At 45.0% G+C, this 142,263-nt stretch overlaps 4 protein-coding genes, 1 non-coding gene and 3 pseudogenes across 11 annotated transcripts; 4 read left to right on the top strand and 4 right to left on the bottom strand.

Annotated features, from left to right (window-relative positions):
* Positions 1–36,426: 36,426 nt before the first annotated feature.
* Positions 36,427–37,212, bottom strand: LOC143401694 (enolase-phosphatase E1 pseudogene; annotated as a pseudogene).
* Positions 37,213–51,307: 14,095 nt separating this feature from the next.
* On the top strand, positions 51,308–51,909 carry Sfta2 (surfactant associated 2). Its single transcript, XM_076857993.1, has 3 exons — positions 51,308–51,368; positions 51,594–51,682; positions 51,823–51,909. The coding sequence occupies exons 1-3, from the start codon at positions 51,308–51,310 to the stop codon at positions 51,907–51,909; spliced, it is 237 nt and encodes a 78-aa protein (XP_076714108.1).
* A 3,911-nt stretch (positions 51,910–55,820) lies between these two features.
* On the bottom strand, positions 55,821–68,479 carry Vars2 (valyl-tRNA synthetase 2, mitochondrial). 4 transcript variants are annotated; one of them, XM_076859008.1, is made up of 30 exons: positions 68,457–68,479; positions 67,662–67,889; positions 67,460–67,541; positions 67,239–67,339; positions 66,899–67,020; positions 66,724–66,790; positions 66,530–66,627; positions 65,598–65,679; positions 65,335–65,454; positions 64,818–64,929; positions 63,806–63,894; positions 62,914–63,004; positions 62,568–62,695; positions 62,347–62,450; positions 61,842–61,923; positions 61,448–61,524; positions 61,291–61,366; positions 60,917–61,022; positions 60,648–60,718; positions 60,418–60,543; positions 60,130–60,234; positions 59,913–59,981; positions 59,731–59,809; positions 59,482–59,609; positions 59,199–59,351; positions 58,067–58,273; positions 57,077–57,188; positions 56,744–56,919; positions 56,486–56,614; positions 55,821–56,393 (listed from the first exon to the last, which is right to left on the bottom strand). In XM_076859008.1, the coding sequence occupies exons 2-30, from the start codon at positions 67,860–67,862 to the stop codon at positions 56,292–56,294; spliced, it is 3,195 nt and encodes a 1,064-aa protein (XP_076715123.1). In that variant the 5' UTR covers positions 67,863–67,889; positions 68,457–68,479; the 3' UTR covers positions 55,821–56,291. The 4 variants fall into 4 exon arrangements, with proteins under 4 accessions (XP_076715123.1, XP_076715122.1, XP_076715124.1 ...); XM_076859007.1 differs by having other exon boundaries at positions 68,398–68,476; XM_076859009.1 differs by having other exon boundaries at positions 67,662–67,791; positions 68,398–68,463.
* A 145-nt stretch (positions 68,480–68,624) lies between these two features.
* On the bottom strand, positions 68,625–74,746 carry Gtf2h4 (general transcription factor IIH subunit 4). Of its 2 annotated transcripts, XM_076859011.1 has the most exons (14): positions 74,567–74,746; positions 73,825–73,967; positions 73,441–73,545; positions 72,611–72,742; positions 72,272–72,368; positions 72,090–72,178; positions 71,635–71,746; positions 71,410–71,478; positions 71,151–71,234; positions 70,816–70,948; positions 70,489–70,619; positions 69,800–69,847; positions 69,572–69,650; positions 68,625–68,948 (listed from the first exon to the last, which is right to left on the bottom strand). In XM_076859011.1, the coding sequence occupies exons 2-14, from the start codon at positions 73,962–73,964 to the stop codon at positions 68,776–68,778; spliced, it is 1,392 nt and encodes a 463-aa protein (XP_076715126.1). In that variant the 5' UTR covers positions 73,965–73,967; positions 74,567–74,746; the 3' UTR covers positions 68,625–68,775. The 2 variants fall into 2 exon arrangements, with proteins under 2 accessions (XP_076715126.1, XP_076715127.1); XM_076859012.1 differs by lacking the exons at positions 72,272–72,368; positions 73,825–73,967; positions 74,567–74,746 and having other exon boundaries at positions 73,441–73,541.
* Positions 74,747–81,733: 6,987 nt separating this feature from the next.
* Ddr1 (discoidin domain receptor tyrosine kinase 1) lies at positions 81,734–97,095 on the bottom strand. 3 transcript variants are annotated; one of them, XM_076857797.1, is made up of 18 exons: positions 96,932–97,095; positions 92,441–92,573; positions 92,242–92,344; positions 91,823–92,051; positions 90,196–90,343; positions 89,856–89,955; positions 89,201–89,387; positions 88,846–89,092; positions 88,211–88,306; positions 87,956–88,041; positions 87,048–87,213; positions 86,335–86,445; positions 85,000–85,244; positions 84,724–84,851; positions 84,289–84,507; positions 83,576–83,810; positions 82,838–82,987; positions 81,734–82,712 (listed from the first exon to the last, which is right to left on the bottom strand). In XM_076857797.1, exons 2-18 carry the CDS (start codon positions 92,529–92,531, stop codon positions 82,572–82,574), a joined length of 2,682 nt encoding a protein of 893 aa, XP_076713912.1. In that variant the 5' UTR covers positions 92,532–92,573; positions 96,932–97,095; the 3' UTR covers positions 81,734–82,571. The 3 variants fall into 3 exon arrangements, with proteins under 3 accessions (XP_076713912.1, XP_076713911.1, XP_076713913.1); XM_076857796.1 differs by having other exon boundaries at positions 87,956–88,107; XM_076857798.1 differs by lacking the exon at positions 86,335–86,445 and having other exon boundaries at positions 87,956–88,107.
* A 7,562-nt stretch (positions 97,096–104,657) lies between these two features.
* Positions 104,658–105,400, top strand: LOC143402044 (large ribosomal subunit protein eL21 pseudogene; annotated as a pseudogene).
* Positions 105,401–106,738: 1,338 nt separating this feature from the next.
* LOC143400797 (large ribosomal subunit protein uL18 pseudogene) lies at positions 106,739–107,790 on the top strand (annotated as a pseudogene).
* Positions 107,791–108,041: 251 nt separating this feature from the next.
* On the top strand, positions 108,042–108,115 carry Trnaa-ugc (transfer RNA alanine (anticodon UGC)). Its single transcript has one exon. It is a non-coding gene; the product is annotated as a tRNA-Ala (tRNA).
* Positions 108,116–142,263: the final 34,148 nt, after the last annotated feature.

Genomic DNA, 142,263 nt, shown 5'->3' on the forward strand with positions numbered 1-142,263 from the left:
CTAGTCTCAGTAGTAATTACTCTCACAACTCCTCAAAGGTTCTCATCCAATCCACCTTTAAATAAAATCACTCACCATCTTCCAAAAGTAGGAGATGCAATAGCAACCAACAGAGGAGAATGTTTCTTTTCTGCATCTTCATCTGCTCCTGTGGCTGGAAAGCAAGAATCCTGGAACCCAGAAGTAACCAGGACTTAGTGGACAAAGAACAGAAGATTCTGGGGAAAGAAGAGTTCAAGGTAAAGAGATAAAGCCTGGAGTTTACAAGAGCTTGGATCTCCTAGGTATGTATTCTTGGAAAGAACCTTGAGCTTGGGGATGGATGAATGGATGCCTGGGTTCCTTAAGCTTCTTCTATGTGATGTTGTTGCCTGCTTCTCTATTGTGGAAGTGCAGTAGGGGCCTTTATAACTTTATTTGGGCAGGGTAAGGGCTGGGCAGTTGTCCTGACAGTCTGCCAATTGTGAGCATGTGAAAAGCAATGCTGAGCCTGGGAAGGAGTAGAATAGACCACAAAAAAAAAAAAAAAAAAAGGTAAGAGAATGACATGATCACACTAGGCAGGTCACTAAGCTGGGTGGCAGCAGAAAGCAGAAAGAAGTAAGAAGTTCAAGGTTGTTAGAGTGAAAAGGATCCACCCTCTGTGCCAGGGATGGAGTTAGAAGTCTGTTTTAGCTCAGGAGTTAGTTTCCTAGTCAAAAAGTCCTGTGGGCTGACTTTAGCATGGAAAAAGCCAGATGAACTCAGCTGAGGGGCAGGACTCCACATCTGTAAGGCATATGAAACTCAAAAGAGAGTAGCAACTAAAAATCTGGGCTCCTGAGTTACAGTTGGAGACAGATGAAATGTTGCTGGATACAAAATAGGCACTCAATAATGCACACTGAATCAACAGAGGAAGAGAGATCCAGGGTTAATGAAGTCATCCTTGGGGTCTTTGTCCATTTTGTGTTGCTATAATACCTGAATCTGGATACTTTAACTGAAAAGAGGTTGATTTAGCTCACAATTTTGGAGACTTCAAAGTGCAAGATTGGACAATTCTATTTGCTCAGTTCTGGTGAGGGCCTTCTGGCTACCTCCCAACGTGGTAGATGACATCATGGTAGAAGCATACATGAGAGGGAAAGATCACATGTTAAAATATGAAGAGATTCAGGAGAGATGCTAGGTTCTCCTATAACAACATGCTTTACCCAGAGTGAGAATGCATTCCCCCGAGAGCAAAGCATTAATCTCTCTTAAAGACCTAATCACCTCCCACTAGGCCCCACTTCTTAAAGGTTCTACAACCTCTCAACATTACCACATTGGGTCCAAGCCTCAGCATGTGAAACTTTGGAACAAACCACATAAGAACCATTGCAGTGGGCTGGGGTTGTGGCTCAGCAGTAGAGCGCTCACCTAGAATGTGCAAGACCCTGGGTTCGATTCTCAGCACCACATTAAAAAAAAAATAAACAAAATAAAGGTATTGTGTACAACAAAAAAGTAAATATTTAAACAACAACAACAAAAAAATCATAACAGAGGGATGGGGCTGTGGTTCACATGTAGCGCACTTGCCTGGCATGTGTGAGGCACTGGGTTCAATTCTCAGCAACACATATAAACAAATAAATTAAGGTCTATCAACCACTAAAAATAATTTAAAAAAAAAAAAAAGAGCCATAACAGAGCTGCGAATGGTGGTGCATGCCTGTAACCCAGCAGCTCAAGAGGTAAGACAGGAGAATCACGAGTTCAAAGCCAACCTCAGCAACTTAGTGAGGTACTAAGCAACTCAGTGAGACCCTGTCTCTAAATAAAATAGGGCGGGGATGTGGCTCATGTTGAATGCCCTTGAGTTCAATCCCTGGTACCTCCCCCACAAAAAAGTCAACAGCACTACATAAAAGAGACATCTCCCTCCCACTCCCTCTAGAATTATTTTGGAGGAAGAGCTCCTGGATTTAAGTCCAGATTCTTCCTTTTAGAAGCTACCCTAAAAATTGTAATATGCATGCAGATAAGAGTCTAAATGTAATTGATATCTTTATTGTTCTTAAAAACAATACAAGGTCTTAGAACACTTCAATTCTTATATTCATCTCCCCAAAATATCCTATTGCCATCAAGTATTTTCATTCTACCTTGTTTTTTAACTTCATGAGAGATCATTGTTGGTTTACAGCCAAACATAGTTACACAGCTGTATGAAGCTGCAAGGGAGCCTGGGAAGTAAAATCTTTGTTGGGACAGTCATGCTTTCAATTGAAACTTAAGCATTCTATTGCTAAAAATGGAGAATGGATGTGCGTGAGCAACCATAAAACTATGATAGGCATTTAAAACTACTTTCTTTATATTCTGTATTCAATTGACCCAAAGTCCTTGTGGATCTGACTTTGCTTTGTTTTTGTTGCTTTTTTTGTTTCCTTGTTGGTTTTCACTCCTAGTATCTGTTTTTAATTTGTGATTTGAGATTTATGAGTATAAATCTTCTTGGGATATTATCTGCAAAAGTTTTTTAAAGACTGTGATGAAGTCATGATTCTCCAAAGAGAATTTGTAAGGTTTTCCCAACATATAGAAGTATTATCATGTTTAAAGGATTCTTGAAGTTGGATTGTAGGAAGGAAATCTTTTGTATTACCTATATTGCATGATTCAATCTACAAACCATGGAAATATTGTTATGGTTACTCCAGAGATATTTCTCCCATCCTACCCTGCATCAAGCTGAGAGACAAGTGATTTTGCTTATGTTTCCATAGAGGAGGGGTGAGTTTATTTTTAGTTTATATTCTCAGTGAAGCTTCCAAATTTAAATGAGATCTACTACTAGATCCTCCACCTGGACTGGTCCTACTGAAGCTCTGATTACTGAAGCTTCAGTTTCCTGGATTTGGCAAAACTGACTTCAGCACTCACCTTTCTTCCTTGACTTCCTCCTTTAACTTAGATTTAAATTTTAACATTCTTTGTTTTGCTGTCGACTCACTAATTCCTTTAAGAAGGTATTTTAGTCCATCATTTTTAGTTTATGAGGACATTTTCAATTAGGACACCTACTGTATTATATAGCCAGAAATTTAAGATCTCATTGGAGTGTTTTGAAGGGAAAAATGAATTAAGGGCATTGGCATGGTATTTGTCACAGAAAAAGTATGTAATAATAAAGGACAAAAGAAAAATAAAAAGACAAAAACAAAAACATAAGTACATATATGACAAGTATATTTGGGGATTTTAATTGTAACGCTGTCCCAGTGAATTTCTCCTTAATTGTCACATAGCATTTGGAAGAGACAAAGAAGTAGGGAGGAATAATCATCCCAAATATGAAGACACAGGAGGCACTGAGAAGATCTAAGATGGTTTTGGATCCATTTATGTCTTAGTCCGTTTTGTGCTGCTATAACAGAATACCACAAACTCAGTAATTTGTATGGGAAAGAAATGCATCTCTCACAGTTCTGGAGGCTGGGAAGTCCAAGATCAAGGCACCAGCAGGGTTGGTGTCTGGTGAGCACTCAGTCTCTGTTTCCAAGATGGCACCAACTTGAACACTGCATCTTCCAGAGGGAAGGAATATTGTTCTTCATATACCAGAAGAGCTAACCCATTCCCACAAGCTCTTTTATAGCAACATTCATACCTAAGCACTCACCACCAAAACATCTTCCATCAGGGCCCCCTCTCAACACTTGCATTGGGAATTCAGTTTCAACATAAGTTTTGGAAGGGACAAAAACATTCAAACCATAGCAACTTTTTGTATAATTATAAGCTATAAATCCAAACAAAGAATATTGTGCAATTACAAATTCTTAAGGAAGATTTTTACCCACTGCCTCTACTGATTGTCAAGTTTAGGAACAGATATAGTTTAACCATATGCTAAAGGTTTATCCTTTCAGATCTCAGATTTGGTTAGGAGCTCCTAGTAGACTCCACCTGTCTGCAGGTCCTGAACTTTGTCTCCTGCACCCTAAGCACTAAGAAACTCTCAGAAGATAAGCTCAAAATCACCAGTTTGGCTGACTCCTCAATGCAAAGAGCTCTCCTTAAGTCTTTTCTGTTTTCCCAGAGGTGCTTTATCACTGAACTACATCCCAAACCCTTTTTGTCTTTTATTATCAGACATGGTCTCACTATGTTTCTTAGGGCCTTAAGGCTGGCATTGAACTCACAATACTCCTATTTCAACCCTCCCAGTTGCTGGAATCCTTAAGCTCTTTGAGTCTCTGCCTTCTATCAGTTGTTGATCTAAATATTACCTAGTACTTATCCAGATAATTGACATGGTTACAAGGTTTCTTTTCAGCACAATAGTCATTGCTTTCATGCAAGAAGTGGTTAAAAACCTTGTCCACTATATTACCAGGAAGGCAGGAGTTCTCAAAGGATCATTTTGATCATTAAATGATAGTATATTTATTGAGGGTGGAGGGGTGATGCCCAGCACTGCAACAAAACAAAAACAAACAAAAAGAGTAGCCCACAGGTTATGACTTACATATGAGAAATGAAAGAAGAATTATTCTGAGACTGATCACGTGACCACCCCCCACAAGAGGTTCTAAACCATGGTCAATCTCAGGGAATATTTTTACTTGTGCTCACGTCCAAACCTGGTGAGGCCATAGGTCTCCTCCAGTTTCTCCCCAACTCTATGTTTTCCTGGCTACTATGTTGGCCAAACCCTCCGTAATTTTTTCTCTGGTATTTCTCTTGACCTTGATCATGATTAACTCTGGGGTCAATTCCTTGGAGACCTTGGGGAATCCCATCCTGATCCATTGTATGGTCACTACCTTCCTCTCCATGATGTCCTTTCTCCCCAGGGTTTACTTTCCCATGGCGCCTTCCATCATCCTGTTTATGTCCATACTCTTTTCCTTGGTCACCTCCTCTTTGATACAGTTCATAGCTATTGCTAAGGGCTTTTCCATGCCCGTGAATCCTGCTGTGGTTCATCCCATAACATTCTCTGCAGCTCAATTCATGGCCCACTCCATGTCCAAAGCCATGTGCTCCTGCAGGCCCAGTCTCGAGTTCCCCTCTGTGAACTGGTACATTTCCCAAGCTGTGGGATATTCCAGTACCCAGGCCTGAGTCCAGGTTCAGACCAAGCCCAAAGCAGTGATCATGGGGGTAATAAACGCATCTATTCATCAGAGGGAAATAACAATCCTTCTAAAAGAGAAAAAAGAAAAAAAAATAGTTACATCCTTTCCCATATGATTTAAAATTTCTTGTTTTGTAAAACATCTAAAACTTCACTTTTTAAAAAATTTTTAGTTGTAGATGAACGCAATAACTTTATCTATCTATCTATTTATCTATCTATCTATCTATTTATTTTATGTGGTGCTGAGGATTGAACCCAGTGCCTCACATGGGCTAGGCAAGCACTCTACTATGAGCCACAACACCACCCCTCTAGAACTTCACTTTTTAATAGTATTTTCTCTCTTTAAATCAGTGCGTGCGTGTGTGTGTGTGTGTGAGAGAGAGAGAGAGAGAGAGAGATTTGCAACTCTCTTCTTCTCATTTATTTCTCCATGAAAACATATCTCCTAATTGTGGTACTTGTATATTCTCTACATGCATACTATGATAACTGCTCCATACCTTGGTAAGGATATATGTCATTTCACTCTCAAAATGGGGGAAAATCTATATCTTGTACCTAGGGAGTTCAGTCTCCCAAGAAATAGGGAGTCTTTCATTGTGTTAACCAACCAGAAATGTTGCATGTCTATGAGAACAGATATAAATAAAAGTGAGTTCATAAAATTAAAGTCAGAGTAGTAGTTTCCTTTGGTGAGAGGAAACAAAGCAACACTCAAACTATAGAAATAGTATAAATGTTACACTGGGCAGCAGTTATACGGACTTATTCACATTTTAAAATTAATCAAGCTATATACTTAAGACTTGTTTACTTTTTGTAAATTATGCAGCACTTCAATTTTTTTTGAGTGGGGGCTATGAGCAGTAGTATCTTTTTTTTCAATTAATGCTACTATTTTTTTGTTAGTTTGTTTCAGTACTGGGGATTGAACCCAGGGCCTTATGCATGCTGGGAAAGCACTTTACCACTATCTTAAATTCCTAGCTCTTTTAAAATTTATTTTATTTTGAGACAGGGTCTCACTAACTTCCCCAGACTGATCTTAAACTTGCAATTCTCTTGCCTTTGTCTCCCAAGTAGCTGCGATAACGGGTATGTGCCACTGTACCTGACATGTTGTTCTTTTTTTTTTTTTAACTTTTTTCCCCAAATTTTATTAAGATTCAGTTAGCAAATAGAAATGTAAATGTTTACAGTGTACTGTGTAATATACTATTGTGAAGTGATTGATTCCACTAGTTAACGTTCCTATCACCTTGCATGCTTATCATTTTGAGAATTATACTTCAATCTTTTTAGAAAAGATAAAGATCCCATAAGGATTGGAGAATTCTGTATAAAACACTGGCTCTCTTGTCAAGTGGACTTGGAGTAGAGCTTGCCTCTACTCACTGTGGAAGCTGTTCTATCTTCAACTGCAGTTTCTAGTCAACGAATAGAATCATAAATAGTATATGCCCCAAGGGTGGTTAAGCAGAGAAAAGAAGAGCCAATATTTTTTAAGCACCCTTGGCTTTGGACCTCACACCCAGCAGACAGTCAATAAAATGTCAGTTGTTATTATTTTTTCTTTATCTTTTTTTTTAAAAGAGAGAGTGAGAGAGGGAGAGAGAATTTTTTAATATTTATTTATTTATTTTTTTTTAGTTATCGGCGGACACAACATCTTTGTTTGTATGTGATGCTGAGGATCAAACCCGGGCCGCACGCATGCCAAGCGAGCACGCTACCGCTTGAGCCACATCCCCAGCCCCTCTTCTTTATCTTAAACCTGTAGAGAATTGCTCATGGTTGGTGAGCAGAATTATTCTCCCTGATGGAAGGGAAATAAGAAGCTAAGGTCAGTTGATTATAAATTATGCCAACTGTTCATTTAATGTGTAAAATATTCACTTATTTATTGTGCATTCACTCTGGCTCCTTCTACAAATTTTGAAGACTGCTTGCAGGAATATGTGCAGCCAAAATGGGAAACTATAAATATATTTTTTAAAAAATAGGAGAAAATATATCAGAATAGAAGAACAAGACCAGGATGGAAAAATAGAATGCAGACCTGCGGTCTGCAGCTGGCACATGGCACGCAGAGCATCAAAACCCTCCCCTACCTGAGGACAAGCGTTTCTAATGGTTTCTGTTCTCACAAAGGGTGTTATCTTCCTTGTTTGTATCTTCCCTTAGAATTTAGTAAAGTGTTTTGAAATTTCCAGGCTGTCTGAGCTGTGGTAAGTGGTACCCACTTGGAGAAAATCATACAAAGGGGTGGGGAATACTTCACTTGCACCCTGGAAGTAGCACATGGTTACATCTATGTGGTTCTGAATGGTCATTGCTTTCTAGTGCTAGAGTTACTAGTTATTTTATGACATGCTCATATAGTACCCTTGAATGTCACACCCACACACTTCCCTCTTGCGGGACCCCCATTTCATCTTTCTTTGGTTTTGTTTTCTAATTCTCACTTTGTCATTTATATGTTCTGTCTTTCTCCTTCTGCCTGGTTTTTATATTATGCTATGTGAGAGAATTAAAAAGCAGGCAGAGAATCAGCCTGCTACCCATCAAGTGAGGTAACAACACAGGTAAGATCAACTGTGGCTGGGCAGGGTGGTGCACAACTGTATCCCAGCTACTGAGAAGCTGAAACAGGAGGATCACAAGTTTTTGGCCAGAAACTGAGTGAGAACCTGACTCAAAATAAAAAGGACTGGACTAGGGTTGTGGCTCAGTGGTAGAGCACTTGCCTGGCATGTATGAGGCCCTGAGTTCAATCCTTAGCACCACAGACAAATAATAAATAAATAAAATAAAGATATTGTGTCCATCTACAACTAAAAAAAATATTTTAAAAAATAATTAAAAGGACTGGGGATGTAGTTCAATGGGAAAGTACCCCTGGTTCAATCCCTAGTACTCGTCCCCACAAATGAAAGAAAGCAAGCAAGAAAGAAAGAAAGACTAACTATGAAGGTCATTGCAAGGGATATTTTCCCAAGGATGTGCTGCAGCTGTAAAGAATCATTGACCTTCTTCATGTAACTGACTTTCTGTGACTTAGTGAAAAATTCACTTCTCTAAAATTGTAGACTATCACCAATTTGCTGTTCTGAATTGTATCAATAAGAGAGAAATATCCCATTCTTGTCTTTAAAAAAAAATCTGTGTTAGTTTGACACAAAGAAGCAGCCTTGATTTCTAACTCAGGGTAGATAAAGAGTTTCTGAATACAATGCCCCATTTTAATGTGATCTTGTTATTTCCAAGGAAACTGGGTCTACTTCACATTCTAGAGCTGCTATTGACCCCTCAAAACACAACCCTGCTCTCTTTAAGCCTATCAAAACTCATATTTTAAACTTCACCAAAATCCACACTTCCCCTGATAATATAAAGGCACTTTCCCTTCTCCAGTATATGTCTCCCTTGTTGCAAAACTCATAAAACCTGTCGTTGGGAAACCAGAGGTTTGCTCCTTACTCTTAAAGTGATTAGGCTAGGATGCAAGCAACTCTCCACCTCTCTCTCTTTCTCTCTCTCTCTCTCTCTCTCTCTCTCTCTCTCTCTGTCTCTCTCTGTCTCTCTGTCTCTCTCTCTCTGTCTGTCTCTCTCTCTCTCTCTCTCTCTCTCTCTCTCTCTCTCTATATATATATATATATATATATATATATATATATATATATATTAATGACCCTACTTCTCCCTACTTCCGCCAGTCATATTCCTGCTCATAATCTGTGTTCTCAGGAAGGTTCACCCCATTTTCAAGCAGTCACTCACCAAGCAAAAGCAGAGTCCTACTAGCAGGACAATACCCATCACAACTGCAGCCAGAGAAATAAGGATGATGGCCCAGGGCTGCAAATTGCCACTTGGTTTGACCACATTCGTGGGCATGTGGCTCACATTAACTGTGTGTGTGCCCATGGAAACTGGGTCAGAGGAGGAAGATGATGCTCCAAGAGTGGATGCACCCACTCCAGAGGTATTTGGGTATGTTCCATTGCTGGTGGCAAAAGTCGTGGGGTTCCTTCCAGGAGCCATGGTGACAGAGATGGGGATGGTTGGTCTGGTCCTGGTGCCTGGGAAACAGGTCAAGCAAGATGATGCATTTATAATAAAGACACTTAAAGGGGGAGCTGGGGGTCCTTAGAGCAGAGGAGTCTAATCTAGCATGGCTCTGGTGATGGGGTGATTTGAGAGAAGGTTGTGGGGAAGGAGAAATGGTAGGAAATAGTTCTCTGTAGCTATGGTCTCCAGAATAGAGGTCAACATTTTAGAGATGAGGATGTACATATATTATACTGGAAAACAGTTGGAGACAATATGCAGATGAACATGAGCATGTTACAACAAAACTTGATTTACTGAAACATTAGCTGGTGAGACTTGGCCCATGAAGTGTGGTTTGCCAAACTCTGGACAAGGGAACAATATGTGGAACATGAGGTGTGGTGTCACAGGTGTTAGGCTGGATAGAATAGGTTATACTTGGGATAGAAATGACAAAATTGTGATGGTTGTCCACAGAGTTGAGATGAGATTTATAGAGGCAGAAATGTAAGAATATAACTTGTGCTGGGGTGGAATTGGGGTGGGGATATTTGCAAAGAGTGTTTCTGATTGGACTGAAAGGGGTGGACGCTAAACAAAGCAAGTGAGGACAGCATGGAAGAAAGGGGGATTCAAGAAGGGGAAATGACATTGACCTGCCGTGCTGGCTTGGCTACAAGCTGAGGCAGAGACAGGTAAGAAGGTGGTGGCTGTCACTGGAATTGAAATGTTGGTGTTCACAGAAGGCATGGTGTTGGTACCTGATTCAGTTGTCCTAATGGCAGAAGGAGAAGAAATATCCGTGCTCCTGATGGGCACCAAGGTGGTAAAAGGTCCAGAGACCCTGGTGAAGACGGTCGTGGCCTCAGAAGTAGTAGTAGAGCTTAAGCTGGGTGATGAGGACACAACAAAGGCTTTGGTGACTTCAGAGACTGTGGTGGGTCCAGAAAGTGAGGTGGAAGGGTGGGTGTCCCCTGCTGTAGAGGAGAATGTGGTGGACCCAGAGGCTGGAAAGGAGCCTTGGAGTTCTCAAAGGTTGTGTTTGAGACAGTCGGGGTTTCAGAGCCAGGCGTGCTGATTGTAGTGGACAGAGTAGAAGCAGACAAGTCTGGGGTGTGTTGAGAGACTGAGGAAGGAGCTATGGAGGACATAATGTTCTCCAGGCCTTGGGGAGAGACCATGGTGGTTGCAGATGCTGCTATGGATGACCCAGGCATCACAGAATCTGTAGTGGAAGGCGTGCTTCTACCAGATGCTGATGTGACCACAAATGCTGTGTTATAGACCAAGCTCGTCTGAGATCTTGTAGTGTAGGATATGGTGGTCTCAGAGCCTGTGGTGGACAAAGACTTTGCAGTGCTGTTAGATGCTGTAGTGGATGCCACCGAATTCTCAAAGGAACTGGTGGTCTCAGAGGCCCCACTAGAAGCTGTAGAACATCAGAAGATATGGCGGACACGGGCATTTTTGAAGAGGATGTAATGGTTTCATAAGCTGTTGAGAGAGCTGCAGCAGTTTCAGAGGCTGAGGTGGAGGCCTTGGTGGGTGCAAAAGTTACCATTAAAGATGTGGTGATCTCAGAATCTTTAGTGGAGGCTACTGTGGTCACAGACCCCGCAATGGTCCCTGAGTTTTTTGTGGAAGCTACAATGGTCTTAGAGCCTACAGTGTTTTCAGAGGTCTTGGTGAAGATAGTGACAGGCACAGATGCTGTGGTGGTCTCAGCAGGTGTTGTGGTGACTGTGGAAGGCATAGATTCTTCAGATGTCCCAGAGGCGTGAATGGAGACTGTAGTGGTCTCTGAGGCTGGTGTAGATGTCAAGATGGTCCCAGAGGTCTGGATAGAGATTTGGGTGGTGTTAGCAATGGTAGTGGAAGGCTTGGTGGTCTCAGAGGCTGCTGTATTCTTAGAACCTGAGGTGGGTCTTGTGGTTGTCACAGAGTTTTGAGAGGAAACTGCAGGGACCTCAGAGGCTTCAGTAGCAGTCATAGTGTTCTCAGAGGCCACTGTAGTCTTGGAGCCTGACGTAGAGGCAGTGGTTGTCAGAGACCTTGTGGTGGAAGCTGAAACAACCTCAGAGGCTATTACAGAAGTTGTGATGGTATCAGAGGGTGTGGTGGAAACTGTGATAGGTGTCGATGTCATCGTGGAGGCTGTAAGTACCGATGCTGTGGTAGAGAGTGAGGTGTCTGCAGATGTTTTAGTGGAAGCTGTAGAGGATTCAGAGCCTGGGGAGGTTTCAGGAAATGTGGTGGAGGTCAGGATGGGGACAGACATTGTTATGGAGGGTGTGGTGACCTTAGATATTATACTGGAGGCTATTGTGGGCACAGATGCTGTGGTGGAAACCAAGGTGCTTCCAGATGCTATGGTGGAGCCCACTGTGATCACAGACTCTGCAGTGGTCCCAGAGGCTGTAAAAGAAGCTGTCATTGTCTCAGAGGCTGCGGTGGTGTGAGAGGCTGTGGGGCTGTGAGAGGCTGTAGTGATGTGAGAGGCTGTGGTGACGTGAGAGGCTGTGGTGGTATCAGAGGTTGTGGGGGTGTGAGAGGCTGTGGTGGTATCAGAGGCTGCAGGGATGTGAGAGGCTGTGGTGGTATCAGAGGTTGTGGGGGTGTGAGAGGCTGTGGTGGTGTGAGAGGCTGTAGTGGTGTGAGAGGCTGTGGTGGAGTGAGATGCTGCGGTGGTATCAGAGGCTACAAGGGTGTGAGAGGCTGTGGTGATATCAGAGACTGTAGGGGAGTGAGAGGCTGTGATAGTGTGAGAGGCTGCAGGGGAGTGAGAGGCTGTGGTGGTCTGAGAGGCTGCAGTGGTATCGGAGGCTGCAGTGGTGTGAGAGGATGTAGTGGTGTGAGAGGCTGCGGGGGTGTGAGAGGCTGTGGTGGTATCAGAGGCTGTGCTGGGGACCACAGTTGTCACCAACATTGTGTTAGAGGACATGATGATTTTTGGGGCTGTGCTGGAAGCTGTGGTAGTCTCAGAGACCATGTTTCTCTCAGAGATTGTGGTGGACGTCACAGTGGTCACAGACGCTGTGGTGGAGGATGTTGGGAGCTCAGAGACTTTGGCTTTGGTTGTGGTAGTAAGAGAGGCTGTGGTGGTATCAGAGGCTGCAGGGCTAAGAGAGGCTGTGGTAGTATGAGAGGCTGTCATGGTATCAGAGGCTGCAGGGGATTGAGAAGTTGTGGTGGTGTGAGAGGCTGTGGTGGTGTGAGAGGCTGTGGTGGTATGAGAGGCTGTGGTGGTGTGAGAGGCTGTGGTGGTATGAGAGGCTGTGGTGGCGTGAGAGGCTGTGGTGGCGTGAGAGGCTGTGGTGGTGTGAGAGGCTGCGGGGGTTTGAGAGGCTGTGGTGGTATCAGAGGCTGCAGGGGATTGAGAAGTTGTGGTGGCGTGAGAGGCTGTGGTGGCGTGAGAGGCTGTGGTGGTATGAGAGGCTGTGGTGGTGTGAGAGGCTGTGGTGGTATGAGAGGCTGTGGTGGTATGAGAGGCTGTGGTGGTGTGAGAGGCTGTGGTGGTATGAGAGGCTGTGGTGGTGTGAGAGGCTGTGGTGGCGTGAGAGGCTGTGGTGGTGTGAGAGGCTGCGGGGGTTTGAGAGGCTGTGGTGGTATCAGAGGCTGTGCTGGGGGCTGCAGTTGTCATCAACATTGTGTTAGAGGACGTGATGATCTTTGGGGCTGTGCTGGAAGCTGTGGTAGTCTCGGAGGCCATGTTTCTCTCAGAGATTGTGGCGGATGTCACAGTGGTCACAGACGCTGTGGTGGAGGACGTTGGCAGCTCAGAGTCTTTGGCCTTGGTTGTGGTGGTTTCTGAGGCGCTGGCGGTCTCCGAGCCCCTGGTAGAGGCCGTGATGGCCTTTGAGGTTGGGGTGCTCTCAGAGCCTGTGGTGGAGCCCACTGTGGACACAGACTCTGCAGTAATTACAAAGTCTGTGCTCACCTCAGAAGTCATGGCAGTGGTTGTTTTGATCTCAGAGGCCTGGGTTGTGGCCATGTTGGTCTGTGAAGTCTTGGAAGGGGCACTCGAGGTGGCAGACACGATGGAGTGAGAGGTTTGGATCGGAGCCAAGGTGTTGCGTGTGTATGTCCCAGTAGCACTTGTAGAAGCTGTGGTCAAGGATGTGGAGGGCTCAGAGGCTGAGGTGGACTCAGAAGATACACTCATCCCTGAAATAATCAATTTTGATTCAAGTATGGCACTGGCTTCTCTATCATGATATTTAATTAGGACCATTGTACGTAACTGTCTTGTTTCCTTTACATCACTAGGACTCCTGGAGTCTAGATTGCAGTTAACCTTTTATATGGAAACATATTTCAGAAACATATTTCCTCCTCATTTATTTATTTTCAGTGCTGGGAATCAAACTGGGCTACAACCCCAGCCCCTATTGGATTTTTCAAATATGGCTTTTATGGGTCTAGTTACTAGTTTAACTGAGTTTCTGTAAGGAATAAACAAATTGTCTCATCCATCTGCTTTACATTTTCTTTTTTCTTCTGCATATTTGCTAATCAGTGTGCTTAGCTCTTCATTTGGCATTTTACCTGCCCATGATCTTCAAATCTAACCCAGAACAAACAAAGACTCCACATCATCTTTGTTCGTGTTTTGACAGTGAGAATATCTGGAGCTCAGATGAGGGGGAAATGTGTGGTTTGAAAGCCTCATTGATATCATCTGGGCCAATCCCTCCAAAGATTTCGCTTGACTGAGTGGAAGTAAACAGAAGGTCACATCAAAATGTGAGGGTACCTTGGGCAGGGATACTCCATTGCAAACCCTCCCCTGCTCACTCTCTGGGACTTTTAGTACATTGTGCCTTTCTGTGGAAACTCTGCAGGTCCCAATGCATGAACTGAGGGCAGAGGGTGGGAAGTTCACGTGAGGCTAGATTTTGTTGGGCTTCTTCAGAAGGTCAAGCTCAGAGCTGAAGGCAGTTCACAAGGGACAGACAAGGAAATGCTGTGGGGGGAAGTTGTCAGAATGATTTCTTTCTTTCTTATATTTAGTTACACTTTTAGTATGAAATACTAAAAGCAGCAGTAGGAATAGATTAAAGAATTAGTCTGAGGATATCGAATGCTAAGGATAAATTTAAGAATTAGAATAATCCTAGATTAAATTTCTTTCTGATATGCACTCTCTGCATCTGGTGCTTCTCACTAATTTATTTTAAAATATTCATTAAGAACCTTCTCTGAGTCATGAAACGTGCCAGCATGGGACACAGGGATTTTTTTTTTTTTAAATAAGAAGAAGCTGATGTTCAAATGATGGAGAAATGGTTATGAATCAGTAAACAGACATCTAAAACAAATAAACAAAAAAAAATCTATGAGTACCTGAACAGGACTCTTTCAGAAACCAAAAGGAAGAGGCACCCCAATCCCTTCCCCTTTCTCTCTTTTGCTGCCACCAAGTGAGCAGTTTTGTTCCACCATGTGCTCTGGCCTTGCCCTCTGGGCATGTTGGCTTAAAGAAGAAATGAATGACTGGAGCATCTTACCAAACCAGAGAAATACATAAAATCTGCTTTTTTAAAAATGGAAGCTAGACCGGAGCAGGAAGCCGCGACAGCCGCCCAGCCAGACCGGAGCAGGAAGCCGCGACAGCCGCCAGCCAGACTGGAGCAGGAAGGTGCCAGCCGCTCAGCCAGACCGGAGGAGGAAGTCCGGTCCCGCCCCGAGCGCTAGTCTCCAGGAAGCCCATCAACCCTTAAAACCCATCAAAGTGGGTGTGGCTACCAGCACAGTTGCGGCTGATCCAGGTACCCGGTTTCCAACTCCCCCACCCTTAGCTGCGATAACTCAAAATATTTCCCACAAGCTTTTGGGGATTGTAGCTATCAACACAAAACAACAACTGTAGAGGCACCTGGTTTCTACCTCAGAGACTAGAGTAGGGAAGATACAGGTGGAAGCTCATTTCCCTTCACACTGGCTATACCCACCACCCTGAATACAGAGGCTCAAACTAGGAATAGACAACGCTACCTACTGGAAGCAAGGAAAACAGTGTTCTGAGAGACTTTTTTTTTTCCTCTCTTTCTCTTTTCTTCTCTCTCTTCCACAACTTCAGCATATGTGAAACCAAGAACTGAGCATGAACAACTGAATTACCAAAGTAATATAGAGGAATTGCATATACCCCACCTCCCCCCATTTTCTTTTCTGTATTTCTATCTTACTTCCCTTTCCCTTCTCTTATTTCTCTTTTCTTCCTTGTTATTTCTTTTCTTTTCTTTTCTTTTTTAATTCATATTCTCTCTATACCACTTTCAATCTCCTAACTTTTGCTATCTATACATAGGGTAACTATCTAAATAGGAGGTTGAGTCTATACATTCTTCCATAAATTACCAGTCGAGTGGTTAGAGTTCTCCAAAGGAGCTAAGTTAGTTTAACCTCATTCCCTCATTCCTTTCTCTTTAAGTATAACATCCTTCGTCTGAAATTAAGTTTTCTATATGCCACCAGATATGGTACGCCTTTTATGAAACTAAGGAATATATTCTTAAGTAATAATTAAATCCAACATCTATAGTCTTAGAATCTAACTATAAATGTATTAATAATGAAAACTTGTCCTTAGATAATGTACTGTTGATATTGGGATCTGTTAACATTGTCTTTCTCCGAAAAAGAGGGATATTGGAGCTATTCAAGAACAATACAAATATATAAGGGGAAAAACATTAGCTCAACAGTTTCACAAAGCTAGAAAGAATCATGAGCAGTATGAAAAGACAAGGAAAGAAAGGACCACAAACAATACAGGTCAATTCAACATTAGATGAGGTAATATCTGCAGCTGATGGAATGTCAGACAAAGAGTTCAGGATATACATGCTTCAGATGATCTGGAGTCTCAAGGAAAACATTATTCATCAAATTCAGACAATGAAAAATCACTTGGACAATGAATTACATAAACAAATCCAAGAAGCAAAAGATCAACTCTATAGGGAGATAGAGGATATAAAAAACAAACAAACAGAAATCCTGGAAATGCAGGAAACAATAAACCAAATTAAAAACTCAAATGAGAGTATTACCAGCAGAGTAGAACACTTGGAAGATAGAACTTCAGACAACGAAGACAAAGTTTTTCAACTTGAAAAGAACATAGACAGCTCAGCGAGAATGTTAAGAAATCATGAGCAGAACATCCAAGAATTATGAGATAACATCAAGAAACCAAACCTAAGAGTTATTGGGATACAAGAGGGTACAGAGGTCCAAACCAAGGGAATGAGTAATCTATTCAATGAAATAATACTAGAAAACTTCCCAGACTTAAAGAATGAAAAAGAAATCCAAATACTAGAAGCCTACAGGACACCAAATATACAAAATCATAAGAGATCCACACCAAGACATATAATAATGAAGATGCCCAACATACAGAATAAGGAGAGAATCTTAAAAGCCACAAGAGAGAGGAAGCAGATTACATTTAAGGGTAAACCAATCAGGATAACTGCTGATCTTTCAACACAGACTCTGAAAGCTAGAAGATCCTGGAACAACATATTTCAAACGCTGAAAGAAAAAGGGTTCCAACCAAGAATCATGTATCCAGCGAAATTAAGCTTCAGGATTGAAGATGAAATAAAAATCTTCCACAATAAGCAAAAGTTAAAAGAATTTGCAGCTAGAAAACCAGCTCTTCAAAACATCCTTGGCAAAACATTATAGGAAGAGGAAATGAAAAATAACAATGAAAACCAACAACGGGAAGTAGGACAGTAAAGGAAAAACTAAGCATAGAGGAAAAACTAATCATGTTAAGTATCATACATAACCAAATATGGCTGGAAATACAAACCATATCTCAATAGTAACCCTAAATGTTAATGGCTTAAATGCACCAATCAAAAGACATAGGCTAGTAGAATGGATTAAAAAAAAAGATCCAACAATATGCTGCCTACAGGAGACTCATCTGATAGGAAAAGACATACACAGACTGAAGGTGAAAGGTTGGGAAAAATCATATCACTCATACGGACCCCGGAAGCAAGCAGGGGTGTCCATACTTGTATCAAATAAAATAGACTTCAAGCCAAAGTTAATCAAAAGGGATAAACAAGGACAATACATACTGCTCAAGGGAACCATACACCAACAAGACTTGACGATCATTAATATATATGCCCCAAACAATGGTGCAGCTACGTTCATCAAACAAACTCTTCTCAAGTTCAAGAGTCTAATAGACCACAACACAATAATCATGGGAGATTTTAATACACCTCTCTCACCAATGGACAGATCTTCCAAACAAAAATTGAATAAAGAAACCATAGAGCTCAATAATACAATAAATAACTTAGACTTAATTGATATATACAGATTATACCACCCAACATCAAGCGGATACACTTTCTTCTCAGCAGCACATGGATCCTTCTCAAAAATAGACCATATATTATGTCACAGGGCAAAGCTTAGCAATTACAAAGGAGTTGAGATACTACCGTGCATTTTATCTGATCATAATGGAATGAAATTGGAAATCAATAATAAAATGAGAAAGGAAAAACCCTACATCACATGGAGATTAAACAATATGCTACTGAATGAACAAAGGGTTACAGAAGACATCAAAGAGGAAATTAAAAAATTCTTAGAGGTAAACGAAAACTCAGAAACAACATATCGAAATCTTTGGGACACTATGAAAGCAGTACTAAGAGGAAAATTCATTTCATGGAGTTCATTCCTTAAAAGAAGGAAAAGCCAACAAATAAATGACCTCATACTACACCTCAAAGCCTTAGAAAAAGAAGAACAAATCAGCAGCAAATACAGTAGAAGGCAAGAAATAATTAAAATTAGAGCAGAAATCAATGAAATCGAAACAAAAGAAACAATCGAAGAAATTGACAAAACTAAAAGTTGGTTCTTTGAAAAAATAAATAAGATTGATAGACCACTAGCCACGCTAACAAAGAGAAGAAGAGAGAGAACCCAAATTACTAGCTTACGGGATGAAAAAGGCAACATCACAACAGACAATTCAGAAATACAGACGATAATTAGAAATTATTTTGAAACCCTATACTCTAATAAAATAGAAGATAGTGAAGGCATAGATAAATTCCTTGAGACATATGAACTACCCAGATTGAATCAGGAAGATATAAACAACCTAAACAGATCAATATCAAGGGAGGAAATAGAAGAAGCCATCAAAAGACTACCAACCAAGAAAAGCCCAGGACCGGATGGATATACAGCAGAGTTTTACAAAACATTTAAAGAGGAACTAATACCAATACTCCATAATCTATTTCAGGAGATAGAAAAAGAGGGAGAACTCCCAAATTCATTCTATGAGGCCAATATCACCCTGATTCCCAAACCAGAGAAGGACACCTCAAAGAAAGAAAACTACAGACCAATATCCCTAATGAATTTAGATGCAAAAATCCTCAATAAAATTCTTGCAAATCGTATACAAAAACATATCAAAAAGATTGTGCACCATGATCAAGTAGGATTCATCCCTGGGATGCAAGGCTGGTTCAATATACGGAAATCAATAAACGTTATTCACCACATCAATAGACTTAAAGATAAGAACCATATGATCATCTCGGTGGACGCAGAAAAAGCATTCGACAAAATACAGCATCCCTTTATGTTCAAAACATTAGAAAAACTAGGGATAACAGCAACTTACCTCAAAATTATAAAAGCTATATATGCTAAGCCTCAGGCTAGCATCATTCTAAATGGAAAAAAACTGAAGGCATTCCCTCTAAAATCTGGAACAAGACAGGGATGCCCTCTCTCACCACTTCTATTCAATATAGTTCTCGAAACACTGGCCAGAGCAATTAGACAGACGAAAGAAATTAAAGGCATAAAAATAGGAAAAGAAGAACTTAAATTATCACTGTTTGCGGATGATATGATCCTATACCTAGAAGACACAAAAGGGTCTACAAAGAAACTACTAGAGCTAATAAATGAATTCAGCAAAGTGGCTGGATATAAAATCAACACGCATAAATCAAAGGCATTCCTGTATATCAGCGACAAATCTTCTGAACTGGAAATGAGGACATCTACCCCATTCACAATATCCTCAAAAAAAATAAAATACTTGGGAATCAACCTAACAAAAGAGGTGAAAGATTTATACAATGAAAACTACAGAACCCTAAAGAGAGAAATAAAAGAAGATCTCAGAAGATGGAAAAATATACCCTGTTCATGGATAGGCAGAACTAACATCATCAAAATGGCAATATTACCAAAAGTTCTCTATAGGTTCAATGCAATGCCAATCAAAATCCCAACGGCATTTCTTGTAGAAATAGATAAAGCAATCATGAAATTCATATGGAAAAATAAAAGACCCAGAATAGCAAAAGCAATTCTAAGCAGGAAGTGTGAATCAGGAGGTGTAGCGATACCAGATTTCAAACTGTACTACAAAGCAATAGTAACAAAAACAGCATGGTACTGGTACCAAAACAGGCGGGTGGACCAATGGTATAGAATAGAGGACACAGAAACCAATCCACAAAATTACAACTATCTTATATTCGATAAAGGGGCTAAAAGCATGCAATGGAGGAAGGATAGCATCTTCAACAAATGGTGCTGGGAAAACTGGAAATCCATATGCAATAAAATGAAACTGAATCCCCTCCTCTCGCCATGCACAAAAGTTAACTCAAAATGGATCAAGGACCTTGATATAAAATCAGAGACTATGTGTCTGATAGATGAAAAGGTTGGCTCCGATCTACATATTGTGGGGTCGGGCTCCAAATTCCTTAATAGGACACCCATAGCACAAGAGTTAAAAACAGGAATCAACAAATGGGACTTACTTAAACTAAAAAGTTTTTTCTCAGCAAGAGAAACAATAAGAGAGGTAAATAGGGAGCCTACATCATGGGAACAAATTTTTACTCCTCACACTTCAGATAGAGCCCTAATATCCAGAGTATACAAAGAACTCAAAAAATTAAACAATAAGAAAACAAATAACCCAATCAACAAATGGGCCAAAGACCTGAACAGACACTTCTCAGAGGAGGACATACAATCAATCAACAAGTACATGAAAAAATGCTCACCATCTCTAGCAGTCAGAGAAATGCAAATCAAAACCACCCTAAGATACCATCTCACTCCAGTAAGATTGGCAGCCATTATGAAGTCGAACAATAACAAGTGCTGGCGAGGATGTGGGGAAAAGGGTACTCTTATACATTGCTGGTGGGACTGCAAAATGGTGAGGCCAATATGGAAAGCAGTATGGAGATTCCTGGGAAAGCTGGGAATGGAACCACCATTTGACCCAGCTATTGCCCTTCTCGGACTATTCCCTGAAGACCTCAAAAGAGCGTACTACAGGGATACTGCCACATCGATGTTCATAGCAGCACAATTCACAATAGCTAGACTGTGGAACCAACCCCGATGCCCCTCAATAGATGAATGGATAAAAAAAATGTGGCATTTATACACAATGGAGTACTACGCAGCACTAAGAAATGACAAAATCATGGAATTTGCAGGGAAATGGATGGCACTAGAGCAGATTATGCTAAGTGAAGCTAGCCAATCCCTAAAAAACAAATGCCAAATGTCTTCTTTGATATAATGAGAGCAACCAAGAACAGAGCAGGGAGGAAGAGCAGAGTCATGAAGTGGGAGGGAAAGGGAGAGAAAAGGGAAATTGCTTGGAAATGAAAGGAGACCCTCATTGTTATGCAAAATTACATATAAGAGTTTGTGAGGGGAATGGGAAAAAAATAAGAAGAGAAATGAATTATAGTAGATGGGGTAGAGAGAGAAGATGGGAGGGGAGGGGAGGGGGGATAGTAGAGGATAGGAAAGGTAGCAGAATACAACAGTTACTATTATGGTATTATGTAAAAATGTGGATGTGTAACCGATGTGATTCTGAAATCTTTGTAATGTTTTGAATAAAAAAAATAAATAAATAAATAAATAAAATTAAAAATGGAAGCTTTTATTGTAACAGTGCCCTTCTGAATATGGAAAAGCAAGGCTTCTGAGAAAACTCTCAGGATGATGAAGAAGGAACACAGATTGAGAAAGCCAGCCTGATGTATTAAGAAAACAATATCCCTAACACAGCAGTCACAGAGGTATTGGAAAGAGCTGGAAAGTTCATAGAAAATGTAGATCTGAACAATGGAAAACTATGGACAATGATATTGATAAATAGCAATTGGTTTGAAAACGAGGAACATTTTACCAAGCCGTTGAATGCTTAGGAAAAGTCACAACACTGCTAGAACAGATAGGACAGAGGAGGCAGCGCTCTATTCAGAAAGAAAAAAATACTTAGGAGAAAATTGAGAATTATCCAACTGGTCCTACACAGTTGTTCAGGTCTTATTTCCCCTACACAGGAGTGACTACATGGCTGGAGAGAGCTGTCTGAGGAAGATACTAATATGGCAGAAGTACCTGGAAGTGACAGCCATGCTTCCTTGGAATAACCTCTAGAACCTTATCACCAGCAAGGCCAAGCTACAGCACCAGAAATCTGCACCATCCATTGGTCAAGCATACATGCCTGAGTTTGGTGGTTCCAGCAGAGGAAACCAAGAAATCACCAGGAATGGTTGCACAGCCATATGAATGCACTTAAGGGCACTAAACTGAATGCTTAAAAATGGTTAAAATGGTAAAATTCATTTAAATGTATTTTATCATGCTATTGTTTGGATAAGTTCCCCAAAGGTCCATGCCTTAAAGCCTTGGTTATCAGGATGGTGCTTTGGGAGCTGATGAAACCTTTAGGAGGTGGGGCCTCAGTAAGTACTTATGCACTGGAGGTATATTCTTGAAGAGGATCATGGGACCCCGTCTCTTCCTCTTTGTCTTTTTTGTTCTTGTACATGAAGTGAGTGGTTTTGCTCTACCACATGCTCCTACCACAAGGCACTACTTTACCGCAGACCCAAGCAATGAGACCAATTAATCATGGATAAAATCTTCAAAACTATAAGACAAAATAAACCCTTTCCCTTTACAAGTTTAGTATCTCAGGTATTTTGTGATAATGACAGAGGGCTAACTAACACATACCACAATAAAAACAATTTAGAAGAGGAAAAGGCAGAGGAGGAGGCAGTGGAGAGAATAAGAGGAAGAGAAGAAGAATTGGAAGATAGAGATATTACCCAATGTACATATAGGATTACACAACCGGTGTGACTCTACGTCATGTACAACCAGAAGAATGGAAAGTTATACTCCATTTATGTATGATGTATCAAAATGCATTCTACTGTCATGTATAACTAATTATAACAAATTTTAAAAAGGAAGGAACACACATGATTGATAAATATATGAAAAAGATTACAATTTTTCAAGTAACCAGATAGCCAAAAATTAAGATCTAGGCACCATTTTTTGTCCTTCAAATTGTCTAATTTTTATTATATCCATGCATCACATTTAACTGGCAATCTTACTTAATAATCATCAAGTAATGCAAATAGTAAACAAGTTCATAAAGAAGTCAGCGCTTGGGCTGGGGATATAGCTCAGTTGGTAGAGTGCTTGCCTCGAATGCACATGGCCCTGGGCTCAATCCCCAGCACCACAAAAAAAAAAGAAGAAGAAAAAGTCAGCTCTGCTCCTGATAATTTAGTGTCTGTCCTTCCTTTTTCTATTTCTTTTTTTTTAATTTTATATGTGCAAAAAATAGAAAACCATATAAATTATAAATGAAGTAAAATATGGCCATAATTACAAAAAAAAAGAAGGAAGAAAAAGGGGAAATAAATAGCAACCCCCAGATCAAGCATGGTGGCATCAATATCATGGCTGCTGTTAAGGGAGGTGACTATTCAGGAGGACTGTGCTGTATATTGTGATGCAAGAAAGAAAAGGAAAAATCTGGCATGCCATTTCATGGACTTAGAACCTGTTTAAGAGAATTCCACACTTCATTGCAGTCATAGCTTTGGATACCAATAAAGACTCTAATATTTAGTTACCACTTGCCCTAATCACCCATCTTCATCTTTGAAGGTTTTATATTTTTATTTCCATAAGAGTTTCTCCAAAAGACAAAAGCAAGAGTTAACAGCAAATGTACTGTCATGTTTTAATGGTTGATTTTTAAATTTGCAAGACAAAGTCTTGATAAATTATGTTCTAAACAACTGGAACAATAAGTCTGAATTTTTTTCTTTTGGTTTTATGTAATTTAGTGTAGAGAATGTCCTTTACATTTGATTTTTCAATTGCTGCTAAAAGTGAAGTTTACTGAGAGCTAGGGATGTAACTCAGTGGTAGACCACTTGCTTAGCATGATCAAGACCCTAAGTTCAATCCCAAGCACCAAGAAGGGGAGAAAATTGAGGCTTATTAGTAAAAAAAGAAAAAAGAAAATTTTAAAGATTTTTTGTTTTGGAAAAGAAATATATCCCCCATGATATTGGATACTGCCTTAGTTAACTTGCACAACCATGGCAAATTCCACAAACTGGGTGGCTTATACAACAGAAACTTATTTCCTCACTGTTCTGGAGACTAGAAATCCAAGATCAAGGTGTTAGCACATTTGGTTCCTGCTCAGGACTCTTCCTGGTTTGCAGATGGCCACCTTCTTGATGTGTCCTCATATAGCAGGAATCTCTATCTCCCTCTCTCCCTCTCCCTCCTCCTCTCCTCCTCCTTCTCTTCCTCCTCCTCCTCCTCCTCCTCCTCCTCCTCCTTTTCCTTTTCTTTCTCTCTCTCTCTCTCTATCTCTATCTCTGTCTCCATAATGTCACAGATTAGGGCACCAATTATGCCTTTATTTAACTTTAATTACCTTCTAAAGATCCTGTCTCCAGATCCAATCACAATAGTGTAGGACCTTAACATATGAATTTCAGAGGAGACACTGTTCAGTTCATAGAAGATACATTTTAGTTATTAAATTAAAGAGACATGAGTGAAACAGGAGACTACTTTGAGTTTTACAATATACCACCCCCCCAAATAAAAGATGTATCTAAAGTCTTTTTAATCCTATGAATCAATATAATATGAGCATTACATTTAAATCTGTAGATGCAAACACCAAGAGAAAATAAACTAAAAGTTGGAAGTTGTTCCCTCTAGAGAGCAGGAATCAGATGTGACAAGGAGTGGATACATCAGAGCTGGCCAATTTTTATGAGGCTATTGGACATTTTAAACTACTTCCATGGATCGCTCTGGAAAAACTTGGGGAAGAATATGTACATAGGCAGTGAGCAGCAATGAAGAAATGGAGACAGGGTTTATAGGGGATTATTTCAAGAAGCTTGTTGATGAAGGGAGTTGAAAGAGGGCAGAGCTGGGAAAGACAGGGAGACGGATGCTGTAAGAGCAGTGTGTTCCAAAGTGGGGCCTCTGAACTGTGGGATCAGGAGAGCCTGGGGAGCTTATCAAAATCCAGACCTCAGCCTCCACCCAAACTTGCTGACCTGACTCAGGGACCCTACAGGTAGGGCCCAGGCACCCATTTTCAAGATAATTTCCCCCAGATTCTTCCTGTACACATTTCTTTGGCTGTTGAGGGGAAAGACCCTGGAGACAGAGAAGTAGAAATTGTGGGAGGTTGGGAGAACCCCATTGAGAAGACAGGAGGAGCAAGATGGAAGCCAGCACTCAGTTGTGGGACACTCCTCCAATGTAAGCAGGGGAGAATGAAGGTGACAAGAGAGGTTTTCTAGACCTGGCAGTAAGATAAGAGAAAGCCTGCTGGCACTTTTGCACAGCTGAAGCTCTTTTTTTCATTATGTGTCTTCTTTGTGGATGCCTTTCCCAGTAGACTGTGTGTGAGCTGCTTAAGTGCAGGACCTGTCACTTGTTCACTAAAGTATCTTCGGACCTAGCACATGACATGACATAACAGGAGATGGCATGACATCCTAGTAAAGGTATTATTGAAAAAACACCTTTATTGTTATTGGAAATAGAAACCTGGACTTCAGAGCAACAACAGGCTAGAAATGAGTATAGAAGTAAGACATCTTCTGCAGCAATAGCCAACAGGCTCCCCAGAAAGGCAAGGAAGAGAAGAAGAGGTACGTCTCCTGGAGTCCCTGGATACAGCAGAGGGAGGACCCAAGAAACAGACACCAAAAGGGAAAGAAAAAGCATAAAGAATCATCCTCCCATTCATTCAGCCCAGACCTGTTTCTATCCATTCCATACCTCCCTCCCCACTCCCTTTTTATGGCAGTCCATGCTGTAGTGGAGTGAAGGAGCCTTCTAAATTGTTTTGGGTTTTTTGTTTGTTTTTTTGCAGTACTGAGGATTGAACCCAGGGGTGCTCTCTCCATGAGCTACATCCTCAGCCCTTTTTATTTTTTATTTTAAAATGGAGCTCTCCAAGTTGCTGAGGCTGGCCTTCATCTTTCAGTCCTCCTGCCTCAGTCTCCCCATTTGCTCAGATAACAGGCATTGGCCACCACACCCAGCCATAAATTGTTTGATATTGGATTTAAGTAATTAAAAAGGGAAACTTGTGCCAGGATTTGGGAGGCTAAGGCAGAAGAATCGAGAGTTTAAAGCCAGCCTCTGTAACTCAGCGAGGCCCTAAGCAACTCAGTGAGACCCTGTCTCTAAATAAAATATAAATAAGGGCTGTGGCTGTGGCTCAGTAGTTAAGCGCCCCTGAGTTCAATCCCTCGTACCAAAATAATGATGATGATGATGATGATGATTATGATGATGATGATGATTATGATGATGAAGAAGAGGAGGAGGAGGAGGAAGAAGAAGGTAAACATAGTTCTGGAAGAAAGAAGTCAGATTATAAGTTAGCTTTTATATCTCTGCAGGCTAATTTCACTCATAGTCCCTGTAGCCCTCAGGTCTGGGTGGTCCCTCCATATGTGTTTCTATCAAAGATTATGAAAACTGACTGATATTTAAATCTAGGCAGCATTTCTGGAAGGCATATTTTCATGACTTGACCTTAGACTTGGAACCTAGCTCTGATACAGAAGTAAGGATGATATTGAAAGTAGGATTTTCAAGTTTGATACAAAACATTGATAAAGCAGCCACTACAGCCCTGGATTCTAAGGGAAAGAAAGTACACCTGCTATTTTGTGTCCATGCTTATAGCTGAGGGTTGAAGGAAGAAGATAAAGATAGACTAGCTTCAAGGTGAAAGTTGAGGTCAGACTTATGGTCAGTAGGGACTACAGCAGTAGTGACTTTCATAGAAGTAGGGGTAGGGAGAGTTCATCTTTGCTTCTAGAAAAAAAAATGAGAATATACAAGCAGAGTACCTGAGGCAGGATTCTTCAGACCTTTTGTGACTTCCCTGTCCTCTCTGAATGACTGGTAGATCATTCACTTACCAAGTCCCAGGATTCCAAAGAGAAGCAGTACCCAGAAGGAGGAGGTAGGAGATAATTTTCTTCGCTTCATCTTGAAATAATCCACATGAGAAGTTGCTGTCTGGAATGCCTGGGTTCTAGAGCCCAGGTGGGCTGAAGAGAGTGAGTTGATGCCTGGCCTCTCAATGGGACATGAAGTTGCAGGAAGAATTGAAATCTTGCCAGGACCAGGGCTCTGAGAGGGGTAGGTTCTGTGGTAGCAGGGCACTGGGACAGCTGGACTCCTGGGTCCCAAGGTTGCTCCCACATGTGCCTGGCTTACTTCCTTTTCTCACTTGACTATAGTGGTAGCATTTATAGTTGCTACTGAGCAGGGAAGGCCACAACTTCTGTGTCCCCCTCCCTCTCTAGGGAGGGGCATTTCTCAGGCCATGCTTCCTGATAATATGTGGGGAGGAGAAGGGCTGGGGAGAACAGGGGGATCAAATCTTTTATTGGACAGGAGACACCCTCAGGGCCAGACGTCAGCAGAAACCTGTTTTGTCTGACAGTGTCTCATTTCTGGGACACAGGCCTCTGACCAAGCACGGGGAGAGAAATGAAGTTTCCTGGATCCTAAAGCACTGGGTCTTGGTCCTTATGTGTCAGCATTCACTCTCCAGGGGAGAGCTAGGCACTGGGAGGTTAGGATGGAGAGCCTGCCATTATGAAGCCTCTTATTTGGTCTCAGAGGGCAATGAAACCTGGCAGGAAAGAACCTGGCCTGGGGTACTGCTGGGTCAGAACAGGACTCTGGATGCTCACGGACTTGAAAGGGAAAACCTGGACTCTGGAAGCAGGGAGCAGACACTGACAGGAACCCCAATTTCACTGTTTCTTGGGTGGTCCCTATCACCACCCATCCACCCAGGTCATGCTGCAGTCTTACATGAAGCCTATTCCAAGGAGCAGAGCAAAAGGAGGGCATGGTGATGAACAACTCTGGCCCACAGAGACCGTGTGGTACCGAGTGGATCTGAACAAAGCGCCTGTCTGGGCGTTGGCTTTCTCATTCATAAAAAGAGCCTATGAACAGGGAAGGATTGACAGATGCAGTGTCCGAGAAAGCACAGCACATATGCTTAGTATTTTCTTATGAATTTGGTGTGGCATTGGGAGCGAAGCCCAGACCTATCCGTCTGGCTGAGCCAGAAATTTTGACCCAGCAGAGCACGTGCCCAAAGAAGGAGGAGAGCCGCGGGAGCGCATGGGGTTGCAGGATCTGCTGCCGCTCAGAACCGGATTCCAGCTAATATGCCAGTGCCCACAATGGAGGTTAAGAGTCTCCAATCTGCTCTGCTAGGGAGAGAAATCTGAGGTGCGCAGGCCAGACGCAGCTTAGAGGAAAGGAGAGAACTCAGAGCCCCTGCTGCTCTGGTCCCCTCTTCCCAAGGACCGGGCTTCGGGTGTCTCCTTCCCAGATCCTGACCTCCCAGTGCTCCTGGTCTTGGGCACTCACAACTGGGTGGTGACCTCCCCGTGTAGCAGGGAGCATAGGCTTATGAATAGCCAGTGGATTCCCTCTTGACCTACTCATGAAGTAATTATCCCTAGTGGGGACCCAGCCCAGAGTTTATTAAAGGATTTTCCTCTGGATTTATTTCACAGTGATAATTAGCAGGAAAGAGCCTTGGAAAGGAAAACATTGTTCATAGTGGTGGGTGCAAAACTTCTGCTCCCCACCCTCCCTCTGATCCCCAGGGCTTCACTGGCACCTGGGCAGGAGATGGGGTAGGATCAGGGTGAATGTTTAAGACTCTAGGGCCAGAGGTGATTTAATTTAATTTAATTTTTTAAATTAGGGTGCAGACCAGAGGAGTTCAACCATTAGAGGCTAGGGTCAGGGAGTCTCTGCATCCCTCCCAGGTTGGTGACACTCCTGTCCTGACAGCCACCACATGCTGAGTAGCTATCTGCCCAAACAACTAAAACCACATATCTCCCTCCTTTTCTAGCAGGCTCCTCAGCCCTGTCCCAGAATCCAGGTGTCCCTTTCTGCCTCAGGCCTTCACCAGGGACTGGCATGCCTCTTTTCTGAGTCCCAGAAGGTCCAGTTTTGCCCTTAGCAGAGCCAGTGAAAGACTGAGAGACCCTCTGGGCTGAGGGAACTCCCAGTCCAGAGCTGGGTTCTGGCTAGCAACAAGGCCAGATAGTCCATTGGCATCAATGTCAGGTTTAGGATTATTGTCCATGACAGAATCCCAGTTTTTCACAAATGGGGATGTTAAAAATATCAAATGGCCCTATTGTTTGATTCTGAAAGGAGTTAAGATTAGAAAGCCACCAGCAAACAGGTGTACCTCTCTTGTTAGCAAGGATGCCATCCTCCTCCAGTGAGAGTAAGAGCAAGGCTACACAGATGACGGCCAAGGCTCCACTGGGACTGACACATGGCCACAGAATAGTTTTGGAGCAGGTCCTAACATAAGCATGGGTATGGTAAATTCTTATAAATATTGGGTTTAATTCATTCGGGTGTTCTTTTATAGTAATTTAGTTTTTATAGTTGTGTTATAGTAATTGTCATGACAACTCTTGTGGAATTATTTAAATTTTTTAAAAATATTTTTTAGTTGTTGGTGGACCTTTATTTTATTCATTTATTTATATGTGGTGCTGAGAATTGAACCCAGTGCCTCACACATATGAGGCAAACGCTCTACCACTGAGCCACAACCCCAGCCCAGAATTATTTAAATTTTTCTGTATTTGTGTCTCAAGTGGGAACTATGTCTTATACTTCCTTATATATTATATATCCTCAGCAGGATATATAATGAGAGCTTTAAAATGCTTGCTTGTTAAACATCACATTTTTCTCCTCGTTTTGTCACCATACAAATAAACCCAGTGTGAACTGAGGCTCTCTTATCCAAACCCAGAAACAACCATTTTAGAAACAATAGATATTTGGCCTCTCCTCCTCCCCTCTCTCTCCAGCTTCGAAAAACTCCTGTTCTGCCTCTATCCCCTCTACCCAGGATCATCTGTAAGGTCATTGCCAGAACCACAAATACCAGCCAGTTCTCCCAACTGATAGTCCAATAAGTCTTTACTTTATAAATATGTTACACTTTATTATAAAAAGACTGAGAGAAGGAAAGTGTCATCTGTCCACTTGTATTATTCATTCTTTTTGCTCTTTCCCCAAAATGCATCTTTCTTGCTTATCATCTCATTCCCAAACCAGTTTCAATTAAGAACACAGTGGATGGAGTGTTATTGCTGTCAACTGTATCTCTTCCCTTCTTGGAGTCCAGGAAATAGGAATTGTGAGTCTAATTCCTCATCCAGGAAAGAGATAGGAATGGATGCCTTCTAAAAAAAATCATGGTAGGGAAGGTATTTGGCTAATGCCAAGATTCTGCTGCTCCATCAGGTAGACTGGGTAGGAATTCGGGCCCTCATTTTCTTCTGGGTCATCGTTCTCCATGTTCTGGGTCAGTGCACGGCGTGTTCGAATCACAGAGAAGATCTGAGATTGGAACAAGAAAGGAGGAATGAGAATGATCTGCCATTCCTTCTGCTTTCCTCAACACCCACATCACAGGTTCTCCATTCTACTCTCCCTCAACCTGGACCTTTGGTTTCCTTCTTCCCCACAATTCCATCCAAGCCTCAGTCCTTATTCCAGCCCCAGATCCAATATACTAAGTCCCAGGTCCCATCTCCATATCTCTCCTTTGTCCTATTCTCCTTGTCCTTTGGTGCCCTATTCTTAATACCCAAGACTCTATCTCCAACACCCCAATTTTTTATGACCTTTTCTTCTCATCCATAGCCTATTTCCTAATTTAAACTCTTAACATTTTGTGCATTTATTGCCTTCTCATCCCCTCCACTTCTCTTTTCCTAGTTTCATTATTCCCTTTAACTCTAGCTCCTAAGCTCTCCTCAATTCCCTATCATATGCATTCACTTTCCAAGGGCACCACTGCCCTTACCAAGAAGATGAGGCCAAGGAACAGCAGCAGAAGAATCACAGCCACCAGGACCACAATAACTATGGCCCATGGAGGGAATGAACCATTCTCTCCTGTCTCTCCAGCATGGAGACCTGCCTGTGAGCCACCATTATTCTGGTTTGAATGGCTCTTATTGCCTGGGGCTTCTGACAGGATGGAACTCAGGCGCACCCCAGATGTAGGGGATATCAAAGCCATAGATGTGACATGGGCCCCTGTGACCTTCTCATGGGCAGATGTGGTCTGTCCTCCATGTTCTGTAGGTGTGACATGGGCCCCTGTGGCCTTCTCATGGGCTGATGTGGTCTGTTCTCCATGTTCTGTAGGTGTGACATGGGCCCCTGTGGCCTTCTCATGGGCTGATGTGGTCTGTCCTCCATGTTCTGTAGGTGTGACATGGGCCCTTGTGGCCTTCTCATGGGCTGATGTGGTCTGTCCTCCATGTTCTGTAGGTGTGACATGGGCCCCTGTGGCCTTCTCATGGGCTGATGTGGTCTGTCCTCCATGTTCTGTAGGTGTGACATGGGCCCCTGTGACCTTCTCATGGGCTGATGTGGTCTCTCCTCCATGTTCTGTAGGTGTGACATGGGCCCCTGTGACCTTCTCATGGGCTGATGTGGTCTGTCCTCCATGTTCTGTAGGTGTGACATGGGCCCCTGTGGCCTTCTCATGGGCTGATGTGGTCTGTCCTCCATGTTCTGTAGGTGTGACATGGGCCCTTGTGGCCTTCTCATGGGCTGATGTGGTCTGTCCTCCATGTTCTGTAGGTGTGACATGGGCCCCTGTGGCCTTCTCATGGGCTGATGTGGTCTGTCCTCCATGTTCTGTAGGTGTGACATGGGCCCCTGTGGCCTTCTCATGGGCTGATGTGGTCTGTCCTCCATGTTCTGTAGGTGTGACATGGGCCCTTGTGGCCTTCTCATGGGCTGATGTGGTCTGTCCTCCATGTTCTGTAGGTGTGACATGGGCCCCTGTGGCCTTCTCATGGGCTGATGTGGTCTGTCCTCCATGTTCTGTAGGTGTGACATGGGCCCTTGTGGCCTTCTCATGGGCTGATGTGGTCTGTCCTCCATGTTCTGTAGGTGTGACGTGGGCCCCTGTGGTCTTCTCATGGGCGTATATGGTCTGTCCTCCATGTTCTGTAGGTGTGACATGGGCCCCTGTGACCTTCTCATGGGCTGATGTGGTCTGTCTTCCATGTTCTATAGATGTGACATGGGCCCCTGTGACCTTCTCATGGGCAGATGTGATCTGTCCTCCATGTTCTGTAAGTGTGACATGGGCCCCTGTGGATTTCTCATGGGTGGATGTGGTCTGTCCTCCATGTTCTGTAGGTGTGACATGGGCCCCTGTGACCTTCTCATGGGCTGATGTGGTCTGTCTTCCATGTTCTGTAGGTATTACTTGGGCCCCTGTGACCTTCTCATGGGCTGATGTGGTCTCTCCTCCATGTTCTGTAGGTGTGACGTGGGCCCCTGTGGCCTTCTCATGAGCAGATGTGGTCTGTCCTCCATGTTCTGTAGGTGTGACATGGGCCCCTGTGGCCTTCTCATGAGCAGATGTGGTCTCTCCTCCATGTTCTGTAGATGTGACGTGGGCCCCTGTGGCCTTCTCATGGGCAGATGTGGTCTGTCCTCCATGTTCTGTAGGTGTTACTTGGGCCCCTGTGGCCTTCTCATGAGCAGATGTGGTCTCTCCTCCATGTTCTGTAGATGTGACGTGGGCCCCTGTGACCTTCTCATGGGCTGATGTGGTCTGTTCTCCATGTTCTGTAGGTGTGACATGGGCCCCTGTGACCTTCTCATGGGCTGATGTGGTCTGTCTTCCATGTTCTATAGATGTGACATGGGCCCCTGTGACCTTCTCATGGGCAGATGTGGTCTGTCCTCCATGTTCTGTAGGTATTACTTGGGCCCCTGTGACCTTCTCATGGGCTGATGTGGTCTCTCCTCCATGTTCTGTAGGTGTTACTTGGGCCCCTGTGGCCTTCTCGTGGGCAGATGTGGTCTTTCCTCCATGTTCTGTAGGTGTGACGTGGGCCCCTGTGGCCTTCTCATGGGCTGATGTGGTCTGTCCTCCATGTTCTGTAGGTATTACTTGGGCCCCTGTGGCCTTCTCATGGGCGGATGTGGTCTGTCCTCCATGTTCTGTAGGTGTGACGTGGACCCCTGTGGCCTTCTCATGGGCTGATGTGGTCTGTCCTCCATGTTCTGTAGGTATTACTTGGGCCCCTGTGGCCTTCTCATGGGCTGATGTGGTCTGTCCTCCATGTTCTGTAGGTGTGACATGGGCCCCTGTGACCTTCTCATGGGTGGATGTGGTGTGTCCTCCATGTTCTATAGGTATGATGTGGGTCTCTGTGGCCTTCTCATGGGCTGATGTGGTCTGTCCTCCATGTTCTGTAGGTGTGACATGGGCCCCTGTGGCCTTCTCATGAGCTGTTGTGGTCTTTCCTTCATTTCTTGTAGTGTATGCTGGCATCATGGCTTTTGTGGTTTTTTCTGATGAAACCATAGTTTTTTTGTTCATCTCTGAAGTGACTGAGCTATGGGAAGGAATTGTGGCTTCACGTGGAGTGGTACTTTTCTTATCTAAAGTACTGATGGTTGTCTCCACAGGTCTTACAGTTGTAGCTCTGTTTCTTGTTACTCTTGTATTGCTTTTTGTGGTCCTACAAGTTGTTGTTCTCTTGGGTGCTGAGGTTGGGTGTCTTCCATCAGACAGTCCTTTTGGTGGGTTGGCGGAGTCAGGATTGACATCCCGTCCATTTCGAATAATTGAGTCTTTTCTCTGATTAGTGGTGTTTTGTTCAGAAGTGGAGGGACCTTTGTGATGAACTCCAGAGCTTTCATTGTCTAGAGTTTTGGAGTTGTTTGTAGGCTTGTGAATTGCTTTGGAAGGGTGTGTGGTGTTGCACTTGTGTTTTGGCTTATGGGTTTCTATAGATTTAGGGAAGTCTGGAGGCCTTTGTCCTGTATGTGGAGGATTGTGGTTAGAGGGAGTATTATAAATAAGGCCTGGATTGAGGGGGAATAAATGGTCAGATGTTGGCGATTCACCAGTTTTCTGAAGTTCTTGAAATGAGGCACCTGTGGAGGAAGAGAGGCAAATAAGAAATTTCCCATGAGTTCTTCCCTGTCTCCCTTCATTTCTAGGGATTCTTGGTTCCTCGAGATGTGTCTCCCATCTAGTCTCCTCAGAATACCATGCTATCAGCCAGTTACAGTGGCACATGCTTGTAATCCCAGTGGCTCAGGAGGCTGAGGCAGTAGGATCATGAGTTCAAAGCTGGCTTCAGCAACATAGCAAGGTCCTAAGCAATTCAGTGAGACCCTGTCTCTAAATAAAATACCCCCAAAAAAATGGGATGAGGGGTGCTGGAGATGTGGCTCAGTGGTTAAATACTCCTGAGTTCAACTCCCAGTACCACAAAAAAAAAAAAAAAAGAAAAGAAAAGAAAAGAAAGAACACTGTGCTATCTAATCCCCATTCTTACCTCTAGCTTCAAACTCTTACTCAGGCTGTGCCTCCAGCAAAAATGCCACCTTACTCCTTTCCCACGTTTGTTTCTAGGCCCTCAATCACACATCCTTCTGGCATCTTTTCTGGTTCCTTTAAGTGGATAAGATCTAGCTTCATTTAGCTTCTCAAAATAGTCCATTACTCTTTCCTGTTACCTTCAAGTTGTTATTACATTTGCTGTATTTTAAAAAATTCATCCTTAGGGGAGGGGAAGGGAGGATAGGAAGGGCAGCAGAATAAAATAGACACTAGTATTGCTGTATGAATATACGTGTCTGTATAACCAATGTGATTCTGCAACCTGTACACTTGGAAAAATGAGAAATTATACCCTGATTCAAATGTATGATATGTCAAGATCATTGTATTGTCATGCGCAACTAATAAAAAAAAATATAGTAACTTAGGTAAAGAAGTTAAGAGCTGCCTAAGGGTTAGAATGCATTCACCCAAGAAGGCTTTCCTGCCATGAGACAACAAAGGGATATGGGAACAACTAAAATTATGCGCCTTTATATAACCCAATAGGACACTGCAAATAAAACTTAGGTGATGTTGGGGAAGACTGTATACACCCATAATACTCAGACAATGAGGAATTGGGCAAGGGACCTTGAACTCTACAGGTAAGATGCTGGATGTATCCAAACTGTGTGTGCCCGCTCTCTCTGAGACACCTTGTCTTGCAAGACACCCAATCTTGCAAGATCATCATCAAAGTGAAACATCACTATTTGCTGTGTCTCTTGTCTCTTCATCCATTCTTTGAGTTTGGAGAGGTGAGCATGTTTCTCACATGTACCATTTTTTTTTAAATAAAGAATCCACTTTTACCAGTCAAAAAATAAATTCATCCTTTTATGATCATTTGTGATTTTGCCATTATTTACAAATTACTCCCATTTTTAAGATTTCTTATATTCATTTCTATTTTTCTACTCTTCTATATTTCGTAGTCTTTAGATTCTTTAAATTAGCTACTAGAAGATCAATCTTTCTATAACTTTTTCTTTTCCTTATTTGAAGCTTCCTAAAATTATCCCTCCAGGATTCATTAAAACATAATTGCCTCCTTCAAGCATTATCTGAAATACTTCAAACATAAGACTCTCAAAAGCATAAGAAATCCCACTAATATATTGAATGCTTACAGCCCAGATGAAATAGGAACCATATATGTATACATAATTCAAATGCCAGTTAACAATTTTTTCTGTTGGCACTTCATTAAAACACATACATCATACACATAATTAAGACAAAAATAAAATACAATTCTTATTTTAAAAAATTTTCTTCAATCTGAATTTGTCTTGATTATGGTAGTATGTGATATAGTTCAAGAACCTCTATAAAACTGAAAGAAGAGAATGCTTTTATTAATTACAACAGAAAACTGACATGTAATTCTATTAGAATTGAACCTAGGTAAATAATGCTGTTATAAAATTTACATTTCTCACATTCAATGGGGAAATATTACATATTAGGGCTCTTCTTGGTGCTAATAACTAATTTCAGCAAAACTTTATTTTAAAAAATAGTAAGTAGCAATTAATATATATTCTTAAACTGTGTAAGATAAAGTTAGAAAGGCAACTGGTAACAACCAGTAGAATTAGAATCATTTTGTTGAACATTAAGAACCATATTTCTTTTTTAGCTGTTATATCAGCATACCTTTTTCATTGATAAGGCAAGTGCTGGCTATGGGTGCCACATGATTAGTAATTTTCTTCTTAAGTAACAAATACTTGACTGATCAAGATTCAAGTGAATTTTCTTTCCTAATTTTGCTGTTTGGCAATAGAAACAAATACCTTTATCTTTTGTCCCAAGGGAGGCAAATAGGAAATACAGCTTGTAAATTTTCCCACTCACTATTAAACAAGGGCAATGAATTATTAAGAATGTCTCTGAAGTATTTCCAGTATTTAAAATAGTAGGCGCCGGAATAATTTTCAAAACTAATATCTCATTTTGGTATAGGATTTGATAATCATAACACATTTGATTTGTATTTTCTTCTATCACCTACACTTTGCCCTCAATAAGGTTGGTGTTATAGTTTCGAACTATTTCTACATCTAGAGCGTCTTTACATAAGTCTCATTTTCACTGAACTGAAGACTTTTTTTTTTCTCACTATGTGCTCATGAAAGTTAATGAGCATACACATGCATATACTGGCACACATATATATGTCTATGTAAGTAAATTACTTTAATTTTTTAAATTTTTTTGAGAGAGAGAGAGAGAGAGAATTTTTTTTAATATTTATTTTCAGAGGACACAACATCTTTGTTTGTATGTGGTGCTGAGGATCGAACCCGGGCCGCACGCATGCCAGGCGAGTGCACTACTGCTTGAGCCACATCCCCAGCCCAAATTACTTTACCATTAGAATAAAACCAGACACTTGGGGGACAACTCTGAGGAACAGTTGGTCTTCTGTAGAAATAGTCCTCTGTGCTGAGGGAGGCAGGTATAGTTCACTGAGGGATGTGAGAGGCTGTAGGAAGTTTTCTCATCATCTGTCAATCCTGCATTGCCAGCTGTCACCGCCCCAGCTGCATGCACACGTGCTTCTCCAGCAACACTGGCTTCTAAAAATCACACGTCTTAGAAACAAGATGTGATTGGTTGGACCTCCAATGCTGTTTGCAATCTTTCTATAACTTTGACTCTCCACTCTGTCCAGTCTTGGTGTCAAAGTGACCATCCAAAAGCTCAATAATATTTCCCCCTGTAGAATGCCCACATGATAGTTTTGGAGCCTCTACACTTTCAGAAGAATAGATGAACACCTTCATTCTAGCTTCCCTCCACTTCCTGACTGCTGGAACTACATCTTCAAAAAACTCTGCTTTCATGCACCCAGCTATGAATGCTGCCCTCCACAGGTGACCCTGCAGTTGAGCGCTGTGGTCTTTGGGTCCAGAGACATCTGCCAGCACAAGTTATCTACCCCACTCCCAGAAGCTGCAGGTATTGGAACAGCCCCGTCCACGTGGGCATTTTCTTCAACCTGTTTTCTCAAAAAGATTGGCACTCCTCCTCTTCCCAATGTGTCTGCAGATACTCTTTAACATTTTCTTTAATGTAAGGAAATAAAATGTTCTTCGATATCTAACGAGATCACAATGACTTTAGCAGGCACCGAAAGCACGACCATTTTTCCCTACCAGCTGTTACCATGGAAATCCATCTGCTGCTAAAGAAGCTGGAGGACAGCGCTAGATGTGCCCCCAGGACAGTCTTGGGCTTCCAAGAGCCCCGTGACAATCTCAGAGGTGGCGAACCGTGGGGCCTGAAGCGCGCAGGAGAGGATACCTCTGCCGACTAGCAAGTGGAAAGGACCACCGCCCAGAGGTCAGAACTCAGGCAAATCTACATTTGTTTTGAACCCGTTAACATCTACTTCCAACCATGCCTATCAACTTACAAGGCTTTGAGAGCAGGGATTGACTGTCACTTGGCCTCGCAGGTGCTCCTTTACAGAATTATGAAATGAAATACTCTTTCCAAGGAAGGGAAAAGTAGCTCCTTGGGGGTCCTGATAGGAGTGAATGAGGTAGCTGTATTCTGGGAGGAACTAACTATGTTTAAGGACAGGGTGTGAAGGAAAACATCCCTATCAATCAGCAGATATGGACTTTAATTCTATGGGAAAACAACCAGATGGGGACAGAGGACACGTCCCTGATATCTGGCCTGAAAAGTGAGAACCAGGAGATCACCAAAGAACAAGGGAGATCATGCTATTACATAACTGAGATTTCCAGTGTCTGTTAGCTCAAGGTGGCAACCAGAACCTGGAGCTGTTCCCAGCCACAGGAGACCATTTCCACCCACCTCTCTGCGGATGAGGAGAATCAGGGGTTGGGGAACTCAGCCTTTGAAAGAATAACAGGTGGGACAAGAAAGGGGCAAGAGTTCAGAGAGAAACCCAAGTCCCTAAAGGGAATTAAGGTTGGGGGAAAGGAGAAGGGCTGAATTATCAGCCTATCACTCCACTTCGCCAATGGCATTCTCATTCCCTTGGCAAAAATTTTAATAATAGTTATCATGTATTGGGTACCTTTCTAGGTGCCATAGCTTGGATCTGGAGTCCCCCGAGGGTTCGTGTTTCAAAGGCATGGTCCCTAGCTTGGTGCCCCAATAGGACGTGATGAAACCTTTAGGGGTGGGGCCTGGTGGAAAGTCTTCCATTCATTGATGGTGTACCCTTGAAGGGGATCCGTGGGACCACAGCCTCTTCTTTGTCATTCCTGGTCATGAGGTAAATGGTTTTTCTCTACCGCATGCTCCCACCACAATAGGCCACCACAGGCCCAGAGCGATGAATCTAGTTGGTCTTTACTCAACCCTTCAAAACTGTGAACCAAAATAAACCTTTCTTCTTCATAAGTTTATTATCTCAATTTTCTTTTTACAGTAACAGAAAGCTAACTCACTAGGCCTGGTGCTTGACTGGTTACACCACAGATCTTCTCTTTCGGCATTCTCTTATATGATGATATACCTTCCAACCCTTACAGGGTTTCTTACATGCTGACAACCTCTCCTGTTTCACATCTGAGAACCAAGAGTTTCATGGAGGACAAGTGACTTATACACAGCCCTCTCAGCAATAGCAACAGCCAACGTTTCTTGAGCATTTACTATGAGACATGCATGGCCTACTATGTAAGAACAAACACTAAATTACCTACTTTTCACAAGAATCCTTTCATGTTGAGAACTATTTAGTATTCTCCCAAATTCATACATGAAGAAACAAGGTTCAGAGTGGTTAAATAATCTCTTTAAGAACACCCAGGAAATAAAAAGTGCAGCCAGAATTTGAACACACATTCTGGGCTCCCCAGCATAGTCTTTTACTAGTTATGACCACAGTGCACAACTTAGACATCAGTACAAGCTGTCTCTAACATTTTTAGAACCCCTGAAGTATAGTATCCACATATTTGTTTATTTAATCTTTCCCTCAAACCCATAAAGTAAGAATTATAATCTTACAATTAATTTTACAGGTAGGGAAAAGCGATTCATATAGGTGAGGAAATTTTCTACTATACCCCAGATGCTTTTTAACATTATAAGGAATGAATATCTGTTGAATGCATACAAGAGCAGGTAGCAATGCAGAGTGACAAATTTCACTGGCCTTAAAGAATTGGAGGACGGGGCTAGAGTCCAGGCTGTGTCCCTCATCAGCTTTGCATCTTTGATCAAGTCACTAACATGCTCTGAAGTCTCATGTCCTCAAATATAAATAACAATGATGCTGACTGCACCAGCTTAACATGAGAGCCAAAGGAAGCATGGAGCATAGCAGTCTCTTTAATTATGTATTGAATTTGAGTTGTTGTCTTTACATCTGAGCCTGTGGCCCTGCACACCTGCCTGCAGCAGCCCAAGTTTCTCCTCTGACCCACCTGTTCCATACACCTCGGAGGCCAACCTGGACCACCCTCTCCACAATGGCAGTGGCCTGCATTCCCGAGCCACTTCTCCTGCTGCATTTTAGCAACCTGGCACTTGTCCCTCTCCAGTACACAATAAATGCAGTTTAATTCCCACCGTAGCAGGGATTTTGATTTGTTTTATTTATCACTATAGCTGAGTGGGTATTGACTAGTCCTGCAGACAAATGCCAGGGGGCACCCCAGAACTTTGTGGCAAGGGCTTCATCCATCCCAGGAGTCTCCCCCTCGTGCCACATCCAGCATGACTACTGGACACAGCCATGGCCTTGAGACCCACTCGGTCCCTATCCCACCCTGATACCAGCCTCAAACCCTCCCCATATCACCCACTGCTCTGTAGATTCTAAGACCCCATCTCCTTCTGTTTCCTTCCATCCTCACTCTCCATCCCTCCCGGCCAAGCTGTAGCAGGCACCTCCCAGGCTGCACCCACAGGACCCAGAGGCTCAGTTGCTGCTCCTCTGACCTGCGCCTGTGCCCTGCCTCTTGCCCTAGAGCAAATTTCCCTGCCAGGGCTGTGTGTCATTGATTCATGACTCAATCCCCTGTGCCCTATACAGGTTCCTCTTCTCTGAGCTACAGCAAGCCAAAAGGTATAGAGAACAACTGTCAGAATAGGAAGACAGGTAAGCAGGATGGGGACAGGGAGGCTGAGGGCAGCTCTGGTGCTTCCCAGACCCTTCAAGTAAAGGGGACAGGCATGAAGTCAGGGCATGGATAGAATGCACTGTGGAACCTGTCAGAGTCAGCTTGAAGATTCCTCAGCCCCTGCCTCTCTGGCCCTAATAGGACACTGAGCTCAGGGAAGGAGCATTCCTCTAATACTACCCCCAGTCAAACATTATTGGAGGAATACACTGCCTGCTGTGCCCCAGAACCTGCCCGAAGCATCTCAGACTCCACATCCCCAGCTCTGGTTTGGGGTCACCACCACCTCCACCTTTGCTGACTCTATCCCAGATGTAGACACTCTCTATGAATTGACATATTGTCACACGTCTACCTCATGAAGTCCCTCCTCCTGATCACTCAAGCCCCTCCAAACCACACCTGGGTTTGGTATCTCTGCTCCCTGGTCCAGATCCAGAACTGCTTCTTAATTAAGGCAAATGAACCAATTAAGCAATTTCATCTTATTCCATAGGATCTGTTTTGCTCATTAAATACTTTTCCATGCTCATTTTCTCATCAAAGCCTTGGTATGCTTCCCAGCTGTAAGATGGGGACAGAATCCTGTTGAGTTGCAGTGAGAATTAAATAAGTAAATACGGATGAAGTGCCTAGAACAATACCTGGTACAGAGCAAATGCTGAATAAGCACCAGCTCAGGGTATTGACTGGCAGTGTCCTTCCCATTTTACAGGTGGAGTAGAGGTCCAGATGAGCTAAGTGACCCAGAGTCAGGACAAGAACCTAAGTCTGAACATAACAGCATTCTCAGGAGAGAAATTCACCCCACCTCCCACCCCATGCAGCTGGCAGTGTGGAGTGGTAGAGTTCCTGCTTGCCCCTCTCTAGTCCTGTGACCTTGGGCAAGCCCTTTAGATCTCTGCATCTCATTCTCCTCAATTAGAAGATAGGATGTTAGTAAATCTCCTCATGTTGAGAAGGTGAAGTGAGATGAAGTATCATGAGCACCTGTGAGCTGCTTGTGTGAAACAGGTACTCAATGAACGTCAGGTCCCTCTGGGTACGGTGACGAATGCCTATAATTCCAGCTACTCAGGAGACTGAAGCAAGAGGATCACAAGTTTCAGGCCAGCTTCTGCAACTTGGTTAGACCCTGTCCCAAAATTAAAAAGGACTGGGAATGTAGCTCAGTGGTAAAGTACCCCTGGGTTCAATTCCCAGTACAAAGAAAAGTGGGTCCAAACTCCTGCCCGCTTTGGGTAGGTGCAGCTCTGTAGGCCAGGCCTTAAAGAGCAGACTGGATTTCATTTCCTACACCCCTTAACTGGCAAACTTGAGCAGTGAATGCCCCAGACAACTGTACACAGCAATCCGTCCCCCACATCCCTCATTCATTTATATGCTTATTCATCCAACCTTATGAATCAAGAGACAATCCCTCTCTGAGTTCCATCCCACTGTGTAACTGTGACTCCTTTTAACCCTGCAGTTATCTTACCTGCCTCCCAAGGAGTTAGAAGAAAGAGGAGGCAGCACTGGAAGCCAAAAGTGAAATGGAGGCCACCGGCTGGCTGGGCCATGTTAGAGCTGGGCAGCTGTTTGGGGACCATGGCTGCAGACCTGTTATATGAAGCCAAGTCTGACGTCATGGGGGCTGGGGCCCCTCAGGACTAAGCCTTAAACAAATGGAGCTACCACACCCCACAGGGGTGGCCTGATAACAGGAGACCGCAGCAGTTGTGTCATAGAGCCAGGTACCAGGGTACTGTGGAATGGGTGGGATCCCAGGGTAGGCAAAAGGACCCAAGAGGGGCAGACTCCTGACCCAGCCCCAACAGAGGGGAGGGGCTATGGGTGGAGGTGAACCCCACCTGAAGAGGCAGGGAGCAGATGGCTGAGTTCTAGAAGGGCTGAGTTCTAGCTGGGGACAGGATGGTTGGGGCTCTGGGAGGAGGTTCATGTTCCAATCTGTCGACAGCTTTACACTCACCCTCCTACATCTCTCACGTCAGTAAGCTCCACACCCCTTGCTCACACATGGTCACTCTGTTCTGGGTGGAGCTGTCTCCAAGGACCAGGTGAAAGAGCAAAAGGGAGAGAGCACTCACATGGTCCACATGGTGATTCGAGATGTCCAAGGCAATACAACAAGCTGTGGGGACAGTGGAGACAGTGACAAGGACAAGACAGACATGGAGTCCAGGAACCCACATCACACAGCTCTCCAGGGATGCATACAGCTCAGGCCACCCAGAGTAACAGAAGCTGAACTCTTTGACAGAAATGTTCAGCCTATGGGGGCTTCTGCCTTTGCTCCACCCCTTCCCCTCTCCACCGCTTCAGCCCAGCAGCCTCCTCTTTGCTTCAAAGCCCCCATCTATCCTGATCAGAAATGCAGACCTAGCCAAGCACCGTGGTGCACGCCTGTAATCTCAGCAGCTCTGGAGGCTGAGGCAGGAGGATTGCAAGTTCAAAACCAGCCTCAGCAACCTAGTGAGGCCCTAAGCAACTCAGTGAGACCCTGTCTCCAAATGAAATATAAAAGAGTGGGGTGTGGCTCAGTTGTTAAGGTCCCATGGATTCAATTCCTGGTTACACACACACACACACACACACACACACACACACACACACACACATACACACACATACAGAAATGAAGAACTCTCATTTCTAGGAGTTCCCAGGAGTTCCTCTTCCCTCTTTATTCTCTGCCTAAAGTAAGCATTAGCTCACAGATAGTCACTTGTCTCCCCAGTGATAGTGCCCAGGGCTGGACAGGAGCCACCACCTCTCTCTATTGCTTGTTGTGGGCCTCTGCTGATGTTGCACACTGTGGGCCTTCATCAGTGCTGTATCCCCAGCACCTGGGACAGCGCCTGGCACACAGGAGGCCGTCAGTCAATACATGCTTAGACTCCTGGGTGGAGTGGGAGCTGCCTTTCTGAGGGAAGTGGAGCAGGCAGAGGGAGCGAAGAGGGCTAGGACCTGGAGGGCAGGAGGCCAGGCCTCAGGCAGCAGGGCTCCCGAGAGGACTGAGGGCTAATCACGTGGACTCCTCATATTCCCTGGCATGACTGGTCCCTCAGCCCCAGGCAGGACTGGAATGGGTGGGCAGAGGAGAGGTCAGCTGCTCACAATCAATTAATGGGAGATTAATGAGGCTCTGTGGAGTCAGGCCAAAGAATGACTGCTCAGAACTGGGCAGCCTGCCTCTCAGGAAATGCATCTCACAGGTTGAGAGACTGAGGCAGAGGCAGGACTCCCCAGGCAACTCCATCTGGACTTGGGGGTGATTGGCAACCCTCTGTCTGCCAGGCCTCTCACCCCACCATTTCTCCAGGGACCCCCAACCTCTAATACAGTGGTTCTCTATAAGGAACAATTTGCCTTCCAAAGGACATCTGGCAGTTTCTGGAGATATTCATGTCACAATTTGGAAAGGGGCCCTACTGGCATCTAGTGGGTAGAGGTCAGAGAGGCTGCTAAACATCCTATAATGCTCACAACAGCCCCTCAACAAATAAAGATCCATCTCAACACATCAATAATGCAGAGGTTGAGGATTCCTCCTTCAGAATAAGTTTTAATCAGCATTTATAAGTAAACAATCCCTCCTTTCTTAGCCGCGACTCCACCCAAAGGACCTAGGCACCTGGAGAGGAGGAACCTAGAAGCAGATGGAGACCCTGGATGATCTCTTAAAGTCAGTGTCTAAGCTGGAGGCTGAGGGACCAGTCACTAAACAGACTGCCAATGGCGCGGCAGTTCTGTTGATAGAAGCATGTGCTAAACACCTCACCTATGAATTACAGCCATGAGGTTGGCAATGTCATCCTCATTTTCCCAGGACAAACAAATCTTGGATCAAGGAGTGACTTGCCCAAGATCACATACATAGTGAGTGGCAGAGACCAGACTTGGCCTGTTCCTAGGGACCACAAAGCCCATGCTGGGAGACCCATAGAGGGAGTGCCATTTTATTTAGTAAGGAAGCACCACAAGGCAAGGTTCCTCATGGGTCCTGAGGGGAGAGAAACAGGGGGTAGGAGGGGATCAGGATCCAACCTGAGGGAGCTCCCTAAGAAAGGAAGGGTGAAAGGGAGCCCCCCCACACCTGCTCCTGTGTCCCTGATGACTGGATCAAATTGTCCTCAGATAAGGACCTTGTCCGATACCTGGTGAGAGGGGTGGGGATGGGGAGAAAGGGTGAAGGGTGAAGGTTCCAGCTGCCCTGACCCAGACTCCATGAGGGCTGGAAGCTTTCTGGCCCTTCCAGCCCTGGCCCTTCCTGTCTACAGATGAGATAACTGCCACTGTGGGTGCCTTTCCCCCAGTCCATGGGGATGACAGCAGGGGGCAGGGGGAATCAGAACTGGAATCCCAGCTCCCAGTGGTGACTGCAGACCTCCCTGGGCCTCCTTGGCACTGTTGATGGAAGAGACCTGGGACCCAGTGACCTAGGAACCCACCTGTAATAAATGGCCCCAGAGAGGGTAGATGGGACAGGGGCTCCTGGGAGAGGATGAAGATTGCAAAACATCCAATGGGGTAGGGGTTTTCAGCTATCCTGGCGCATCCCTTCATTTGGTGAACTAGAGATGGCTCATGGTCATATCTATAGAAGGTCACAGAGCCATGACCACTCCCCAAATTCAGCTCCCTGTGGAACTGGAAAGCCTGTGAGATGAGAGATGAATAGGATGACTTAAAAATCTTGGGTCTGCATTACCTAGAATTGTTTAGCGCCTCCAGGGACTGATCAGCCATTGGCACTGCCCAGCCTCTTTCAGTGGCCCCAAATCTCCACCCCTGCCAGGACAGTGCTTCCTCCCAGCCCCTTGGATCAGGTTCGTTGTCCCCCTCCCCACTTCTAAGCTATCATCCTCCTCCCTGAACCCCTGTTCTTCTCAGAGTCCTAACCACCAGGTTCCAGTCCCACTGGACTTGGGGGCAAAATTGGGCCACACACATTCTTGATTCCATACATTAGGTTGGCAACTGCTGTTTATCAGCATGATGTCCCCAGTCGATGACAGAGCCCTTCTCCTGAGGCTTCATGCCTGAGGAACAAAGATAGGGACAGTGACCAAGGCAAGGAGGTCCTCTAGTTCCCACATCTCTACTGCCCCCCTGACTTCTCTTTCTTTCCATGACTCTAATGTCCGAAAAGACATCATTCCCTCTGCCATTCTCTCCTATCATTTTGGCATGAGAACTGCAATGCAGTTGAGGTTAAAGGACTTAAGTACAAGCCCCAGTCACCTATTCTTCAACATCTGGAGACGTCTACTGGTCCCTAGACTTTTTTTTTGCGGGGGGGGGGGGTGTACTACAGATTAAATCCAGGGGCGCTTAACCACTGATTCTATTTTATTTGGAGATAGGGTCTCCATGAGTTGCTTAGGGCCTCACTGCTGAGGCTTGCTTTGAACTTGCAATCCTCCCTGTCTCAGCCTCCTGAGCTGCTGGGATTGCAGGCATGTGCCACCTTGCCTGGCTGGACATTCCCCAGAATTCTTGCTGATATCTGCCTCTCTCCTTTTTCTGAACCCTCCTCCTTATCTCAGGCTCTACTTCTGTCTCTCCCAAGCTTGTGCCTTTCTGCAATGAGGGTCCCCAGGTGGGCAGTCTCCTTCTCTGAGCCCCAGCCTTCCTTTTTCCTCTCCTGATTCTGGTCCCTCGGAGATACCACAGTCTGTTGTCCCAACTTCCCTCCATTTATTTCCTGTCCTCAGATTATTTGGGTGATGGACTCCCCAAGCGCATCAGGAATGAACAGAAGGAAAAGAGGAAGACAGGGGGCAGAAGGAGAACAAGATCTCTGGAAGGGTGCCTCCTGCCCTGGGTAGACAGATTGGGCCATGAAGAAGAAAGACCAGCCAGATGCAGTGGTGCATGCCTGAAATCCCAGCAGCTTGGGAGGCTGAGACAGGAGGATTGCAAGTTCAAAACCAGCCTCAGCAACTTAGTGAGATCCTGTCTCAAAATAAAATATTAAAAGGGCCAGGGATGTGGCTCAGTGGTTAAGCACCCCTGAATTCAATCCCCAGTACCAACAAAAAAGAAAGATGGAAACCTTTCAGGTACCAGACATCTGCTCTTAATCTGACCCATGTTGGAGGAGAACTGTGATCCCTATAAGATAACAGGCATTATTTGTCTGAGGAGATAAACTCAAAATACAGTGGAAGGGAGATGCTAATGGCTGTTCTCATTGTTAGAAATACCAAGGTGCTGCAAGAAATCAAACATGTGCTGGAAGGTGGGCAGGCAAGGTGTTTACTTCTGACAGAAGGAGCGGCTACAGAACCTGGCTAGCAAGCGCATCTGGACGGGAAGTTCACCTGTTTATATCCCTAACCTAATGCAGCCCTTCACTCTGATTGGAGACATTCAGGGTTTCAATTAGCAATTGGTTAATTTTAAAATTGGATTGGGCAAAGGGAAAGGCTATAATTGAAATGGCTATAATTGGATCCAATTAAAATACTATATTCTGAAAATGGATCGCGGACTTTCTATTTCTCATACCATCTTCCTCTCCAGAATCCAGGGGTGGCTGCAGGGGAATAAGAGAGAATGGACTTGATGATTATGTGTAACTATAATGAATCAATTTAAAAAAAATGGGGAGAGTGGGGGAGAGAATGGACCTGACCAACATTTTACTGGAAGAAACAATCACCTAATACAGGCACATTATGACATTTTGGTTAATGACAAACCACATATATGAAGGTGATCTCATAAGATTATGATGGAGATGAAAAATTCCTACCACCTGGTGTTGTAAGCATTGTAAGGTAGCACAATGTATTTGACATGTGTGTGTAGTGATGATGGCATAAAGTACTGTCACACCACCACTTATAAAAGCATAGCAGGAGTCAGGCACTGTGGCACACACCTATAATTCCAGCTGTTAGAGAGGTTGAGGCAAGAGGACCACTTGAGTCTAGGAGTTCAAAGCCAGCCTGAGAAACACAGCAAGACCCTGTCTCAAAAAAAAAAACAAAACAGTACAGCACATACAATTATAGTTAGTGCATAAGACTTGATAATGATTAGCAACAACTGTACTACTGGTTTATGCATTTACTATATTTTTATCATCATTTTAGCATGTACTTCTACTTTATTGTAAAATGGTCTGCTTTGTTTTGCTGGCAACAGATATGTACATCTCCAGTTTACTGCTTTTTTTTTTTTTTTTTTTTGAACCACTGAGCTACATCCCCAATCCTAACACATTTCTTGATTGCACCAAGAGGCCACCTCAAGTGATTGACCCATACTATCTAGGCTTGCATAAGTACACTCTATAAAGCTTACACAATGATAAGATTGCCTGAGGACCCATTTCTCAGACTTATCCCTGTTATTAAGCAACAAGCAGATGTGAGAGTGCCTCACTGGTCCGGACGCTGAGAGCGGCAGACAGGGTGGCCACTCCAGCCACTGTGGAAGTGTAAGCTTCCGAGATGACCACACTTGACGCAGAAGTCCCTGGCATGATTGGGGCAGTTCCATGGTCTGTAGGGAGGAGATAGATCCTAGGTGGGCAGAGGGAAAGAAATGATTAAAAGAGATCCAAACTAGAGCAAAGCAGAAATCATCTCTAGGGCATTCTCTCTCAAGATCCTAGTGAGCTTTGGGTAGTAATTGAACTGATTTTAGCCGGGCATGATAGTACATGCCTGTAATCCCAGAAACTCCGGAGGCCCAAGAATTTAGCAAGACGCCATCTCAAAATAAAAAATAAAAAAAAACTGGTTAAGTGCCCCTGAGTTCCATCCCTAGTACCAAAAAGGGAAAAAAGAAAAGAAATTGAACTGATTCTATAAAAATCTAAGGACTGAAAATAGCCAAGATGATTTTAAAGAAAAACAGAAGTGGAGGGCCTACATTCTCAGATCTCAGGGTTTGCCACAAAGCAGTCAATAAGCACTGTGGCACTGGGGTAAGAATGGCCAGATAGAGGCCAGCACAGAGCCCAGAAATAGATGCATACAGATCTGGTCACTTGACTTAATTGAAATACTCTCGCAACTTGAGGAGAGGAGAGGGGAGAGTCTGAAATAAATGGTTCTGGGTGCCTGGATAACCAGAAGGGAAAATTCATGAATCTTGATTTTTCTCTACTTCACTCCATACACAGCAATTAATTTGGGATGGATGGTAGACTTAAATTTGAGAATTAAAATGATTTAAGTTTCAGACTGAGGCTTAGTGGCCGAGCACTTGCCTGGCATGTGTGAGGCATTGGGTTCGATTCTCAGTATCACATATCAATAAATAAAATAAAGTTTCACTGACAACTAAAAAGTTATTTTTAAAAAAATGGTCAAGTTTCTGAAAGAATGCATACATCAATGTTTTCATGACAGGGGATGCTGGGGGGCAACTTAGGCAAGTACAACATTCACCAACATAAGAAAAAGTTGATGAATGGAAAAACAGTAAGATGGGCCTTTGTTGGTTTTGTTTGTAGTTTGTTTTGGTTTGAGTTTGCGGGGCTGTTTGTTTGCTTGCTTTTGTTTTTTTGTTTGTTTGTTTGTTTGTTTGTTTTGTTTTGTTTTTTGTTTTTTGTACTAGGGATTAAACCCAGGGGTTCTTTTCGACGAGTTTCATCCCTAGTCCTTTTATTTTTTATTTTTAGACAGGGTTTCACAAAGTTGCTGAGGAAGAGAGGCTTTTGTATAGCCACAATAAGCCCTGGAAAACTACTGGGCTCCACTTAGAGCACAAGAATCCCCACTCTGAGCCAGCAGTTGAGCCTAAGTTCTCTAAATGGATGAGTTCTTCATGAACTAGCAACCTACGCCCCCCCCCCAGAGTTGGTCCTCAGCTCAGCCCTCCTCAAAACAGGCAGTCCCAATTATACTATCCTAAGGTTCTCTTCTCACTCCTAAAAGTACAACTACTGAGGGTCAGAACATAGAGGTCCCTCAGGAAAGCAGGATTTGGGAGTTGATGATGCAAGGAGAGATGATCAGGCCTGGGGACTGTGCACCTGACCTTCAGGCGACCCCAGGGTGGAGTGGGAGACTGGATACCTGAGCTATCTTGTTACTGCACTGGGTGGGGGTGGGACCAGGTAGGTTTTACCACTCATCATGCTCCACAAATACTTGGAGTCAAACTGGCAAGAAAATAGTTTTATTCAAAGCCAGCTTTGAAGGAAGATAGAGGAAACTTTTATGTTTCAAATCACCATCTTCAGAAAATTTAAGAGCCAGGAAAGCTTTTATAAGCAGAGGCAGCAAAATAGAACAAACAACAGGAAATAGACATATGTAGATTAGCTAGACAGTGTGACCAAAGAGTAAGTCGGTAGGGCGCAGGGTAGTTTATATTCTCAGTGTAAATAAGTTTAAAAATTAAAACAATTTGGAGCTTTAATTCTCCGTATGAGAGATTTTGAGTCTGTTTCAATCTCTCACCTAGTCAGCTGCAGCATGCAAAGCTTCCTGTCCCCTTGGCAGAGAAGGGGCAAAGGAAGAAGAGGTACACCAGGAAAGGCACTTGTCATGTTCAGGCACAAAGTACATATTTCTGAATTCCAGAAGTTCAGCTTTGGGGCTGAGTCTGCGGTGCAGGCATCTACCACTGCTGAGCTGTGGATCCTCGGGCATCCTATCTATGTCTTAGATTCTCCTCCTATAAACAGGGGTGATCTGGGACTCACTACAAAGGGTCATTATAGAGTTGAGGATATAGCTCAGTGGTAGAGCACTTATCTACCAAGCACACGGCCCTTTCCCAGCATCACAAAATAAATCAAAGGGTCATTATAACTGTTAAAGGAAATAGTGTTTGTAATAAGCCTAGCACACAGTCATTTTGGCTATGGTTATGTGAAAGAGGGGAACACCGGCTGGGAAAGAAACAGGGTGCTTCTCTCTCAGGAAGGTCCAGACACCCTAGTGTATCTCTCTGTGTCCACCCTTCTTCCCCTCCTATGTCTGCTGCTCTTTTTTGCCCATTTTCCTTCCCACTGGGTCTTCCTGCTTCTCAAGGAAGCGTGTGAGTCCCTGGAGGTCTCACTGCAGGTTTAGGGTGCAGTCTCTCTCTCTCTCTCTCCCCCCCGCCCCAACTTCCCTCCCTCTCTCCAACTCCCCTGGTCTTGCTTTGCTTTTGGCTTCTCTCCCTGACTCTTCCCAGTGGTCCCTCTGCCTCTACCCCTCAGCACTCAGTCCCACTGTTTTTGGAGGAGCAAAGGGTGACACAGGGAAGAGACAGGAAGATGCAGATCCTGTGCCCCTGTGTGATCAAGTGGGTTTAGATGTCACTTGAGTGTCAGTCTGTTGAGCATGTTCCTGTGTGTCTAGCATCATGAGGGACTAATCCCTCTGCTACTGACCTGCTAGGTGACTTTAGCAAGTCATTAACCCTCTCTGGGCAGTTAGTTTCCTGGTTTTTAAAGAAAGGCAGTAAACTAGATAGGCCCCCAGCTCCCTCTGTGCTTGCCCTTCTGCCTGCGTGCCTGTGCTCCTGGGTCTTGGTTGGAGTATGTAGTATCCCCAGAAATGGGGGAGGATAGTGGATGAAATGTGTCTCCACCTGAGTATCTAGGATGCTTTAGAGCAACTAACTCAAAACATTCAAAGATGAAAGTTTACCCATTACCCCATTATCCTCACCTAGAAAGCAGGATACCTGGGCTTAGGAAGAAGCCAGGCTTAATCCACCCCTCCCTTTGGGGCCCACATTCCTGAGCCCTTTGGTGGCAGGAATGATGACAATTAACAGTAGTTAATAATTAATCCCTAATGAGAGGCTGGACCTGGGTGGGATCCAGACACCTGCAGGCAGGACACCTCCCTAGGTCCCTGCTTCCCTCTCCATTTCCCTCTTCCTGCCCCCCAAGCTTGAAGACATGGAGAAGGGGTGGGAGACAAGCTGCACTGCACACAAACAGATCGCACCACTGGATCTCCAAGGGAACCACTCTACTTTCCCCAAGAGCCCAGTGAATGGCCCTCTCCAGGGTCCTCAAAACCTTCCTGAGAGAACTGGAAAATCCAGTTGCCCAGACCCCCACACCCTTTCTGCCAAACACAGGTGCTAAGGACTGAGGGTAAGGAGAGGCCACCTGGGACTTCAGATATCTCTTCCTTACAATAGAGTTGTAAGGTGGCTACAATGGGGTCTGTGCTGCCCCTCTTCCTCCTCCTGGCCCTTCTTGGCAGCTCATATGGAGCAGGTGAGTGCTAGAGGGTGAACACCTGGGTCCTCAGGGCAAGGAGAATCAGAAGAAGGTGAGGGGGACTTCTTCGCCTCTGGGGAAATAAAAATGGAGGCACCTCAGTGCTGAGCTTCTGAAAAAGCAGGATGAAACCCTGCCCCAAGAGGGAAAGCATATCACAGGAGGGTGCCTGCCTCCTTAAAGGTTCACTGCTCTGACTTCTGCTTCCTTTTGGATCCCCAGGGCCAAGTGTGACTTTGCAAATGAAGCTGAAGGCATTTTTTCCGGCAAATGTCTCCCATGACTCCAGCTTCCCGGAATTGCTCAAGAGGGTAGAATCTGGGGAGGGGAAAGTATGGGGCTATCTGTTTCTGTGAGTCAGTTTAGGTATCTCTGCAGGGGTCTGGCTGTCTCAAGGGTGAGAGTAAGGAGCCATCCTAAACCTCATCCTCTATCCCTTTCTGTTCCCCAGCTCTGCCTTCTCCTCCACCTCCCATCAGAGACCAACGTCACCCTCCATCATGAAGGAACCCCGCACAACTTCATCTGCAAAACCTGAAAATAACTGAAGCCTTTGTTGGCTAAGGGAATCAGTCCCCTGGGGTGCAAGGTCATATCCTGACCCTGACTTCCAACAGATTCTTGTCCTGCTGTGTGCCAATAAAATGCTATATCCAATGTCTTGACTTGACAAATCCATGAATACAGGGAGGCAGAAAGTGGGTGTTGGATGCCCAAGTCTCTAACCCTCCCCACGCCTGAGCAGAGTGTTCCAGGATGAACTCTCAACACCACAAAGGTCTAGAAGGAATCTGAGGAATTAATTAACTATTAGGCATGGGCACATGCGCGCATACACACACACACACACACACACACACACACACACACACACACGAACACACATTTCCAGCAGAAGTCTTCAGAACACCTGGGAATAAAGGAAAGTAACAGTTATCAAATTATTTATTCCAGTTGTTTATTCCAGGCCTCATGCTTTCCCATGTTAATGCTTGTGACAATCTCAAATGTAGCCTAATAGTATTGTATCCTATTTCACAGATGAGCAAAAAGAAGCTCAGAAAAGACAAATCACTTGCCCAAAGTTTAATAGTAATGGAGAGTTCAAGCATCAGCCAGATATCTTGGTTTAAGCAACATTTAAATTTCATCTCTTTTGGATTAAGCTTTTAGGGCCCAGGAATATCAGACAGATATGTGGACAGAACACCCCTAGGACATGGTCCCCTGGCCCAGGGATCCACACAAGCTAATAAGGATGAGGACAGAGTGGGAGACAGCTAAGAGAGGGACAGGGGCTTCAGCTCCAAGAGGTTGGCCGACCTGGCCCAAGTAGTGGGACCCATGTTAGGTGAGCTTGTGCCAGATAATCACATGAATCTGTGGTCACACAGGACTCCCTGAGTCCTAAAAGGTTTTTATTTTCTATGAGCCTCCAATTCTTTACCCATAAAATGGGGACAACAAAAGTGCCTGTGCCATAGGACTGTTGTGAGGATTACTTGGATAAGCTCCCTGGGGACATAACAGAGCATATCACACAACCATGCCCATGTGGGCATAGTCAGAAAGTACTGTTTTACCTAGTCACTTCAAGAGTTCAGAGTCCTTTACATTCTATTTTCTTGATACAGGCATTCATATAAGTCCTCTCAAAATGATTTGGGTTTTGCCTAGAGCAACGTTACACACCAGTAATCTCAGCTACTCAGGAGGCTGAGGCAGGAAGATCTCATGTTGAAGGCCAGTCTCAGCAATTTAGCAAGACCATCTCTCAAAACAAAAAATAAAAAGGGCTGGGGATGTAGCTCACTGGTTGCTCAACTGGGTTTCTTACCACCTCTCAAGACACAAGTTTGAAGCCCAAAACTGACTCCTTATGGGTGTTATGATTGCTTCCTCTCTTCCCCAGTACCTGCCTCTGCCCACCATCTCCACCCAGCCACCATCACCACCATATGAAAGGAGAGTCTGGCTTCCCTAGAAGGTGATGGGGAAGACAAGAGTTGAATAGTGAACATACCTGAATATGATGAAGCATAGAAATGGAAGAAGAAAACAAAAACAAGTTCCTCTACTGTCCTTTTCAACTGTCCTGAGACAGTTAGCCCTGAGAAGAGGTAGCCAGGGGGTCCCAAAGGAAGCCAGTGTTTCATGACACCTGAACTAGTGAGCAGGTGACCCCCATGGTCCAGATGTACACATTCCCAGCCAAGTTTGGGGACTGCATGTCTGAATCCCTCTCTTGAAGAAACAGATAGCAAACTATTCCCCAACCAGGTTCCTAGATCTCAGGGCCTAGAATCACCAGGGCATGGTTTCCAGATTCTTTTCTTCAAGAATTATCTTCCTAGATTGGAAACTGAGCAGTACAATGAAGAGAATGCTTTGGATTTCACTGGAACTGGGGGTGGCAGAGATGGCTAGCTATCCCCCTAATAGTCATTCTCCTCATTTTGGACATTCACATACATCTTAGTTGGGGCACATAGCTCATTATGTTACATTTCCCAGCCTCCCTTGCCAATAGATATGGCCATGTGGTTAGGTTTGTCCAAGAGGATGCAAATAGAAAGGAAGTGTGTAATAAGTTGAAAGAAAAGGGCTGCCACTTCAGAGAGAAAAAACTCAGGTTTTAAAACTGCCTACAATACAATGTTTTTTCCAACAGAACTTTTTTTTTTTTTTTTTTTTTTTTTTTTTTTGGAGGAGGGCGTACCAGGAATTGAACTCAGGGGCACTCAACCACTGAGCCACATCTCCAGCCCTATTTTGTATTTTATTTAGAGACAGGGTCTCACTTGAGTTGCTTAGTGTCTCAAGATTGCTGAGGCTGGCTTTGAACTTGTGATCCTCCTGCATCAGCCTCCTGAGCCACTGGGATTACAGGCATGCACCACCACACTCATCTACAAAGAACTTTCTGTGGTGACGGAAATGTTTTATAACTATGCTGACCATGTAGTAGCCACTGGCCACCTATGGATATTAAACAACTGAAATGTGACTAGTGTGACTAAGGAACTGAATGTCTCATTTTATTTCATTTCAATTGTAATAAATAGTCAACCATTTTGGACATTACAGCCTTGAAAGATCCTGAGCCTTCCCTATTCCTCACTGCCTCCCTCAGCTGCTGACTTCACCTCCCTGAGCCTCCCTGAGCTGGCTGTGCCCCACACACTGGCCTCCTTGCTACTCTGAGCATCCTGGGCATGTCCACACAAGCTCTGGCTTTTCACATCATCTAGAACATTTTACCTGAGACATTCACTTGGCTAATTCCCACACCTGCCACAAGTCTTTGCTCAAACTTCACTTTCATAAGATCAACCCTGCTCCCCCTATTTAATATTACAGGGTTGCCTCCTACACAACACTTTCAAGTCCCTTTACCCTATTCTACCCTTTCTTCCCCTATTAGCATTATAACTTTCAAAAAATGCTGTATCATTTACTTATTGACCCATGACTTATTTCTGATAGGTACCAGCACATAGTAGGCATCAAGAAAAACTTGTCAAAACTGGGAAAAAGAAATAGGGGACTGCTCACCCTTCTTTCTCTCTTCCCTCCAGGGAGGGACACAGACATGGTGGTAGGAGCTGGAGCAGATCTTGGACACAGTTAGAATGCATATCAGAATGGTAGGAAAATAGGATTAAAATGGACACGGACTCCCATTATTGCAAAACTTTTCTCTACTTATGCCCAGAAAGAGAAACATCCATCTTATCTAAATCCCCATTAGGAGGTTTGGTTCCAACATCCAGAAAGGACCTGCAAGTTATAAGGTTAAATAAATTGGTTTAAATCCCTATTGATACCTTGGATAAGTTACTTTCAGTCTAAGCACGTTTCTTTATCTCCAGAATGAAGCTAACGCCCACTTCATGAAGTGCTTGGTAGGATTAAATGGTATTATACCTGGAGCACCATGGAGGACCCAGCCCATGATCAACTTGCCACAAATAGCAACTTAGAGCTGCTGAATAGAATGCAATTTGGGTGCAGAAGGGCTAGTACTTCTAATTCCACTGATATGAGACAAGGGTGTTTGGGGTGGGTAGGGTGGCTAGTTGTGTATCTGCACATAACTCAGTCAGGGTTTGAGCACTGTGACTGTGGTGCTCAGGTCTCAGTTGCACAAAAGGTAGAAGGCACATAACTCCCAATGCACCCTACAGCCCTGCAGGCTGAAGGAAGTTCTTGCAGCAGCCAGGACACTGCCAGTGGGTTGGGCCATGGTCATTGAGCCTGTGCCTTGCCCCACCACTGGAAAGCTTCCCTCAGCAAGATAGGTGCCACCCAGCACCCATACTCCCATGCAGTCAAAAGACCCAAACTAACAGGTAGCCTTCATCTCCAGACCAGGCTGTCAGGGAATAATGGACAGGCAAGAAAGTCACCATTAAGGGAAAGAGGAAAAAAGGACCACAGGCAAATGTGTTTGGGATTTTATTTTATTTATTTATTTGTTTGTTTCAGTACTAGGGACTGAACCCAGGGGCACTCCATCACTGAGCTACATCTATAGCTCCTATTATTATTATTTTTTATTTTGTGACAGGATCTTACTAAGATGCCCAGGCTGGCCATGAACTTGCAATCCTCCTACCTCAGCCTCCCTAGTAACTGGGATTACAGGTATGTGCCACTGCTATCTGACTCTTGAGATTTTAAAAGTTTATCTGAATTCCTCATTCCCAAATGTCCTGGCTAACCATGAGCAAGTGTAAGGCTCAGGGGGTAACCCGTGCATCTTGAGGATACCAGTCATGGTGACCAGGCCAGTCTGCTTCCTCATTTACAAAATGGGAAAGGTGGACCACTAGTCTGAGTTCCCATCAGACCCTAACTACTGACAGATCTGCTGTCCCAGATACATGTCTAGGAAGAAGGACTGACAGGGCTGGTGAGTTAGAGCTCAGAGCTCCTGGGGCTAGGAGACTCATTCATCAGCTGCTGGAGGTGAGAGGCTGCCTGGTCCAGTTTTGACAATTCCAGGCGGAGGGAGGAAAGCTGTAAGAGGAGAAGGTGAGGATACAGTTCATTCTCCCAGCCCAAGCTCCCTTCAGAACTCAGGTTTCGAGGGTGGCCACCCCAAGCCTCACCCTTCGCTGCCTCTGGGTCTCTGCCTCCCCTTCTGATGAGGTCCGGGCCATGAGGCCATCAAACTGCTTTTGCAACTTGTGCCTTCGGGCAGCTAGCAGAGGTAACTGGGTCTGGGGGTCCACCAGGCCCTGGGGAAGAACAGGGAAAAAAGGCTGAGACATCTGCAGCTTGCCCAGGCTTCCACCTTCTCCACCTCTTCCTCAGTTGTTCCCTTCCACCCAGCATTCTTCTCAATCGCTCCAGGCCCCTCTGGTCACCTGAAGCTCCATGTAGACCTGGATGGTGTCACTGAGTGGGGCCTGGGCCCAGCCAGAGGGAGCTGCTGCATCTGGTGGTAGGAGACCAACAGCCCCACAATGGCCCAGGGTGCCCAGGGGCTCCAGGAAGGCCTGGAAGAGACCCTGCTCCCCTGGCTCCGAGCTCTGCAGCAGCACTGGAGAAGGAGAGAATGACACGGCTCCAACATCAGCTGTTCCTGCCTCACTTTCCATCCTGTACATCCAGACCCTGGGGTCTGACCTCCAAGCTGTTCTCTTCCCCCACCAATCCCTTCTTCCTGCAGACACCCAGGTATTCAGGAGCCACCTCACCTCGAGGCCGGGCTTTGGTGAGCTGGTAGGTGGCTCGGAGAGCCCTCAGCACCTGCACAGCATCCTGCACCTTGGAGAAATGTCGCTCAATTTCGGGCTGGCGCCAGTGTTCCTGGCAAGGGGGAACCAGCATTGGCAAAGGGGCTCCCAGGAGACTCAGCGTCAACATTCCTGGCTGTATCCTCACCCCATCCATGCCCACCCATCTCCGTAGGGCAACTGATCTGTTCTCAACAGCACATAAAATGCTCCACTTCCAGGAATATGGTAGCAAGTGAGGAGCCATCTAAGGTTTGATGACTATTTAGTTGCTCTGACTGAAGATAGCCAATAACCAAACCTAAATTAAAATTTAAAACACTATTCAAAATTCCAAATAAATACCAAAATAAACTTTAAAATAATTTTTGGGTGAATCTGTAGTGCTTATCATTCTTAAGTTATGAAAGCTACTGAGATAGCTGAACATGGTTGTGCACGCCTGTAATCCCAGTGGCTCAGGAAGTTGAGGCAGGAGGATCACAAGTTTAAATCAGCCTCAGCAATAGCGAGGTGCTAAGCAACTCAGTGAGATCCTGTCCCAAAATAAAATACAAAACAGGGCTAAGGATGTGGCTCAGTGGTCGAGTGCCCCAGAGTTCAATCCCATTACCCAAAAAAAAACTGCTGAAATTATGTTGATAATCTATTACTACCTCATCTAACCTTTATCACAACCAAGACATATACTATTACTATCACCAGTTTAAAGATAAGGGAAACTGAAGCACAGTCACATAGTATTAGTCTACCAAAGGTCCTGCTCTTGACCATTATGTTAACACTGCTCCTCAAGACCCTAGAGTTTTACCAGCAATCTGGCAGGAACCATCCTCCCAAACACTCACAGAAAGAACAAGCCACACAGCAGTAACCCCACAGTGAACCCTATAAGGCTGCTCCCAACTTTGATCAGGAGTCCCATTCCTAGGTACCATGTCTGTGACTCACCAAACTGCAGGCACTGGGGTAAGGGGCCACAGAGACACTGGGGGGAGGGGGACTGCCAACCCTGGGAGGCAGCCTCTGCCAGAGCTCTTCAGCCAGGAAGGGCATCAGTGGGGCAAGGAGGCGGAGACCAACATCTGCGCAGGAGAACAGGACCTGAGGAGGCTCTGAGGGGCGGGGTATGTGTGACAGCACTGGCTTCACAGCTTCCTAGGGAGGAAGTCAAGAGATCAGAGGATAAGCCACAGACACATCCTTCCCCCACAGTTGCTAGCATACCCGTGGGGAGCTCTGGGAGCCAGCAGAAACAGTTCCTTGGAGAGAGGGACAAGCAGGAGCACCTAGCATGTCTGAGACCACTAGCTATCCCTAGACATATACTAGGGAACATGAAGAGGGGAAATCCAGGACAGTAATTCTCACCAGTAGGCAAGAATAAGATTTCTGGGAGATGTGTAGTTTGGGGAAGGGGGAGAATCAGTTTTTAGCTTATTCAACCTCATTGTATTTTTAAATTTTTCTTATTTACTCATTTATTTATGAGGTGCTGGGAATTGAGCTCTGAACCCTGTACAAACTAGACAAACACTCTACAATGAGCCACATCATCAGTCTTAATCTTATTTTAATAATGTTAAGAAACAGTAAGCTACTACTTGGTCCACAGCCAGCAGCATCCCCTGGGAAAAGAAATGAACATTTTCAAGATCCAGCCTAACCCACTGAAGGAGCAATGCTGGGTGTGGACAGGAATCTGTGGTGGGACACTGAGGCAGAATCCCTGGTCTACAACTCTCTCCTCCCAGGCCACTCACAGCACCCAACCTGCCCATAGTCTAAACAAGGCAATCATGGGGGGGAAAAAAATTCCCCTTGCCTTCCAACACTGATTTGTGAAACTTTTTTCTAGAAGTCTCCCTTCCTCCTATCTTGCCACAGCAAGTGTCTGGCTTGACAGTGGCTGTGCTACACAGGCCAGTTCCAAGGAAGATGGGAACTAGGAACCCCCTATCTGAGGAAACAGTAAGAATTTGTTAACTCATTTTTGGCCACTGGCCCCAATTTCAGCAGAAATTAGCAAGAGTGCCACTCACTGGAATACTATCATTGGCTAAGCCTTGAACTGGCCACTCACCAGGTAGACATCACAGAGGTCATGGAGCCAGAAGTGATGCAGGGTGTGAGTGACGAGTGAGAGCTCCCTCGTGAGGAAACCCCGCTCACACTCCTGGGCAGCAAGGGCCAGGCGGCTGAGCATCCAGGTGTCCATGGGAGAGGAGGGAGAGATCTGTGGGCAGAGGGAGATCAGGAGCCAGATGGATCGACCTCCCACTCCCCTACTTCCTCTCCTTGGAGGTGCTCCTTCAGCCTTTGGATATGAGACCTTCCCCACTCCATGCACCACTCCTATATCTCACATGCTCTGCAGGCTGAGGTACAAAGTTCTCCCCTAGGGCATTGAGGATAAAGCGCAGGGCATTCCAGATCTTGTTGCAGAAATGGCGGCAGCTTAGGACCTCAGAGACAGACAGGTGCAGGTCGCCCCCTGGAGGGAAGAGAACAAAGGAGTTTTTATATGGGCAGCAGCATGGGAAATCCTAGATCCTGCCTGCCTCTCTTCACAGGTATCTGGCTGCCTTACGCCCAGTCCACCACCCCAGACTCACCCAGGGCTCCATGGGAGCACAGTGCAAATCTCAAGGCATCTGTCCCACACTCAGGGATCCCATGAGGAAAGTCCTTTTTCTGCAGAGGAAAAAGATGGTGACAGATGTTACAGGGCTAGAAGTATGGGCTGCAGAGGAAACCCTTGAACTAGAGGCTCAGATGGGCAGGCGTGGCATCTCACCTGTGCTGCAGCTGCAATGGCCAGCTCTGCAGGATCCAAGTTCCCATCTCTCAGCTTCTCCTGTAGCACCTGGGGATGCATGAGGAAGCCACTGACCTAGGTCAAAAGCCTGCCCCCATTAAGACTCACACCTGCCGTCCCTCACCCCTCTTGTCCCTTCCAGCTGGTCCCTCTCCTCACATTCCCCCAACTCCCAAGCCAGGGCATTCATTCTCACCTGTAGCTCCACCCCACTGATGATGTCCCGTGGGTCCAGAACATTCCCCAAGGACTTGCTCATTTTCCTGCCCTGCCTGTCCCGAACCATGGAATGAAGAAGTACCTAGGGGGATAGAAGAGGTCAGCAGAGGAGCTCAGATCTTTCTGGCCTCTATATTTTATGGTTAGGGTAGGCAGTGGATCAGAAAAAAGGGAACACAGAAAATGTATCAGGAGCTAGAAGGAAGGAGAGGTTTGGGGAAACCTGGGGATCTACAACAAGGGAAGGGCATTAAAAGACTGTTACCTTGCTGAAGGGGAGCTGCCCAGTGAGCTGGGTCCCCAGCATGACCATGCGGCCCACCCAGAACAGCAGGAGATCACTGCCGGTTTCCAAAAGCGACAGTGGGTAGAAACGAGCAAGGTCTGGGTTCTAGGAGGAAGAGATAAATAGATAAGAAGCCCAAGCTTTCGCCTGGACTCTTCTCAACTCTGTGGGGGCCCAGCTGTCCACCTTCTTCATTATCTCCACCTCACCTCTTGGGGCCAGCCCAGGGCAGAAAAGGGGAAAAGAGCTGAAGAGAACCATGTGTCCAGGACATCAGGGTCTGGGAAACAGAACAGGGTTTGGGGACAATTGGAACCTCAGCATCTAGCACCTCAAACCACCGATGCCCACCCTTGCAGGCCAACACACCCCAGAGACCAAGGGGCTTACTTGTTACTCCATTTCCAGCTTGCCCAACCCCACCTCTCCAGCTGAAAGACCCAGCCATCCTGCCCTTCCCTCAGGCTCAAGCACTCACCCCTCTCCAGGGTCAGCTCTGCGCCTGGTCTCCCTGTCAGTTCTGCTGCTGCCTCTCTGGCCTCAGCCTCTGAACGTGCAACCACCCAACAGTCCTCCCTGTCATCCTGAAAAATTAGGGGGTGGGGGAGAGCGAGGACAAATAACAATAGACAGGCATAAAATGTCTCTTAGTCTTCATGTTCTCTCCAGTGTCTTAGAATGACTGGTCCCCTCTGGGCGGTGAGAGGAAGAAACTCCGGTTCAGGGAGCCTTTGCCACATGAGGCTACATGACCAAGACCATAAAACACATCAAGAGGCAGGTGCTGGGACTGGCAGTCCTCTGACTCCTGGCTATGGCTCTTTCCTCCACACCCATCTTCCTCCTACCAACCTTCACATGCTCCCCGATGACCAAGTAGGCTGGAATCTGATGACCCCACCACAGCTGCCGGGAAACACACCAGTCTCTGCCAAGAAGAGAGGACATCAGTGATGTTTCAGCATATGAAGAGGATCTCCATCTTCACGAGAGCTTCTCTGACCCTTACCCAATGTGGGCAAACCAATGCTGCCAGCTCTTCTGGTGGAAGGAGGGAAACAGCTCCAGGACCCCGGACTCCACAGCCTAGAAGGGAAAAGGCCTTTAACCAATGCTCCCCTTCCTGTATGCCCACACCTCCTGGGATGAGACAGGTTGCCTCTGAAGTGTTTTTAAAACTCAGAAAGGACCTCAAAAGCTTTCTGAGGAGATTCTGGGCTTGAGTGAGACTACAAGCCAGCCCTCCATGGGCCATCTTGTCTCTGTCCCACACATCACTCCCCTCAATTACCATAGCTATAGATCTTTGGGGCAGGAAGTTCTCTGGCCTCTAGTTTCTTCAACCCAATTATCAGAGAGCTCCCCATTCCCAGGGCCAGTTGTTCCTCATACTGCAGCCTCACCTTGGCAGCTCGGTCCCCCATTTCCTGGCAGCGGACAAACCACTGGCTCTTCAGTAGGTATTCTACCACGTCCCCAGAACGGCTGAAAGGTAAACAGTGATCCCATCATTCTGCAAGCCCTGCACCTTCTCCCAGGGACTCTACTCCATGCCAGGCCCTCAGTACTGAGGATACAGCGATGAATAAAACCAACAGAGTACCTGTTTTTTGTTTTCTTACTCCAGTACTGGTTGGGGGGGAGAGGTTCTACCACTGAGCTACATCCCCAGACCTTTCTATTTTTGATTTTGAGATAGGGTCTTACTAAGTTGCTAAGGCTGCTTTTCAACTTGCAATCATCCTGCCTCAGCCTCCTGAGTAGCTCAGTTCATAGGAATGTGCCACCACATCCAGCTCAGAACCTGTATTCTAACAAAGGGTACAGGGCCCATCCCGTTGACACTCTTAATCTTCATCTACTCCCTTTTGGGCATGGCCCTTAGTAAAGGAGTTAAAGCAGGACTACCTGCAGATTGGCAACACCATGGGGTGTTCCTGGAGACCCCGGAACAGGCCCCGCTCCCTCAACATAGACATAATCTTTTCCCGGGCCACAAATCTGTGAAGACCCTGGGGAGAAAATGGAGACAGCAAACATTAAAGGCCTTAGAGAAACAAGAAAATGGGAAAGGAAGGCAGGGCAGAGAGTGCCCCCAGAGGATGGATTAACACCAAGATTGGTCCCACCTGCAGCCAGTCCCCACAGAGAGAAGTCATGGTCCCATCCTCTGCAATGACACTCAGGGGACTCAAGCCATGTCGGGCCCCCATCTCAGCATCAGAAGGACTATGAGCAGGAGTCACCTTCACTGCCCCTGGGGGAGCACAACTGCAGTGAGCACTGATCCTGACCTTGGCCTTTGGTTTTCCAGATGCATCATCACCCACACCTCCCCATGCCTCCCATCTTCTGTCTACCTCCTGTTCCTTCCCCTCTACCCATTCAGATTTCACTCCTCTACTTTCTTCCTTCTCCTAGTTCACTCCCCTCTCACCCAGGGCACCTCCCTCCCAACCCCTGGCCTCTGCTCACCTGTGCCCATATGTGGCTGAACAGCAGTGTCTGTGATGAGGGGAAGAAGATGTCCTGTCAAGGGATGGCGAAGCTGTCGTCCATGTAGATGCTGAAGGGAAGGGATAAAGATAGGCAATCAGGAACAGGGATCGGCACATGTTACGGAAGGACAGGTCTGGGCATGAGAAACTTGGGAACAAGAGGATGGAAACCAGAAGGTAAAGAACTAGAGCAAGGTCAGCCAACTTTTCTTTCAGGAACCAAACAGTAAATAGTTTAGGCTTTGGAGCCAAGAGGAAAATTTAGTCTCTGAGCATCAGTTAAAAAATTTAGAAAAAGGGGAGAAAAAAATTAGTCTGAAAAATTACTCCATGCTGCCACTGTCAGTGTGGCAAAATTAAATGAAACTAAACACAATTAAATAAAATTAAATACAACAGAAGCCATAGATAATACATAAACAAATCAATGTTGTTCATACAAAAATAGGCAGCAAGCTGGGCACAGTAATGACCTGGGAGGCCAAGACAGGGAGATCACAAGTTCAAGGCCTACCTTGACAATTTAATGAGACCATTACCAACTTAGTGAGACCCTGTCTCAAAATAAAAAATAAAAAGAACTGGGGGTTGTAGCTCAATGGTGAAATGCCCCTGGGTTCAATCCCCAGGCAAAAATAGGCTGTAGCTAGATTTGGTCGATGGGCCACTATATTCAACACTAAGAGCTGAGAAAAAGCACAACATGAGAAGGGAACAGGGTCACAGCCACTGCCAAGCTGGGTTAAAAGAAAAAGTCTTACAAACAGAAGTAGGAAGAGGAGAGTAGAAGCCAGCATCTTCAGAGAAAGGAGGGTTAACCATGGGGGCAGGAGGGCTATTGTGCAGGCAGCACATTTTGTATTAATTACTGTGTATCTGGAGTCCTCAGGGTGAATGGCCACAGCCACATCTCCAGGCAATGTCTCTGGCCTCGTGGTTCCTACTATGACCTCTGCATCTGAAGACAAAAACATTCAAGCACTTACAGTTGGTCATTACCCTCACCCTTCACTCCCAACACAATTAAAGCTAGGAGAACTGGAATTGGCAAGGGAAGGAAGCAGACAAGGTCAACAGGCCCTTCGAAATAACAGAGAATTAGAAGGCATGTCTACACGAGCCCAGGTTTCCTGTAAGCACATGACCAGAGGCCTGAGCGGTACTGGTACAAAGGAATCCTCAATAACTAGACAGGAGAAGTGGGGATAGCATTAATAAAAGCAATCAGAATCCTGCTGGGCGCCCAGAGGACCTAAGGGTGTCTCAGATCCTAACTGTAAATGCTGTGCCTTCTCCATGGCTAGGGCCAGACCCCCTGCAAAACACTTCCTCAGATTATTCTGCTCATCTCTCTCCCCCTTTTCTGAACTACAACTGATTCTTTGTCTCTTTCCTGAGTAGCAGACTCCTGCAAAATTACACTAAGTTCCCAAAAGGCAAGGCCAAATATGCTTTTCTTTTCCTTTAATTTTTTTTTTTGTAGTTTTAGATGAACAGCGTGCCTTTGTTTTATTTCATTTTTATGTGGTGCTAAGGATTGAACCCAGTGTCTTACACATACATGCTAGGCAAGTACTCTGTCACTGAACTACAGCTCCAGCCCTCTTTTTTTTTTTATGCTTTTTTTTTAGTTGAAGAACACAATATCTTTATTTTATTTATTTATTTTGATGCAGTGCTGATATAACCCAGTACCTCAAATGTGCTAGGCAACTGCTCTACCACTGAGTTATACCTCCAACCCCCATATATGCTTTTCTTAATCCCCATAGTACCTAGGTAAGTGTCCACAATGGTGCAAACTCTCCTAGGGCACCACACAGCCCAAGGGGGGCTGGAGGAAACAGGAAAGTGGGCAATCCTTCAGAGGAGCACACTTACCAGCCTCTCCATCCACAGGGAAGGCGACAAAAACAAGGAGACCAAAAGACACAAGAGTGGGGCAGCCGGGCAGTCGGAGCTCCGTGCGGCCTGGGAGGGACCGACTCTCCACCTAGAGAGGTCAAGGCAGCCTCTCTGTAAAGCTCACACCTAGAATTCCTCTCCCCATTGATATTTATGCCCCAACCTCCCTATAATCCATCTAAATCCCATTCAGAAGAGCCACCTCCCTTTACCCTCACCCAGGGTAATTTTGTTAGAGTAAATATTCACTGAGCACCTAAGCACAAATTCTTATCTAAACTTTACAACAGTCCCACAAGGCAGGCATTCCATCTCTCTGATTTATAGGTTAAGGAAGTAGAGACTGAAAGAGGCTAAATAGCATGCCAAAAGTCACATAGCTGGTTGTGGCAGATTTGAATCCAAGCAGTCTGGCTCCAGAGTCTGAGCTCTTAACTACTTGCCTACCCTGCCTCGGAGCTCTCACAAACCTGCTTCTCTTCTTCTGCCTCACCTCAATATCCGAGATAGCTGATCTTAAAGCACACGACCAGTTGACAAGCTGACGGTTCCGGTACAACAATCCTGCATTGTAGAGTCGCACAAAAGCTTCGGTCACAGCCACTGAGGAGCCCTAGAATGACCTGAGTGTCCACATCTAGCAGCCCCTTCTCAGAATGTCTCCCTTCAGGGACCTGGTCACTTCTACTTCCCTTTCCCAATATACTCAATAAGCCCCTTCCCACATCCACAGAGACCCCAGTGTAGGACACTCACAGCATCCATGGTAAAACACTCTCGATCCCAATCCAGGGAGGCACCCAGAGCACGCAGCTGCTCATAAATCTCTCCTCCTTTCCTGCACCCAGAGAAATACCTGTCAGCAGACATATCCCAAGCACCTTCTAGGTACCAGGCCCAGTGCTGCCTCCACCAACACCAAGTATTGGAGGAAAACAAAAGTGCGTATAACACAAATCATCTGGCCTCTAGAAGCTGATGGAAACAGACCCACAAACCAAGTGGAGGGCTTTCTAGGACATTAAAAGAAGCATAACAGAGGAGGGGAAGCCAATCTGTGGAAAATCCAAGAAAGCTGCACAGAGAAAACAGCAAGTGCTAAAAGACCTAGAAGAATGAGAAAAATTTTAAGGGTCTGGAAGTTGGGAATGGGCAAGTAGGAGAGGTGATGAAATCTAAGCAAGAGAAAGTGAGAAAGTGAGATAAGAAGACAGATTATATATATATACACACACACATACACAAACATCTAAACAAATATACATACAAACACATCTTTTTTTTTTCTTTTTGATACTGGGGATTGAATCCAGGGACACTTTATCACTGAATCACATCCCCTGCCCTTCTTATGAGAATGGGTCTCACTAAGTTGCTAAAGGGCTGCTAAATTGCTACAGCTGGCCTTAAACTTGCAATACTCCTGCCTCAGCCTCCTGAGTCACTGGGATTACAGGCATGCTCAGCTCAAACATATACATTCTGATGTATATAAAATACATACATATACACATACAAAGCTAAGAGACTTCACCCAATACTAAGGGGTTTCAGAGTTCCCATCTCTGAAAAGTGAGAACTGTGTTGAGATGAACTGAGGTCTACAAGTTAGGAGAGACAGTAGTGGAAAACCAGAGCTCAACCTGCCAACACTGGGTGGCCCCTGCAACCCAGATCATCACACTCACGCCTCCTTCCATTGCCACACCACCCTAAGGAAGTCTTCTCGGCTCAGCTCGTGTTTCCTCACTCCCTGCTCCTTCCACAGTTGTTTCTCCACCACAGCCTGCAGCAGGTGTAAGGCAAATGCATAACAAATCAAGTTGTTTTTGGAGAAGATACCACTTTTGCCTGAGAAAAGGAAAATGACAAAAAGACCTACTTGTGTAGCAATTCCTGCATGATCTGAGCCAGGAACCCACAGCACTTGATCTCCCCGCATCCGGTGCCTGAAACAGAAATACCCTCACTTGAGACCCTGAGTTCACATGGTTATTTTCATTCATTCCTGCACTTTTTATTTCCCCTCCAAGAACTGCAGTCCCCATTCCCCTCACCAGCGCACGAGGGCATCCTGTATGGCCACTGTGAGTGCATGGCCGATGTGCAGGGAACCAGTGACATTGGGAGGTGGGATACACATGGAAAAGGTCTCCCCTGTAGTCTGGGGCAGTTGTGCCTAGAAGAAAGTCAAAGGAGAGGACTGGATATTACCTGGGGCAATAGCACCCTCTGGTGCCTCCAATGCAGAAAGAACTTCTAGGAAATAACAAGAAAATGTGAGGCCAAAAAAAGAAAGCTATGAAATATGAGCTCAATTCAGAGGCTATTGTGCCCAACCTCAAAGGCCACTCTGTCCTTGGAACCATTTAGTAATCCTCTGTTCAGGACACTAACCTGGTATTCTGGTTTGAAGAAGCCCTCTCGCACCCACCACGGGTACCAGGCAGCCTCAACATATCGGGGGCTGTAAGCAGGAGGCAGAGGTCCAGAAACATCTGTGGAAGCAGAAGGGCAAAAGAGAGTCCACTAACTATTGAACTTTCTTCCAGGTTGCATTTCAGCAGACCAAATGGGCAACAAAAATATGAGAGATGGCCTTCAGATTCCCTGGTTACCTTTCTTTTCACCAGGTTTTGTAGGGATTTCATACAATAGTATCTCTTTAGGACTCCAGGCTTTAGTGGATTCTGCAGATGACTGGTGGGATGGAACAGAAAAAGAGTTTGTAATTCCCAGTATACCTCAGCCATCTGGATCCCAGTCGTCTCCTCCAGCCCCCTTCCAAGTTTCAAACCCAAGGACAGACCGACTTCTAACCTTGCTCTTCCCTGCAAGTCCAGCCTCCAGGGCCGCCTGCTTCTCCCGCAGACGCTTCTGTTTGGCTTCACGGTTCCTCCGGGAAAGGGAAGATCCATAGGGCTCTGACTGTGTAGAAAGGGAATGGGGCCTAGGGAGGCCCCATGAGGGCCTCAGGCCCCATAGTGGTGGTCGAAAAGAGGTCAGAGGCAAATGAGGCATGAGGAGTGTTTGGGAAGAGGTCAAGATCTGTTTTGGATAGACAGAGAGCACATAAGGACTCGGGGATGCTATAGAGTCACACCCACCAGTCATTCCCTTATTTCCTGCCTCCTCCTAGCAGTGCTCTCTCATTCTCTCTCCTTCCACACAACTCTGCCTCCTTAAATGCCTGCTCCTGAAGTGCCTGAGTACGTTGTATCATTGTATCGAAAGATACCGGACCCTGCAGTCATGGAGACTAGGGCGCTTCTGGAGCAGGGTCGGAGAGTCTCTGCCCCTCGACCTATGCATCTGCGACACGACGCTGACCGCTGACACAAGGAACAGAGAGGTTTCAATAGTTTGAGAGGTGATGAGCATCCGCGCGCCTAGGAGCGGGTAAGAAGCCCTGCCACAGACACTAGGCTCACCGCCTGCCTTGGCGCCACCCATAGATCCCCAGCCCCCGCGGACCAGTCCTTCCGCTAGGCCCACATTGTGCGCCAGACCCCGCTGCCCCTCCCACCTCCTGGGAGACACCCCATTGCACGCTCACCCCCGCGACCCCACCGCTATCCCAGGGCACCCCGCGGTGGCAGGCGCCGGCGTACGGACCCCGGAACGTGGCCGGCAAGCCCCGCGCACTAGGAGGCGGGGCTCCGCGAGGCGCATGCGCGGAAGCTGTCCTCCCGCCACCTGCAAGGCTTATGGCAGCCGGAGCCAAGGAACCGGTACTGTGCGGCAGGGGAAGCCCGCGAGGAAGCGACGCGAGCCAGCCGCAGAGCTCATTTACACAATTTTATTAAACAAGATAAGCCCTGGCGTGTAAATAAAAAAACACCTGAGTTGTGAGGCCGCGCCCTCCGTCACACGGCCGTCTTGCCCGCCCAGCCCGGTCCCGCGCCCGCCCAGGTCCGTGGTGGATTAAGCTCTTTCAGGAGCTGTGCTTCTGCCGCTTCCAGAAGCGCTTCACGTCACTGTGCCCGGCGGGGGTCACCACCATGAGTCGTTTAGCCGAGTTCTCGAACACGAGCACTCCCAGCTCCCGTGCGTGTGCCAGCAGCAGCTCAAAGTCCACTTGCGACAGGAACTGGTTATACAGGACACCTGGGGTCGCAGGACAGGAGGGAAAGAGGGGAAGAGAATGAGGCTGGAGACCCTTTATTTAGTCCCAGGAGTCTTAAGGCAACCTCTGTGCTTGCCCCACAGCGATTTTTAAAAACAATTGTCTATCCTTGTCTGCCCAGGGCCTTAACACTAGTATTCTCCAGCCACATTCAGAAAGTCAGAAAGTCAATATAAAACAATAAGAAAACCCGTGAAGGTCCATGAAACCCAGGAAAATGACTGAATTAAGCCTCCCACTTTCTCAGTCTAATCCACACTGCACTGATTTGGATCAATTTTTTTTAAAAAATATTTATTTTTTAATTGTAGATGGACACAATACCTTTATTTTATTTATTTATATGAGGTGCTGTGAATCGAACCCAGGGCCTTGCACATGCCAGGCAAATGCTCTACCACTGAGCCACAACCCCAGCCCCTGGGTCAATTTTTTTTATTGCTACTAATTCACCTCTGCCACACTCCATCCCCCAAAAAAGTGTCTTGCCAGATTTTCTCTCCCTTTCTGTGCAGTGCACAAAAAATGAAATGCACAAAAACTCCTCTGCTCATCAAGACTGCCATTCCTTTGGCCAATGACTTAAACTCAAGAAGCCACTCACCCTCAGTGAACCGTAGTCTGTCCCTTTCTAGCTCCCACAGACGAATCTGGTCAGTGATGGTAGGGGGCAACACAGGGGTCTGCAGGAGCAAAGAGTAGGCTGTAGGGATTTAAAAAATACTGCCCCAAACAACCCCAGCCCCTCTAATCATCCCCAAGATTTGGACCCTTTTTCTTTTCCATCATCTGCCAGGTGCCAGCCCCCTGGCTTATTGGTACTTGTCCATACCTGTTTGAGCATCACTGGGTGAGCCCTTGTCCTTAGGAAATGGATTATCTAGGAAAACAGACAAAAATGAGATGAGAGTTCAAGCGAGAGGGCAGAAAAGTCATCAGAGCTCTCACCTGTCTCCGAACACTCTTAACTCTACTTAACTCTACTCAACCCATTCCTGTTCAGCTGTTATCCCAAATTGCTGCTCCCACTGGTCATGTCTGCTATTCCTTCTCTGGCACATTTGCTCTTTCCATAGTCTTATTTGTTCTTTCTTTAAAATAGCAGTAGCTACTATATTTTGAGCACTTACTGCTCAACAGACTCCAAGTTAAAAGCTTTACCTCTAGTCTTCCACTGAATCCTCCCAATAACCCTGTGAGCTGAGAAATATCACTACCATCTGAGGAGACTTAGACTCAAAGGTAAGGCAACTATGATCAGTTTACACAGTTAGAAATAATGGTGCTGAAGCACAAATCCAGAGCTATACCTTCTCCCTCCATGTATTTCTCCCTCAAGGGTCTCCCTATTCCCACAACTAAGGCCTTGATTTCTCCTTACATTCCTTGTGCTCAAATACAGACAACTCATCACCACAACTGTGACAGACTTGAGGCTAGCCTTCCATGATGGGCCACTCTATATCCCAAGGCCCACACACAGCCCATCTTCACACCTCTGTTTCCCCCAAGTGGGGATACCTGCTGGGCTGTGATGCCACTGGCAATGGCCTGCTGCACACTCTCCCGGGTCACCTGTGCCACAACCATGTTGGGGAAGCGATAGAGCATCTCAGAGAAGAGGGCAATGAGGGCAATCTGCAGCTCCGACTCTGACCCAGGGATAGGAAGAGAAGATAAGGAAGCTACCCTCATATTCGGACTCCCTTGAGCCCTTCCCTCAAACATGAGGAGAAATATCAGAAAGCTCTGTAAACCACCAGTAAATGTAAACATAAACTGCATCCCCTCCCATTTCCTTCCCCTCCCACCCCACCCTTAATCTGCTCTCCCTCTGTCCAGTCTCACCCGTGTAGGCATATAGTCGGTAGTTGGTTTCCACAACAATGAAGCCTGGCTGATGAACAGTGCCCCCAGCCCCAGAGACACCTGATGAGAGATTGATGGCCAGCCGTGTGGGATAGTAACGTCGAGATTTCCTCTGGGAAGGACAAAGGGAAAGACAAAGGTCACCTGTCAGTTGCCCTACATCTTCCTGCTTGGGACATCAGATCCCTCCCAGTGCACAGAGCCTCAACCTTCAACTTCCTCCCCAAGTGACCCAAGTACTCAGTCCTGGCAACTGTTTCCTGCTGGTGCCAAGACCCAACTTCCCTAGAAGCCATGTAACTGGATGTTCATACCTTCCTCTGGAAAACAAGTCCAAACTCTCGCAGATGTTGCAGGAAATTCAACAGAGAATCACTCATACCCTCCACAGAGTAATCCTGGGGAAAAGGTAACACCTTTTCAAAACACATCTCTTCCTCCCTCCCTCAGTGCCATAGACTCATTCCCTCCTCCCCCTTCTCTGGTCGTCCTGTGTTCCTTCTTATTCTCTCACTCTACTGCCCCAACCTGACTTCCCCTTCCTATCTCCTTGTCCTCTAGCCCTTTACTTACCTTGCCCAGAGTAGAGAAGCTGAGCTGAAAGAGGAAGGAGAGAATCTCCACTAGGTCCATACCCCGGCTCTGGGAAGAAAGGGACAGAAACAAATGAGAAATGGGAGGGGGAAAATGAAGGAGAAAGACAGGGAAGAAAGAATAGAGAACAGTCTATGGGTGGTTATCTCTCAGTGGGATGTAAGAAGATCAAAGCATACTGGCAAGGAGCCCTGGCCTCCTCACCTGGGCTGTCTGCAGATACTGCAACATAAAGTACCAGAGTTGGGCAGGTGTGTCCAGCAAGAGGAATTGGAAGCCAGCAGAGGTAATGCAGGGCGGCTCTCCAGGTTCAGTACTAGACACAGAGAGGGACAATGACAAAGATATGCATAGAAAGACTACCATCTCCACATGTCCTCTTTTTTTTAAATATTTACTTTTTGGTTGGACACAATATCAATATCTTTATTTTATTTATTTATTTTTATGTGGTGCTGAGGATCGAACCCAAGGCCTTGGACGTGCTAGGCAAGCGCTCTACTGCTAAGCCACAACCTCAACCTTCCATGTGTCCTCCTATGCTTCTTCTAGGTATCTCTGGATATTCAATCAACTCCCTCCAATCCTGACTCACCCTGGACACTTATTTTATCAGGGCCCCAAGGAGATGGCACAACAGCTCCCTCAGGCTTCCTCACCTCTTCATGAGCCCAGCCTGGCTGAGGAGCTGAGCCAAATCCTGGCTGACAGCTGCACTGGGAGAGCCCACCATGAAGTGTAAGACCACCTAGAAATGGAAGACAACAGAGAGACCAAAGTATCCACAAACCACAGGAAGTAGAAGCACAGTAGAAATACATTTAGATGCCCATGTCCTCACCTCCCATCGCTCCTCAGCGTACTTGTCAAGTGAGGGAACATCCCGGGCATGCTTGTCCGGTCCCAGTTGACTTGTGTCATCAGACCAGGCCTTCCCCCTATGGCCAGGATATGCCAAGAATAAGGAGGCCTATCTCTTTCCTGCTGCCCTTCAACCTTTCACACCTTTAATACATCCTACATCCTACATCCTACAGCCATATCTGGTCCAACTTATTCCTGAATGAGCTCCCAAAGGTTCCAGGACCCTAAGGTTCTGAGGCAGTTCCTCAGAAGTTCTCCTCCAGCATGTAATTAGCAGTTCCCTGGCCTAGTTTAGGAAGAGACGGAAGTAACATACCCACCCAGAAGGGCAATGCGGAGATTCTGGCGAAAGATGGGGTTGAGAATAAAGCCCTGAAGACCACCAGGGAGCAGCTGGGTGTGCCAGATGCGGAGGCCACTCAGCAGCCCTGTACTTTCTTCCTGAGCCCTGGAACAGAAGTAGAGAGGTGAGTAGGGTGTCTGAAGAGCAAAAAGAGAGCCATAAAGGCCTCCATTTCTGCCTTTTCTGAACTGGTGATCCTTGAAACAGTTCTACATAGTCAAATTGTGCCTTCTTTTTTTTTAATACATATATTTTTAGTTGTTGAGGGACCTTTATTTTATTTATTTGTACGGGTGCTGAGAATCGAATCCAGTACCTCATGCATGCTAGGCAAGCACTCTTACCACCGAGCCACAACCCCAGCCCAAATTGTGCCTTCTTAAGATAAATGTCTTCACTGAAATGCCTAGCAATCCACAAGAGTCTCATTATTGACATCCCAATTCTCCAAGAAGGAAAATATAGCACAGTTTCCAAAGTTTATTTAATGACAAGTTTTGCAATACACCCATTAATAAATTAATATTTCCTGGAGGGATTCGGGGTGTAGCTCAGTGGCAGAGCACATGCTTAGTGTGCATCTCAAGGCCCTGGGTTCAATCCCCAATGCCCAAAAAATATATATATGCATATGTGTGTTTATGTGCATATGTGTATGTATGTGCACATACACATATATATGTATATGTGTGTATATATATGTCTATATATAAAACTTCTTGAAAGTGTTCCAAAGAACAGGAGTTTGGGAAATCTAGAGGTTGAGAAATTTGCGTTTGGCTGAGAATGCAGTAGAGACTCACTTGCTGAATTCCTTCTTCACCCATAGGGCTACAGCAGCTTGTGGCAAAGGCTGCTCCAGAAAGAGCATCCGCATCACCCAGTTTTTAGCTAAAGATGGGAGCTCCCTGTAGAGGGTAGAAGTCAAACATTAGTATCAGAAGCTGTCCCATTACTGAATCTCTGCTTTCAACTACCTCTCAAACATCTCATCTCATCCCCATATCTTTACCAGTCCTGTTGCCCACACAAGCTCCATCTGTTTTGGCCTTCCACATTTGGGAGTAATCTCCAATACCCCTCTACCATCACTAGGCCACTAAGCTTCTACCCATGATAATTATTCCAGTCTGAAAGCCCTATTACATTTCCCCACCATGATTCCTGACACAAAGAAGTCTCCTCACCTAAAGACAGCCAGACACGTGGCAGGATGCCCATACAATCGGTCCAATACCCCAGGGCTCAAGCCCCCTAAGAATTCCTGTAGATTTCTGCATTGTAGGTGTACTCGATTCAGTCCACCCCTTGCAGGGGTGCTCTCCATCACCTGAGGGATGCAAATGTTAGACACACATCCAACATGATCCATGCCAGTGTCACCCCTTATCTTTCTGTTTCCAGATCCATCAGCCCATAACCCCATCTTTTCTGAGGTTTCCTCTCCCACATCACTTATCTCTTATTTCTATCAAACTTCACCAACCTCCAACCTCCCTGCCTTTCCTGCTTCCTTATCCCAGTTCTGCCCTAAACTCCAGTCTTCCCTCAGTTGTCCTTCTCTCAAAATTGCCGAGTACTTGAAAAATCATTTGGTATTCCAATGACTTGTCTCATCTTTGCTAAGCAGAGACAAAGAGATTTGTGTACACCCAGTACTATCCCCGCTTCTCTTCTTCTCCTCCTAGCCAGATCACTCGACAAGCCCCAACTCTGTCAACCCTCCCCAAATGGCAATAAACTGCCTCTTCCCTCCATGCTTCCCAAATCTAAACCCACCTCTATCTCCCTCCCTCCCCAAAGTCTACTTCACCCTCTCACTGGGAACCACACCGTCCAATCTCCTAACTTCTCGCCTCTCACTCAACTGTCTTCATAACCCTGGCCCTCTTGGGCCCCTTCACCACTATGTCGATCCCCCTCGCGCACCCCGGGTCTTGAACAGTTGCTTAATCAGAGCCAGTGTCTCTCATTAGCTTCCAGAGAAAGAGGAAAGGATGGTGAAAAAAGCGAGAAAAAGATGCGCGAGCGAAAAACTTCAGACAGGAGCCCAGTGTGAAATACTCATAAGAGAAGCAAGAGGAGGGAAGGAATGGAATGGAAGAGTGGAAAGGATGAGAATAGGGGCTGCACTTGCCCGCCGCGAGGCATTCTGGGAATTAGAGTCCTATCCTTGCCCGTGCTGGAGCAAGTTTGAGGAGTGTCTGACTACAACTTCCGAAAGGCACCGCGGGAAGACGGGGAGGAGAGTGGCTGTCTTTTAATTGACAGAACCAGGAACACCAGAAGCCTGGGTACTTCGTTCCGCGGCATTCTCGACCCAGGCTGCTAACGGCTGGTCTAACCGGCCGGAGCAGGAGGACCTGAGGGTAAAAGTAGCCTGAGGGCTTCCTGTGGGAGGCGCGCTGAAATGACCCCGTTGCTTGGACTGCAATAGCTGGGCTCCTTGAGCTTAGTTATACCATAAAATTGGTTACTGCACATGTAGAGCATTGTCACCAGTTAACGATCTAATGCGCCTTACTTGGCAAGTAAGTACTCAATAAATCTACATTTCTGCCTCCGCCGCGCTACCAATCCCTGTGTAGTTAGGGATTGATACATGGTTTTTGTTTTGTTTTTGTTTTCCCTGTACTGGTGATTGAACTCAGGAGTGTTATATATTCAGCTATATATATATAGCTGGGTTTTATATTCAGCCGCCCCCTCAACCCTGTTTTGTTTTGTGCGGGGCGGGGGTGGGGGTTTGTTTTGTTGAGAGGGTTTCTCTGAATTGTCGAAGCAGGTCTTGAACTTGTGGTCCTTCTGCTTCCAGCTTCCCAAGTAGATGTGATTGCAAGAGTGCGCCATCACACCAGTTTTTTGTTTTTTGTTTTTTGTTTTTTGTTTTTTTTTTGGGGGGGGGGTGTTTGTTTGGTGTTTTTTGTTTTTGTTTTTGTTTTGTTTTGTGGTTTTGAGGATTGAACCAGGGACGCTTTGCCACTGAGCTGCATCCCCAGCCCTTTTTATTTTTTGAGACGGGGTCTCGCTAAATTGCTGAAGCTGGCCTGGAATTTGCCATCCTCCTTCCTAAACAACCGCCCCCCCTCCAGTCGCTGGTGTTTTAGGCGTGTGCCACCCGACTCAACTCGAACACAATTAGTAAAATAAAGCAGTTGTTTCTCTGATTTGATTTATGAGTTCTGCAGGAAAGTCAAAGGAAAGCCTTCAGCCTAAACCAGAACTACGTTATTTCCCCAAAAATTCCTATAAAGCAAATTCTATTATTCTCACTTAACAGAATAGAAGGCCAGAGCCCAGCGAAGTTAAGAAATTTGCCTACAATCAGACAGCTAGAAAGTAAATCTGGGATTTGAAGTGCATTTGCCAGGGACGGTTTACCAAAATGGTAAGGGCTGTAAGACTTAGTTACACTTTGTAGCACATGTGTTTTGTTATTCCCTGTTTCTTTAGCAGTCAGTGTTTTAAGTTTCTCAAAGAACAGCACAAAGCTGACAGTGCTTCTTTATGGCAAACACTAAGTAAGGTTATAAAACAAATTATACAGTCTGGGGAGAACTGTTTGATAAGATAGACAAACTGCACAAAGCTCTTACAAAGCAATAAGAAAAAGAAGCAGAAAGATTGGCAAAAGATAAGCAGCAGAAGAAATACAAATGCCTTTTAAAGAGATTTTAAAATTGTCACTTCAGTTGAAATTAGGGAAAGGAAATTAAAGTAACAAAAATACCAGAAACTAAAGGAGCAAAAATTAAAAAAAAAAAAAAATCAAGGCTTCATATTGGCCAGGCTTAGGAACATACTCAGACACTTGAAAGCTGATAGAGACACACCCATACACTGAGATTGGACTCAGGACATTCTACCACTAAGCTACATCCCAGCCCTTTTTATTTTTTATTTTGAGACGGTGTCTCACTAAGTTCCCCAGGCTAGCCTGGAATTTGCCATCCTCCTGCCTCAACCTGCCTAGTAGCTGTGAACATAAGCATGTGCCACTCACTGCACACAGCTTAGTCTCACCTTTTTTTTAAGGAAAGTTTGTCCATGCAGTAGTCCCCCTGTGTTAGTCAGATTTCCATTACTTTAACAAATGCCTGAAGTAATCAATTTATAAAAATAAAAGATTTATTTTGGCTCATGGTTTTAGAAGTTTCAGTTCACGATCAATTGATCCCATTGCTTTAAGCACACGGTGGTACATTATGGCAGGATTGCAGAGTAGAGCAAAACTGCTCACCAATGATTAGGGAGTGAAAGAGGAGAGCTGGGATCCCACTGACCCCTGTAAGGGCAAACTCCCTATAATCTGAAGACATCCCATTAGAACCCACATCTTTAAAAGTTTCCACAACCTTCCAATAGCACCATGCAGGACCAAGTTTTCAACATACAGGGGATGTTCCAGATTATAGCTTCATTCCCTCCCCCATTTGTAGTTTTGCTTTTTTTAGGTTTCAGGTGCTTACAGTCCAATGTGGTCTGAAAATATTAAATGGAAAATTCCAAAAGTAAGCAATTCATAAATTTTAAATAAATTTTATTATAGTATATTATTATAATTGTTCCTTTTTATTACTATTTATTGTTAACCTCTTACTGTATCTAATTAATAAATTAAGCTTTATCATACTTAGGTATATATCGGAAGAAAGAAAGTATATATAGAGAGAGAGTTTGGTACTATCTGGGAGTCTTAAAACATATCTCCCAAGGTTAAGGTTAAACCCTTGTTTCTACTAACAATTTTGTTTTATTTTATTTTTTAGTTGTAGTTGGACACAATACCTTTATTGTATTTATTTTTATGTGGTGCTGAAGATCAAACCCAGGGCCTCACACTTGCCAAGCGAGCTCTCTACCGCTGAGCCACAACCCCAGCCCTCTACCAACAGTTTGTTTTTTTTTAATTTTTTTTTCAGTTGTAGATGGACACAATACCTTTCTTTTCCTTGTTTATTTATATGTGGTGATGAGGATCAAACCCAGGGGTTCATGCATGTGAGGCAAGTGCTCTACCACAAGCCACAACCCCAGGCCCTCTACCAACAGTTTTAATGTGACTATCTTTTGACCTGGAAACTCCACCTTTGGGAATGTGTCATATGGAAATTCCCCCACATGGTACTGAGATAAGCATGCAAATACGTTTACTAAGGTGTTTTTTGTGTATTAAGAGAACAGTGCAAACAGCCCAAATGACCATCCTTGTGGATTGGTTACATAAAATGTGGGTCATTGCAACAATGTAGAATACAGGGCAGCCCTTAGAGAGGAGGTCCCTGTATGCACACTGGCCTTGAACTTATCTACACCAATCACCAGGGAGAGAAAAGCAAATAAAAATCAGCATACTCTGTTCAATGGCATCTGTGTAACACCAAGAGAAGCCATATGCTTCATTTTAGAGGGAGCAGGCAGGAGGGAACTGGACAGATCATGTCACAGTTCCCTACACTCTAAGGCTGTGTTGTCAAGTATTGTAGCCACAAGCCACCTGTGGCCATTTACATTTAAATTAACTAAAATAAAAATTTAAAGCCAGTCTCTCAGTTACACTAATCCTGTTTTAAGTACTCAACAGCCGCAGGAGGCTGGTAGCAGCCCATTGGACCATAGGGATAGACCATTTCTATCCTGACAGTTCTTTGGGAGAGCACTGTCCTAATGGATATGGGAAAGCTGTCTGATGGCAGGAACTAAACTCATCCTGAGTTTCTAGAATTGGACTTGAGGAAGAAAATCAACTTGATAATCCAGCTAGGCCTAAGAAGGGAATTTAGGAGCTAAAATTGTGCAAAGATCACAATTTCATAGCCCTGTCAAGCACAGGCTTGTCCTGCCTGTACTTGAAAGCTCCTGAGATGAAACATCTCATAACTCCTCCCCTCAAACAGCATCCTAGAGGAAAGAACCAGGAGACAGGCCCACTTCCTACCAACTTTACTATTTACTGGCTATGCTGCCTTTGGCGTAGCCTAACAGAAGTTAATAATTTTAACTAATTCATACATTGTATTAAATAAAATATGTGTAATAGTATTATACATGGTATATAGTATGTGCTCACTAAAATGTTATCATTATCTTCTATAACTTTATTAATCCTAGTTCTCTTAAGTGCACAGAATCATGTTAGCCCTTCACATGTTTAATATAATTCTTTCTTTCAACCAGGATTTATTGAGTCATATGTTCTAGGAATTTGCCCTTGTGCAGCTTATAGTCAAGCAAAAGAAGCAGGTGTTTTTAAAAAAAAAATACACAAATACACCTATGATAAATGCTACAAAGAAGGGATTCGTGTGCTCTGAGAGAGTCATTAGGGAATTTGACTTGGTTGGGTAAGATTGCTGAAGGGCAAGCAGGAGTTAACAAGGCAGACTATAGGGGACATTGTCCCAGGTGGGGGGACAACATGCTACAAAGCCCATGTGGCCAGAAGGACTGGCCTTTGGGGGAAACTAAAAACTCAGTGGTACATGGGGAGGGACAGAAGAGTGCTGGGGAGGAGTACTGGGACCAATCTTAGCCAGGAAGATTTTGTTCTTTAAACCTTGATGGAGGGCTGCAGGTGTAGCTCAGTGGTAGAATATTTGTCTAGCATCTGCAAGGCCGTGGATTTGATCCCCAGCACCACAAAATAATAATAATTTTAAAAATAAGGATGATAGAACAGACATTATGATTGCTGTATGTATATAGGTGACTCTATGACCAGTGTGATTCTGCAATATGTACAATCAGAAAAATGAGAAATTATACCCCAATTGATTCAAATGTATGAATTGCCAAGATCATTGTAATGTCATGTGTAGCTAATAAAAAAATTTAAAAAATAAGGATGAATAAGAAACCACTAAAAGGTTTGATAAAGGAGTAAAATCAGATTATTCAATGATGATGATGATGATGATTCTGCTGGGGACCGAACCCAGAGGCACTTAACCACAGTGTCACATCCCCAACCCTTTTTTTAAATTTGAAACATGATCTCACTAATTTGCTTAGGGACTTGCTAAATTGCTGAGGCTGGTCTCAAAGTTGTGATCCTCCTGCATCTGAGATCACAGGCGTGCACTACCACACCCAGCTAGATTATGTGTTTTTAAAGATCACAGTGTTTGCAGGGCCAAAAACAAACCAGAGAGTGCTCTCCAAGAGTGAGATAACCATTCTGGGTACAATTACAGTGGTCCAGGGAAGATGGAGGAAGTATCAGGAGGGCAATCAAGATGGAAATGACAAGTTCCTAGAAGACTGGGATGGCAGAACCAAATGAGCTTTGTACTGGATTGGCCATGGCAGGTAAGGGTAAGGAAGGAGGGTTGTCAAGGATGATACCTTGTGCAGCTGAGTGGATGTGGCTGCCACTCACTGAGTCAGGATACTGTGGAGGAGGAGGTTTGAACATGTTAAGACTGAAGTTCACGTGAACTTCAGGTTGCATTATAGGTCTAGAGCTTGAGAGTCTGGGCTTGGAGATTTGGGCATTATCAGTTTACTACTTAGCCTTTATTGCTTATTATTCTGGGTTCTGGCTTCTAAACTCTTAACCTGCCAGTGCCCATCTTAAATTACAGTGCACAGTGGTCTGACCTGTGTAGGTTTTTGCAGGATTATTAGATTTGTGACCAGAACCCTGAGTCTATTAATTCAGTCTCAGAGTCTATTAATTCAGTCTATTAATTCAGTCTTATTGTTATCCTCATTAACCATTTGGCTCATTTTGTGAATATCAAGGGGGGTCTTATTTCACACAAACTGCTATTAAGACAGGTCTGCCTCATCCAATATCTGGAACTGATTGCTTATTTTTTAACCAAATTCAGACTCCTCATTAAATGCTTTCTTAGGACTTGTGGCTGATCTCATCCTTCTGGGCCTCAAATCATTTAGGCTTATGGTTCTGGCTTCCAACTAGACAGCTCACACTCGATCATTTGCACACTTGGTCAGCCTAATCCAGGGGTCTCACCTTCCCCAGACCCTCAGGGGAAGGGAGGGTCCTAGAATTTGAGCAAGAAAAAGAAATTATACTTTTTATTTTTATTAACCTCAACCTCTAACTAAAAATTAGCATTTCCTTCAATTATAAATGCAAGCAAACCCCTCCCCTAGTATCAGTCATACCTGGGACTTGTCACTAATAGAAATATATTTTTATGTCCTACTACAGGGGTTATAGAATTCCCAAAATAGTTTGTTCATTACTAAGAGAAGCATATTTGTTACTATCATAATTTTTTAACATTTTGGCAAAGTAAGTCAATTGGTAATCCTTCAATCTTATGATCCATATTTTATGAATTTTAAAACAGTCCTGGAGCTAGGAGCGGTATTGCATGTCTGTAATCCCAGTGACTCAGGAGCCTGAGGCAGGATTGCAAGTTTGAGTCCAGCCTCCACAATTTAGCAAGTCCCTAAGCAACTTAGCAAGACCCTGTCTCCAAATGTAAAAAAGAAAATTTAAAAGGGCTGGGGATGTGGATCAGTGGTTAAGCACTTGCACTTGCAGATTCGATCCCCAGTACCAAAAAAACAAAACAAAAAAACCTATACACATAATCCTGTAGGGTACAGTGACATACACCTCTAATTCCAGCTACTGCTGATGCTGAACTAGGACGATCACAAATTCAAGGCCAGCATAGGCAACTTAATGAGACCCTATCTCAAAATAAAAAGGGCTGGAAATATAACTCAGTGGTAGAGCACTTATCTAGCATGCACAAGCCCTGGGTTCAATCTCCAGTAGTAGGGAGGAAAAAACAAACATAATTCTGAGGAAGGGTCAAGAAACACCTCCAGACTGCCAACAGGGTTCCTGGCACAAAATATGGCTCAGAATCCCTGGCCTGAGTGAGCTCCCCCAAGACCTCCTGCAGAGCACCCCTCTGAGTAGACAAGATTCCCGAGTTCACATATTCATGCAGTCTCATGAGGTCCCACTGGCAAGGGCTTGGATTATGTGGAAACAGACCACTGTGCTGGACAAAGGTAGGTGGTAGGAAATAGACCAGGGAGAAAGAAGAAAGGAAGACAGGAAATGGGTTGGTAGGAGGCAGATTTTAGCCCAGGAAACTCACTCAGAGCTGTGGAAAATTCAACCTTTATTATTACCTGCCTAATGCAGGGGATTAAAGTTGTCTCAAGCTAGATCCATATATTAGTGTAAAAATCTGTGTCTCTCCCCCCAAAAATGTACAAACCCCGAGTGATTATAGAAAAACCATTTTGGCAGCTAATAGAGATGTCCAACCCCAAGGCCAAAGGCCATCACTCCCTCTTTTCCCCTAATCCCAGTTTACTCCACAGAAATGTACAGGTTTAGAGAAGTTCTAGCTACAGCACAGGTGGCAGGTGGGTAGTAGGGAATCCCCAGGTCCAGTGTATTGGGGATGGAGGAGGAAGCCAAAGCTGAGAACAGTTCTGGGGTAGGCTCAGGGAACAGCTTTCTTCCCTTCTTGTCCTTTCTACCCCCTAAATTCTCAGCCAGTGGGGTCCAGTGTGTGACAGGAAGAGAGAGGCTGGGGACACAGCCAACTCCCCAGGAACCAGTGTCATCCAGTGGGACCCAGGTGTTCAACAGGCCATGTCCAGTGTCTGCCCTTCATTTGTCCCCACCCTTCCCCAAAGGATGGTGAAAGAAGTCAGAGAGGATCCCATCCATAGGGCCAGCTGGGTGGGTGGCAGGAGCTTCTAAGGAGGAGATGGAAGGAGAAACAGGACGTGGACATGAGCATATATCCACTGAAAATGGAGTTATCAGCGCTCTGGGCAGGCCCAGCCCACCTGTTGTCACACTGCCTCTCTTGGTGCTGGGCAGCTGGAAGAGGGTGAAGTGGGGATACCATATAGGCTCCTCTTGTTTTAGTATCACTGGTTTCCCTTGGATTGCTCCCCAAGTGGGTGGGCAGCTGAATGTTGTGATTCACACTGTATTGAGTGCGTCTTCTGCCAGGAACCGATGCAGTTGGGAAAAAGGGGGTCGCTGCTCAGGCTCCCTGCTCCAGCACTGAAGCATCAGCTCATACAGGCCCTGTGGGCAGGCAGGTGGCCGGAACAGGTACACCTGTATTGTGGCAACATGGATGAGAGGCAGGGAAGAGGTTCTTCAAATCTCTAAGATGACATGCTTTGCCCTTCCCAGTCCTCCCCACCCCCACTGCAATCCATCTCCCCTCCCTCTGCTCTGACCTGTCGTCCCTGGTCCCGGAAGAACTCCCCAGCATTCTCGATGACTTGCTCGTCGGTGAGCTGCCCAAAGGGTTGGGCCCTACAGAGCATCAGCACCTCCCACAGAGTCACCCCAAAGGCCCACACGTCACTGGCCGTTGTGAACTTCCCCTGGCACAAGGAAAGGGCAACAAAGGCAGAGAAGGGCACCAGGCAGCTTAGCTGTGCAGAAGCCCAAAGCCACCCAGCCTGACTCTTCCCAGCCTCAGGCTCTATTCTCCTCAGCTGGTCCCTTTCCCAACAAGCTGGTCCTCTCTCCCTAGAGTTCTGCTTCTTCTCCCATGCTTTAGTTCTCTCTTCCTTCTACTTATCCTTTGTCTCCATCTGCCCCCCGACCCTGAATCTTCCCCCAGGTCCTTCTGTCTCTAGTAAAAATATGGCTCAGAATTCCTGGCCTGAGTGAGCTCCCCCAAGACCTCCTGCAGAGCACCCCTCCTGAGTAGACAAGGTTCCTGAGTTCCTATATTCTTATCTCTTATCTCTCTGCTACTCTGACTATCCTCTGTATCCTCTGCTCTTGGTGCCTGAACCCATCATACTGCTGCTCCTCATTTCTCTAGTCCCTTGAGCCAGAGAGACCCTCATTTTATGGATGAGGGGACTAAAGCCCAGAGAAGGCAAATGACTAAAGGAGCCACAGAACTGAGAATGGCAGCTGGTTTCCTCCACCACCACCCCACCTCTCTTCAGGTTGCTTACCATGAGGATGCATTCCCAGGCCATCCACCGAATGGGCAGTACTGCCCGGCCCTGCACACGATAATAATCCCCAGCATAGAGGTTTCGGCTCATGCCAAAGTCAGCAATTTTGATGGTGAAATTTTCCCCAACCAGGCAATTCCGTGTGGCCAGGTCTCGATGTACAAAGTTGAGTGTGGCCAAATAACGCATGCCTGAGGCGATCTGGGCTGCCACATGCAAGAGCATCGGGTAGCTGAGCAAGGAAGGCAATTATTGGGAGTCACTGGGAGTCATCCCCAGACTCCTCCCTTCTTCAAACATCCCTGTCCGGGAGAGAAAGGGAGCCTAGCCCCAGGACCACGTCACTTCTGCTCCCAGGGAGGAGAGGGAATACCCATGTGTAGGCCAATGCGGGCTGCCACTCAACCTCTCTAGCTCATCCAACCCTGGGGAGCTTGTGTTTTATTAGGCTCTGCCATCTGGACTCAGGGGTGATAAGGCTGAGGGAGGGCAGAAAGGAATTCATAGCAGCGTCTAAGTCCCTTCACCACACTCAGTAATCTCCAGCCTTTCTGGCCAAGTTTCTGGATTACTATGGTCCCAGTTCCTCCTGAAATCTCTATCTGCCTCTCTTCCCCCATGCTCCTCTCTTTCCCTTAAGACTGAAGTTGAAAGAGGAGGAGAACTGCCTGGGAGTTCTCAAGGAAGTCCTTGCCTGGGTACATGGGTACCTGATGGTGGGCCCCTGGGCAGCCTCCCCATCCCTGGAGGCCCCTTCGGCTGCCTTGTCTTCCAGCTGATGGGCACTGAGAAACTGGTTCAGGTCTCCATTCTCCATGTAATCAGTAATCATGCACAGGGGGTCATCCTGCACACACACACCCAGGAGCCGGATGATGTTTGGGTCCTTGAGTCGTGACATGATCTTCACCTCCTTCAAGAAATCATTCCTGGGGAAGCAGGAAGAAGGTGGAGGGAGCACCAAGGGGTGGCCTGCACCTTCCCTCCTGCTCATAAGGAAAAGTTGCCTCCACCCTCAGCACACAAGCAAACCTCCCACCCCAGACACCAATCCTCTCTTGGTTCATACCATAGTTCTCTCTACATTGCTCCCTACTCTTCTTGGCCTCCCTTCCCTTATTCCAGATACCATTCCTGATACTCACCTGGCATTCTTGGTAGCATCTGGCCGTAGGATCTTGACAGCTACCAGCAAGGGTTGTCCCTTGTGTACATTGATGGGGAAGTCAAGACTGACCAGATCTTGAGGGTTCTCTACCTCACACAGGTGCACCTAGAGAAAGAAGGTCATTTCCTAGAAGGTCACAAAATCAAATGGAGTAACATTGCACAGATGGTAAGGTTTTTGGCCAAGCAGGCATGACATCAAAGCCCCCAGTCAGGGCAGACACTACTGATGACCAGGAAGGAATCCTCCTTACCTCCCCAAACTGGCCCTCGCCAAGCTTCTCCTTGAAGCGGAGCCGTGACCGAGGAAAATCCACTCTGGGGGGCCCATCCCCAACCGCCCCTGGGGGCAGTGCAGGCACAGCATAGGTGTTGCCCCCGGTGACGCCCTGCAGGGTAACAATGTCAGCCTCGGCATAATGGGGGACGCTGTTCTGGGGAGGTGGGGGCAGAAGCGGGGCACCTGGCTTCTCAGGCTCCATATAATCCCCATTGCAGGCTGGAGGAGTGAGGAGAAAGAAAACAGGACAAGGCATCAGGATCAACCCCTAAGAGCCACAGTTCACACCCCAGCCTCCCCAAGGCCCTCCATGTCTTCCATTTGGGTGAGAGACTGAATCCACCCTGCATCTCCTCAGTATTCCAACCACCAACCTCAAACCAAAGAAAGCACTGGGGTGAGATAAGAATTAACTACTCTAGGGGATTTTTCAAGACAATGAAAATGGTTGATCAAAAACTATTATAAAATCTTACTGTCTAGGGATCTCCCAGCATAGCCTAAGAGACCATGAGATGAGTCTTGGATGGAAGAGGAATTCATCTACCCACCATCAAAGAAGAAGGGTTCAGCCATCCAGTCTCCTTCACTCTCCAAACCTTTGTCCCACTCACCACCAACTTCCTCTTGTTCACTTATCTGTTCTCCCACTTCTCATAGCCTGACTTTTCCCTGCCATGGTTACCCAAACTCCCCAACCCAACACACCAAGCTCAAAGACAGGCAGAGACAGGGGCACACAGAGAGGGAAAAGGGCAACGGTTCCTTACAGCCCCCAAAACAATTGTCTGCAGACAGGCAGGAAAGCAGAGCTATCCCCTCTTGGTGCTGGGGAAGGGACCACAATGAGAAGGCAACACGGAGGAGGGGAGGAGAGACAGGAAGGGTGGAGTGTGAGCCTTCACCTCTGGGACTGCGAAGAGAGGACACATGGGGGAAGAGGGCAAGTGCCCAGGGTGAGAGGCCCTCCTTGCAGCTCTAGAGAAAGGGGAGAATAAAGGTGTTACAAGAGAACCTGGGGCACCACAGCAACCTCCTCTCCAGCTCTGGAGAGCTGTAGAGACAGGGTATGAGAGGAGGAAGGGACAGAGCCAAGACCAATAGGACTACACCTCGGCTAGAGGGGGAGGCCTTCAAAAGGAGCAAGAAGCAATAGTGGTGAATGAAGGGCACAAGAGCTCTGCCAGGGAGCTCAGGAGAGCAGAAGAGGCCACAGTGGGGAGGAGAGGGAGTGCAAGGTGTGAGGGCTTCTCCCTGCCCCAGTGGAGGTATGGGGAGCCTGGTGGAGCCCAGGGGCAGAGGGGCTTACCCTGGGTGTTGGTGGGTTTGGCCCAGGCGGGTGTGGGGGGGCCCGGGCCTCGAGGGGGACGGGCGTAAGTGGCCAGAAGGAGGCGGTAGGCTGGATTGGAGAGCAGCAGCGCTGTCGGGAGAAGGAGGGGGGAGACACGGGGAAGGGATGAGACTCAAGGCTAGACAGACAGGGAGACCTGGACTAGGGCAAGACCAGGGTGATGGGATTGAATGTACTAAGAGAGGATAAAACAAGGACCTGGAGAGTGGTGGAGAGCTGGTAGATTGGTGATTAATGGACAATAGATGGGGATGATAAACAGACGATTTGATGGATAGACAAATGGATATATAAATATAGATAAATAGATGATGGTAGTATGAATGTATAGATAGATGGAAGGAAGGATTAAACATGGTGAGTCTAGGAAAAAGAAGAGAGGGGTCAGGGAGACACAGTAGAAAGTAACAGAGAATACAGAGAAATGTATGTATGATACAGAGACAGAATGAGACCACTGGGGATTATGGATAATAGATGGGAAATCCTTCAGGAAGATTATATGGTCAAGACATGGAGTGATGAAGAAGGTGAACAGAGGCACAGAAATAAGAAAATAAATTGAAACTAGGGAAGACAGGAAAAGTAAAAATTGGAGAGAGAGAAAGAGGGATACAATAAGAAGACAGGCAGAGAGGATGGAGGTAGGACTGGAACAAAGAAGGCCTTACCAGAGCCACCGGGGACACAGGGAGCAGAGTGGGGTGGATTCCCACGAGGCCGGGGCTCCTGGTAAGGGGGTGGTTCTCGGGGACCTGGGCGATTGTTGATGAGGATGGTGTCCCCAGGAACAGAGAGATGAACTGTCAGCTCCTCTTCCAATACTCGTCGCTCAGCCTTGTTAGAGGAGTGGGCAATGTTAAGTGTTGCCCTGCGTAGCACACATTTCCTGGCACCTTGTAAGTGCTGTTCCTATGTTCTCCTCTTTAATCTTCACAATAGTCCTACAGTTGTAGCTCCTACATTTGCCCAATTTCACAGGTAAAGAAACTAAAGTTCAAGAGCATTTAAGTAACTTCCCATATTTATCAACCTTAATGTGTACCAGCACCTTGGACTTTCCCAAGAAGACAAGGACTTGGGAGAATCCAAGCATCTTCCATTTACCCCTCTCACTCTACTCTCCATCTTTTCCCACCACTCCTGCCCCAACAGAATGACCAGTGTGGACTGCCACTAGCTGGTTAAGGTTGGTGAGAGAAGAACCCCAACCAGAAACTGAAGGGAGAAAATGATGTCAGGGGATTTACTCTCCCATCCTATCCCTCGGGACTGGACTGCCACAGCCTGTATCCCTGCTCTAAAGTCCACCCCTCAGCTCAAGGCACCCTCTCCAGACTCACTCCTCCCAGGGATTTGATACTGCAGCTTCCTCTCGCCCTAGCAGGACCACAGGAATGGGAAAGTGACCCGCTCCTTGTAATGCCCTGTATCCAGCTCACACCTTTAAAAGTGGTCTCTAGTTACACTATTAGTCTTTGCCCTGCCAGCCCTGCTGGACCGTGATATGCCTGTGCCTGGACAGTGAGGGGCTCTTTGGGAGCAACTTCTCCACCCTCATCCCACCAGCACCACTCACCTTGCTGAGGAGCCTGCGCCAGTGCAGCCGCCAGAGCATGAGGGCAATGATAAGCAGCAGCAGCAGGATGATCGCCACGAGGCAGCCTATGAGAATGGCAGTCGGGCTCCCCTCTGCCTTGGCCACAGGCTGCTGGCCCCGGGGCTCCAGCTCTGGCAGAGGCAAAAGGGTCAGCACCCAGAAGGGAGGCCCAGGGAGGAAGGATGAGCAAGGTCCACATCCCTGGGAGGGGGCCCCACGTAAGAGCCTACTCACCCAAGCTACTGAAGTTGGTGGGAGGTGGGCCAGGAGGCCACCAGGGGGCTGGTGCAAAGGTGCCCCCCAGAAACTGAGAGGAGTCATTTACCACATCTGGGGGAAAGGAAGAGAAGAGGCAATTAGAAGGGGAGGAGAAGGGGACCCCCTAGAGGTATGTATGCATGAAACCTAGGGAATTGAATAGAAGCAGGGGTGACAATATAGGCCACCACTGGTCAGTCAGAACACCAATCAATCAGAGAACATGGTGGAACAGAGCCCCTGACTATGGCAAATGTTAACCCCTTAGTCACTGAATGGTGAGAAAATGGAGGGCTTCCCGCCAAGTGGATGGTGATGGGTATCAGGAGGTTTAGAAAAGAGTAGACTAAACTAATACAGAAGTATTTCAATACTGTCCAAAGGACTGAATCAGGTTCAGTCATGAGTGAAAGGCTCATAAAGAAAAGACAAACAGATACAGGGAACAAGGGAAAAAGAGATGCCAATTATTTCCACCCCAGTAGAGAAGTTTCATGGGTGTTGGGACAATATGATACCAAGAATGGATATTCTGGGGGTATTACAGGGTTAAGAATTAAGTCAGCTGGCAATCCCAGGGGCTGGGGATTGGGCATACTCCAGGGACTTACCAGAGATGAAGGAAATTTCACTGAAGAGTAACCAGGGCCCCGCAAAGAGGAAGCGGCACTGCAGAAAGCGACCCACACGGCCACCCAGGGGCACTGAGATAGCCCGGGCTCTGGGGTCCCCTAGGCTGCCTCCCAGGGCATGGCGCATGGGCTCTCCTTCCCAGGCCACGGCAGGGCCCCGCTTGAAGCGACACTCCACCCCGCCTGGCAGGCGGGCTCCCAGTGTGTGCATGTTGTTACAGTGTACCTGGGAAGAAGGGAGAGGGACACAGGGTCAGAGCCGGAGAGCCCTGATGGTACCAAAGCAGCACCCACCCTGGCTTCAGAGCCTTCCCAGAGAGGCAGGCTCACTTACCTGCATGGCCTGGAAGGCCCTCAACTGCTCAAACTCAAACTCCATCTCCACATAGCCACTGGGGAAGCTATGGTTACTCCATCCCACATAATCATAGCCTGGCCAAACTCGAAGTTCCTGGCTCTGCCTAAAGTCATCCAGCCCTACCACACCATCTGCCAGCTGGCCCAGACCACCATACTGCAGCCTGGAGAAGGGAACAAAAAGGGGAGGTTGGAAGGGAAGAGGGTGTCAACTACCCAGGTGCTTTACACATCCACCCCAGTGGCCTGGGCGGCCTGGCTCCCATCCATTCATCCCATTCCCACACAACCAAACTTCTTGCAGCTCTCTCCTCTAACAACCCACCACACCAGGCCATCACAGATACTTTGCAGATGACACACTGCACAAAGGCACCCTCTGAGGTACACTACTCAATCACTATTATGATAATTTCCATAATAAGATGATCTTAGCCAAAGGGTGCCTTTTTCTAATTTTTACTGACTTATGGGCTAATAATCATCTTGCTACCATTTATTCCATCCCACCTAACAGATCTCTCTCCCCAGTTCTTCCATTTTACTGCCCAGACTACTTACCAAAACCCCACACACACTCTGGCCTCCCACCCACCCCAGGCTCCACATCCTGCAGGGCCCATTCCTCTCACCCGCCAACAGTATATCCATCATAGGTGGAGTCGTTGAGGTGCACGGCTTCAGATAAGTACATCGTTTGCCCCACAGGGGCTGTGTAAGACAGAAGTCCATCTGGGGCAGGTGGGAGGAGGGGTATTAGAGGCAAAAAGCCTCCATTCCCTACCCCTGCATCAGGCTTGGGAGATTTCAGTCCCTTTTTTGTATCATGGAGGAGGCAATGTTGACCAGTCCCCTCCACATCCAGAGGGACAGCTTCCCAATACAAGAAAGGATCCTGGGTGCCTTTCTTTACACTCCCCACCCTCAGTCCCCAGAACTGAAAATGGATTATTTGGGGGCTGACCTACTCACCCCTCCAGAGGCAGCCATAGAGCTCCACTCGCAGACAGACACTCATAACACGGTCAGCCCGGGGGTAGAAGCGAACCAGGCGGGCCACCATGGGGGGCCCAAGGTCCTTCAGCACCACTCCCCCAGGGTCTTCATTACCTGAGATCACCTGTGGGCCAGGAAATGGGGAGGATGGGTAGGAAGGGCCCTGAATCAAATCTAACTTCCCAGCTATCTGCTGCTCCCTGGACCAGCCCACAGTGGCCACTAAAAAAAAGCTTGAAGGGTGATACTGAGTGCACAGTACTGTGGGGTGCAGCCAGGCATTTGTTAATATGGGTCTACAGCAGAGATCTCTGACATCTCTCATGGCCCTGGTGGTCTGACCTCCAACTCCATTCTCAGTCCCCCTCTCCTTGCCTGGCTCCATTTGTCTCCAAGTACTCATGCTATTATTTCCAGATCCTAACCAATCCCTCAGAGCCCTGCACCCCACCTCAGCTTCCCCCTCTTGCTTCATCCCATTCCTTCTGTTCATTCAGCCAAAACTGGCTGAGTGCCAACTCTGTGACACTCATATCGTCACTGGTAAACATGAGTCCTTCCCTTCACAGAACTGAGATTACAGTAGGAGAAACAGCTATGAGGAACAAAAGACAGTATGTGGGGACAGAACAGTGAGGCAGGTGGTCTGCAAAGGCTCTCGAGGTAACATCTCAGAAAATGGAGCAAGGGGGAGTCTGTGGGTATCTGGGGGAGGAGCTTGCCTGGCCTAGAGAACAGCAAGTAAAAATGTCCTGTCATGTGGGAATGAGCCCTGGCTTGTTCCAGGAAGAGCAAGCAAAGCAGTGAGGCCAAGGCAGAGCAAAGCATAGGCACAGCCAGAGAGAGGTCAGGCTCAAGTCCGTGCCCACTCAAGATTAGTTTTTGTTCTGGCAGAGCGGAATACCAGTGGCAGGCCGAGAACTGGGATGATATGTCTGATTTACATTTTTTAAGTTCTGCTATATGTAGCATGGAAGTGGAGATTTCACTTCAGGGCAGAAAGGGGCAGCAAAGCAGGCAGAACAGTTTGGAGACTGCTGCATTCATCTAGCTGACAGGGGTGGCATTTGGCCTAGGTCAGTAGAGTGGAGAGAAGTGGTGGGATTCAAGAAATGCCAATGGAGGTACAGCAGGCAGGCCCTGCTGATGCTTTGGAAGAAGGAGGTAAGAGGAAGAGAAATAGGGAATATCATCTTAGCTCATGGTCTGGGCAACTCAGCAATTTTGTGATCTGAGAAAGCTGGGGAAGAACAGGTTGTCTTTTTTTTTTTTTTTTCCTTTTCTTTTTTGGTGGTACCAGGGATTGAACCGAGGGCCTTGTGCATGTTAGGCAAGTGTTCTACCACTGAGCTATATCTCCAGTGAAAGAACAGGTTTAAGGTGGGAGTTCCACCTGGGAAGTAAATGATAAGTATGAGATGCTCAAAAACTGACTTAGCAAGGTCCAGGATGTCCTCAGTTTGCAATACTGAGTAATGCTCAGGGGAGAAGCCGGCACTGAAGATGCTATAACTGGAGCATCATCAGTGTTCAGGTGCTATTTAAGTGTCACTGGAGGAGAGAGGAGTCAGCCTCCCTTGGGCACTGCCCCAACCAGCCTCACCTCCTGACCCCAGCGATCCTTCCAGTCCATCCAGCGGTGGCCGTCCCGGGAGTAACGCAGCCGGTAGCTGCGGGAGAACTCTTTGCCCAGGCCCCCAGCATGGCGTCCCTGGGTGCCCACCAGAGCCACGAGGTGTAGCCGCCGTAGATCCACCTGTAGGTACTCCTCCTCCTTGGGAAACACTGGTCCCGCAGGACACCATGCCCCATCCCCATCACTGCTCTCCAGCCTGGGAGGGGGAAGGAGGTCACAGGGAACATATGGCAGTAGGTCTGAGTCTGTCTCTAATATTTACAACCTGCTCCCACTGGACTGCTGGGATTTCAATGGTAAAGAACCTCTCAAAAGCCTCTTAGCTTGGTCAGATGGTCTGGAAGGGCAAATAAAGGTCCCAGAGCAGCCCCAAATGTGCCAGATACCTGCTGTGGCGAGCAGCAGTGGAGTCTGACCAGGAACTGGAGACAGAGATGTCACTGTCTGGAATGGTGCGGTCTTGCATACCCAGGGCGTAGCGGCACTTGGCTGGATGAACACAGCATGTGATGGGTCAAGGCCTTCAACTCCTTACTCCCCACCCCAAGCCCTGCCCAGCAGGGACCCAAGATTCATTCTTCTCACCAGGGTCAAAATGTCCCTTCATGTCAGCATCTCCAGTTGCTACCAAGAGCAGTAGCAGCAGCAGTAGAGATGAGAGGACCTCTGGCCCCATAGCTCCTGATCCCTCAGGCCTAAGGGGGTGGGGGCAGCATCTCTGCAGGGGACAAAATGGATAGAGGGTAAGTTAATAAGGGGCACTGAGTCACAGCCAACAGCAAAGACAGGATGGCTGTCTTGGGGATAAGAGCAGTAAAATGACAAGAATGGTCATTGTTGAATAGCACTGGCTCTATTTTTAGAATGCCTCCCATGTCCCAGACACTGGGCTAAACCTTTAAACAGAATCCATAATTTTATCTTCGGTCACTTTAAAAGGTAGATTCTGTTACTATCCATATTTAACACATGAAGAAAGTAGTCTAAAGATCCATTAAATAATATGCCTAGAGCCCCATCCCCCCTACACCCCATTTACAATGACTTCGAACAAACAACAAATTTTCAAAAACATGTAGACAACATGTAGAACAGAAAAATGGTTACAGTTACAATAAACAAAGGACCCTTACAAATCAACAAGAAAAAAGTATATAAATAATACAATAGAGAAATTGCCAAAAGGATTTGAATAGTCATTTCATAGAAGAGCAAAAAGTACAGTTGCCAACAAACATTTGTATTTTGTTGTTTTGTTTTGTTTTGTTGGTACTAGGGACTGAATCCAGGGGTATTTAACCACTGTGCCACAGCCACAGCACTTTTTACTTTTAATTTTCAGACAAGGCCTCACTAAATTGTTTAGGGCCTCTTTAAGTTCCTGAGACTTACCCTGAACTTGCAATCCTCCTGCCTCAGCCTCCCGAGTCACTGGAATGACAGGAGTGTGCCACCAAACCCAGTCAAACATTTATCTTTAAACAGTGAAAATCACTATAGAGTCAGGGAAATATAAATCAGATATAGGGTCTGGCTATGTTGCCCAGACTGGTCTCCAACTCCTGGGCTCAAGTAATACTTTTGCCTTAACCTCCAGGAAAAAGGACTATGTAGCACACCACTGTACCTAGCTTAACAAGATATTCTCTAAGGTTTTAATATTTATAGGTAGTGAGAGTGGTGAAAAGGGAGCCACCATGCTAGACAGTAGGAATTTAACATCATCATCTACTACTAGAAAACAATCTAGTGGTATCGTTATAATTAAAAATTCACTTCCCCTGAAATCCCAAGTTCCCCTCCTGAGGATCTAATAAAAAGGATGGGAGAAGTCTCAGAAGAATGGTTTTATAAAGATGGCATCTTTGTAAGGACCCAAATTTGTAAGCCATGTGAATGCCTACAGGGGACCAGATGAGAAAAATAAGGTTCAGTGGGCTTCTGTGCAGCTATGAAAAGTAACAAAGAAGCAATAAATTTCTGACTTGGTATGATTTCCTTGTGCCATGGTTGAATATGAAAAGCAAGATACAGAAGTATAAAGGGTTATCCTACTTTCTGTAAGCAAAGAATAAACGAACACCTGTGTTTGTACACGTGTATGTGTAGAGAGGATACGCAACAGAACATGAGTTAACATGAATAGGCCAAGAGTTGGGAAAGCAAACAAAAATGGAAAAAAGATATGCTAATGGTACTACTTTACTAAAATAATACTTATACATGTGTGTAAAGTCATGTAATATATATAAAAGAATATAAAATCATTTTGAGCCAGGTACCATGGCACATGTCTATAATCCCACCTACTTGGAAGGTTGAGGTGGGAGGACCTTGAGTTTGAGGCCAGCATAGGCAACTTAGCAAGAACACAACCTAACTCAAAGTAAAACAAAACAAAACAAAATAAAAATTATTTTAATTTCCAAAAAGCAAAGATACATCTTTTTATAGTGTATGCCTATAATCTCAATGGCTCAGATGACTAAGACAGGAGGATTGCAAGTTCAAGCCAGCCTCAGCAACACAGTGAGGCCCTGGGCAACTTAGCAAGATCTTGTCTGAAAATAAAAAGTAAAAAGGGTAGTTAAGCACTCCTGGGTTCAATCCTTGGCACAAAAATAAATAAATAAAAGCAAAGATGCTCTAGGAAAGGTTGAGCAACACCTTGTTAAGGACACAATAAAATTAGATATCAGATAAGCCTGGACCTGCTGACCTTGGGCCCCTTCAACCTTGAAGCCCAGAACCTAAGTGCAGGATCCCAGCACCTTCCAATCCCATTGTCCCCTGCAGCCCTCAAAGCCCAGTGTGGACCCTAGACTAGCAGCCTCAGCATCTTCTGGGAACTTTGGAGAAAAGCAGACCCTCAGGCCCCAGAGACTTTCTGCATCCCCAAGTTATCTGTGCCCACTAAAGTTTCAAAATCTCGACTTTGTTCCCCTGGAACCCAGGCAGCTTACCCTATCTCAAACCATTCCGACTGGCATCTCCTTACACACCCAGGTATCCACTGTCCCCCGCACAGGCTTCAAGAAAAGCTATCTTAACCTATGTCTTGCCAGAGCTCTGCACATCATTCCAGGCCCTGGAATCTTGAAGGACCCTATTGACACCTCTCACACCCTACCCCATCCCCACCATCAGGTCCAAAGCATCTTGCCCCCAGCTTTCCTTACTGGGCCTGACATTCCATCCCCTCCAGTTCCCACTTTCTAAAGGTAGCTGCTTCTGAAGGAAGAGCCCAGGGCTGAGGAAAAAGCTGAGTTGCCTTGGAGATGAGGGCGGGTTTAATGACAGGGAAGTCAGGTCACCTCAGGAGGTAAGAGGAGTGGGGGGATAGTCCCCCATCTCTTTGTCCTCCTCCAGCTGCTCCCACAATGCTCGAGGGTAGGAATGTAAGAGGCAGCTGAGACCCCATAGCCATGAAGCAGCAGCTGAAGGGGATGACTGTGGGGGGTCACTTGGTTATCAAAGGAGAACCTGGAACCAAAAGGCACCATGAGTAGTCCCTTGGGAGTCCAGCACCCCGGTGCAGGGGAGCCATCTGCCAGAATCCCAGGATACTGGCTGGGAATTTCTGGGTGCTGCTCTCCACCCCCACCTCTCTGGGAACAGCGGAGCCCTTGTTCCCCAGAGTAACCTTCATGCCTATCCCAGATGAGTCATCAGAGTCAGAGCAGAGAGGAGCCTGGGGCAGAAATACAAAGACTGGCAGAGGACAGGAGACAAGGGGAGACAGAGCAGAGACACAAAGCAAGAGGTAAATGGAACAGGCTCAGAGACTCAGGGCCTAGCAGAAAAACAAGGAGAAACAGCAAGGTCTGGGGCAATCTGTCCTCCAACACCACAAATCTCTATCCACTGGGTCTGGCTTGACCCCACAGTCAGACACCCCAAGTCCAGACCCAGAAGACCCACAATGCTATCCCCTTTACAACCAGTTACAAGCCAGGAGCCAGGATACCCTACCTCAGGGCCTTCATTCTTCTCTCCCAAACCCTGCCTCCCACCCCAATCTCTCTCTTTCTCTCTCTCTCTCTCTCTCTCTCTCTCTCTCTCTCACACACACACACACACACACACACACACACAAACTTCTTGAGTGGGGTGTAAACACTGGGGCTAAATGTAGCCCAGGCATACACACCTGTGGGTAGACAACCCTTCACAGGCTTTCAGAAGCAGGGCAAATACCAATACTCATGCACACATCCATCACATCCACACCTTGGCATTCTTTAAAGTCCAATCCCAGCACTTAGTGAATGGCCACCTTCAGACACCTGTAAGTACAAAATGGCAGATGCCTGCTCCTATAGAAGACAATGTAAGACACAATAAGGTCCTCAGGCACAGGAACCAAACAGAACTAGGCACACCTCTTGATCATATACAGGGGTGACAAAGCCAGAAGGAAGTCAGCGGGGTGGGGGCAGGTGGAAACCTGGATGGGAAGAGTAACAGTAAGAACAAGAGCTATTTTTCCATTTCCTCATACATTCTTCTTTCACCTGTCTCAACAGTACCACTAAATTCTGAACACACCTACCATCCCTTTAGCAACAGTAAGTCCCAGTGCCAGTCAGACACTGGACCTGTAAGGTGAAGGCTGGGGACGAAGGGGTGGGACTCTGAAAGTGTTACTCACTGGGTAGTGACCTCATCTCATGGCAGAACCAACCAGCCATCCAGCCGATTGTCCCTGGTAGGTTAGGTGTCAAGCCCTCTCCCTGCTGGGCTGTGGTCAGGTTGTCCAACTGGGAGTTGTCCGAGTGGAGGCTTAACAGTTAGTAGATGCCCACAGGACTGGCCGGCTGCAGATCGAGCCGCTTCTCCCGGGACGGGTGAGATGAATCAGTGGCGCCACATAGGCGCACCTGTCCTCCCGGGGATCAGTTCCGCCACAACGAGTACAGAAGGGGGTCTTCCCCACGGCTGGGACACTTTCTCGGAGGTCAGAGAGTGAACCAGAGCACTGGGACCGCAGGAAGAGACGGAGTTTCCCCGCCGGCCCTCACCCTCAGGCGCCGCCCTCGCCCCCCGCCGGCGTGGTCCTCCCGCCGCTCCCCCTACCTCTCATCGCTCTTCCCAGCAGAACCGCAGAACCAGGCGTCCGAGCCCGGAGTAGGGCCTCCTTGGCGGCGGGGCGAGGGGAGGGGGAGCGGAGGGAGCCAGGAGCCGGGAGCGGGAGGCGCCGGCGGGGCTCGGGTGTCGGGAGGCGGCTCCCGCGAGCAGCTGTCGGGGGCCTGTTCCGGGGAGAGGAGCCAGAGCTGGGGCGGCTCGGGCCCAGGCGCCGCCTCCCCGCCCTCCTCCTCCCGCCCGCGCTCCCTCCCCTCGGCCTTCGTGCCGCACGCTTGGGCTCGCCGACCTCCCTTCCCCCTCCCGGGCCCAGTCGACCCCTGGCTCCCACGCCCTACGCAGCCCTCGCGGCCCCCGTGCTCCTCTCCGCCCCGCCACGCCCACCCCACATTCCCGTTCGCGCCCGGCCTTCCCCAGGTAACTCGTCCGCCACCCCCTCCTCGGCGCGCCATCCCCGCGGTCGCCGGTCCTAGCCAGCAGCCCAGTCTCTGGCGCTGCGGACCCAGGCCCGCTCCCTGCCCATCCCCCGCCGCCCTGAGTTCCCCACAAAGAGCACCGCCAGGGGGCCTGCTGCTACCCGCTCAGGGCCCCCCACACGCAGGCCCCAGGAGGGGTTGGCGCCCCTCCCTACTCCCCCTTTTCTGGGCCTGGTTCCTGGAGAGAGGCGAGGGGGAGAGCCCTAGGGCACTGGGGAAGGAGCGGGTTCCCACAGGCCCGGCGCCCAGCCCAGCAACAGGAACCAGAAGGGGGAAGGGAACAGGGCTCACCTGTCCAGCCAGAGTCGCTCTTTTCACACCACCAACCTTTGCTTCTCTCTGGCGCTTTCTGGGGCCCCGTCCTCCACAGCCCTACCTAGATTGCCCCAGATCCTGATGGAGGGCCACCCTCTTCCAGCCCCCCTCCTCTCTCTATCCCCTCCTTTCAGTTCCTCTCCCTGGCAGCCCACTCCCCAGTCTTCTCTGGATCTCTAGAGTGTAGATTATCAGACCCTGGTTCCCCTGGACTCCCTGCCCAGGCTCAGAAATCCTCCTTAGGGCAAGCTTTCCTTAGGCCCAGCCAGCTCTGGCCCTGGTGGGGACAGGAGGGTCGGATCACTGGCAAAGAGAAACTAGAAATGGAACCAGGACGAATTTAGTGGTGGGGAGGAGGAAGAGGAAGGATACTGGTAACATCTGGTAGGGGCTGATCTTTGTTTGGGGCAGTACTGGAGATTGAACCTAGGGCCTTGAGCATGCTAGGCAAGCATTCTACCACTGAGCTACATTCCCAAGAGGAGGAAGAAGAGAGAGACACACTGAAAACCAGACACAGCCAACAAAGATGAAAAGATGAAAGCAGAACAGATAGACAAGAGAGAACTGCTGGGCAGTGAACAGGTGAGGTAGGAGACAGAAGAGCTTGTCATGGGGGATGTTTCAGCACCACCTGTCAGCCCCACCTCTCTCCACAACCCCACACCTGCCAACCACCTAGACAATGTCAGATCACAATAAGGTCTGGCTGTATTGCTGATCTCCACCCCATTGCACCTCACAGCTGATATAAACTCACACCCTGTGTACAGTTTCAAACAACAGTCCCATCAAAGAAACATGAAGTCCCAATCAGACAAGTACACAAAAGCACTACCAGGAAGAGGCTGACCCTTTGGAAAGGCCTAGGCATACACGGGCATAGGTTCACAAACCCAACAACACTCCAGCTGCTAAGGGACCTGCTAACAGCACCATGGTCACTGGGAAAAGTGCCTCTTGCCCTCCCCCCAAACCCCCAGAGATTCCCTAGAGCACCTACCCCTGTGCGCCAGCCTCTGGGAAATCTGGAGCGGGAGAGGCGTGCCCGGGGTGGAGCCAGGCTGGGGGTGGGGCCAAGGCTTCCCCAGTAACTTCACCTGGGTCTGCACTTAGCCCCTCCTCCCAAGAGCTGTTTTCTGGGGAAGCCCTGGGAAGATTGGCCAGGCCTAGCTACAGCTCCTCACATCCTAATGGGACATTCCACACCCTAGGCCCATGCTGATATGGACAGAAGTGTCCACTGGGGAGAGTAGAGGATGCCAGAGAGTCCTGAAAGCATTGCCCACTCTTCTCATTCTCCCAGATGAAATTCCTAGTCGGTGATGCCCACCTCACCCAGCCCAGGGCTGGAGGAGTTGGAGGGATGCAAGGCTGGGGCCCAGTGGAATCAAGTGACAACGGAAAGGGGTCTGGAGCCGGCTGGAATGCGGGGCTTGGAGCCGAGATTCCCAGGGGCCAGAGAGGGAAATCCCAGCCATCCTGGGGCCCACAGAACAACACCAAAAGCCAAGAGTTTCTGCCCGCCATCCATAGCTCCCAGTGCCCATCCCTTATTTCTTATACTACTCTCAACCACAGAGGCCCCATCTCCTCCAGATCCCCAAAGGATCTTCCATCCCTCCCCCAAGCATGCCCTCTCAGCCTGGGCTGCTCTTCCCTTCAAGCCTATGGCCTCCTGCTGCCCAGGAAGGAGAGGAGGGGTAACAGCTGAAAAAATGTGAGGAGAGGCACGTAGAGAAGAAAGCCCAGCTCTGGGCCTGCAGAGGCCTACAGACCACCCGACCACTGCAGGAAAGCCCAGCAGGACCAGTGAGAGGGAGGATGGACCAGATGGGCCTTACAAAACATACACACACACACACACACACACACAATAGTCCCTTCTCTGAGATGCAACTGCCTCTGAGGGAAGCAGGTTGGGTCAGCAGCTGGGGAGAGTGGGAAGAAACTGGTGGGGGGAGGGGGAGGGAATGTGAAAGGCCCTAAGTGTAAGTCATAACTTAATGTCACCAAGTTTATTTTTTTTATTTATTTATTTTTTTTTTACCAAGTTTAAATGGGAAATCAAAGCCTGGAGTGTGAAGGAGGAAGAAGAGATGACCTAGCTCTGGGAGAAAGATGAGACAGAGTTTAGCTGTGGATAGCCTTGAGGAGGAAGAAAGACTATGGGGACAATAGTGATGGAACTCAGAGAGAGGCAAGAGAGAAACTGAGGCCTAGGCTGGGGAAACTGAAAGTGAGAGAGGGGAAAGGGGGGTGAGGACAGAGAGCACACACAGCAAAAGGTAGGAAGACCTCTTCAGGAGGAGACTGAAGTCTGGGGAGAAAAGGAACAGAGGAAAGGAAGAAACACAAACCTCAGAGAAGTGCCCTGGGAGGTAAGCGGACAATGGAGACATGAATCGAGGAAAAGGGGAGAGGAGAGGTTTGAGTGAAAGTGACACAGGGGGAAGAGGTGGGAAGAAACAAGACTGAGGCCCAGAGCTTGAAACCAAGGCACACACAGGGATGAGAAGTAAGAGGATGAGGAAGGAAGGGCCACTGCGGGACAGACAGGAGGGGAGCGGGGAGATGAGGCCCAAAGATGAATCCAACCTGTTTCTAGACTGCTGGACCCAGAGGCCCCTCCCCTCCCTTTGGGGACATCCAGCCCCTCAATCTATTTGCCACATGTGGCCCCCATCCATCCCTTCTTCCCCATCTCTATTCCCCATCCTTCCCTTCCTCCCACCACACCTCTAGCCAGGCCCACCTGGTAGGTAACTCCCCACAAAGGGGGAGGGGGGCTCAGCTTCAGTGCCTACTTCTGCTTTCCCAGTTCAGCTCTGATTTTCTCCCTCTCACCTCCAGCTCAGGATTCTCCTGGATCCTAGTCTCCCCAGCCTTGGGCCTTTGGGGTCCCAGCTCTGGGGCTGCTGAGGCTGCCTGGCTTTGTCCAAGCGTCCAGGGCCCGGGGCCCAGGAGCAGCTGCCCGGGCCAGCTGCGGCTGGCTTCAATGTGACCATGGCAACCCAACCGCTCCCCTTGCAGAGCCTCTCGGCCCCCGCAGAGAGAGGGAGGGGACAACCAGGCTGGGGAGAATGGGAGAGGAGGCTGAGAACTGTGAGACTGAGCCAAATGGAGACCCCAGACAAAGAGACCCCAAACAAAGGAAGGAGAATAGGTGAAAAGCAGCACTGACTAGCAGTGACTTAAGGCAGCTGCATCAGGTCCTGCAGAGAGGGAAGAGTGGAGCGGGACACTAGAGGACGGAGAAACCAGAATTGACTAGGGTGGTCCATCCATTGGAGACCTCTTTCTGGGTCTCTGACAATGCACTTCCTCTTTGTGGGATTTTGATTTTGCATCCTAAAAAGAAGCTGAATCCCAATATATTTGGCTGCTCCCAAAGTATGGTACAGTGAGAACCATCCCCAATTGCACCATGGCTATAGAAATTATCTTAAGCCAGAAGGTATCCTCAGATTTCAGGAACAACTCCCCATTTCAAACATACAATGACCTATCACCTGTTAAATACAAGCAGCATCTTCAGACAATGCACTCCAATTCTTGATTTGGAAACTGTGATCCTCAAAGCCAAATGCCTGATTGGACTTGGAGAGAGTGGGGCCAGAGGGAGGGAGTAATGATGCCTCTCACAGCATGTGAGAGGAAGCCAAGCATCTAATGGGGAGGGGAGAAAGCAAGGCTTTGCCAACTGAGAGGATTGAAATCACCACTCCCCATCTGGCTCCCCTTGGCTGTGTCCTGTACCACAACCTTACCTCATCAGTAGGATGGAGATCCAGGAGTCTGTCTGGGTGGTAATGACGTAACATCTGCAAAGTACAGGCCTATCTGATAAAGCAACCATTCAAACTCCACTAACATCAGCTCTCTCTGTGGCTTTCTGATGTGTCACTTGAGGCCTCTGAGTTCCACCTCCCAATTTATTCCACAGTTATTATTAAAGTGTGCACAAGGCAAGACTCTAACAGCAAGGATTATGAGAGAAAAAGGAGCAAGTATAAGAGAAGCGTGATACATTCCACCATGGGGCACTTACAGTCCAGAGGCAGAGCCAGGCATGTCAGGACTATAATGGCTGAAGACAGGCTGGCTGAGCTGTAGATGGAGCTGGAAGGGACTGTGAAGCCAGAAGAGGGCCAGGTCAGGTCTCATGAATGAGGTAGAAGGTGAGACTGAGAACTGGGCCTTAGATCAGATTCAGATATGCAGAGACTAGCGAGGGCAGGGAGGTACCAACTTCGGATGTGAACGTGCAGCTATGACTGGAAGCCTTGTCCATCCTAATGAGTAACATCAGAAAGGCAGTCTTGGACTCTTCTTCATAGTTTGGCATATTCTGAAGGTAAGGAGGAAGGGATCTGGGGTTTCAGCAGGGAAATTACATGATTGATTTGTGTTTTTTAATAAGTGGTTTCTGGGAACAGCATGTGGGATGCACTGTTCAGAGCAATGGCTGAGGGGAGGGAGGAGTTAATCCCATCTGTGTCCTACCCACATCCTCCTGTGGTTCACCTCCAGCCCCCAACCAGGAACATCATGAGGAAATGAACATCTTGAGGATCTTATGAAGGCACTGCACATACTGGGTCTTTTCTCATTTCCTCACCTATCCTGTGATGTCTCCTCAAGGACCTCTGACTTTGGGTGGAATAATGGCTGTACACAAAAACAAAACCAGGACCAGAGTGGTTGGAACTTGCCCTAGATCTGTGGCAAATTGCCACTTCCCGCCCAGGATTTCCAGATTCTTTTACCTCCCTCTTCCAAAATGGATGGGGATCTAGAACAACTCCTTGGGCTGCTGAACTGCACACACCCCTGATGGGAGGCCCCACCTTTGATGGACTTAAACCTTTAGTTTTTGTGGGCTTCACAGTCCTTGCAATTGACAGGAACACCATTGGGGGGCGCTCGCTGCACAGGTGACTAACGTCGACTACTGGCGGGCGCAAGTGAAAGTCCTCAAAGGCTGGAAAACCTGGGCGGAGAAGAGCCTGGAGCCACAGATCGGGAGGGACGTTTGAGAAAGACTAGCCGCGGGACTAATTAGAGAGCAATACACTGATATTCAGATATTTTGTCTTTTTTAAATATTATTTTTAGTTGTATACCTTTATTTATTTATTTATTTTTAATGTGGTGCTGAGGATCCAACCCAGCGGCGAGCGCTCTACCGCTGAACCACACAACCCTAGCCCCAATACGTTGTCTTTTATAGACAGAATCAGTTCTTCACTTTCTTTTCTGCTGTTCTTTGCTAAAAATCTTGTGGCTTGTTAGGATTATCCAGCCTCATCCTGTGCCAGGCTCTGCTCTCAGCACTTTCCAAATGCATTTTATTTGACCCTCATAGGAGCCCCGTGATGGGGCATTTTGATATATACCCACTCCACAGGTATAGAAACTGAGTTTAGAAAATTGAGTACCTTGCCTCCACTTCACACACAGAGAGACACACACACACACAGTCACACTCACACACTCAGTAACTGGCAGAGATGGATTCAAACCTGCATCTTTTCCACTCCATAGCTAAGATAGAATGGAAATTCTTAGCCAAGGTTGTTTTGCCTGCTCCAGAGGTCTATAGTAAGTTCTTATCCCTTCTTCCACAATCCTTGAAGGTCTTGGGATGCTGTCTTTCATTCTTCTAATGAATTCTTCAAAGAATACTGGTACACAAGTCATTCTTGTTTGTGTAAAAAAAAAAAAAAAAAAAAAAAGAATGTAGAGAGAGAGTAAAAAATGGCAAATGATTTGTTTAAGGTCACCCTGGAAGTCAAGGTCAGCACTAGGATACTAATTCAAACTAAAGTCTATGGATTCCTTAAGGACCCACAAATATCCTGTGAAAATTATGAAAGCCTGTGTTTTCGTTCCATTGGTAATTTTTGAAAACTATTAGAGGCATATTTGGATCATATATAACTGATCCTGGGCCCACATGTGAGGAGCTGACTAATGCTTGTGTTTATTCATTTATAGCTTCCATTGTCTTGGTTGTGTTTGTACCAAGTGAAGGGCAGGAGACAAGTACTAACATTTCTTAGCAATTTGAATAGACACAGAAGGGGAAGAGTTGAGTCATTGACAAGCACACAGTGGAATATTGTGCCAAGTTCAAAAGAACCTGCGTTGGGCAGCACATGTTCATGTTGCCAGCAGCAACTTCATTTCAGAAAAACAACACTATTCATCACATTAAATTAATGTTAATTTTTAAATTGCCTTTCTACTGTTGTTCTATTAATTGCTACTTTGTTTTGGTTTCATAACTGCTTAAATGCTGAAGCATAAAGAGTTCATAGCTAGCTATGTTCGCATACATGTAAATTACAAAAATAACTTAAGCCCACAAAAACTGATTTCCTTTCCATTCATACATCAAATATCCTATGAAAATTATGAAAGCCTGTGTTTTTGTTTTTGAAAACTATTAGAAGTTTTCATAATTTTTGAAAACTATTAGAAGTTTTCATAATTTTTGAAAACTATTAGAAGCATATTTGGATCATATATAACTGATCCTGGGCACACATGTGAGGGTGTGACTAATGCTTGTGTTTATTCATTTATAGCTTCCATTGTCTTGGTTGTGTTTGTACCAAGTGAAGGCCAGGAGACAAGTACTAACATTTCTACCCCTCCCAATGCGGCTAACATAAACCTGGGTTTCAGGAGTCTCCAAGGAAAACCTGTAATGATGGATGGAATCCTTGTTAAAGATCCAAAGCCTTCCTCACCCTCAGGACCAAGTATAAGGATGTTAGAACCAGGGGTTTCTAGGCTACTGAGTGGAATTCACAGAGGGAGGAGGTCATAGGACAGACACCTGGGGGTGGGGGACAAGGAAAATTTACAAGATAGTATCAAAAATTGTGGCCAAAACCTCCATCTTTCAGTAATTTACCAAAATGATGAATACAAAGGGAAAGAGAATAAGTACCATTTATATGTTTTCTATGCCTTTTAGAAGACATGGTGTTATTACCTTGGCCACATACAGGCAAATCTACAGAAGGGTGATATTGTAGACAGTACAGAAATGGGCACTGTTCTGAAAGAAATGCCCCAGAAATGTTACCATGGCAGAATGGGAAGAGTATATAATTTTGCCCAGCATGCTGTTGGCATTGTTGTAAACAAGCAAGTTAAGGGCGAGATTCTTGCCAAGAGAATTAATGTGCATATTGAGCAAAGTAAGGACTCCAAGAGCTATGATAGCTTCCTGAAAAGGGTGAAGGAAAATGATTTCAAAATTAGAAAGCCACTGGGCACGGTGGTGTACACCTGTAATCCCCAGGCTTGGGAGGCTGAGACAGGAGGATTGTGAGTTCAAAGCCAGCCTCAGCAAAAAGCAAGGCACTAAGCAATCAGTGAGACCCTATGCCCTTCTCTAAATAAAAGATAAAATAGGGCTGAGGATGTGGCTCAATGGTCCAGTGCCCCTGAGTTCAATCCCTGGTACCAAACACACACACACACACACACACACACATATACAAAATAAATAAATAAATAAAGTAAAATAAAGGAAAGAAAGAAAGAAAGTCAACAAGAAAGCACCAGCCTGCACCGGAAGTAGTATTTTGTGAAGACCAATGGGAAGAAGCCTGAGCCACTGGAATATATTCCTTATGAATTAATGGCAAAATAAATATTTAAAATTTCTTGAAAATTAAAAATAAAATACCCTCTGGACTCTTTTTTTAAAAAAATCAAAAATTGAAGTGAGATTGTTTAAATTTTTTCCCAAATAAGCATACACAAATTTTTTAAAAGAAATGGCTTTAATCTAAGGAATAAAATAGAAAAAGAGCTGGAGACAAAGCTCAATGGCCCTGGGTTCAATCCCCAGCAACACAAAAAAACAAAATTACATTTGAATTGGGCGCAGGTGGGGCACACCTATAATCCCAGAGTCTTGGAAGACTGAGGCAGGAGGATCACAAATTCAAAGCCAATCTTAGCAATTTAGCAAGGCCCTAAGCAACTTATCGAGGCCCTGTCTCAATATAAAGAGGGCTGGGGATGTGGCCCAGCGGTTATTGTCCCTGGGTTCAATCCCTGATACCAAAAGGAAAAAAAAAAAAGACTTGGGGGGAATGTTCTCAGAATGCCTGCAGCTGTACGCATTACATCCACAACCATATCCAGAGGCAGAAAGCCTTTCCCAGAAGTGTCCCTACATATTTCCCACATATCACTATCCCAGAGCCCACTCCTCCACCCATAATGGAGGAAGAATGGAAGTGATAAGTCTGGCTTAGATCAATTATATATACACCTTTAGGTTACAAAGGGACCTCCTTCCCTGAATATAGAAGAGGATAGCACTGAAACAATAAATAAAATTTGTGAACACTTTGTAATAAGGAAATAGAGGATGGCTGTTTTGTGGGCTCTGAAAACATCTTCTGCAAAGAGCTTTCCTAAAACTGAACTGGCTGTCTTTAAGGGACTTATCTACCATGCCAAGAAGGTTGGATTTTATCCAGCTGTCTGCGAGAAGTCTTTTTTTTTTTTAATTGTGGGGCATGGTGGTACACACCTGTAATCCCAATGATGCTGGAGGCTGACACAGGAGGATCACAAGTATGAGGTCAGCCTTAGCAATTTAGCAAGGCCCTCATCAACTTAGCAAGACCCTATCTTAAAATTAAAAAATAAAAAGGGCTGGGGATGTGGCTCAGTGGTACAACGCCCTGGATTCAATGCCCAGTACCAATTTTTTTTTTTTTTTTTTTTGCAGGGAGGGGGCTTCCAGGGATTGAATTCAGGGGCACTTGACCACTCAGTGACATCCCAGCCCTGTTTTGCATTTTATTTAGAGACAGAGTCTCACCCAGTTGATTAGGGCCTTGCTAAATTGCTGAGGCTGGCTTTGAACTTTCGATCCTCCTGTCTCAGCCTCCCAAGCCACTAGGATTACAGGCATGCACTGCATCTGACCCCCTCAAAAATTTTTTTTAATAAAAAAAGAACTTTACCTTTTCTCCCCTGTAGCGCTGTTGGGCCTGCAGGTCTGTGTGGATCCGCGGACCTGGGTCTCTGTCCCGCAGAATGGGGTTTGTTAAAGTTGTGAAGAATAAGGCCTACTTTAAGAGATACCAAGTGAAATTCAGAAGACGACGAGAGGGCAAAACTGATTACTATGCTCGGAAACGCTTGGTGATCCAGGACAAAAATAAGTACAACACACCCAAAATCAGGATGATACTTCGTGTAACTAACAGAGATATCATTTGCCAGATTGCTTATGCCCGTATAGAAGGGGATATGATAGTCTGCACAGCATATGCACATGAACTACCAAAATATGGTGTGAAAGTTGGCCTAACAAATTATGCTGCAGCATATTGTACTGGCCTGCTGCTGGCCCGCAGGCTTCTCAATAGGTTTGGTATGGACAAGATTTATGAAGGCCAAGTGGAGGTGACTGGAGATGAATACAATGTGGAAAGCATTGATGGTCAACCTGGTGCCTTCACCTGCTATTTGGATGCAGGCCTTGCTAGAACTACAACTGGCAATAAAGTTTTTGGGGCCCTGAAGGGAGCTGTGGATGGAGGCTTGTCTATCCCCCATAGTACCAAATGATTCCCTGGTTATGATTCTGAAAGCAAGGAGTTCAATGCAGAAATACATCAGAAGCACATTATGGGTCAGAATGTTGCAGATTACATGCGCTATCTAATGGAAGAAGATGAAGATGCTTACAAGAAACAGTTTTCTCAGTATATAAAGAATAACGTTACCCCTGACATGATGGAGGAAATGTATAAGAAAGCTCATTCTGCTATACGAGAGAATCCAGTCTATGAGAAAAAGCCCAAGAGAGAAGTTAAAAAGAAGAGGTGGAACGGTCCTAAAATATCCCTTGCCCAGAAGAAAGATCGGGTAGCTCAAAAGAAGGCAAGCTTCCTCAGAGCTCAGGAACGGGCTGCTGAGAGCTAAACCAAACAACAGTTTTTCTATGAAGTTTTTTCAGATACAGATAATAAACTTATTGAACCAGCAAAAAAAAAAAAAAAAAAAAAGAACTTTAAAAAAATTAAAGCTAGTCAAGAGTCACATGTCTATCTATGATCTCAACAACTGGGGAGACTGAGTCGGGAGGATCACAAATTCAAGGCCACCTTCAGTAACTTAGCAAGACCCTATCTCAAAATAAGAACAGTGGGGGCTGCGAATGTGGTTCAGTGGTAGAGAGATGTTGTTTGGCGTGGGTGAAGCCCTTGGTTTGATGCCCACTACTGCAAAAAATAAAACACACAAAAGAAAAAAGGCTGGGGGTCTGTGGATATAGCTCAGTTGGTAGAGTGCTTGCCTTGCATGCACAAGGCCCTGGGTTCGATCCCCAGCATCCCAAAGAAAAAAGAAAGAAAGAAGAGAGAAAAAAGGTGTGGTGGGTAATTTAGCGGTAAAGTGCCTCTGGGTCCAACCCCCAGTATATAAAAAAAAAGTGAAAAATAATGGCTCCTAGGCATGCTCAGATAAATGATGAGAGGAAGGAAAGTGAGACTAGAGGCAGGGTGCCAAAAAGAAGGTTATTTGTTGTGTGCTTTTAATTCTAAATCATGCACATAGTAGGAAACCAGAACTAGCAGGTAGGTGATATGCTCTTTGGATCACAGCACCAGCAAAAGGTCCCACCTGGAGACTCTCCTCCATGAACTTCACAGCTATTCATCATGGATAGAGCTGACTGAAGTACAAGATGAACCGTCATCCCAGACTGGGGTCCAGAACCACCTGGTGGTGGGAGGATGGAGCCTATCCTGAAAGTTTAGAGGGTAAGGTTGGAGGGGCTGAGCATAGTAAAAGGTGGCTCATGTGAGCGCTAAAATCTGCCACTGCACTCTCCCCCAACAGACATTGTGTCCAATCTAAGGCCCCAAAGTGACAGCCTAAGATACCTATTAGCTTGATTTTGTCCCTAAAGTATTCACCTGGGATAGGGGTAGTAGGGCCCAAGGGGCATCTCTTGCCTCTCACCCAGACTCCACAGAAACCACTGGCAAGGACTTCATAATAACCTGCCCTCGCCTAAGGGTGATAGTGATATGCGGGCAAGATGCTCTGTGCTGCCCAAGCCCCACCACCACCACCCTCCTGTTTATCAATGAAACCATCCACCCCTACCCCACAACCATGTGTTCACCAACTAAGAGTCAAAGCTCACATCATGCCTCTATGCATTTAAACTTCCACTTGCAAAGTCACCTGTTCACTTGCGCACAGCCCACATCATGGCCACATGCAGTCCATGAGCCACTTTCTGGAGGCACTCCTTCAGGTCAGCCATGTGCTCCATGAAAACCCATCACTGAGGACTGGGCAGTTGGAGGTAGGAGATGGGGGAGGACATTGGTCTTCAGCCATCTATCCTCCCACAATGGCATCAGCCTCTTAAATTATTAAGCTGACTTTATAACATCAATTCCAGAATATTCTACTTGTAAATAGAGAGAAATCATTCAAATTGGGAAGGCATCTCTCACATGATCCCATTCAGTAGCATGGTCTCTTCATATTTTTGAGGTCTGTGTTTTCAGATGGATAGACACATAACAGAGGGAGGGACTAAAGTTCCCGTGTTCCAAGTCACAGAACTGTCGGACTGAGCTGGAGCCTCAGCTGGGTGTCTCTGGGCAATGACTCCCCATCTTTAGCTCCTGGGGTCTGTAATTCTGGGCTATAGAGCAAGGTGGAGATGCAAGGTGGGGACTGAGGGTAAGATGAGAAGCAGGTGGGGCTCAGCTGGACTGTTGTTCATGGGATGTCCATGAGATCCTTCCCTTACTGTAGAGTCCCAAAGGCCAAAACACATCTCCTGTAGGTGCCATGAGGGAGTTGGGGAGACTTCACACACACACACACACACACACACACACACACACACAAGAAACTCCAAGGAAGTTTGGTTCTCAAGGTTTTCAACATCAAAATCCAAACAATGCATTGTCTGGTGAAGAACCAGTCGCTCCCTGCCATACCCCACCCTGCCAGGCCCCACCCTGCCAGGCCCTTGGGCTTCTCTGGACCCTGAGAGAATATCCCTCCTAGACCTCCCTTAGCACTCCTTCTTCAACCTTCTACCTTCCCCTTCCCCTTGGTGAAGCCTCCCTTGAAGAACCTTCCCCCAGAGTTTCCCATTTCCTCAACATCCCAGCACTGAGCTCCTTTCACTGCTGCTCCCCCAGGATCAGCAAATCCCTGGCCTCTTTTTGTATTTGTGAAGTCATCATAGTTATGCCTGGCTGGTCTCCACCACCCATTTTTCTGCTGTTGGGAATTGCTGGGAGTTTGGAAAACATAGTGTAGGTTGGAGAATAAAGAGCTGACCTGGAGACTTTGTCAAGTGTTTTTGTTTGCTTGTCACTGAGTGTTGAAACAAATTCTCCGACACCTTCAGCTTTGCAAGAGTTAATCTGCACTAGGCCCCAGCAGCCCAGCAGCAGGGGGTAGAGACATTTGCCTCCCCACAGTGAGGCTGGCTGTCAGGATCTATTTGTTTGAGAGTTGACAGGCTTTACACAAAAAACTCACCCAAGCACAAGCAGCATCCAGGCATAATGAACTTGACCCAGTAACAAAGTCTTGAACATTAAACCCTAAGTGCTTTTTAAATTTGGGTGTGTGTTGTTTTTGGTCTTGCACAGGACCATAAACTTTGTGAGTGCAGAGACCATGTTTATCTTGTACACCATGTGGCTAGCATGGAAGAGGAATTCAGGAAGCATTTGTTGAATAAAAAAGTAAGTGTGCCTTGCTTGTCACCATGTCTAGTCTTGTCCTGCCTCTGTGCTAACCTAAGAGAAAGCTGAATGTCCACATGGAAGCTCCACAAGACCCTGAGCACAGAGCCAGTGCTTGGGCAGCCCTTTAATGAAGTAGAAAACTGAAGAGAGGGAAAGGTTTTCCCCACTGGGCAGATATTCCCCTCCCAGCACTTGAGTTACATGGGGATGATGCTCAGCAGGAGCTGGTTGCAGTGTGTCTGGATGACTGAGTTTATGAACACATGGGGGGCTTCCCCTAGATTCCCAGAAATACATAAGCAAAGAAGGGCATTTTGCAGGTGTTGAGAAAAGACCCTGAAATTTCTGTTCTTACCTTAAGGTGGTCCCATCACCATAGGTGAGTGAGAGCCAAGAATACCCAGGTTATGATTTTATAATCCAATCTTGAATCTGTACCCCTGACTAATTATTACCACTAGAATGAGAGCACTGATCTGTTGGTGGTGGGGGTGGGGTGATGTTAGTGGAGTCCTGCTGCATGTAGTCTTGGGTTGGAAGTTCAAACAGAAAGAGAATGTGAAGCCAGTTTAGAGCTTCAGGGGATACTAATTCCTTTTCGGTGCCCTAGAAGATAGAGGGCAAGGGAGTAAGATTATTATCTGGGAGTCAAACAGTGGCTCTTACTTAAGATGAGCTCCTCAAGTTTAAATCTCTTCCTAAATAGAAGAGAGGGGGATAATGAAGGAAGAAGTCAGAATCCACAGGTAGCAAAACACCTGTACATAGGGACTGGGGATATAGCTCAGTGGTAGAGTGTATGTTCAGTATGCATGAGGCCAGGAAGGAAGGGAGGAAGGGAAAGAGAGATGAGACACACACACAGAGAAGGGACCCATAGAAGGAGTAGGAAGAGGAAAGCCCTCCAGCCTCTTGAGAAAATCAAAGACAAGTATTTCCCTTATCTCAAGTCCAGGGCAAGGGCCTTCAGTGGTACCCCCCAGAGAGTTTAATATGCATTCCCTGCATTTGGAGGACAGGGTGAGCTGGTGGCTGGCTTGTATCTGGAAGTGCAAAAAAATAAAAACAAGACACTAGCTATCCTCCCCTGATGGTAGAACGAGGGAAGTCGCTGGGTTGAGGTGCTGCCAGCCTTCCCAGAGTTCCCTGGGTTCCTGGACCAGATGTGGGACATAAGAGAGCTGGCACAGGATTATGTTAGATCCAGTCAAAAAGTGTCACCTGTGGGGCTGGAGTTGTGGCTCAGTGGTAGAGCACTTGGCCTGGAATGTGTGAGGCTAATTTTTTAAAAAATTAGCCCTTTAAGAAAAAAAAAAATGTCACCTGAAGGGTCTTTAAAGAGCAGTGAATTGCCAGATTCTTAGAAGCTGCAAAAAGACATGATTGACTAGCCTGAGAAAAGACATTTGCTCACATCAAGGAACCAAATGAGAATTGCTAGCAAAGGTATAATCAGGAAGGAAGGAAGGAAGGAAGGAAGGAAGGAAGGAAGGGAGGGAGGGAGGGAGGGAGGGAGGGAGGGAGGGAGGAAGGAAGATCCCAGAAGTTGTCTTATAAAAGGAAAAATCAGCTTTGCCTGCCAACCCAGGGAGTGCTGATGCCCCCTCACAAGAGCTCTACCCAGAGAAGTCTTCTCTAGGCCCTTCCCTCTCACCAATCCATCGCTGAAGAGGCCAAGATAGGGGAGGAAGGATAGAAGCACATACACAAAATAAGCCTGTATAGCTGGTACTGGTTCAGCTGCTAGGGGCAGAGAGCTGTATGTTAATTTTGCATGTGTGTGTGTGTGTGTGTGTGTGTGTGTGTGTGTGTACACCAGGGATTCCAGAAGCACTTAACCACTGAGCCACATCCCTGTCCCTTTTTAAATTTTGAGACAGGGTCCCGCTAAGTTGCAAAGGCTGGCTTTGAACTTGTGTTCCTCCTGCCTCAGCCCCACCCCCATCCCAGCCACTGGGATTACAAGTGTGCTCCACCGCACTCAGCTGGAAAACTGTATGTTACATAATAGTAACATTTCTCACATCATAGTTTCAGCAGAAGGAGTCCTGCTCTGCATATAGTGACTCCATGGTTTTGGGGACCCCATTTGCTTCTATCTTCCCTAGAATCCTGTCATTCCTTTTTTATACTTGAAAGGTTGACATCAATTTTCCACATCAGCTGGGTACCTAGCCTACCTGTGGATGAGGACAAAGGGAAGGTAGCATCACCCAAGCCATTTGAGGGTAGAACAAAGGTTGCTCTTATCAATTTGACTTCAACTCTGCTGGTCAAAAGTGATGCAACCATGTCTAGCTGCAAAGGATGCTGGTAAAGGTAGTCTTCATTCATGGTGGCCAAGAATCCAGTGAAAAGTCAAGAGTTCTATTAGTAAGAAAAAAGAGGAGAATGGGTACTGAGGAACAAAAGCAGTTTCCGCAACAAAGCACGAAGTGGGAAGAGAGAACTCACCACACATCTCGGTTCCCTCTGAGGGCAGCTGGTCTGTAAATTGAGCAAAGGAAGGGGAAAAGCTTCAATTTAAATAAAGTTTGAAGTTTTTACCATTACTATGACATGGACCATTTAATTATAGAAATATGTGTGCAATTATAGTGACCATATTACTTACAAATGACCAAAAATGTCAAGAGACCTGCTCTAAATTTGATCTACAAACAGGAGAAGAAATTCCACAAAATGGGTTCAAAGGGATAGAGAGAAATGAAAATAAACTTTCCTTCTGATTCTGTCCTCCCTTGATTATGTTAGGCTAAGCTATGATAATAAAAGATCTTAATACTTTAATCTACAGTCTCAGTCTCCTTAGGACACTATACACAAAAGGTGATTTGTAGGGGCTGGGGATGTGGCTCAAGCGGTAGCCCGCTCGCCTGGTATGCGTGCGGCCCGGGTTCGATCCTCAGCACCACATACAAACAAAGATGTTGTGTCCGCTGAAAACTAACAAATAAATATTTAAAAAAAAAAAAAAAAAAAAAGGTGATTTGTACCAGGTACCCTGAAGCGCACCTGTAATCCCAGCAATATGGAAGGCTGAGTAGGAAGATCGAAATTTCAAGGCCAGTTTGGGCAACTTAGCAAGACCCTGTCTCAAAATTTAAAAAATTAAAATGGCTAGGAATGTAGCTCAGGAGTATAGTCTCCCTGGGTTTGATCCCTAGTAACATACAAACACACACACACACACACAAATGGTTTCCTTAGCTAGCGTGCTCATGGTTGTCAGTCCTCAGACCTGTTGCTTCATGTTGAAGATTATACTTATTACCTGGACCTGAAGCAACAGGCACATACCTCTGGAATAACATATTCAGGCTTTCCACTACTCTGCCCCTTGGCTATTATTTTAAAACAAAGAAAACATATTTTTGAGGTGCAATTGACATATAATAAACTGTTCAGATTTAAAGAGTATACTTTGATAAATTTTGAAACATGTATATGTCTCTAAAATCATCATCACAATCAGGTACTGAATATATCCATCAAATCCTCACCCAAAGTTTTCTCATGCCCTTTGAAATTCCTTCTCTCCTGCCACTTCCATCTCCATTCCCAAGCAATTTTCTGTCTCAATAGACTAGTTTGCATTTTCTAGAGTTTCATATAAATGAAATTGTACAGTGAGTACTCTTTTTTGACCTGGCTTCTTTCACTCTGGCTAACAACTTTTAAGAGACACTATTCTAAGAAAAGACCGTTCCACTCAGAGAATCTTGCCAAGAGTTCATGTTGCTTACCTATGCAGAAATTGGGTGTCATGAATTCTTGTTAGGCTATACAGTTTTTCTGCACTGATGCCAAGACTACTTTCTAGTTAATGGATTTCTCTTCATCAGAATAATAACTTGCACTGTTAATTTTTTGCCAAAAAATATAAATTTGAATGTCAACCCTCTTCCCTTCCCCCACTGATTGTTATCAAAAAGTCAGTTAAAGCTGGGCACCATGGTGCACACCTATAATCCCAGAGACTTGGGAGGCTGAAGCAGGGGGATCACAAGTTCAAAGCCAGCCTCTGCAATTTAGCAAGGCCCTAAGCAACTTATCAAGACCCTGTCTAAAAAAAAAAAAAAAAAAACAACAACAACACTGGGGATGTGGTTCAGTGGTAAATCATCTGAGGGTTCAATCTCTGGTATCAACAAACAACAGCAACAAAAACCTCAGTTAAGGGAAATAAAGTGCACAGAGGATTCTTTGAAGAATATGTAGTCAGTCCTTCCAAATTTGTGGATTAAGCAATTGCAGACATTTGTCACAATGTGAATTTAGATTGTACTATTTTAAACCTTTATAGAATCTCTTCTAATGAATTATGCTTTTGCACTGTGCTCTCAGCTTACTGGGACTTGGTTGTAATGCTGAAGAATTTATGGATGAGATGGTATAATGTCTGAAATTGGTTTTAAAATATCTCCAGTAGCCAAGTGTAGTGGCACACACTTCTATCTCAGTAAGTAGGGATGCTGAGGCAAGAGGATTGCAAGTTCAAGAACAGCCTCAGCAACTTAATGAGACCTTGTCCCTGGGTTCAATCCCAGTACAAAAGCAAAAAACAAAACAAACAAACAAACAAAAAACTCCAGAAAAAAAAAATGGTAGGGATAGATTAAGTGACTATGACCAAGTTAGAGCAGACATTAAAATTAAAGCTTTATGATGGATACAGAAAGATTCATTATTCTTTCCTCCGGCTTTTGTTTATGTTTGAAAATTACCCATCATAGCAGAATTCTTTTAAACAGAAAAGATTCCTCATTGTCTTTATCATAGGGATCTTGTTTAATACATTGCTTACTCATCATTTTTCAAATCAGTAAGCTTTAGATGAGAAATTAAAGGTAATTTAAGGCTCAAATACAATAATACTTACCTTAATTCTGCTTAATACAGAGTAAGCTCTCAATAAGCAGTGGCTTTTTTTTTTTTTTTTTTTTTTGGTCTAATGATTTCATCAGAATTGATTAGTGGGTATTAGTGGCCAAACCTACTCATAACTTGGAGGTTTTCTTTGATATTGGACATAGAGAAAAAATATTTTTCTTCTGGAAGATTAGTTATAAGAGGTTTCTAGAAATATAATAAACTTAGGAAAAAAAAACATTTTTTTTGTACCAGGGATTAAATTCAGGGACGTTTAACCACTAAGCCACATCCCCAGCCTTTTTAATTTTGCAGCACTGTCTTGCTAAGTTGCTGAGGCTGGCTTTGAACTTGCAATCTTCCTACCTTAGCCTCAAAAGAGCAGTTGACTAAGTAAATTTCTGAAAGAACCTTTTAAGATTTCCAGTAGCAATCCAGAAGGTAAAATTTTTATGATTTTTCAATGAGGAATTTACTTAATATCCTCTTTTAACTAATCCCCTTAATTGTCAAAGAGCAGCATTCCACAGGATCCAAGTACCGTCTGGGTTGCATTAGATCATCAAGGTCACAGATGGCTAGTTAATATTCACCAGGCTGGTGGATAAAATCAGCCTCCAATCTCCTATTTTAACTGAACAAATATCTTTTTGTATTTCAAAAATGTTGACAAATGTTTCTTATAACCAATATTCATGATCTCAAGTTACAAGGGCATGCTTTGAGCATGACTACAGAAAAATTATTAAACTGAGATGTTTGTAAGAAGCTCTTATCAAAAGGAATAAGGAGGGCTGAGCACCAGAGCCCCTTGGGGTAACATGGGCAAGTGACATTCTTCCTGAACCTCTCCCCTGAAGGATAAGGCAGAACAATGGGCAGGGCAATGGGAAAGCACCCCTGGAGACCCTCAGGCAGATCTCTGAATATCCTGCTCCCCAGGGTTGACCTGCACAGTGCTGCAGAGGGCCTTGCCTTTGGTACCACTTTCCAATGCTGGAAACAGTCACTGCAAACTGAGGACATGCTCATGACCCAAACCCTTCACTAAGACCGGCACCCACCCCCTCACTCCTCTCTCACAGATGGAACTTGTCCAGACCCTGATTGAATAACTTTAAGGGGCATTAACTGTGACTCTCTTTCTCCCTTCTCTTCCTCTTCATTCTCTGCATTCCAGGGAGGGAGTTATCTCAATATCCAGCTGCTCCTGAACAGTGAACAGCATTCCTTACAAGCCACACATGTAAGGGAGAAGGAGAAGGAGATCTGAGGCCAATAGAGTAAGGGGCTCACTTGGAAGGGCAGCAACAAAGGTGGCTAGATAGGAAGGTAACCCACCTGGGCCCAGCCTGAGGCACCAGAAAAACCAACCTTCCCTAAAGCAGGGCTCAAAGGTTCTCCTGCTCTCCTGCAGTTTTTTCTTCTCAAAATATTCCTCCTGCCTCTGTTTGGTGGCACATGCCTATAGTCCCAGCTACTCAAGAGGCTGAGGCAGGAATACTGAGCCCAGGAGTTCAAGATCAGACTGGACAACATAACAAGACTCTGTCTCTCAAAAAAAAAAAAAAAAAAAATAGCACAATGCAGAAGGGTAGGGTTAGGGTTAGGGTTAGGAATATGGCTCAGTGGTAGGATGCTTGCCTAGCATGCACAGGGCCCTGGGTTCCATCACCAACATGACTGAGGAAAGAAAATGTTCTCAGAACCCACCACAGTGGGCCTCTGGTAGAGAGCTGAGGTCTCTTCTTCCTGCCTCCATGTGCCCCCTCCATGGACTCCTGACCAGCTCCCTAAGCCTAGTGGATGAGGCACCTTAACAGCCACATGTGTGTGATTTGGGGTTCAAAGACTCCAAATTTGTCCCTCATCATACTTCAATATGATTGATTTTCTTTTATTCCTATAGATTTTATCTCATATAGTCATGCCACTTAATAACAGGGACATTCAGAGAACTGTGTCATTAGGCAATTTCACCACTTTGTAAGCATTATAGAGGGTATTTCACAAACCTAGACAGTATAGGCCAATCACTTGACATGGCCTCTGGAAGCCATCAAGAGATTTGGCAAACAGGAGACATATGAGGCTGCTGGTGCTATAAGTAGGAGTGCATTTTAAAATATTGGCAAAAGATGAACCCAACTATAAAACCCTAATAAAATAAAATAATGGTAAAAAGTGTAATAAATAAATAAAACAATAACATAGTCATTTATTATCAAGTATTATGTGCTGTTTATAATTGTATCAGTAGGTTTCTTCACACCAGCATCACCACTAACAGGTGAGTAATGCATTGTGCTGGGAGTGAGGCTACAGCATCACTAGGCCACTAAGCAAGAGGAACTTTTCAGTTTCATTATCATCTTGGGAAACAACATTGTATTCAGCCCATTGTTCTTCTAACATCATTATGGAGCTCACTCATGACTGTACACATAAAACATTATTCTAGGGAGTCCAGAGGCTATACATGTTGCCAAGGAGCTTGTCTTGCTTTGGGTTCCTTCTGAAGTAGATCAGAAGACAGGGATTTTAAGTCAAGAAGGTAATTTGAGAGGGAATCTCAGGTACTGTTGATGGATGCGTGAGACAGAGGCAGAGAAAGAGCAGAAGCCCACACAAGTGCATGAATGAGCCCCTGTTGGCAGCAGGGGGTTTCAACCCACTGGGGCCCCTCCAACAAATGGCATAGAGCATGCATCAGAATCATCCTACCCACATGGAAGCTGGGGTATTTGTGTGACAAATCCATCTGATTGAGGGCCACCCCAAAGTATGGATTCCTCAGTAGTCTTAGCCTGCCCTCCCAGGGGTGGAGGAAGCCCTCTAGCAGTTTTAGGAGCTTGCAGGAGGAGTGATATGAATGACAAATGTCCCGAGAACTTGAGGAGGCCAGTGTTGGGCTGGCCGGGAGGCATAAGTCTAGAATGCTAAGAATGTCTCAAAACTGCCTTTCTTGGGCTGGGGATGTAGCTCAGTGATACAGCACTTGCCTGGCATGTGCAAGACTCTGGGTTCAATCTCCAGCACTGTAAAAAAACAAAAACAAACAAAACTAAACCCAGAAACCAAAAAATTTCTGTTTCTTAGGGTTGACTTTACTCAGCTCCCTCTGATGCTCTGCTATCTGCCTCCCTTCCAGTGTCTCCAGTGGATTCCCACTTCAACTCTCAGGAACGATGTGACTCTTCCCTATTCCCTCTCCACCTCAGGCTTTCCCACCTTAACCTGGCTGCTCCTGACCTCTGCCCTCAGCTCTCCTGACAGCTGCTTAAGGGAGACCCTGACACCCTTAACAACCCAACCTATAATATAGGGGCAAGAACATAGACTCATTAAGAGTGATGATGAATGGTAGATTAAAACAGACCCCCTTTGAAATTAAAAGAATAAAATATAATAAAAAGAATAAAAACTTCTGCAGAGGATAGAGACACCAAGGAAGCGGAGACTGGCCTATTGTCTGGCTAACTGAATCTACATATGTCTATTTTCTGTCTTTTGTTCCACTGGGGCCTCCCACTCTCTTCTCTTTTCTCTCCTCTTCTTTCCTCTTCCCTCCCTCCCCCCCCACCCTTTTTTAAATTAGGGATGGAATCCCAGGGTGTCTCAAGTTCAATTTGAGAGTTACTTCCCCAAACCTTTTTATTTTTCATTTTGGGGCAGGATCTCACTAAATTGCTGAGGCTGACCTCAAATTTGCACTCTTCCTGCCTCAGCTTCCCAAATCGCTGGGGTTACCAGGATGCGTCACTGCACTCCAGTCCTCCTCTTCTAAGAACTTTGCATGCCCAGGAGTCCCCCAGAGATGGAGATTTGAAACAGAACGTTCTCATCCAGCTTCCTCAAAGCTGGCTTTCAATAAATCTCTTTCCTTGCCAGCTTGTCTCCAGAGTTTTTAGTGGAACAATGAGCAGTAAGGCCTGTCCCCCACAGTAAGAGTTTTGAGGAGCCAGGAGCAAGGACCCTGCGCTTGAATAACAAGGCTCAAGCCAGCAGCAATCTCTAGAGGAAAGGTTTGTGGTTTTTTCCAGCAAAAAAATCCCAGCAGCTGCCCAGAGACATTTTAAATCCCAAGGAATTTTCCCTCCTTCCTGCTGCAGCCTCAACTACCTAAAAATGCTTTGTTAGCAAAGGAACGGAGGAGTCCCCTGGTGGATGTCACATAAGGATACACCCTGAGAATTTTATCTCTGAGGTTTTGGACCTTGAGTGGACCATTTTGTGGTTCCAGTTAATATGAAGTAAGAAGCTCCCTCTGACACTTGGGATTTAAATAATCCATTTGGTTTCAGGCTACCAATCAATGAGGGCATTCAAAGGGTAAAAAATCCCAACAATTGTGATGGTTTGTTTGGAAACTTGTTTTGGGTTTGGGTTCAGTTGGAAAAAAAACATTATAACATGTCCTATATATCTAAAAGTGCACACTGATTTAATACAACTGTTTTATATGTTTGTTAATCTGACAGTTGGATTAACAGGCTAAATTCTGATTACTATAACAACGGATTTATCTTCGTAAAATAGGGAATTACATTTCTCAAGCATGACTTCAGCCATCAGATTAGCTTCTATCAAAAATATAAACAAAATTTATCTGTGATTACTTTGTTTTGAGCTCATAGACTTTCCTTCCGATGAATTCACTTTTTGATTTTGCACAATTAAATTATATATTTTTGTTTTGTTTTGTCTTCTTTAAAGTTTTTGAGTCTCTCTTAAAAAAAAAAAAAAAGTGTTCAAGTTTTGCTAGCCTGAGTCTCTGTGACATAAATGTTCTATCTGGCCTCAACTGAAGCAAATTTAAGATTTACAGACTGCTTAAAGCTATGTCAGATAACAATATGGCTTTTATTTTTATTTTTAATTTTTTTTTTTTTTGGTATTGTGTATTGAACCTAGGGGTGCTTAACCACTGAGCTACACCCCCAGCCCTTTTTTATTTGGGGGAAAGGTCTCCCTAAGTTGTTTTTGAACTTGCTAAATTGCTGAGTCTAGCTTTTGAACTTGTGATCCTCCTGCCTCAGCCCACCTTCCACCCCGAGTCGCTTGGATTGCAGGCATGTGCCATGGCTCCTGGCATCATACAGTATGGCTGTTGGGTGGTGGGTACTAGAGATTGAACTCAGGGGCACTCGACCACTGAACCACATCCCCAGCCCTATTTTGTACTTTATTAGAGACAGGGTCTCACTGAGTTGCTTAGTGCCTCACCATTGCTGAGGCTGGATTTGAACTCATGATCCTCCTGTTAATCAGCCTCTCAAACTGCTGGGATTATAGGCATATACTGTGCCTGGCTTACAGTATGGCTTTTAATTATTTATTTATTTATTAAAAAAATATTTTTAGTAGTAGATGAACACAATACCTGTATTTATGTATTTATTTTTATGTGGTGCTGAGGATCGACCCAGTGCTTCATACATGCTAGGCAAACACTCTTTCACTGAGCTGTACCCCCAGCCCACAGTATGGCTTTTAAAACTCTCTAATGAGCTGGGTATGGTGGGTGGCACATGCCTATAATCTCAGTGACTAGGAAGGCTGAGGCAGGAGGATCTCAAATTCAAGGACAATCTCAGCAATTTAGGGAGACCCTAAGCAACTTTGTGAAACCTTGTCTTAAAATAAAAAATAAAAAGGGCTGAGGCTATAGCTCAGTGATAAAGCACCTCTGGTTTCAATCCCCAGTACCATGCCCCCCCCCAAAAAAAAACTATCAAATGATAAATCTAAGCTTTGAGTTTTTTTGTGTGTACCTATGTGTTTATATGCTTATATATTGTTTGTTTGTTTGCTCAGTATCAAATTAGCTTATAGATAAGCACATAACTTAAAATCTGTTAAGTTAGCCCAAATGCCTTCTGATTCATGTGACTTTAGTATAACTATGACAAATAAGTTAATCTGAACTTGATGTTAGTAAGTATATCTTTAAAATTTGGTAACATTTTTTTCCAGGTCTGGTAACCAATTGAGATGTTTGTCTCTGGATATTTAAAATACAATGTTTGATGCCTTCTATATCCATAGGTAATATAAAGATATTTATTAAAATGTATATATTTTTTGGTGGAGTTTTCTTTTGGTTTGTTTTTTTCCTTTTTCTTTTTGGTACCGGGAATTGAACCCAGGGTCACTTAATCACTGAGCTATATCCCCAGCTCTTTTTTCTAATTGAGACAGGGTCTTGCTAAGTTTCTTAGGGCCTAAATTGCTGAGGCTGGCTTTGAACTTGTAATCTTGCTGCCTCAACCTCCTGAGCTGCTGGGATTATATACGTGGGCCACTGACCCCAGGGAGTGTATACGATTCTCTAATCAGCAATGTGATTCATTCCTCCTTATCCTTCCAAGCTGTTAAATGGATCTTACTCTATGTCTGATGTCAAAAGTCTACTTTGCTTCAACTAAATGTAAAAATCTTTTTCACTGAAAAAGGGATTATTTGATAGTCAACAGAAAAGGGATTCTTTTTTTGTTTTTAAACTGGGGATTGAACCCAAGAGTACTTCACCACTGGGCTGCATCCCCAGCCCTTTTTACTTTTTATTTAAGACAAGATTTTTGCTAAGTTGCTGAGGGTATTGCTATGTTGCAAAGAATGGCCTAAACCTGCAATTCACCTGCCTCAGCTTCCTGAGTCACTGGGATGACAGGGCTGAGCCACCCTGCTTGGTTTCTTCAGGACATTTTGTTTTGTTTCATGGAGCTGGGAATTGAACCTAGGGGAGTTCGACTGATACTGATCAGGTGTCCAGTTGGGATCCCCAACAAAGAACTGAGCAAGACATGCAGAAGTAACAGGCAGAGCTTGGAATTATTTAAAGTGAAAATATGCAATGTTCTCCTCACAGACCTGATGGGAGATCTTGCCCTATTTGTTTTCATTTAGTTACTTTATTCTCACCTAATTAGAATTCAGAACTTGTGTTGGGAGTTGCTATGGTGATAAGCCCTCCATGGTGGGCATTGCCATGGTAGTGGGGCTTATCATAAACAGGGACATGATGACTCATCTCCTTGTCTTGTAGTCCAGCTGGCATTTTTCTTGTACCCTCTCCTTGCCACTGGATGTTCTTCAGGCTGGCCAGGGGCTGTCGGGGTCACAAAACTCTCACACTACCTGGTCAAGGCAAGACTTTGAGACACTCAGGTCCTGGTGCGGTGGGTTTGAAGTCCTGCTATAGGATCAGCTGGAGTTTGATGGCTTCTAGATGAGAAGAGATAAACTTTGTTAGTACATTTATTAGGCAGGGTCCTAATCACAAAGACAGAAGGAGCATCAGAAGGGATCCCACCGAGCATAGTAACCAAGGCATCCAGTTCCAAATTTTGACCATTATCCCATATGACTCTCAGAGCTGCTGCTGCTGAATCCTCGAGAATGGTCTGCTAATTTCTTTGTTGCATCTCTAACCATCTCAGATTGGTTTACGTGAAGATAGCTTTTTTCCTCCAAGAAGAGACATAGTCCTCTCTTTTCAGTGGTTAATCTTATCTTCTCCAATTTTGGGGAGTGACTGCTGCTAATGAGTCTACCTGATTCTGGAAGGTAATTATCCCTTTTGATATTTCCTCTAGACTAACAGATCTTCAGACAAACCTGAAGATAAGAGAGGGATATGGGTATTCCTCCTAACTCTGTGGCCACACCAATCCCACCAAGAGAGGAATTGGTTATATAACCCATGTGACTCTAATGGATGCCCTTACAAATGGTTAGAGGTTGATTATTAGTGGTTATATCTATGTTTAGGGCTAGATAATCATTCCAGAAAAAAAAAATACAGATCAAATCCGTCTATGTAGGAAGTGAGGAAGATTGGTCAATTTGTGAAGTTTGACTCAAATGGATGCAGGACAAACTTGTGACTATCAGAGTCCTTGGTGGGAGTTATTAGGCTCTCCCACACAAGAACACTTTCTTTATAACCTCCCCATTTTACTTACTTCTGAGAGAATTGACACAAGTGTATGTTTCATGTTATATTAAAAGAAACATTTTTTTTTTCAAATGTCCATGTATGACTGTGCTTTGGTTATACTTTCCTGTCAGGTGTTTAAGACCACATTGGTCAAAAATAGACCTTACTCTTGGCAAGCACTGTGATGCATGTCTGTTATTCCAGCAGCTTGAGAGGCTGAGACAGGAGAATCCTGAATTCAAAGCCAACATCAGTAATGACAAGGTATAAAGCAACTCAGTGAGACCCTGTCTGTAATAAAATACAAAATAGGGCTGGGGATGTGGCTCAGTGGTTGAGTGCCCCTGAGTTTAATCCCTGATACCAAAAAGTGAAATAAGGGCCTGGGGATATGGCTCAGTTGCAGAGTGCTTGCCTAGCACACATGAGGCACTGGGTTTGATCCTCAGCACCAAATTTAAAAAAAAAAAATGAATGAATAAATAAAATAAAGGTTTTATGTCCATGTACAACTAAATTTAAAAAAAAATAAAATAAAATAGACCTTGTTCTTATCTAACATTAGGATCACTTGAGACTCCTCAAGGGACACTCTTGGGAACTTGTGAAAAGCCTCTCAGCTCCTTCAGCTTTTTCTCTACTAGTTGTGCCATCTACTATGATGGATTAGGGACTTGCTGACTACATGGCTTCCCTTGGAAGCATCAGTGACATTTCTCTCTCCAATGACTCTCCTTTGCAGAATGTACACTGGTTGGCTTCCTGTTCTCTAGGGTCCTCATAATCCCCCTGATTAGGAGGTCAGATGACTCACCTGAGTTGTGGGGTCCTTTGAGAGGTCCCTGGGTCCTGGTTGACCTTAAAGGGCAAGAAACAAAACATTGCCTTGCCTATTCCTTAGTCCTTTTATTTCCTTAAATTTAGTCTCCAACTTTTGGTTTTAAACATCCAGCAGGCAAGTTTCACCAGTCTTGCAGTGGGAGTAATGGGTTAACATTAGACATTAATTTGAATGTCTAATGTTAACCCATTAACATTACATGTACAATCTCATAATTGTACAGTTACCCCTTTCATGTAACATTACCATGTACAATCTCATAATTGTACAGTTACCCCTTTCATGTAACTAGTGTCAGTATTAGTACTAGAAGTTAGCAGCATTATATTCTATCTGCCCTATAGGTTATGACTTATTATCTCAAATTAATTCAGGTCATTTTGTTAGAAGTAGCATTTCATTCTAAACTGCTTAATCAACTATTACAATATAAACTAACTGAAAGTTAAGAAAACGTTAAAAAAACTAGCAAAAATAAACTGGAAAATTTACACTGATATTATTAAATTATCATTTGTATATCATGTTTTCAGTGTTAAATAAAGCATACTAAAGTAGCAAAAAGGGGCTGGAGATGTGGCTCAAGCGGTAGCGCGCTCGCCTGGCATGCGTGCGGCCCGGGTTCGATCCTCAGCACCACATACAAACAAAGATGTTGTGTCTGCCAAATATTAAAAAATAAATAAATAAAGTCAATTGTTTAAAAAAAAAAATAAATAAATAAAGTAGCAAAAAAAAACTAAGAAAAAAAAGAAAACTTGGAACAGTTCGTGTTATTTTTAGCTTATACATGGTCTGAAAAAAGTTAAGTACTACTTGAATAACAAAGAAAGTTAGAATTGAAGAAAACAATAAAGATAACTAAATCTTAAATTTTTTTTAATATTTTTTTTAGTTGTAGTTGGACACAATATCTTTATTTATTTTTATGTGGTGCTGAGGATCAAACCCAATGCCTCACATGTGTGATGTGAGCGCTCTACCACCGAGCTACAGTCCCAGCCCTAAATCTTAAATCTTTAAAAAAAAAAAAAAAAAGAAGAAGAAGTAGAATTTCAGCAAAACACGATAGGCAAAAGTTATAAAGTTTTACAAGGAAAATACAGAGTGAAATTAACAATAGCAAGAACATACTTAGTTTGTATACAATAGCTTTGAACAAATAAAAGTTTCCTGAGTCTATCTCTGAATATCAGTTACTTGAATTTATATTCAGCAGTTGATGTTTTGTATCTAACTTTGAAAATTAATCAGATGTCACCTCTAAACACATTTATAAATGTTTACCCCATTTATGTTAAATCTAGTTTACCCATTTTTAACTTTAGGTTAACTTTCCAATAAAAACTAAGATATCAGACAAGCCTAATTAATGTCTCAAGCCATCTTTTTCCCCGATTAAAAAAGCTTTATTGCAATGGACATTATGAGGCCTCTCGCATATGAAGCAAGAGCTCTACCACTGAGTCACAACCCTCACCCAGAAGTAAAGATTTTAGTTTTTTACAATGTATTAGATATTCTCAGATAGGAGATAAAAGACCTACACATGTTTATTACGCCTTGTCTATCAGATTTAACCCTTTAGAAATTAAAATAGTGCCTGTCACATATGTCCTTTGTGTGACAGTGAACAATAGAATATAGAATAGAGGACATAGACCTGAAGAGGACTGTACAGTTGGGGATGTTGGAGCTGGGTCTGCCAGCCATGTATGCACACTGAGCCAATGGTTCAGGTGGCCACGTGTCCATCCATGAGGTAGACCCATGTCAACCAACACCACTATTTATGCTATTTTTTAGGACCCTTTGAGAGGGATGATCTCTTTTCTTTTATAGTGTATTTTAGAGTTACTCCTTGATTAATTGGGCCCTGAATAAAGACAGCAGGAAAATGGGGGAGGGGAGATGACAGTAAGACAAAATTTTAAAAATCAGAACAAAACAAACTAATTCAGGTGTGCAGGACCAAAAGTCAATCAATTCATCAGAAAAACCATGAGCTCAAAAAAGACGCTTTTAAAAAATGACACACATCCCATGATTGCTCTAGTAAAGGAGCACATGTAATATCTATGTCACACCGGAGTGCACTTTGGATCAGAGTTAGTCCAGGTACTTCAAGAATGTGGGAGCCCTTGGGGTTCAGGGAAAGGCTGGACCTCAGGAAAAGGCTCTCAAGAAAAACTTGTAAAACAGCACATTTCTGTCCCACAGTGGCTTGGATTTAAAAGTGACACTTTCTCCTCTGGTCTCAAACCTATTTAGGGCATTTCTTATGCAACTTACATTCCAGATGCAAGCTTCAGAAGGGTAGATATCAGGCAGCTAAGGAGTAAGGAAAGCTGCCATTTTGAGGCTGGGAGGCAAAGGGTATTGAATAGGGCATCCTGACTGAGAGATGGGGAGGGTACCTCTTTACCTTAGGTGTGAATTACAGTTCCCACTGATTTGGCAGGTCCCATGAAGTTCTATTGGTCCAGAGACAAAGATGAGAGAAGAAGAGGATGAGAAAGAGGACTCTTTATCCTACTGGGCATTGGGGTTCAAAATCTCATAATCACTGACCTTCGGGTTCTACAAGAATGTTACCCTTGCCAAGAATCTTTCAATTGCTATCAGGCAACATTTTTTCCCCCAAGAAGATCAAGGACAAAAGCCTCAATTCTTATCCCTAAGGGCTGTGGTAGCTGAGTTTCAATCAAGAGATATTCAGTTTTTTACTAGAGCGTGCTCTAATCTAACCATCAATTATTTCAAGACTTTTCCTCTAGTCACCATGAATCTGAGATGAAGAATGGAGGTTCAGAAAAGACTGAAAGAAGAAAGTAATCAGAAACAGAGTTAGGAAACTGAGTATAACTGGGTAGAAACACCAAATGTGACAGGGCATGGGACTTCATGAAACTGAAGCAGCATAGAGACCCCCAACAACCCCCAGTTCTTGAAATCATGTCAGAAAGACCTCAGACATGTCCCACAGAGTATTAGGTTTTAGTATAAAGTATGAGTTTATTAGAAGGTATAGGGAAAAGGGGTCGCCTTCAAGGGAGCGAGCGGGTCCTCTCAGAGAGGAGAAGGATGGCGTGCCTCTCCTGCCCTGCAGTTCCAGAGAGTCCCTCTCAGGTCTGACTTTTGGTTTTTGACTGACTAGTAGGAACTGCATGGACCACCTCCAAGAGTTAAATATTTAAGAAAATTGAGTCCCCCCGTTTTTGCCTCCATTTTCTGCTCCCTTAGTCAGTTTATGACCCTTTGAATAGCCCTTAGCAAGTTTTCTTTGTGAAGGTCTTGATATTTTGTTGCCAGGGTAATTGGGAGTTTATGATAGTTTTGGTGAGAAGAGAGGGTCCAGGCCCCACTACAAGTATGTTGTGGGCTCAGAATGTTTGGACAAGCAGGGGGTTGGTAATCTATTTCCTCTGGTAAGTGATATGGGGGGCGGTTGTTGGTGTTCCCCAAAAGAAGGGATACAACTCAGTAGAGGGTTGTTTGAGATCAGAGGCAGGAGCAGAGGCTTCTCTGGGGACTGGTGGATTTTTGTCTTTAAATAATAATGGGTTTTTGTATAAAGACCATGAAAGCTTGGATGCATGGGATTTCTGATCCATTTGCTTTGTCTTTTGCAAAATAGATTCAATTGAAGGACAGTATTAAAATTTCGGCTACCATTAACAGGCCATTGTTCTGAGACTCCTACCTTAAGCAGCTATGGGGTCAAGCAGTATTGCAATAGAAAATGAAGCAGCTCTTTCTCAGGTTTTCAAGATTGAAGCAGTCCCAGTAGCACAGAATACAGCCAAATAGGACTCCTGGGGTACCGAGGTAGTTCTTCCTCCCATGGTTGTCTGTAAAAGAAGGACCTTAAGAATCTTAGGACTAAATTTCAAATTCCATCCAACACATCCTTCTAAGGAATGAGCTGTCTCTGACTTACACTATCCCTGGCCATCCCCCAGGGATCTTAGCTTAGGTGACCAGACATCCCTGGCTCTTAGAGTGGGCACCAGTGCCACTGTACGTAGACTTAGTTCCCCAGAGCATATTCTATCTCTAATCCCATGAGTCTCTTCTGACTGCTAAGACCCTTATCAAGAAGATGAATGCCTTTGTGGACTGGCCTGGCAGCAAAGAATTGATTGCAAAATATAGGTGAAGCCTTGGGTTGGGGCAAGGGATAAGAAGCCAATTCTAAGGCCCTAGGACAATTAAGTCCCAGTTTGCTTTTGGGGACACCTTTTTAATGTTGGGATGGAGGTAGAACTTTCTCCAAGGGCAGTAGCCAAGAATAATTCATGGGACTCCTAAATGTAGTGCCCAACTTTGAACATCCTTTAACTGTTCTCATAAATCCAATGAAATTTGGCCTCTCTACCCAAGAGGCTAAGGAGCACCCAGGCACTGATTAACATCCAGGCATGGATTAACCTCTTCCAGAGGCCTAACCTATTTCCATTCCCTCCCCATATCTAAATGATAAAAGGGACCCTACATATCCTCCAGGTCTGGCTTATGCTCCAAGGCAGGGAAAACCACCAGAGTCAGTAGACCCCAACATCCCCATGAGGGTTGAGGGTAATGATTGGTGCAAAAGGGGCATTTTGTCTTCAGGTGGAGGTACCAAGAACACTTCAGGAGAAGAAGAATTGGCAGCCTGGGCACAAAGGCCTCTAAGAGACTAATAAAGAAAAGTAGCCAGGAGCAGATGTGCATGCCTGTATTCCCAGTAACTCAGGAGGCTGAAGTAGAAGGAATGCAAGTTCAAGGCCAGCCTCTGCAATTTAGTGAAACCCTAAAAACTTAGTGAGATCCTGTCTCAAAATATAAAAAGGGCTGGGGATGTGGCTCAGTGGTTAAGTGTCCCTTGGGTTCAATCCCTTGTGCAAAAAAAAAAAAAAAAAAAGTAAGGAGTCATAAGGCTGGGTTTAATGCCCACAATAGAGATAGAAAGGTTTTTGAAGTGATTAGTCTTGGCTGAGCTATTTCCTTTGGGTGACCACAAAGTTGGGGTAAGTGGATCACTTTACTGTGTGCCTGTGATGGTGAGCTTTGTCTTGACTCTGGCACAGACTAAATCTGTGGCTCACAATGACATTATCCTGTCATGGGAGTCTTCAAGCAGGGGGCACCCTAATGGCATTTAACTGCCCAAACTGTGCCACTGAGAGTGTAGCCAAGGGCCAAAGGTGTCTCATTGTCTACAGCCAAAGAAATTGTGATCCGAAGGAAGAAGGCAGTTTGCATTAAAATGAAAACAGAGAAAAATCTAGCAATCTCCAGGAACCCAGCACAAGTACATGGCAGGGAGACTAAGTGCCAGAAAGTCTGGCAAAGTTACAGGGTTCCCACTCATTTGGGCTACAGAGTTCTCCACACTCAAATGGAGGTGCTCTTGTGCTCATCCTGGGGATGCCCTAGGAAGGAAGCATCAGTTGCTCCTCAGTCTGAATGTGGTACCATCAGAGAACCTGATAGAAAAGGGAAGTAGGCTTAGGTGAATATAATGGGGAACACCCCAAAGGAGGGAGTGCTTACCTTGAAGCTGGCTCCCTAAATGATTCTGTTGGGGTCCAGATTCTTGGCATCAGAATTGAGCAAGACATGCAGAATAGACAAAGTACAGATTTGTTGAAAATGAAACTATACTTTTTTTTTTTTTAAAGAGAGTGAGAGAGGAGAGAGAGAGAATTTTTTGATATTTATTTTTTAGTTATCGGCGGACACAACATCTTTGTTTGTACGTGGTGCTGAGAATCGAACTCAGCACGCACGCCAGGCAAGCGTGCTACCACTTGAGCCACATCCCCAGCCCCGAAACTATACTTCTAAAGTAGAGCAGAGTAGGCCAAGTGAGAGAGTAGCTCAAGGCCCAATGACTGGGCGAGTCTTGTCGTACGTGCTGAGCTGTGCCTCATTCCCCTCCTCACAGACCTAATTGAAGACCTTGCCCTATTTGTTTCTTTTTTTTTTAGAGAGAGAATTTTTTTAAAAAATATTTATTCTTTAGTTTTCGGCGGACACAACATCTTTGTTATGTGGTGCTGAGGATCGAACCCGGGCCGCACATATGCCAGGCGAGCTCACTACCACTTGGGCCACATCCCCAGCCCCCTATTTATTCCTATTGATATGGTTTTTTTAATATTTTTAGTTGTAGATGGACCCGATATCTTTATATTTTTATGTGGTGCTGAGAATTGAACCCTGTGCCTCACATGTGCTAGGCAAGCACTCTACCGCTGAGCCATAACCCCAGCCCCCCCATTGATTATTTTTACCTAATTAGAATACAGAACTTGTGGCAGGAGTTGCTATGGTAATGGAATTTATCATAAATAGGTACAATATGACTCATCTCCTTGGCTTTTACTCCAGGCAGCATTTTTCTTGTACCCTGCCTTTGCCATCTTGGTTGAGGTCCCTACCTCACTACCGCTGAACTATATCCTGAGCCCTATTTATTTATTTATTCATTTGTTTGTTTATTTGTTTATGGTACCAGGGATTGGACCCAGGGGCACTTAGCCACTGAGCCACATCTCCCACCCCTTTTTATTTTTTATTTTGAGACAGGGTTTCTCTGAATTCTTGGGGCCTATCTAAATTGCTAAAGGCTGGCCTGGAATTTGGAATCCCCCTGCCTCAGACTCTTGAGTTGCTGGGATTATAGACCTCAACCACCATGTCCAGTTTTCTATTATTTAAAATCTTTTATTTTCTCTATTTTTAATTACCTAAAGACATAAAATAATAATGTTTTGATGCGTTTATTAAAGCTTAAATCATAGAAAAATTTAAAGTAACTTTTAAAATGCTTCTATAGGTAGGATCCAACAGTTTGACAATAATTGCTCTATTTTATGTTTTATCAAGATAATTTCCTATGTTGGTGGCCTCCTGGCTTCAGGAAGTTGTAGTTCAGGCACGGAGCCCAAAGGGCAATGGTTCCCAGAGTTCCAATGCATGGCAGCAGGAAGCTGTGACCTGAGCCCAGCCCCACGTGATGCTGTCAAGCTCTTACAGAGACAGAACTATACTTGCCTGTCCTGCAGGTGTGAGCTGTAAGTCTGTTTTGTGCACATCGTTTTCACCATCATCTTCCCCTTCCAGTTTGAAGAGGTGCTTCTGGAATGGAGCTGGGATCAATACTATGTTTTGTTTGATTCTAGAGACTATATTCTGGGAATTCTCTTCAGAATCAATAACCAATGCATGGTGTTATGGAATCTTGCATGAAATCACCATTCAAAGTACAAGAAAGAGAAATGAATTTTAATGTAAAAGCACCAGAAGTTCGTTATTATGGTTTCTGATTCCAATTTGCAACTAATCTAAAGAAGCTGCTACTTATTTTGAGGTAGTATCAGAGAAGAAAGTCCTCCTCCCCTTTCCAACTATACATCTGTGTGAGCAAAGGTTTTGTCTATATACTCAACAAAAAGCAACATATGAAAACAAATTGCATGCAGAAGATTTGAGATGCTATCTTTCTTCTATTAATTGAAACATTGAAGAGATTTGCAGAAATGTAAAAAAGGGGGGGAAAAGGTAATTTCCCTTGTTTTCTGCTGATTTTGTTAGGTTTTTGATTGCTTAAGATAAAATTAAGTCCTATAAGAGTTAGAGTTTATTCAAATCTTTATTTGTTCTAAAGCTTCTTTTTGGTGTATAATTTTGGTTAAACTACTAGTTTTACAATATATGATATTTTATTGATATAAATACTCTAACACTTTAAAAAATCTGATAGCCTGGATTTAATGCTATAAGTTGTGATTGTTAACATATTATAGAGTAACTAAATCGTTTTGCTAAATTTCTAAGCTATCTAAGTATAAATTTCTAAGCTATCTAAGTATAAATAAAAAATATACTATTTATAGTCATATGAGATATCATGAGCCATGTCTCTATAGTTATAAGGGGCAATCCTGCTTTATTCACCCTTCATCTTAAGGCAAATTTAAGGATAAGATTTTGGCATAGGAGATGTGTAAGACTGTTTTTTGTTGTTGTTTTGTTTTGTTTTGTTTTTTGTTTTTGTTATTTGGGGAAGGGGTATTGAGATTGAACCTAGGAGCACTTACTGAGTTACATCCCCAGTCCTTTTCATTTTTTATTTTAAGACATAATCTTGTTAAATTGATAAGGCTCTCACTAAATTTCTGAGGCTGGCCTCATCATGTGATCCTCCTGCTCAGCTTCCAGAGTCTCTGGGATTACAGGTATGTGGCACTCTACAGGCAAAACTTTAAAGTAGTTTTCTTTAAAACCTTTGTTTTAAAGTTGTGCTGTTTACACTATGATGTAGTTTACAAAATACACTTAAGTGTATATACATGTTCTTACAACCTGTGTTCAAAATTTTTACTGTTCTGTGAAATGTATCTAAAGATATTATGAAATATGTTGAACTTTCTACCCAGAGTACCCAGATGCTAACAAGTACTCTTTTAGTGAAATGTGACAGGATTACCTTTACAGCAAGTTGATTTTCTTTGATTATATAAATATAGATTAGATAGAATTAAAGAGATTATGTTTATTAGCTTAAATCTATTATGCAACTGGCCAAATGTGGTGGCACATGTCCAGAATCCCAGAGACTGGGGAGGCTGAAGTAGAAGGATCATAAATTAGAGGCCAACCTAGGCAACTTAGTACTGTATCAAAATAAAAAATAAAAAGAGGACTGTTTAAGGGGCTGGAAATGTGGCTCAAGCGGTAGCGCGCTCGCCTGGCATGCGTGCGGCCTCAGTTCGATCCTCAGCACCACATACAAACAAAGATGTTGTGTCCGCCGATAACTAAAAAATAAATATTAAAAATTCAAAAAAAAAAAAAAAAGAGGACTGTTTAAAAAAAATAAAAAGTTGTGGTGCTATTTTGTGACTCATGGTAGACCACTTGCCTAGCATATATGAGACCCTGGGTACAATCCTCTGCACAACAAAATCCTCAGTTGTAAATCACCTCTAGGTGCAATACCCAGTACCTCCAATGCAAATTTGTTATGCAAACTCAATTGTTCTACTCTTGTTGATGTTTATTGTTTGTTTGTTTTTTGTTTTTGTTTGTTTGCTTTTGGCCTAAGAACTAATATTTCCCCAAACTTCTGTTGGTTAAAATAGGCTACAAAGGGGTCTTCTGATACTGACTCCTAAACTGTCACTTTCCCTCCAAATCTGGGACCAGTCAAATCAAAAATCAGGACAATGGAGCTGGGGCTAGGGCTCAGCAGTAGAGCACTGACCTGGCACATGTAAGGCACTGGGTTGATCCTCAGCACTACATAAAAATAAATAAATTAATTAAATAAAGGTATTGTGTCCATCTACAACTAAATATATATATATATATATATATATATATATATATATATATATATATATATATATATATATAAAATCAGGACAAGGCTCCAGTTTCATGGGAACAAGGTGCTTGGCAAATAATCAGCAATGTCTTCATGGGAAATCGGTCAGAGTCAGGGGAAAATCATGTGGAGTCCCTTGTCAAATTCCACCAAAAATAGTGGGAAGTCCTAGAAAGAGAGTTCTTATGCAATCTAACACTAAAGTTCTCCCCTAGGCAGAGCTATCAAGTGTTTCTGATTTTGCCTCCTTCAGAAATAAATATCTGACTCATATTCCAGTTCCTTCATTGGGATCTATATACTGATCCAACAATAATAAACTACCATCCACATGACATGGAGCCCCAATTCCCTAAGATTAGGAATGAACTAAATAGGGAGGATTTGAAGCAGATCTCCTTTGAAATTGAAAGTTCCAAATTATTTTAACTTCTGAGCTTCCTTCCACTAAGAATAAAAGCCTCATGCCAGGGACAGACACCAAGGAAGCAAGATGTACATGTTCTAGGTCTAACTAAATCTTCATATGTATATTTCCTGCCTTTCATCCCACGTTGCCTCCTCTCTTATGAAAGATTTCCACACCCCTGAGTCCCCTGAAGATGGAGATTTGAAACAAAAAGTTCTCATTTGTCTTCCTCAAAGCTGCCTTTTGAATAAACCTTATTTTCTTGGCAGCCTGTCTCCAGAGTGTTTAGTGGAGCAATAAGCAGTAAAATATTTCCCCCATTGTAACAGGATCACTTATTATAAAATTAATTTGTGTTTTATTTTTCCTGGTTTTTCCTCACCTAACCCTGCTTTCCTCTGCCTTTGCATACCACTCTCCACTTCCAAGCCTGGACAAAGGACTTTGGATTCTCTCTGCTCAGGGAACTCTGAGCTCAGAGGTTCCTTTCAGACAAATTTCCTTTTCAGACTTCTATTTGCTGGAGGCTGGAGTTCCTTGAGAGGATTGCATGTGTATTGGGGAGTGTCTCGAGGAGCCCAGGACCTTTGAAGGCAGCTAGGGAGAAAGAGTGCCCTGGACTGGAAATCAGGTGGGGTAGGTGGATCCTTCATGGGGCTGAGACATTCCTCAGCAGGAGGCCACTCAAGGGTTGGTAAGGCCTCAGAGGTGAACAGTTGTTCCTGGGGCCCCTCAGGAAGCTGTACCCCGATACCTGGACTCCAGGTAAGTGCAATACCACTGAACTGTATCACCAACCCACACATGGACTCCAGAATCCACAAATATTCCTACACTCAAATGTGTGGGCATGCAGAGAAATCCATGCCTTCAGAAGACCTCGGGACCTTAACAATGAGAATATCATGGACTCAAATTGGACTGGAGTGGAGAGGAGCTCCAAAGCCATTTTGGACCAAGTGATCACTCTGAAGATGGGAGGACTTACACTAGGATGATGGTGCCAAAAAAGACACCTGAGTACCTGAAACCCAAGAAGCCTGGGAGATGGTTAGATGGTAAGGGTTCAGCTCTGGGTTAAAGGATTAATGGGATATCACAAGAATGGCTTTTCTGTACAAGTGAGCTTTTTCTAGTTGCCTTGTTCTTCTCAGCACCAAGTGCCCTGCTTTGCCTCAGGACTCTGATGAGAGTCCCTGCCAGCAAGAAGTCTCTCAGCAGATGTGCCCTTCAACATTGGACTCCCCAGCCTCCAGAACTGTAAAACAAATTCCTCTTATAAACTACCCAATTTGTAGTATTCAAATATAGCAGCAGAAGACCTCATAGCATATTCTAAATAGCACTACAGACAGCCTACTTGAGGAGGAAATGCCAAGACACGGCTGTGATAAAGGTCTTCTGTTTTTTATTTCTTTTCTTTTCTCAGCACTAGGGATTAAATTCAGGGGTACTCTCTACATCCCCAGCCCTTTTTATTCATTCAGTTGTTTGTATGACTATTTATTTATTTATTTGAGACAGGGTTTCCCTAAGTTGCCTTGAACTTGCCTCCTGAGTGATTGGGACTACGAGGCATTTGCCCTCACACCCAGCTTCTCTTTCTTTTCATATTTCCATTTCTGTTCAGGAAGGCTCAGCCTTTCTGGAAACAAAATAATTTGTTAATAAACATTAAATAAATACAAAAGAATATTTGTAAAAGAATCTTCATAACAGAAACAAAGAATAATACAAAGAATAACAAGATGAGCCTTTAAACCGAAGCTGATCTCATCTAAAACAACTCAAGCCATGAGGATATGTTGATTTTATTACAATAACCAATATGGAACCACAGTCACTCAACCTACCTACCCTGGCAGAAACCTTTTATGCTGTGATGACAATAAAGGGAATATCAAAATGGCACCCTGTATGATTAGAAGCTAATTAAAGTATCTGACATTGAAGAAAAGACTGAGATATTCTATAAGAAATGTAGGAGGGAGAATTAATCTAAGTGCATCTATGCTAAATGCACTGAAGTCTTTTGCTGGTTGATAAGAATCCAAAAGTTTGACATCACAGAGCATGAATGAGGCTGAAGAGAAACAGACTTTCTTACACAGGGCTGGCTGTAGTGGAAATGGCACAATCTGTGGGGTCACTCCATGGCATCAGCAGGCAGATGCCTGGTCTAAGTATAAGACAGCTTCTCTTGCATTTTTTGTCACTTTTTTGAGGACAACCAGGTTCTACTAAGTGGTTTGCCAGAGTACTGCATGTGGCCACTCCAGCATGGCAATTTCAGGAAATTCAAACTTCTTACATGGCAACTCAGGCTCCCATAGGATGGCCCAAAGGACAGGAGGTGGAAGTTGCTTTTGGAGCTGGGCTAAAGACTGGCACAGCATCACTTACACCAATTTTTCTTGATCAACCAGCCGGAGCTCCCCAGATCCAAGGGCTCCCCTTCATCTCAATGGGAGAAGTAGCAAAGGACCTGTGGCCATCTTTAATCTCCTACAATGAATAGAATTAGCTGTCTTCCTGCAGGTGATTCATTGATGGCTTGAGGCTCACCTCAACAATAACATCTATGAAACTTGTTGACTCTGGGAAAGATACAAGGAAAACCTTAAACTGCTCATAGGGGTTGATGTGGGCAGCCCACAGCAGCAGCACATTATGGCAGAAATACATGGCAGAGAAAACTTATTTTACAAGCCAGGAAGCAAAGAAAAAAGGAAATGGGACTGGAGCCTCATAATACCCTTCAAGGACACACCTCTATGACCTGAGGACTTCCCACTAGGCCACACCTCTCAAAGTTTCCATCACCTCCCAATAGTACTACCCTCAGGACCAAACCTTTAGCACACGGGCTTTTGGGGAACACTTATCCAATCCAGCACCATGTTTTAATCAGGATTCTCTAGAGAAACTGAACCAATAGGAATGGATGGATGGATAGAATGAGGAATAGGCTTATACAAACATGGAAGCTGTAAAGTCCCACAATCTTCCACCTACAAGCTGGAGACCCCAGGAAGGCTGAACTCCTTTCTAAATCCAAAGGCCTAAGAAAGAACCAGGAGAGCTAACAACAGTGCAAGTCTTAGTCCAAGGGTGGGAGAAGATGGATGTTCCAGCCCAAACAGGCAATAAGAAAAGGGGATTATTCTTCCTCTGACATTTTATCCTGTTCAGACCCTCACACAGATTAGATGATGACCATCAACATTGAGGTACAGTCTACTAAATATACAGATTCAAATGCTAATCTCATCTAGAAACATCCTCAGAGATATACCCAGAATTAACATTAATCTGGGCAACCTGTCACACAGGTTGATGTATAAAGTTAACCATCTTATCACATTATAAAAATCATATCGTCTATTCCATTTCAGTTTTTGCAGAAACTGAAAACTGCATGAGAACAATTCAGGAAGCCATAGATTAGTGATTGAAAAGAATTTTGACTCAAGGAAGGTGTCACAGAAAGAGCAGAACATCCATGATTTAAATTATACACCATCACCATCACCCCCAAGAGACAAGAGCAGAGAACTATTGTTGAGGGCACAGAGTATAGTGGGCGCTGAGATAATATAAGACCTTTCCCACCACCCTCAATCCATTCTGTATTTTATTTTTCAAAGATGTAAATTCTACAGTTTTTTTCTGAACTTGAGCTTCATAAAAACAAATCATAGTGGCACACATCTGTAATCCCAGAAACTCTGGAGACTAAGGCAGGAAGACTGCAAGTTCAAGGCCAGGCTCAGCAAATTATCTAGGACATTTAGCAAGACCCTATCTAAAAATAGCCTGGGGAAGTGGCTCAATGGTTAAGTGCCCCTGGGTTCAATCCCTGGTACAAAAGAAAGAGAGGGAGGGAGGAGGGAGGGAGGGAGGGAGGGAAGGAAGGAAGGAAGGAAGGAAGGAAGGAAGGAAGGAAGGAAGGAAGGAAGGAAGGAAGGAAGGAAAACTATGTAACATGAGTTCTTGTGCATTTAGCTTCTTTTCTCTCAATTTTATGTCTGAGACCACTGGAGGCTGTCTAAGGCTGCCAACAAAATTGTGGTTACATATCCTGCCCATGTGGCGGATGGATACTAAACACAGATGCCTTGGAAAAATCAAGAATTGTGACATGCTGTGGAGTCAAACTCAATTCAGTCATGAGCATGGGGAGATCCTCCAGAATTCTTTATCCCAGCAACAGAGGCAATGCCTCAACCTCAGCAAAAAGGTCTTTATAGTAGAGTTGAAACTTAAAACACTAGACTCTGAGGAAATAAAAAAGGGGGATCTTTAGTTTTCAAGTCTTCTCATCCCTATTGCTGCTGGGGTGGCAATATTAATAATACCTATTAATTATAGGTATTTCAGCCTTTTTTTTATGGTACTGGGGGTTGACTCAACCCCACTGTGCAAGTGGCAGGCAAGTGCTGTACCACTGAGCTACATCCCCAGCCCTTGAATTAAAAAAAAAAAAAAATTTAATTGTAGATGGACACAATCCCTTCATTTTATTTATTTATTTTTATGTGGTGCTGAGGATCGCATCCAGTGCCTCACACATGCTAAGCAAGTGCTCACCACTGAGCTACAATCACAGCCTTTCGAATAACTTTTAAACATTCTTTTCTATCTAAAAGAGTCTCTCTAGTAAGTGCCCAGTGTTTGAGGGTTCTCCTTGTCACCTTTATTCCTGACCAAGTTGAATCTAGATGTAGGGGAGGAGGTGTCAGCTCTATACATGGATCCCATGGGTCCTTTGGTCTTTAGGTCTCTGCATTGTTGTTACTGGACTCAGGCCCTTGGGTCCAGTCATTAGAAACAAAACTAAACCCAGAGAGAATTTAAGCATAGTCAAGGCTTCATGGCAGTGGGTAGGGGGACTAGCTTGAACCAGAAGGAACACACAGCACCAAGGGAGAGGGTCAGGCTGGCTCAAAGGACAAGGAATACTTTTTTTTTTTTTTTTGATACTGGGGATTGAACCCAGCGGGGCTTAACCACTAAGCCACATTCCTGGCCCTTTTTGTGTTTTATTTTGAGACAGAGTCTTGCTAAGTTGCTTAGGGCCTTGCTAAATTGCTGAAGCTAGCTTTGAACTTGTGATCCTCTTGCCTCAACCTCCCAAGTCACTGGGATTACAGGCATGTGCCACCATGCCCTGCTAAGGTGTACATCTTTTTTAGCACCTAAAGGACCAGCAGGGACTCCATCTCTTGATATGGTCACATGGAGATGGGAATTTTAGTTGCACTGCTCTCTTCTTCATCACATCTCTTTACACAATACACATCTCGTTCCCATCTCAAGTCTCCACCTTGGGGTGTGCATTACTCAGCTTTTCGTCACTGTAACCAAAATATTTGACATAAACAATTTAAAGGAGGAAAGATTGACTTTGGCTCATGGTTTCAGTTCGCGGTCAGCTGGCTCCATTGTTCTGGGCCTGAATGAGGCAGAACGTCAGGGCAGAAGGGTGTGGTGGCAGAAAGGTGCCCAGGTCATGGCAGTCAGAAAGCAGAGAGAGTAGACTGGGCTGGGAACAAGAAATACCCTTCCAGAGCTTGACCCCAGTGACCTATGTTCTTCAACTAGGCCACACCTCTTCCAGTTTCCATTATATCTCAATAAGCCTTTTAAATTTTAATCCATCAAATGGATTAATCCACTGATGAGGTTACAGCTCTCATAATTCAATCATCTCCTAAAAGCCCCCATTTCTGAACATGGCTGCCTTAGGAATCAAGTCTTTGGGGACACTTCATGGCCAAACTATAACAGGGTGTGCATTTTACTAAGCTAATAAGGTAGAAGTAACTAGTGACTGTTCTACGCCTGTGTTTGCCCCTCTCCACCAGGAACCTGCCCCTTATAATCTAGGAAAGTCTCTAATGCTATTTTCAGAACAGAGCAGACTATTGTCCTGTCTCAGTGGGTCTGATTTTAGTGACCTTGTCCTGTCTGCCACTAGCTTCTTGGCATTTCTGCTGACCACATAGTCTCAAAAGGTTGAGCTGATTTCTCAGCCTCCCACCTCTTGGCATGTTATCTTAGTTTACAGCCTTGAAGACTGGCTCACTTTTTAACTCCTAATTTTCTGGTATTGCTGTTAAACCCATAAGATTGAGAGCTAGGCTGGGCACAGTGACACCAATTATCCTAGCAACTAAGGAGGCTGAGGCAGGATTGCAAGTTCAAGGCCAGCCTTAGAAACTTTTCAAGGCCCTAAGCAACTTAACAAGACCTTATCCCAAAATAAAAAATAAAAAGGGCTGGGAATGTTGCTCAGAGGCTAAGAACCCCTGGGTTCAATTCCTAGTACCAAAAAAAAGAGAGAATGCCCAGAGAACTTATTATCTCTTCTGCTCTCTACAAGTGCCACAGAAGATCCCATCTCTTTACTCTTGTATCATCTCAACGTGAGCAGCACTATGATGAACACTGTACTTTTTCTAGAAAAGCTTAGCATTTTCTCAACCTGCACCAGGGAATTCTCAGCCCCACCATCCTGAAATTTCCTCAGTCTTGATTTCTTCTAACACCATCACCCCCAGCTTTGAGTCTCAGGTAGGGGTGGCGGAGGCTGTGCGAGGGGCACATTTTAAGGGAACCAGTGAAAAAGGTGATGCATGAGACTGTCATGGCACTCCACCCTGCCTCACCTTGCTCAGCCTCTCTGCAGCCCTCATGGTGCCCTCTTCCCCTGAATTCCCTCCCCTGCTCTTCTATACCTGGATCAGCTCCTTCCATCCTCATATGTGGCCACCCTCTGCTCAGCCAGACCATATCTTCCCTGAGCAGGCCCAGAACCATACATCACAGGCAGAGTTACCTACATTTCTAGGGCACCTGCCAAGAGCAGGATGTGGAATTGGTGGCTGGTCTGAGTTCTCCCATCCTACTGGAGGGCAGTGGAGTTAATCCGGACATCCAGCACTCACAATCCACTTCCCATGCCCCCCTCCCCAACTGTATGGGTCTTTCAACTTCAGGATGAGCTCATGGCCTGGTTATGAGATGAAACCGACTGAGTGACATTTGGGGAGTGAAAGTTTATCATTCTCATTTCTCCCCACCCCACATTGTTGTGGGTGGCTGCAATGTTACATATAACCACAGTCACAAGTAAATCTGAAGCATGATAGAACCCAAGCCATGGCAGCAGATTAAGTTGAATATATCAATTAGGAAAGTTGAGTCATGCTTCTGTACTATAATCACAGAAAAACTGAGATGTGCACATCACACACACACATACTCAGAAGCTGAGTGAAGCCCCATAAATCCAAGATATGGAAAAGGCTCCCCCTGGTGGAGCTGCCTGAATTTCCCCAGGAACTACCAGCCCCAGCTCAAGCCAAAACCCAAGCAATCTGCTATCTCATGCAAGATTGGAAGGCTATCCTTTACTTCAGGGCCAAGTTACACTCCTGGCATTCTCTGTCCTGAAATGACACCCAGTTCCAGGAAGAACTGGTTTCTGGGACAAACTTTCACAGACACCCAGGAGACAGTCTGGCTGAGCAGGTTGCCCAGTGTGTCTGGTGGTGGAGAACACTGCTGCTCAACCCCACTGGGTTGACCACAGGCCCCACCCCTGGCAAAGGGGAGCCAGGGCCACAGGGTGAGGGTGAACGCTGCTGTTCATGCTCCTGAATTCACAGCCAAGATGAAGGAGGCCTCTCAGGACAGGGCTTTTCTCTGTTTACAGTAGGTGCCCCATTTCTCCAGTTTTGATTTCACATTTTCAGTTACCCATGGTCAACCATAGCCCAAAAATACTAAGTAGAAAATCTGAGAAATAAAAAATCTGTAAGTTTTAAGTATCTTTTATTACAGTATGTTGTTAAAATTGTTTTATTATTTTTTATTGTGCTTAACTAATAAATTTCATAACAGGTATATATGTACAGTATACAAAACACAAATATATATAGCATTTGTTACCCTTCAGAGGTCCACTGGGTCCTGGAATGTCTTCCCCAATGGATAAAAGATGACTACTGCGTATTTTAAAGGAGATCCTGTTTCATATGCAGTTCCTGTCTATAGTACCTTGCCTGTGCCCTGAGAAATATCCTAGTTCAGCAGAAGGGAGTCAGCTGGGACCATGCATGTGCCCCGCCTTCATCTAGAAGCAACTGTTGACTGGATCAAAGTGGACATTGGACAATTTACTCTAGAAACATAACTACACATTGCCTTGGATGCATGCTGGTTTTCCAGTGCACCGCTGTTTTCTGAGGGAGAGGAGCCTATCACACATATAACTTCTAGACATTCATCCAAAAACCAGGTCACTTC

This window comes from Callospermophilus lateralis, chromosome 6, assembly GCF_048772815.1.
Source record: "Callospermophilus lateralis isolate mCalLat2 chromosome 6, mCalLat2.hap1, whole genome shotgun sequence".
In the NCBI taxonomy this organism is placed as follows: domain Eukaryota; kingdom Metazoa; phylum Chordata; class Mammalia; order Rodentia; family Sciuridae; genus Callospermophilus; species Callospermophilus lateralis.

Excerpts from the sequence above, each read along its gene's own strand:
- Gtf2h4 (XM_076859011.1), bottom strand. The coding sequence starts at position 73,964 with ATGGAGAGCACCCCTGCAAGGGGTGGACTGAATCGAGTACACCTACAA. Across the intron at positions 71,479-71,634 it reads AGTATCTGCAGACAGCCCAG|AGCCGGGGTATGGACCTAGT; the intron begins GTGAGGAGGCCA and ends CTTTCTTCCCAG. Across the intron at positions 69,848-70,488 it reads GTGGCATCACAGCCCAGCAG|ATAATCCATTTCCTAAGGAC; the intron begins GTATCCCCACTT and ends CTGTTTTCCTAG.
- Ddr1 (XM_076857796.1), bottom strand. The coding sequence starts at position 92,531 with ATGGGGCCAGAGGTCCTCTCATCTCTACTGCTGCTGCTACTGCTCTTG. Across the intron at positions 90,344-91,822 it reads AGGATCGCTGGGGTCAGGAG|GTGATCTCAGGTAATGAAGA; the intron begins GTGAGGCTGGTT and ends CCTGGCCCACAG. Across the intron at positions 89,956-90,195 it reads CTATGGCTGCCTCTGGAGGG|ATGGACTTCTGTCTTACACA; the intron begins GTGAGTAGGTCA and ends CACCTGCCCCAG.
- Vars2 (XM_076859008.1), bottom strand. The coding sequence starts at position 67,862 with ATGCCTCATTTGCCTCTGACCTCTTTTCGACCACCACTATGGGGCCTG. Across the intron at positions 65,680-66,529 it reads GTGTGGCAATGGAAGGAGGC|GAAAGGAGGAGAGATTTATG; the intron begins GTGAGTGTGATG and ends CTCTGGGTGCAG. Across the intron at positions 56,394-56,485 it reads AGACCCAGAGGCAGCGAAGG|CTTTCCTCCCTCCGCCTGGA; the intron begins GTGAGGCTTGGG and ends CTCCTCTTACAG.
- Sfta2 (XM_076857993.1), top strand. The coding sequence starts at position 51,308 with ATGGGGTCTGTGCTGCCCCTCTTCCTCCTCCTGGCCCTTCTTGGCAGC. Across the intron at positions 51,369-51,593 it reads TGGCAGCTCATATGGAGCAG|GGCCAAGTGTGACTTTGCAA; the intron begins GTGAGTGCTAGA and ends TTGGATCCCCAG. Across the intron at positions 51,683-51,822 it reads TCCCGGAATTGCTCAAGAGG|CTCTGCCTTCTCCTCCACCT; the intron begins GTAGAATCTGGG and ends TCTGTTCCCCAG.